Here is a 144,179-nt window from a genome sequence, read left to right on the forward strand (position 1 = left end):
AGAGGTGGCGTCTGATACCCAACCTGACATATAGACACAGACATACAGGCACACACAGATACAAACATCCATTCCCACCCTCATGCTCTCATAGGCAATTATTCCACACTCAACCAACGCGGAGACAGACATAAAGAGACGCTGTACACACAATCACTCTCCCCAAGCGTACTCTAAGCCCCGGGTCTAGGTACCCTTGCCCCTGGAGGGGGAAACTGCACCCAGACCCAGGTGGTGTTACCCTTTTCCCTGCGGTGGGGAGAAGCAGACCGCCCCGACTCCGCAGCAGCAGGGAGGCCCCACATTCCAGACCCCAGTCGGACGGCCAACTCCTCCTCCTAGCCCCCCCGCTCCAGCAGGCTGCAGAGAACGGGGTGTGTGAAGACCCAAACCTCCCTCCACCCGCTCATATGTAGTGTTGATGTATGTGTGTTCTAAGGTGCATTTAAAACCCAGGAGGGCATGGAGCTACCTGCCAGAGCAGCAGGTAGGCGCATAGCCCCTCCTGCTAGCCCTCAATGTCTACGTGTATTTAAAATTGAGAGGTGGGCAACGACGCCAGGGGTGAGGTGTACACCCTGATGGTAATTTGATTCTGTGTGTGGCGTGCCCACCCCAAGATCCTATATGTATGTGTAATGAGAGTGTGAGTAATGTGAATGTCTAAGTTGTGGGATAAAATTGAGGCAGAGGCAGCCAGAAGGGGACAGAGGGGGGATGCCTCCCCGCACCCTGGTGACACACCCCTACCCCAAGGCCCTGCATGTGGGTGACTGTGGTGGAGCGAGAAGAGGGAGGCAGCTGGAGATGGGAGGAAAGGAAGGGAGGGGCAGTGACCCCTCCTGGGGCCAGCTCCCCGCTGACCCCAGTAGGCACCCCATACTCTGCAACCCGCCAGGAAAGGGGGCCCAGGCCCATCCGGACCGGGGCCCAGTGCAGCAGCGCCGCCCAGCCCCACAGAGCCCGGGACAGTCCACCCGACCCCACCACAGAGAAAACTACACCCACCCCATCATCCACTCATCTTCCAGACTACACAAGACAATAGACGCCCAGGCTGAGAGCTTCCTCCACCTCTCCTGTATCTCCCCTCCTGCAGAGAGAGTTCCTGAAGAGAGGAAAGCTCATGCAAGATGTGACAACCTCCCCACCAGTTGAAGAGCCCCCAGGTGGCTCGATGCACCGGCGGCACCCTGCGCCAGGGCTGGGCCCCCATACACCCACCCGCCCACAACCCCGGCAACACACCAACCAGGACCCAAGCCCCTGAGGCCCGGCCAGGGCCCCAGCCCAGAGACGGAGTGCCCCCAGAACCTCACGCCCATCCCGTTCCCACCCAGGGGCAGCCAGGCTACCAGGTCAGTAACCCACGTCCGTCAGCACAGACCCTCCCTAGCCCCCGCTGCACGCAGCCACGAGGAAACCGTCACCCAAGAGCCAACAGAGCCCTTAATTGGCCATGACCGCTACCCCGGGTTGAGCCCCCCAAGGAAGATGCTCCTGGGGAACCCCCCGATGCCCTAAGCCTGTCCCTACCCCCACACCTATCACAACAGTGAAGGTGGGACCAAACTAAGACCCCCCCACCCCCACTAGGTGATGGAGCTGATCAAAGGAGCCCAGAGCAATTGATCTGATGTGGTGGCAGAGGCTGTATCAAGACTAATGTAATCTAATAGATAATTTCTATATTGGTTAGAATTAAGATTATTTTATTTTTCCAGTTCATGAGGACTGTTTTCTTGGCTATGCATAGTGCAGTGAAAACCATATGGGCTATATTCTTTTCCGTAGTGACATTATCTAAGCTGCCCAACAAACACACTAAAGGGAAGTTGGAATGTTACATTTCAGACACTTTGATAAGTCTTCACATATCTCGCGCCAAAACTTCTGAACTGGTGGACAGAACCAAAGAGCGTGGATATAATTGTCCGGTGAACTGGTTTGGCAGTGTGAGCAGTTGTTGGTAGACGTAAAGCCCATCTTGAACATCCGATGACCTGTATAGTGCACTCTATGTAGTATTTTGTATTGAATTAATTGAAGACTGGGATTTCTAATTAGATGAAAGGTTTTTGAGCAAATCTGAGACCAGAAGTTTTGGTCTAAGTTAACTGATAAATCCGCTTCCCATTTTGCAATAGGAAGTGATATTGATTCATCTATTTTAGAAAGCATTCTGTATATTTTGGACAGTAATTTGGGGGTTTTAAGAGTCAGAAATTGAACCACACTTGGTGGTGTTTGTAGTTCAACTTGACCCGGTTTAAATCTCTTTTTTACTATGGATTTAATTTGCTGATATTCTAAAAATCTTTTCTTGCTGATCCCGTATTGTGTAACTAGTCTGTCAAATGAAATAAATTCTGTTCCTTCTAGTATATGTTCTAAATATTTGATTCCTCTACCACTCCAATCTGAAAAGTTTATCATATTATTGTTTTGTAATATGTCAGGGTTGTTCCAGATAGGTGTACGTTTGCATGGGATTAATGAAGACTCTGTCAACTTCAGAAACTCCCACCATGCTGTCAGAGAGGAGCTGATGTTGATGCTTTTGAAGCATTCATGTCGTTGGATGTTTGAGCTAATAAATGGTAGATTTGAAATCTCTAGATTATTGCAAAGTGCTTGTTCTACATCTAGCCAAGGTTCATCTAAGAGGGTATGTTTTTGCCATCCTGAGATAAACTGAAGCCTGTTGGCTAAGAAGTAGTGCTGAAAGTTAGGTAGTTCTAATCCTCCTTTATCCTTGGTCTTTTGTAGTGTTTTTAAGCTGATACGTGGGGCTTATTTTTCCAAAGGAATTTGGACATATATGAATCTAGAGATCTGAACCAATCTTGCGGCGGTTTAGTTGGGATCATTGAGAATAAATAATTTATTTTTGGTAATACCATCATTTTTATAGCGGCAACCCTTCCCATGAGTGATATGGGTAGACATTTCCACCTAGCCAGATCACCTTCTACTTTTCTTTAAAAGTGGGATATGGTTTAATTTAGTTAGATCTGCAAGCTTGGGAGAAACATTAATACCTAAATATTTTATATTTCCCGATTGCAGTGGAGTAGAAGAGGAATTATGGAAGGAGCAATTAATCGGAAGGACTGTAGATTTTGACCAGTTAATTGAGTAATCTGATTTTAATAAATAAAAAAATTTAATTTAGTGAGTGTCTGTCTTGTAAATCAATTCTTACAAAACATTAATTTTTATAATTTATGACTTTGACCTTCAAAATTCAGCTCCAGCTCCATTTCTTTAACCTTGAATGGCATATTTCATTCAGGAACTTTTTCTTTTTCTCAGTTTTCCAGTTTAGAAACAACCATTTTGACTCTTCTGAAACAGCCAACCCTACTTCTTACAATATTGCTTGAGTAAACTTCCTGTAAGTATGGCTTTGTTCTGCCTTCCACAGCGATGACTTTTGGGACATCCTGACATTTTCAGTGATCCTCTGTGTACTGAGGAAGCAAGTCACACTGCAAGCTCCAGAATGAGCAACAATCTCATCGGCCCTCATTAGGCCCTGACGTTAAAGGTCACACACACACTGGGAAAGCTTGTAATGTGGCACCCAGCATGCAGTTCACATACACAGCATCAAAGGGATTTATTAGATATGTCTTCTGAGGGAGTTTTTCATCATTGCCATTAAACAACTCTGCAATTACTTTGGAACTAGAGTATGCTGTACCATCTGTGATATTTGAGACAATGATATGATTTACTTTAAACGGCTATTCTGGTTAATTATAAACCAGTAAGAGCATACCCAGTGGAAAACATGAGATTGTTTTGAAAAAAAAAGATAAATAAATAAATCTGTGGACAGCTCACAATCCACTGAGGGAAAAGCCTCACTGCTCATATGTTTAATGAGCTTTTATTGTGAAACCAGCTGCTACAAAGTTTAGAGGACTTCAAAACTTTTCAACTTGAAGCCTCACATCATCATCATCATCACATTCAAGGAAAGATTTGTCTTTAAAACATTAACAGCATTTTCATTTCTCTGCTTCCATCAAATAAATGCACATTTCCACATTCTGCACCTCAGCTGAACAAATTAGAAATGATCACTAATACTTACTAATAGAATTATTTTTAGAAACACTTTATATATCTCCAGGTTTTGGGCTGCTGTCCAAATAAAAGAAAAAGAAGAAGTTGCACCAGAAGTTGAAAATGCAGCAATGATAAAGTACTTGTTTGTTACTGTTATTTTCCAAGTTTTATCATTTCACAACTTTACCTGGTGATGATTTGCTTGGGACAGATTTTGTTTAAAACAAACATGTTTTTCATTGCAGTCTATAGAGAAAATGTGCCGAAGGTCACTGTCAGTAATGATGCTCTGTGATTGAAAGCAATTACTGATCCCTGTGGAGCTGCTCTTTAAACACAGCTGATGGACGCCCATGAGGACCTGGCTGTGTTCCTCTGTGTTTTACTCCCTTCGTGCAACTTAAAAAAAAACCAAAACAAAAAAACTTTTGCCAAGAGTTTCCACGGGCCTACCACAAACATGAAACCTTTATTTTTGGAGACAGGAGGGCATTAGGATGACATTTTCACTCTCAGAAAATATCAAATTTTCTGTATATGATTTACTTTTCAACAAAAGCCTTGTTATTCTAAAAGCTCCTTAATGGAAGTATGTGTAAACTGTGCTAAAATAATAAAAATGGGCATCCAACCTGAATAAAAACAATGTGAACACAAAACAGAAGAAAGACGTGAAAAAACGACTTTGTTTTGATCTTTTATGGTTTTTATCCTTCTCATAGAACAACACTATCTGATGCACTTGTGGTCAGTCCCCTCTGTTATTTTAAAAGTGGAGTCTCCACTAACCAGCGAACCACCCTTCCTGCTTTCCCTCCAGCTGAGTTGTTCTTCAGATCCTTGATATCAGAATCAGAATCGTGTTTATTGGCCAAGTATATGTGCAGACAAATACAAGGAATTTGGTTCCGGTAGATCGTGGCTCTCGAGCACAGCAATGTAAATCACACACAGACACACACAGACACACACACACACACACACGTATCTATATATACGTTACACATGCATACACATACATACACATAGCTGTGTAAACCAACTATAAATAACTAATCTAAACGTATATACATAAAACACAGAAATGAAATGAGGTGGAATGAATACTACAGAATGTACATATGGTGCAGTTGCAGTCTGGCAGTGGGAGCAGTGTGACAGGTCAACTGTTTAGAAGGGAGATGGTGAGGGGAAAGAAACTGTTCCTGTGTCGGGTGGTCCTGGTCTGCAGGCTTCTGTACCGTCATCATCCGGCTGTCTCACTAAAAAGTAGTTCTTCCTGCAGCCAGAGTGCAGCAGCTGCTAATGTTAGTCCACCATCTGCTGTGGTGTCACTTCATATAAAATTACACTAAATTGGAAAAGTTCCCCAATCTTTCCCCTTTCTAAGTGTCCTCAATGCCTAGACAAAAATGTACCGTAATACCTGTTAACACCTCCTGAGGTTTATATTTTCTTGAAGTTCGTAGGGGTCGGTCTAAATTTTACACTCAGTTTCAAACTCACTAACAAAGTTTCAATTAGCTGCAACAGTTTGTGATGTAGAGGAACACCAACAAGCATCAGTACTCTGGATGTTTGATTATCTGATAATTTACTGGAGAAAATTTCAAAAAGTGCATTATGGATAACCTTTTATGTGATGTATCACCATGTGGAATAACTGGTATAATTATGGGTTATAGGTGAGTCTGGCTATATCTAGCCGGTACCTCTCAACCCCACGCACTAACTCAGCCTCCTTCCCCACCAGAGAGGTGACACTCCATGTCTCAGTTGCTAGGTTCAGTAGCCAGAGATCGGTCCGCTAGGGTCTCTACCCCAAAATATTTTCCAAAATCCAGCTGGGTGTGTCAGACCTGCAGCCTGCACAGCCAGCCCAGTTGCTGGGCCAGATGATTGCTGAGCTTGCTGGAGGTGCAGGCGACCGGGACACCTGCAGTGGAAGTGCCTGATGTTGGAGGTCAGGCAGGTGTTCCCATTGGGGCTCCAGCGCCCTTCACAAGTCGAAGAGGGAGTTACAGCATGCTGGTAAGGTGCCAAGGGGGTGGTGGCCTGTCTTTGGTGGACTGTGGTGGTTGAACGCAGACCCATGTCCATCAGACACTGGTTCAGCCGGGAGCATTGTTGGAGCCAGATTGGGTGGAGGTTAGGTGTGTGCATGGTGACATTCACAAATATCCCATCATGCCACTCTCAATTAAATCTGAGGACAAAACACACAGAATAAAGACTGCAGCTGTGCCTGACCCATCCCTTAATTCTGAGGCCAGATGTGTGGGGATGCATTCACGACGATAAATTAACAATAGGGGAACTAGCGGGGCAATACTGAGACAACCCGTAATACACTAATGGTGTTACAGGTGGAGGCCTGGAGGACATTTTTCCTCCTCATGTTTTCTGACTGTTTCTTCACTAGTTTTGCATTTAGCCAGGGTCAGGGTCAGTGCTGGTAGCATGAGGCGATGTCTGGACCCCTCAGAGGTTGCTTAGTTGGTCCACCTCCTCCAGGATGACACATCAATATGTGCCATTACCAGAGGTTTGTTGTGATTCTCATTCAGTGCATGCTCTGATGTACAAACACGAGGGGGTTCATACAATCTACCAAGTCCCTATAATTCTTTTGAACAGCATATTAAAGGCCGGGATCACTGATGGTCTAAAGATTCGTGGATGTTGTTTCCAGTTTGCTGTTTCAGTGCTTGGGGCACGTATCTTTTACTCACTTTTACTCATGAATCTTAGAGGGGAACACGTCAGTGGTGAAACAAAAATCTGTGTGGAAGACTGCAATCCAAATGAACAGCTGTTTCTCACATATTTAATTCTTTTCACTTGCTGAAACTGCAGCACAGATTTCTTCTTTTCTCTTTGTTCTGTTAAAGAACCAACAACACAGTAAACCTATTTGTCTGATAACTGCCTCACAAATGCTCCAGTAAGCACCAACACCACCAACACAGTTTAGAGGTGTCGTTTAATTGCAGTGGTTTGATCCACCAGCTGGGCATTTCAACGTGACAGCATCTAAATCATCACAGGTTTGCTGCGCTCACTGTGCTCACTGCACAGATGTACATAAGAAATAAAATGAGAGCATAAAACTTTTGCAGGATGTTTACAGAGTTCATCGACACACCATCAAATAAATGAAAGTTCACTCCTTTATTGTCGTCTGTGCTGTAATACAGAGATTCTTTAGAAAAATACAAAAAATGTAAACCTGTTATAAAATATACAAAAAATACAAGGATTCAAATACAAAGGGGTATAAATTTGTGGCAGTATTTTATATACTATAGGACACAGACATTCAACACAATCTTCAGGTGGTTCATTTACAGAGTGATTTTATGACTGTTATTTAAATGGAATCACATATTCCTGCACTGCGCTCACATTTGCTCTAATCGACCACAGACCACAGCCTCGCTGAATAGTGATACTTCAAACATCTTAAATTCCCTTTTTTAAAAACTACAACCCAGTTTTCTCTTCACCACTTTTAACCACCGCAAAAGCATTTAGGCCTAAGATAAAAAGCTACCGTCTACATGCAAGCACGTAATGACTTTACTGAAAATGACCCAAAGGGTTTTAATATTCAGAGTGGTAATAGCACTTCATTACTTTTTTGTCATTCTGCAGCTGATTAAAATAAAACAAACTGTAATAAACACGTCATATTTAACAAAACGTACATAAGAGATCAAAGCATAAATAAAGCTATAAGAACAGGCGAATGATGATTGGCGATGAATGAACACTGTGTGTGAGAAACTAATCGATTTTCACTGAATCATGTTTTGTGCTTATATTTACTACATACAGTACACTGATTACAACTAGTTCACAACATGCCTGGAACCACCTGTGTGCAGATGTTGTGCAGCGTGTTCTCCATCGCTGGACTGAGCGACGGGTGGACGCTGTACGCTCACAGAGGAGTGACTAGGCAATCACAAAGTAGGCGGGCCCTAAATCGAGTCATGTTTTATCCTGTTTTTTGACCATAAACTCATCATGTAAAGGTTAACTGAGGTCATAGATCAAGTGAGGTGTAGATTTAAGGCAATTCTCTATTAGCTTCACTTTTCAGACGTCCATTTTTAATACAAACTATAGTAAACAAAAATATCCCCAAAAAGAAAATGGCAGAGGTAACAGACGTCCTGGGGAACCTGAATCATCAAATCCATGTGTTTTATGACTGTTTGTCTTATAAGAGCACATTTACTTGGTAAAATGGAGACACTTTTTGTTTTGTCTGTGCCGGGCTGTCTGAGTTGGAGGATTGCTGGGATGTGCCGAACTCTTCTCGAAGCTTGATTTATTGTCCTGCGTTCAATCTCCCCAGAGATCTTTTGTTGGACTTGAAGCTTATAAATATTGAACAACAGTCCACAGAAATGCAGGACGGGAGATTTCAGAACTGATTAGAGTCTGAACCTGAATTTGTCACAGCAAATCTAAAAACCAGCGTGCTTACTTTGGCTGAATACTAGCTATTGCATTTTAAGCAAGTTCAATATTATTACAACCTATTAAATTTTGTTCCAAGGATACTTTATTCTTCTGAATCAAAATACTGCCATTACACAGCATTTTACTATCAAACAGACCTAACACTGTTAGCCTGTTCTCAGGCTTTGTGCTAGGACGCGAGGCTACGCTGTAGCTATGGGGTAGATTTACCGCAGTTCTATAAATCAAGCTTTAGTTTGTTCTTCTTCCTCTTTGTCCCATTGTGCTCACTCAGAAGTCGACAGATCACTTCCTGGAGAAAAGCTGGTTCTCCAGCTGTTCCAGACGGGCGGTCATCCCGGCCAGTGGACACGTAATTAAGGAATCATATGTACTTAACATGCACACATACACACTCATTGTATGCTGTATATAGCAGAAGAAGAAAAAGCTGGCACGGAGAGCGCAGAGGGGGTTGGGGTCACCTGCATGCTGAGCACCCCAAAAACTTTCAGCTTCTAAGCCAGTGAGCGAAGTCGCAGGACAACAAACAACAGATATTATGTTGTAAAAAACCTGAGCAATAGCAAAAGACTTAATATCCAAAACCACTTTTTGAAGTCTTTACCTGAAGGTAAAGAATTACCTGATATTATGTGATTTTTAAAGGATATGTTTCTGTGTGAGCTGCTCCAGGCTGTTCATAGTGGCCTGCTGGAACTCCACCAGACTTTCACACGCACAGGGGTCCTTCACCTCAATCTCACCCTGACTCTCCTCTGCAGAGGGAAAAATATATGAATATATATAATATTCTTTATCGCCCTATGACAGCTGGGATAGGCTCCAGCGCCCCCCGCGACCCGGGAAAGGATAAGCGGAAGCGAATGGATGGATGGATGGATTCTTTATCGGTGTATACATTGTGACACTTTCAGTTATCTTGAAGATGCAGACATTGCTCATAAGATGCGATGAATTGCTGTAGTTTAATTTCTTTAATTATCTCTGTTTAGCTTTAATGTCCCCTTAAAGCTCCTAACAGGTAAACCAGTAAACTACTGTTATTATTTTTTAACCTGAGGATTTAATGTTCGGTGCATTATTATTACACTACGGAAAAATGTTTTGTAACTGCTTTTGTTTTATTGCCTTTTCTGCAACTGTCATGTTGTATTTCTGTCAGTAGAGGGCGACAAAGAAAAGACCTCTGCTGAAGCTTTGCTCTTGACCAAAATCTTTTGTTTCTAAAACGATGAATGTTATCAATTTCAGCTGTTTATGGTACAATTTTTAAGTGTATAAAAGGTTACAATGTGCTTTAGCTGTGGAATCAACCAATGACCTTCACCATTATATAAGCTGCATGAACAGAGGGATGCAGCAGAGAAGATTTTTAAAACATAGCAGTAAAAAAAGAGCACCGATTTTTATATTATTATCCTCTTGGGAGGATGTTCTCTTACTTTCAGGATGCTTTTTTTTTACTTTTTAAAAACAATTTAATTTAAATATTAAAAAAATATATAAAAAGAGCTAAAAGAGAATTAAAAACAGAGCGCTCTCCCAAGGCCAGGATTTAATGAGTGCTTTGTTTGCACATTCTTCATCTCTTTAATAAGTTTCATCAAGTTCACATTGGTAGTTTTTTAATATTACCACCTTAACTTTTTATAAAAAAAGGTGATAAAGCATTTTCACTTCCTGTGGCAGAAAGCAAGCCTTAGAATATAAACCAATAATATGCTGTCAGATTAACTGGTCTGTTTACTGGTCTAGTAGAGCATGTTACCTGGGCAGACATTGAGTTTGAGGTTCTCAGCAATGGTGCTGATGGCGGTGAAGTCAGTGGTGTAATAGAAATGTTTCTCCACAGGCTCAGACGCGATCTCACGGAGCTCATCTTCCACCGCTTTCCCAACACCCACCGCGTACATGGTGATGCCTGCGTACATGCACAGGTGCAGGGTCACATGATAACTGCTGCACTGCTTGATTCAGACACTGAGCTACAGATGCTGTTATTATCATCCTGGGTCTTACCGACTTCTTTGGCCTTCTTGGCGTACTCGGTGATGTCATCCTGGGAGCGTCCATCTGTGAAAACCAACCCGATTCGTGGAATGTTGCGGCTCAGAGGACGAGCGCCTTCTGCCTCAGAGAAGCTGTTTTCCAGCATGTGCTTCAGGGCCAGGCCGGTCATCGTGCCCTTCTCCATGTATTCAACCTGAACATGGACAGTAACAACATTTAGAGCCGTGTAGCTGAGCAGGGCCCAAAACTGTTTTATTTTTTATTCAGGATTTCATTACCTGCAGGTTCACTGCTGAGGATCTGTATGTATATATAAAATATGCCTGTACATGAATCTTTATGTTGACTTAAGCCTCACACAAGTATCACAATCTCACAATACTGTGTCACAGATAACTTCTCTCATTCACTTTACTGCTGGTCTTCTTCTGCAGGAAGCAAGAACTGCCCCCTGCTGGCCATTAGCAAGAATGCAGGTTTAAGTTACTGCCACTGCTTGATGCTTCAGACTGTCTGTCATTGATACAACAAACAAACAAACAAATAAGAAAACAAACAAACAGAAGCACTACCTTCATGACTGCAGCTTTGATCTCATCAGCTGTGTGGTACATGTTGAGGGGAAACTCTGTCCTGACCCGGCTCGAGTACTGAACCAGACCGACTCTGGTACCGTGAACAGACACGTCCAGAGAGTCGACGACCTGCAGGGACCCGGGTGAGGTGATGAATATTCAGCATTTTATTATTTTAAGATTATTTTATAGTTTTTAAGATATCAGACAAAGATGTCAAGAATTATCACTACCTAAAATTACATTTGTAAAATATCTTTTTGCTGAATGTCCAGGAAATGTTGTTTTAGTTGTTTATTATTTCTAGAGCCAAAACAAGATTGCTTCCTCCTGCAGTAATTCATATTTGATGGGTTTTTATATTCATGTGCAGGTATGGAAATATGAAAGAATACTACAACTTGGCAGTAAAATGCTCAGTGTGTTAGAAAATACTTCCAACCTGGTTAACAAACTTTTTGACAAGCTCGAAGTTTTGAGGGCGGACACTCTTGGAGCCATCGATCAGAAGCACCAGGTCGATGTTTGCAGACTTGCAGGCTGAAGAAGAGCGAGAAAGACGAAGGAAGGGAGGCTTAATTATTTGATTTATTATATAAAGAAATTAAGACAGTAAATACTAAATAAATACTGCAACACAAATACCACAGTAAAAAAAAAGTAACCTATAGGCCCACATGAGTCACTGCATGATTATTCAGAGTTTACAGGTAACTTTCCAAAAGTGGAGTTACTTGGTTTGATGTGTGGAGGTAAAGTTATGGAGTTGGACATATTTGTATATATGTTGTTTATGTCAGTAAGGAAGTTGGATGAATACAAACTGATGGAGGGATTAAATAAGAGTGAACTTCTTCCCACTCAGAATAGCTGAAGCGATACTGAAGTGTATCTTTGCTTTGTTTTGGGTATTATTTTATTTTTTCTTTTCTTTTCCTAAATGAACTTTTGTACTGTTTACATCATCACAATAAAATGAACAAAACAAACCAAAACAAACAAACCAAAACAAAACAGGGTAATAAAGCTCAGTTTCACTGAGAGCCACATACATGGCAGAGTTATTATTAATATTATTATTAATATTATTGTTGTTGTCGTCATAGTGACAAAGGATTGCTTTCAGATGTCCGCAGCAGTTGGAAAGCGGGGTTGGAGCGTAGCTCTTGAAGCGATGATAAATGAGACTCTCTCTCTGCCCCAGAATGTGATGTGAAGCTTACTGGCAGGCACGCTGGTATTCGCTCGCCCTCCCAGGAGGAATAAAACAATCCAAAGATCTTCGTCTTTGTCCAGCTCGTTTCATCCAGACATCACTGAGCTGCTTTTAACATCAGTTTGAGATCATTGTACATCTTTATTTCCTTTCCTGAGACGTAACCTCTGCTCTGGGTCTGAATGTTTTTTCCTTTCGGTGAGAGTCACCTGATCAACGTCCAGCTGCCACTGAAAAGCCCTGAATCTGAATCCTCCTCTGTAATAGATTTCTTATGCTTTGGCTTAAAATATAGTGAAGCTCAGCAGTGCAGGTTAATAGTTTATCTTTGAGCTTTGTTGTCTTAGACTGATTTAATAAAAATCCTACATTTTTTCAGCGGTGAACTGCTGGTTCACACAGGAGCCACAGCATCTTAATCCTGAAGCAGCTCTCTCTGCACAGAGTGCTGAGTTTCTTTAAACTAACTCGGGGCTGCTGAAACAGGTCAGACGATTTGCATTTGCACAGATGATGACTTACTGCCGCAGCTCTTGCCGTCGTCCTGTAGTAGCTGTCCCTCGGGGCAGATGCAGTGATAAGAGCCTGGCGTGCTCACACACTGGTACTCACAGCCGTGCTCCACTGTGTTACACATGTTCATGTCTGACAACACACAGACAGAAAGCACATATTACACCATAGCAGAGGGAGACACATGCCAGCCAGACCTCAATAAACCTGTTCACCTGCAAGTAATGCACAACAACTAAAGGTTTAGTGAACAGGTGTGGAAGAGTTGGACCTCCACAAAACCTCGGGGAGGTCAACACTTATTCTTGCTGCTGTTCTAGTCAAGATTATGGTGAAAACCACCTCCAAAAAAACCATTGTTTAATAACAGCATCATTATTTAGCAACATCATAGATTTACTGAATTTTTAAAAATGTGTCTTATTGAACCCCCAATAAGATGGCCGGGCAGAGAAAGACTCATTAATCCTTCCACAAGTTCAGCTACACAAACCTTTTGAAGAACTGATGCTGTTCATCGAAAGGCTCCAGCAGAGCTGTGTGAGTTTGGGTTTTAGAGGAGCTCTAATGGGCACCAACGTAAAAGGAACAAATGCACAACATTTATAAAATAAACAAAAGCTGAGCTATAAGAATAAAAAAAGTTTTTTCACAACCATTTTGTTTTCTGAAATAAAAAATGTGATTAATCTAGCAGCCTTCACACATGGTGTCAACCTGGGAATCGACACCATGGCCGTTAAGAAGCGGAGCTCCAACAGCCCGTTTCTGCCTATTTCACTTATCTAGAGGATGATATTACAAAAAAATCTCTCTACAAACTAAATGAACATGCCAGTCCTCATTAAAGTGTGCTCATAACTTTTCTTGGATAATAAGTAATTCCATAAGAAATGTATCTAGAATTTACATCCATCCTTCAATGAAGACCTGAACTCATCGCGGTTTCCACAGCACCTTTGGGAGGCCTGACGGAGTGAATCAACAGCTCAGTGACATCTTTTAGTGACCACTCCCTGCTTTTTTTCAAAATGATAGTGGTTGGAAGCAAACAGCAAAACAAATTTAACGCAGGGTTTTCATGTGAGATTCACTGACTTGTGCAGGTCTTCTTGTCCTTGTTGAGTTTGAATCCTTTGTTACAGTCACAGCTGAAGACGCCCGGAGCGCTGACACAGATCTGCTCACAGTCGTGCTTTCCCTCAGCACACAGGTCAATGGCTGAGTAACACACACACACACACACACACACACACACACACGCGTTATTCTCACTTTATAACGTTATAGTGAGTGAATGTGACTCTACGTGTCTATGATGAAATGTGTTAAATAAAAGTGATGTTTCCAAACTGTTCAGTCAGCTTAACAAACAAGAGACCCAGATGGAGTCAATTTTCAGTCCTTGCTCTAAAGGAGCCGGAAACAACAACTATTTCATATTAATAACTCATAGACCGAACAGGAGAAAGAGCAGTCTTTTCTCTGACTTGAGTGTGTTTCTGCAGGTGTGTGTACACCTGTGTGTATTTGCAGGAGGGCTTGACTAACGTGTGCAGGTCTTCTCGTCCTCATTGAGCGTGTATCCTTTGTTGCAGTCGCAGGTGTAGACGCCCGGCGCGCTGATGCAGATCTGTGCACAGTCGTGCTTCCCCTCAGCGCACAGGTCAATGGCTGAACAACACATCGAGTTAAAGTGTGTAATTGTGATTAAGATGTTTTTTTCTACACATTTCTCAGTGTCTGAGCCAAACAAATATACTTCTTACATCTGCTTTGGATTTTGCTCTCAGAGTTTTCCAGTAAGTGCTCAGATAGATGGACTAAATGCCAGATATTAATTTCTGGAAATGGCAGACATCATGCAATAACCCCAAACTCTGAGATGACAGGATTTATTCAAATATAAGCACGCTATCCTGTTTTATTCATCTGGACTCCTTTAAATGATAAGTTTGAATCTTTGAATCAAAATTATAATTCACTGTGAGTCACACTTATCTTATAAACTGTGTATTCAAAGGCGACTGCAAATTATTTAAAAATGTCTCCTTTCTGCTGTGAACTACAGTTACACTGTGTCTTACTCATGCTGTGAAGATGTGTACAGCTTCAGGAGAACAGGAAGTCTTTGCTCCCACAAAGGTTGTAAATGGTCTTAATTTTAAAGGTTCCTGATGAAGAGGTGCTCTGCTGCAGCTGCTCTGCTGCAGCTGTTGTTGGGTAATTGTTGCTACATGAGTCTGACACCTTACATGAGGTCCTCAGTAAACGCTTCCTGCCTTTTTTCTACCACAACACAATGTGCTCGTGCTCAACTGAGTTTTTTAAACATGCTATAAGTAACAAATAAACTCAGTTTCTGAGGTCCTGGTGTCTGATGTAGAGCTGCTTTTAAGCTAAGCATTGCTAACAAACATAAGACTGGTCCCAAAGCCAAAAGGCTGACAACAGAAAACTCAACACTTTGAGGCTGAAAGTCAGAACGACTAATGTCAGGAAATTCACAGAAGCAGGCCACAGATGTAGAAGTTGGCGTTATTTAAATGGGAAGAAAATGAGGACTCCATCAGCCAGTCATTGGTAATTTTGTAGCCCTCTCATAACCTCTGATGTCAGTCCTTCCAAAGTTGGGCCCAAGGTCCACTAGATTTATTTTATGTTAAAGAGCATGGAAATGCATCAAAAGTAGAAGCTGACAGCACCTCAGTGATGGATTCATTCTGCAGACCGATCGGGACTCTGTCTATTTTGTGTAACAACTTCCTGAGATCCTACAAGCAAACTCATTTTCTTCTTTAAAACTTTAAATGACATTTTCTCTTTGCTGTTTCATCCTTAAAGTCAGAATAACTTCAAAGCAGTTTATTCATTTTTATGTTGTTTGTAACTTTGTTCAGAAAAGGTGCCTCAGCTGTAAAGACACATGACATGCTTCCTGATGCACTGGGCGCAGCATGTATTGTAGTAAATGTTAAATAGTTCTAGTCTTTAAAATTAGTCATGTGTAAATAATATTCACCAGTAGTCGCTGTGAAGCAAGCACTCATTTCAGGCATCAGACGACTCTGAACACGTCAGGTTTCAGACAGCTTTTTTTCTACTTTTGGATCTATGATGTCACAGAGGGGATATACCTAATACAAAGCTCTGGATGTGAAACTCTTGGGAGCGAACACAGCTTGTTTCAGACAGAATTTGAACTGAAGGCCTGCATGGAGTTTCAGTATAAGATGGATTATTTTGAATCATGCAAAGCCTCAAAGATGGAGGTGGAAATAAGCAGAATAGGGCTTCTTTAATAATCACATGCTACCCCACTGGTCATGCTAGGAATCGAATGCTCTGCTTTCTGCCACATTGCTGTTGTAGCAGAAGTGTCCTAAGAACACCAAACATTGGTATTTTAGGCCTTTGCATGCTCTCTACTGTACCTGTGCTAATTTTTCCATGCTGAAACACTCCTTGAATTATTCCCGTATCTTGAGGAATTCTATAAAGTTTGAGTGGGGACTGAAAAAAAGCTACTGCATATTAGTCATGCTGCTTTACTCTGGCACCATCTCTCAGGTCTTGACTCGATTGTTTTAAAAAAAGCGATCATTAAAGTGTTTTTCATCATCTTGTGGTGACCTCAAAAAATGATAATTTAGTAGTGTGGATTTCTTCCAGCGCTCTGCATAATGTCATGATTAGCGAGTAACCAAATCCAGAGATACATTTGGGAAACGTTAATGTTCTGAATCATGCATTAGTGGTTGGGTCAGGCCGGTTTCAGTGTAAAGAAATCAGATCCTCACCTCTGTCAGAACAGCAGTGGACATCGTGGCTGTGTTATTAACCATTTATGATTTTTCTTCCATGTTCGCTCTGCTTACCCTGGCAGGTCTTGCCGTCCTCCAGCAGCCTGTATCCCTCGTTACAGTGACAGCGATAGCCATTGAGCACGCTCACACACTCGTGATCGCAACTGTGGTTCCCAAACAAACAGTAGTCGATCACTGAGGGGAGGAAAGCAGCGAGGCCATAAGCAGAGAGGACAGCAGCCACATGTGTGGGTTGCATTTATGTTCCCCTTGTCTCTCAGTAAGTCTCGGCTTTTACCTGCTAGCTCTGTCGCAAATATGAACCTCATTTGTGAATAAGTCTTACTGCAATAAGCTGATATACAAATACAATGAAATGATCATTTCTAACTATATATCTCTACATGGGTTTTCTACTGCGAGGGTTCACACTGTTGGTTAAAAGGTGAGCCGCGAGGCGGTGATGCTATTAGAGACTGACAGGTGCTCTCCATCTCTCAGTGCATGTCACAATCATGCAAACACTGAGCTGTAACTGATTATGTGAAAAGCTCGTGCTCGGTTTCTGTCCCAGGATTTCAAACCATAACTGACGTGCTGGCTCACTCAGAAACTTTCTCATACTTTGATGAACAGTCCAGTGAAATGTCTTCTGAAACATTTGAGGCGAGAACATCAGCAGACTGAGTCTGTGTATCTTAGATAAACAACAACGATTGTCAAAGGTTTTCAGAAGAAACACATCATACCAGATGTTCCAGTTTCCATAAACTAGCTTAAACCTCAGTCTCATGCTAATTAGAAGTGTGGGACTCGATGTCCTGGCTTATGAAACACAGCATGAATAGAATGCATTGAAATTAAGGCTCTAGTGTAAACATACTGTACTGTTTGAGAATTTATGCTTGTTAACTTGTGTTTTAGAGATTTTCATTTAAATGCTTCTCATAAATCAGCCTCGTGTGTCCTGACTGTGTGCAGTTAAGGTGTACGTGGAGTTGTACGTTACTTCCTGCAGTGTGAGGAAAGTTTCAAACCAGATCTACGACCAAAGTTTTTATTGTACAAACTGGAGACGGAGGAACAAAATGCAAACCCACACTCACCAAGCAGCAGAATCAATGACAGCAGAACACATTTCAATCAATAACATAAAGGTGATCGATATGAGATGTGTGAATTTGCATGCATGCATGTGTGTGTGTGTGTGTGTGTGTGTGTGTGTGTGTGTGTGTGTGTGTGTGTGACTAACTTGAGCAGGTCCTCTTGTCGTTGTTCAGTTTGTATCCTTTGTTGCAGTCACAGGTGAAGGAGCCCGGAGAGCTGACGCAGATTTGTTCACAGTTATGTTTTCTCTCAGCACACAGATCTATGGCTAAACACACACACACACACACACACACACACACGCACACGCACACGCACACACGAATGATATTACTTTTTAAAAGCACTCTCCAGTGTTTGTTTGATTTTCTGGTCTAAAACTGACTTTTTCTTTTCTTTTATTCTGTTTTTTGTGTCACACGTGTGCTTAAGGATAAAGTTTCATATTTTCAGGTCAGTGTACAAGTTTCCCCTGTAAGCCAAAAACTAAAGCTTTAAATTCTCTGTTTCAGGCAGTTTTTTTCTACTTTTGCGTCTGGGCGCTGACAGCATTGTTGCGAGCACAGACGACCCGCCTTTTGCTGCTTAACCAATCAGAAAATAGCCGACATGGTCCCAGATCTGGTTCTGGGTTTTTTAGTTGTTTTCATGTTATTTTTTGTTTCTTGCTATTTTTCTTGTGAGTGTTTGTTTTATTTTGGTGTTAGTCCAGTGCTTTTAGTTTTTGATTATTCTTACCTGTCATTAAGTGTGTTCACCTGTGTTCCTCTCCCTCCTGTTTCCCATCATTAATCACTCTGTGGGGCCTGACTGTTCTCTGTCCTTTGTTAAACTGTCTGTGCGCTTTTTGTTTTCCCTGAAACTTTTTTGAACTTTGTTCTGAGATTTTGACATTCACCCAATAAAAAGAGTTATTTTCTTTTATTCTTTCTTTCTTTGTTTAAAATTTATTGTACATATATACTTCTTTCTCTTAAAAGTGCCCTTTTTTCACTTGTACTGAATGGTTTTGCACACAATTTTCATTGTTCAAAAGCACAATGACAATAAAGATTCTGATTATACCACCTGCCTGCAGAATACTACTTCTCCTCTAGTAGAAGACAAAAATAAAAAAATAGAGTTCAAAAAGGGAAAGACTGTTCAATTATCAATTTGTCATTTTAATATCAGTTTCATGTCAGTTTTCCTTTTGATTTTGCTGGTCGCTGTATATAGTTCAGTATAGTGGGAGCAAACTGCAAATTACCTCTGCATGTCTTCCCGCCATCGTTCACAGTGTATCCGGGCAGACAGAGGCAGTGGTAGGATCCAGGAGTGCTCTCACAGATGTGCTCACAGCCGTGGTCTGACTCCAGACACAGATCCACGCCTGTGTCAGATCAGCATTCACAAAATCAGCTTCAATATATTTAACTTAAAGGTTATTATCACAAAATCAAAATCATATTTCCAACAACTTTGTTACTGTTCACAATGTTTTTCCCTGTAGAAAGGAATCATCGGTGCCCCTGAAGGAAAACTGTAAAACGAAAAGCTCTGAGAACCAAAATGAATCAAAGAAGTGGTTTTAGCCCTGCTGTCACCTCTTAGCTACAGGACTCATCATTTTCACTGAGAGCCTATTTTATTTCATTGGTTTACTTTTTGTATTTATTTTATTCGTCTGCATTTTGCATCTCCCACCACAGGATACCAGACTGGTTTTTTTAGCTGTAGTCCAGTGTTGAATAATAGCAGCATGAGGAAATATCGAGCACTTAAGGGATTTGCAGAGGTTGTTATGAAAAAGTATTAGGTTATGTGCGGTCAGACGGGCATTTTTATTTTTTATTTTAACTCGAGCTAGACGTTGTGTTTTTAATTACATAAAAAATCTATGTTGCCCCAGATGAAGCCAATCTCATGAAATTTCAATCCCAAAGATTTAACTGAAGTTTTTTACTGGTCTTACATTAAGATGACTTTAAATAAAAGTGATCCATTTGTAATACAAAATCTTTTAGATGGAGATTTTATAGAAACACAACTTCCAAATCCTTAAAGACTGGAGAGTTTTTACATTCCAGTAAGATTTTGCACTCACACGAATCTCAAAACTTACTAGTTACACAACTCATCTTAACTGAGTCCAGCTCAGGGCAAATGTTATTTTTTTGCTGATTAAAAGCTGAATTTTTTTTTGGAATAATCTCATAATCGTCATTCTTCTCAGGTACAATGAAATCTTATATTGAAATACAAACACAGTATGATATATAAGTGGTAACAGGTAAATGCAGAATCTAAATAAACTACACAATATAGCACAAGTATTAGAAATAATAATAAAAATAAAAAGCACCAAATGTAGAAGTTGTTTGTATACTTTAAGGTTTTGTATTTCCAGTCCTGCAGTCTTACCGCAGAGCTTATCCTGGAACTGGATGCCAAACTGGTGAATGAGATCAAAGGACTCAACCAGGAAGACGTGGTCCTCAAAGGGCGGTGATGCCATGGCCCTCAGTGATGTCATATCTGCCCTGGCCACGCCCACAGCATAGATCTCAATGCCTTTTTCTCTTGCCTCAGCTGCCACCTCAGCCACGCGGTCCTGAGGACGTCCGTCTGTCACGATCACGGCCACATTTGGAACCTGAAGGCATCGGCAGAACCAACCACAGACAGCTGTTATTGACGTCCCCTCCATCTTTGTTTTTTTAGCCCATAAATTCAGAAACATTTTATTGTTTTAATTATTTTTTTATATTTTTATTATCCTAAGAGCTAACTTCATCAGGTAGAGTTTGGCCTGCCAGGGCCTCAGCTATTGACTGCTGTCCAATCCACACTGCACTAGAACCTTACAGCAGTTCATCTACACTTTTTTTTATTCCTTAATGTCTTTTGTGTCCTTGGCATGTCCTCCCAGGAGGCCCAGGACACAATGGAGAGATTATATCTCTTGGCTGACTTGGGAATGCTTTGGTGTCCCCCCCAGAGGACCTGGAAGGGGTAACCCTGGGTTTAAACTGCTGCTCCCATGACCCAGATAGAAATGTCTGTATGGATAGATAGTTCTGCTAAAAGTTCGGCTATAACAAAGTTCTACAGAACAGTAGTTACTGGATGAGATACGCATATGCACAGCCCCTAACTAGCTTTACCACTGGTTGGCCACTCCTTGTTTCCTTGTGAAGGGGCGGGGCTCAGGATCAGAGCAAAGGTGAAGCTGAAAGCTTGTGTGATGGTATCAAATCACAGGCTCAGTTACAGAGTTTTCAACCATGTGAACATTTGACTTTTTGCGCATAAAAGAGGTTTTGTTGAATGATATTTATTTTGGTGATGATTTAAATACAGACAGTTAAAAAGGAAAGTAAAGATTTAAAATGCCTGAAACCACCAGCACAACTAAAGGAAATGGTTACAAAATGTTTCATTGGGTATAAGACATCCAATAAGTACCTTTGGCCTGTCTCCAGCCTCAGCAGTAAAAGCTTCATTCATCATGTATCTGATGGCGAGTCCGGTCATGGTACCCTGAGCGAGGGGGATGATCTGATTGATGGCTTTCACTATGTTGCTCAGCCTGCCGTGAGTCTTCAGAGTGAACTCAGTGCGGACCTGAAAGCAGTGAAGTGCAATCAAAGATTAAAACATCATCTTAAGACCAGGTAGTGATGAGAAGGGTTAGCTGTCAAGATGAAGGAGTAAAACATGACAGGAGGTCTGGGTCCTGTCTGGTTACTCTACCTGACTGGAATATTGAACAACTCCCACTCTGGTGGCATTTAGTCCAATATCCAGGGTGTTAATGATGTCAATCATAAACTTCCTCATGGTCTCAAACTCATGTGGCCTAACGCTGCGGGAGCTGTCGATGAGGAAGACTAGATCCACCGGACCGGTCTTACATTTCTGCGCAGGTTCTGGAAGAAAGAACAAAAGCAGAATCTGTTCAAACTGGATGTTTCAATAATGGAAAAAAGAGTTCAAAGAGAGGTCAGCAATCCTCAGACCTCAGAAGCTCCAAATTTAAATTTGGTGAGATCCCAGAAAACATGAAAAATGGGGATTTTTATTGTGTCGTAATATATTATTCAAATTATTCCCCAACAAATCCATCACTCCTATCTGAGTGATGTTTACCACAGTGTCCAGCTCAGGAAGCTGCTGAGCCTTTTTTTAAATATATTTGTAATCTGTGTTTAATGAATTTCAGTGGGCTGTTTCACTTTCAGGAGCTGTAGTAGTAAAATGTGATTTCAACACATCTTTTGCATGAACCACAGACGTGGCCTCTGCAAGATGTTAATGCATGGAGGCGACTCACAGGCCCCAAACAGTCGACTGCTAATGTTCACATGAGAAGGTGTCGTGTCTCGTGTGAAGGGATCAGAGCTGTTTTGGTGCTCTGAGGAAAACCTAAACCATTTTCGTGTTGTGACTGATCAGTGGGAGAAAAGGCTGCTTCTCTCTTTTTTTGACTTTTTTTTAAAATTGTGTGGATTTTACTCTCTTTCTGAAGCACAGCAGCCACAGAGGCCTTCCTCAAACATCGGTACAGCGTTCACATTATTTACCACCTGAGCGCTGCTTCTCCGTGGCGTTAGCTGCCACAGGACACCTGTTTTTGTCTTTATTTTTTTCGGACGCGCTCCCATGTTGTAACATCATCTAAGTTCAAAAACGCTGCCGTCATGAATGAGGTATGAGGTGGGCTTGTGTTTGTGGTGTGGCTTTACGAGTTGGAAAGAAACTGTCTGATTAATGCCCATCCAGAATTTCTTCACACAAAGTGAAAGTCAGAACAGACGAGACTCAGTGTCAGAATAAGTAGATGTGTGGGACGGCTGGAATCCATCTTTAGGTTCAAATAGACGTCAGCAGTGGCCAATTTTTAACGCCTTATAAACACGTCCACTGCATTGTCTGGTCACATAAATCAAGTCAGCCGCAGATGTAATGTATAGGTGTCAGTGATATGTCCTGAAACATTCATGCCTTTCACAGAAGTCATAATTCACACACTTGTATAAAGAGTCCTATTCAGTGACCTGCAGTGGCAACATTTACAGGTTATAACTGCTGCTGATTTTTCTTTTTCTAAAAAAGTCCTCAACCCTTCTTTTTTACATTTTCTATCTAAATTTGGGTCTCTACTGTTTCTTAGTCCTAATTTGGTCAATTAAATTAAACCGTGACTCTAAAAGTTAACGATAAAAACAGTTTTGAAAGAAAAAGAGCCACACGCACGTCACTGTGTTCATAGTTAGCTAACATGATTTCAGTCATCACCAACACAGAATATTAGACAGTTTAAGTTTAAGTTATTATGTTTTCCTGAGGACACATTTACATGTTAATATCAAACATGTCGAAAGCTTAAATAGCAAAGACTCTGTGTAAATGTGGGTGCATCCCTGTGAGCCAAAAGCTCAACAAGGACGCCACCAAGGATGAATTTGAGCTGTTAATCATGCAAAGCCACCCTAAAAGTAAAAAAAAATACAGTGCTGGTAAAGGTGTAATTGTGCTATCAAATGGTTGTTTAAACCACGGTTTATAGTTAGCGACTTGCTGCAATCCACTTGAAGCACCTGATTTAAAATCTCCCCATAAATCATAGCTTAGCATTATTTAGCCTGGTTATACTGACTCTGTGTTTCCACTGTGATCCAAACCCACATTAGCTCCCAGTTCTTTTCACCATCCAAATGCTCATCATTAAACATTTATCTCTCATTTTTCCAGACATCCTTTTCTTTAATTCATTTTCTTAAAATTAAACTATGCCCTCATTTACATACCCTGTTTAAGAAGAGAAACATTTTTATTTATTTTTAAAATAATTTTCAGTGATTCTCACAGTATCTGCACACTGACCTGTTTTTGGTCTGGCTGTTGTGAGGACAGCCAGGGTCAACAGGATGAATGCGCTCAGTTGTCTCATCTTCATCCAAATGATATCGATCGAGCAGACGGGTCGCTCGCAGCTGGGCTCAGATAAGTTGGAACAGGATCAAACTGTGAAGAAAAGACGAGCAAGATAGTGCCCACTTTGAGACTCAGTCACACACTGCAATGTTGTCATAACGCTCTAATGTCTGCAGATGGAAGAGGTTAGGATGGACAGATTAGTCTGCGAGACATCAAACTTGGACACAGGAGATCACTCTTTCCTTCTTTTCCATGCTGACGATCCTCAAACAGGCATGAGCCTCATCAACCACCACCGAGCACACAGCCCACAGCACATACCTCGATTCTTATCTAATCCTTCAAAGTTATTTGTGTGTAATATGTGTGCCTAAACACACACAAATTAGAAATGACCTCTGGAAGACATTCCTAGATCACATCAGACACACTTAATCATTCTTGAGAGCAACTGAAGTGCTTTGTCCTTTGAGCTTTGTCCTCATTAATACCAAACGCATAACTTGTGTTCTACGATTCAGGCCTGACGACTCTGTATGACGATGACTGTGACAGATTTTTAAATATAATGTGAATTTAATTGTGAATGGATGTCTAAATTAAAAACCAGCTCCACCTGTGTGGCTCATCATGTTACTTGTATTAGCAGCTGTTGGTCATGTAGATACGTTCTGGATTTCATTACACTATTACTGAATACATACACAACAGGAATGTGTTTTCAGGGGTTCTAATGATGAGGGAGATTATTTCTGAACCATTGCCATGATGGGTACTTGGATGGAGCTTTAAAATGGAAGATTTTCTGGGGGTCTGAGGACAAAAGCAACAACAAAAACTCATTGGCATCTTCAGTGTTTTCATTAAGAACACAGCAGCTGTCTTATGCCTTATATTTTGGAACATATTCTCCACTCACACAAATGAAAAATGTTTAATCTCTTGAAGCTCATCAGAGTGATCTGTAAAGTGTTAATAATGACAGTGAAACATTCCAGTCCTGCCCCTTCATAAAACACTCAGCGTAACACACCTGGATGAGGTGCACAGCAACATCTGCTAATAGAAGGCTGCAGGCAGACACACAGACCCTAATGTGGCTGCAGGCGAGCAGCTCCAGCAGCAGCAGGGGGATAATGATAAAGTCTGGGACGTGTTTATGTTTGAGGCACTGGGTCAATTCAAACAGGCAGCATGAAAGCCACCTCTCTTTCATTTAGGCCCACAGAGAGGGGTCCTTCGGGGGTTTATCGCTGTCTGACTGGCAGCCAGAGACTGCGGTCATCACTGGCTCAGATCAGAGTAATGAGTCAACAGACGTAGCCGAGCACAAAGGCTCTTTTTCAGTTTGTGTCTCTGTTTGTCTCGTTGCCTTTCCTCCGTCTCCTCGCCCACTTTCTCTCGTCTCTTTCACTCTCGTCCACATATTTTCACGAGCGTCTCTGCAGCGAAAGTTCAGCCAAACATTTGGAGCACATTTTTCTTGCTTTTATGTTTTCAAGGTTAGCTGGTGGTTATGTCTTTATCATTTTGTCACTGACCTGTGCAGAGCGCATCAATCACCTGAGCTTCAGTCCCTCCTATTACACAGATCTCAATTCCTCCTACCTTCAAACAAAGATGATCAAAAGCATTGTTATTTTTCTAATTACTGAAAAATACTATTCAGTCCATTGTTACAAGTGTGTGAATAAAATGAATGTGGTTGTTATTGAGTTTGAAGTTCAGGGTGTATCAGACTACAGTCAGATTGTTCCCACTTACACAATATTAGATCCAACTCCTGACATGGTGAAATCCTAATCAGTGCGCTGGTAGTAATTTTAGTGAGCGTGACAAATGTGCACTCCTCATGTCACATAGGGCAGTCTCTGCTCTGACTTTTTTTTAATGGTTTTTATGTAAGGGGACCTATTATGTTAATTTCCACCTCCATATTTCATACTTTATTAGCTTATACTCCCCCTTGGTGGCCTCAGTTTCTCTCCCTTTAAAGGCCCCAGTATACCCGCTGTACTGGTCGCTTCACCTCCCACCAGTAATGTCATCTCAGAGCCGCTTGTATTTGTGCTCAAAGGAACTGCAGGGGTTTTTTTTCAGTAAGTCTTTCGTTTTCAAACTGCTCTCCCCGTGTATACTCTGAGTCTCTGAGCTTCTTTACTGATGCGCCAATAAAACAGCAGCAGAAACTGTGCAGCACAAGGCGCCAGATAACAAAAAACTAGTTGCTCAACCTGCAGTAACAGGACATCAGGTGAGACGTCAACTTTGCTGTACAGTGCCGCTCACGTCGCATTGTAGGTCAGGTTTAAAGGGGCTCTAAGGCCAATAATCCAGTACTCTTCTAATTGGCTGTCCTTCACAAACAGAACATGTGAACGGCAGGTGGGTGGGGTTTCTACGACTGTGTGTCTGATGTGACTATATTAGAGATAACTGCTTCCTGTGACATCATACAGATCCAAGAGTAGAACAGAAACCCTGAGTTTCCAAGAGTCTGAAGCCTGAACTTTGGCTTATGTGTAATTGAAGCATGTAACACTGTAACAGCACAAACCTGCCCAAGTTCCACTGAAGCACCAAAGTTTGAAGATTTTTTTAAGGTATGAACTGATTTCAGGGTCTGTAAGTGTGTGTGTGTCTGTGACTGTGTATTCATATCTTTGTGGGGACCAAAAATTGGAAGATTACTATACTTGTGAGGACTAACAGCCCTTATGGGGACCAAAGTCCTGGTCCCCATAAATTTGAAGGCATTTTCTAGACTCAAAATGTGGTTTTAGTGACAGGGTTACAATTAAGTTATGGTTACGGTAGGATTAGGCATTAATTTTTCATGGTTAGGGTAAGGGGCTAGGGAAAGCATCATGTCAATGGGATGTCCCCACAAGATATGAATACCCGACATGTGTGTGTGTGTGTGTTGCACAAAGACTTCTCAGTACAGCTTTCTGTACCTACAGGGCAGCAACCAGCCCCCCACCTCCCCTTTTCCTGTCTCCCCCACTAAACAACAATCTACTGGATCCTGCCGCCGCTCAGCGTGCGCGCTGCAGACACACACACGTATCACAGCTCCGCCTCAGCCTGGGTCACAGAGCAGCATATGTTCTATAATTATCCACAAAGAGAATCTTTCAGCTCAGGGCCAATATTTTCTCGTTAAACATTTCATTGATGGGTTGGTGGTGAAGGCTGCCGCTCGCTGTGACTGCGAGGCTGCTAACAGTGTGTGAGTCTTACTTCGAGCTCCTGTTTCCTTCCATTAGCACAGTAAACAAACTTAAATGGTCTGCTCGCCAACCACTCTTGAAATTTATTCACTACAATATCTTAACTGTCCACCGTGATATCAGTTTTATGAACAGCACATTATATTGTGCAACTACAGCATGACAGTGTAATTTATTTGAATGGGCTTTAAATGCAAAATCACATTTAGAAAAGCAGCTAGATGCTTGTGAGGAGCAGTTTGATGCCACATACTGGAGAGTAAATCAACCGTGCAGTTTACTCAGCTACTTGTAACGAGGCAGTCAGAGAGCGGAGATACTGTTGATGTTGGCGTGAAGGTGAGATTACCACGAGAGATGAAACACAAACTGTTTCTTTAAAGTTCTTTTCAAGCTCAGGCAGTAAAAATAAACCTCTGGATTTATCCACGTGTCATTTTTAAGGCTTATATTTAAGAGGGTAAAAGGTCAAACTCATAAATGTCATAATATGACCGTCAGCTGTGTTTAAGGACAGCCCATCTCCAAATCATCTGCACTATTTAAGTTTGGGTTTCTCTGGTTTGGAGATTTCAGCGGAGAGGATGTTTGTGTTGTCCTGAATCTGAGGGAACCAGATAGCATTCACCTCATGACGGTTAAAAGTCCAATAACACATTTAAAAAACACTTTCAAAAAGTATGATCCCATTACAACCCTTGTTACATATTTTTCATGTGGGGACTATTTTCTTTCTACGGTCTACATCCATCAGTGAAAAGCCTCAAATAGCTAAAATTAAAGCTCAGCTCTATCGATCCTGTTACATACAAATTACATTATTGTTGCCATTGCTTTCAGTACATTTTGTAAATTGATTAGTAAATCCATAATGAGTCGTGTCATCATCAGATGAATGCTGTGGAATATAATGTCTAATTATCTGTGATTGTAGTGATGTAACCTCCACTACACCGGTAAACACTAAAGTACTTACATAATTTTCACTACTACTGTCTAAAGAATCAGTTTTATGTCTGAGGCTCCATTTCCACATTTTTGCAGATTTCTTAGCGTCCCATCAGCTCGTCTGACGCCATGGACGCGTTTGTGCTGTTACCGAACAAAGTCAAAGCACAGACGATCACAGACACACTTAGACAACAGCACATTATCAGGCCTGGGTTTCCTGTTAGTGCTGCTCCTCTGGGAGACGAACATGTTGATGCATTTTCCTGCTTTCCTGCACTCTCCCTGATGTCCGCTCACACTGAAGGCAGTGGACAGAAGGAACTCTCACCTGACACGAGCATTGCTTCAGCATCTGCAGAACACATTTACAGGAAGCTTAAGCTGCATTAGGCCTGGTGGTGATCAGAATTATCACGTTACTGAAGGAAAGCCTTGTAACAAATCGATTATTGGCTAAACTGATTATTTTCTGAATTAATTCATTTTTGATTAACTGACTAATCGTTTAACTGAGAAGCAGTTTCTTTTTGGCTGTTGTTTATCTGCCTTGATTAAAACTCATCTCCAGTTTTTAACCCAAATAAAGTGACTTTATCTTTAAATAAGAGCAAACTGAAATAAAAATCTCATCCATGAGCTGTACTCAGAGTTTCAGACTTGTGGGAAAAGGTTCCTTTTCTCTGCCTCTCAGAATATTTTTGCTTCATTTTTGAAGAATTTAATATTTGGTAAAACAAGTTTTATAAAACATAAGAATAATAGATTTGGACAGTGGACCTAGGCTGGCCATGTCCGTGTGCACGCAGAGCCAAGACAGAATGAGCAGGATCCCAGCACATTTCAGTCAAAACACTGAATATTTTTCATCTTGTTTTGGATCCATTCTTCTCCATCTGTCCCTCGCTGCTCAGCTGAGGCTGACAAATGTGACTTCAAACTGTTCATCTGGCATCTCACATCACCAACCAGCACAAAGCCCTTTCACAGGATTTTTACAAAGCTGGCAGTTTCAGCATTGGTCAGAGCTGGCAGTAAATCATAGGAGCTGTAGCATGTGTTTTTGGTCCGGTGACTGCTGACAGATGGAAAGCACAGGCATCTTGTTGACTCCTGTTGTTTGTTTTTGTCGGGCTTTAATGTTCTTTGCAGACGTTATCACTGATTGTGAAACACAGAGACGCTGCACGAAACATCAGACTCACAGATGAAGGTATTTACGGGTAAACATGAATTTCTACAACTCTGAGGGTACAAACCCAAAACACAGATTTGCTTATTCATCCTGTTATAATAAAGGAAGGTCAACAAATTGGAAATGAGTTGGGATTTTTATTAAAAGATCAACAGCACTCAAATCTGTGTGAGGATATGAAGTCAGTACATGGTAAGCTTTGCATGAAAGACTGCACACACTCTCAGTCACTAAAGGTTGGCAATTTAAATATTGTATCTTGTTGTAGAATGTCAGGAGAAGTATGTGAGGCTGGGGGAGGACTCGTATGAGGACATGAGGTGTATGATAGCAGTGGCAGATGGGTTTAAGGTGGGGGTGGGATTATGTCAGGGAGCTGCTCTGAGCTCGTTTTTATTTGCAGTGGTGATGGACAGGCTGACAGATGACGTCAGGCAGGACTCTCTGTGGATGATGATGTTTGCAGATGACACAGTGATTTGTAGTGAGAGTAGGGAGCAGGTGGAGGGGAGCCTGGAGAGGTGGAGGTGTGTGCTGGAGAGAGAAGAATCCTAAAGCTAAAGGCCATTTGATGAAAAATGAAAGGTTTTGTGGATTTCTTCTGTTCACAGTTTCCTTAAAAATGATCTGCTGCTACAAATGCTCACTCATTAACAGAGGGTGTTTTTCTCATGTTATGAAGGTGATACAGTATCTTGTACTGCCAGCACGGCTGATTTACAGATTGTAGATAACAACCCTTCTCAATGACTTTCATGTTCCTCAAATAAACTGGAGCAATGTTACCTTGAAAATCGCTCGTTGTTGTGTCTTTGTTTCTAAAAAGAACTTCCTGAGGGGGTTTTCCTTTTTTATATATGACTCTTTTTAATGTTTGGTGCTTTTTTCTGACTGAAAAACCTTCTTCCCCACATGTTAAAGTATAAATAAGAGTGAAGAAAAAAGCAGTTTGCATTTTTGACTAACTGAATGAATTAATGAAAACCTGATGTTAGATAAATGTAGAAAAAAAAATCAGCCTGCATGTACCTGCAGTGTTTGCTGAAGAGGAAGGTGTGTATGAGAAACCTGCAGTTTGGTAACAGGTGATTATCTCCTTATCACACACACACACACACACACACACACACACACACACACACACACACACACACACACACAGCATGGCCTGATAACAGGTCCGGGATCGAGTGCAAACATGAGCACGCGCAGATACACCAGAGCCCCTCTTACTGTAGCGTGACTGTAAGGTGTCGTGGAAGCTCTGCTCTGTGCTGACTGATCATTGGACTGATTGCTGGACATTTTAACTACACTGCAGTCGTGATGGGCAGAAACTGAATCTACAGAACAAATTTTTTTCAGACTTTAGGCCAGAATACAAACAACAACAGGAGCATCTAAACCAGAAAGCTGCGGGACAACAGTTTGATTTCAGGTCAGCTAACATTAAGACCATAACGTGATGTAATTACTTGCTGCTGTTTTTTTAGCTGATGCTGAAGTTCTCATGGTTTGTTTTTCACCCTGTAAGTCCTTCAAAGCCGCGTATGTTGTCGCCCGTCAGCATTTCGGATGATAGTGAACCCAGCAGCACAGAAACATCTGATTTCAGTGGACCATCAAACTGCAACACAAAGCCAACCTAATGTTTAGTCGAGAGCTGCCTGAATAGAATTACACAGCTCTTGGACTCAGTACTGGACAGTGAAGTCATTGTTCTATTCCCCCTTAAAAATATCTGCTAGGTGTGCATTTGTTGGTTTACATCACTTCCGTGCACAAAGAACTCTTTCTCTGTCAAACCTGAACTTTTCTAGAAAAGAAGGGTGACCATGGACCCGAGGAACACCCCATCCTAAATTCAGCAGAGGCCACGCCCATCATGGAGGAACTGGATGTTGGGGAAGATGGCAGGAAAGGTTAGTAGTATTATTTTGTAATCCTATAAATAAATAAAACAAACTTATTGGAAAGCACTTTTGTGGTGGTGTTACGGTGGCTGGAGCCCCCTCTGCTGGCCAAACCTGAATACAGCGTGAATACTTCTGTAGTTCTGTTGAGTATGAAATATTAGGAAAATGTAACAAATGAAATGCAGTTGTGTTCTACATATCGTGGCACTGGGTACTGCACACATGAAGAGAAACTGAACAGTGATAGAATAAAGAGGGTACATACCTCGACCTGAGCTCAACATGTCCTCCACACCGAGTATGACTCGAGCACAGACTGTATATGAAAGATGAAGCCACCGTGACTTCACAGTTTGAAGCCTTAACGTTAGCATGTTGGCTGTAGTCCTGTTTAATTTTTGGAGCCAGATGTTCTCACTGTTATTTGGACAAGAAAGTCAAGTACCAACTTACTAGCTAAAGCTAGCAAGGCTAATTAGCAAGCTGCATGAATCAAATGCACAGCAATCAGAATAACTGCTAACATGTGTTCAGCAGCAGACTACACTAGATTAGGGTTTTACTCACCCAAACTAAAGCACAGAGTTCTTGGATATTTCCAGTTACATGACATAAATCATTTTCAGCCTCAGAGGCTGTGACTCAGAATTATATCCCTGGATATAGAAATTATTCAGATTAGTTAGTTGAAATTATTTCATGAGGACATCAAGATGATGTCTCCCAATTTTACTTATTTCATTATGATGGGTATTTGGAAAGAATAACTCTTGCATTTTGTACTATCTTTATGGTAAAGAATCCTTACAGAGAATTGTAGTTCCCGATCTGAATGTCTACACTGGGCCAAACCTCTGAAGATTTTTATGTCAATTCATCTATAAAATTGATGTGATCCTGAAACCAAACAGACAGAACTAATCACATCACCTTTTAACACACATCTCCACTAAAATTAGTAAAGAAACCAAAAACCAAAAAACTGGCCAAATTAAGATTTCTATGCTCAGCAGTGCCCGTGACGAACAGTACATGTGTACATGTGACATGAAGCATCTCAGGACTCAGCAATTTTCACAAATTTTAACAAAAAGACAGAAACCTGAATTTCGACATAAAACTGTTCTGATCTTATTATGGTCATCAGACCATAATTTAAATTTTTTAAGTGCGAAAAAAAGAAAGTCAAAAAATATCATCATATGTTGTGAAAAGAGGAAAAAAAACATCTGGAAACTAGGATTCAATTTGATAAGTGAAGTTTCGAAAGACCAGTCAATGGTGACATGAACTGAGTGGAGCTGTTATAAACGAATGCCTGACATGTGAATACGTCTTATTTACCCTCGTCCACGTTCTATCGATTATCTGATTTACGGCCTCTGATAAAGATCCCGCCCAGCCCCCCTGGGGTCATGACCCGAGGTTAAACTGGTGACAGATGACAGATAATCTTACCTTTCAAACATCCGTTTAGAAAGTTTCTGAGTCTCAGTTTATCAGCAGTCAGACGAAACAAGCAAAGAAAGACTTAATCTACAGGTTTGAAGTGTTAGAGCTCAAAGTGAAAGTGAATCAGTTCTTGTTCATGTGATTATTAAGGGAGGCTGTGTGAATACTAGATGCTGTTTAATCTCCTTTCATTCTCTGTTTCTCTTTACTTGTTACTAAACCGTACTAACGCCATCAAACCTCTATGAACAAATAACAGTCCAACAGTAACCCTGCTTGTTGAAAAATGGCACAATGACATGTCAAGCTCAACTGCCAGAAAACACTTTCAAAGAAAGAAAACTGAACGTCTCATTTGGGAGAAAAAGTTGATGGTCTAAGACTGGAAAACCCTCCAAAGCCTTACACATAACTGCCCTGATAGATTCCTGTATCTGATAATTATTCCTCTGAAGAACAATTTGCACTGATTTGAATTTTACATTCAGTTTATGAGCAGACATTATTAAAATGTCATTTTTACCTTATCTGTCAATTAAGAATGATTAATCTTCTAGAGGCACAAATATTTCTTATTTAAACAGCTGGATTTGAGGTCATCTCCTACATCATGATGGTGCTATACTGGCTCATGTCTCCAAATCTGATTGGGTCATTTGTAAAGTGGCCAAAGGTTTGTTTCCAAGACTTGTCACAAATACACACCTCAGATTATAGAGCACTGTGCAGTAATCTTGAGTCACCTCCATTTCATTAACACTGGAAGTAGGTGCAGCGATTTATGAGCAGATGTTCTGATATAATCTGGCACACCTCGCTCAGAATGGCTTCAGCCGTCTTTCCACTGATAACATTTCTGCTGAAGCTTCAGTGAGCAGCAGATGGATCAAATAAAGATCCAGATGCTTTTCTCAGGTTCTCTGTTGGGTCTTTGCTGGATTCTGTTCCCGTTTCTTAAGGACATGACTTCAGACACTGTTCATCTGAAGCAGTTTTAGGCCTGGCACTTCTTTTTTTCTCCTACACTTGTCCTGTTTCCACAGTTTTTTAGGCATACACTGAACACCATGATGAGATATACCAAGTTACTGGCTAATAGCTCTTTGGGAATCACCTTGTTAGTGCAAAAACACATTTTTACGTTTTCTTTTATAAATAAAAAATAGATTAAAAATGTAGAGATAAAAAAAAAGGGAACAAAACAGGACACAGCACTTTTTTTGTTTTTTAAATAGGAGCCTTTCTATGCTTGAATGATTCATAAGTCAGATTTAATTAGCTTAACAAACAAAAACATTCCTCTGAAAATGGTCAGGTACAAGGACTGGACTGAAAACGAATGAAAAAACAGGGAATGTCCAAAGAAAAACTTTGTCAGACTTAAAGAAAGCTTTTGCTGCAGACAACCTAAAAAAATACAAGAAAATCTCCTTTGAAAGCAAAATATAAAGAAATGAGGGAAGCCTCAAGGCTATGGCACAGTCCTGTGCAGATATACAGAATTAGGCATGCATCATTCAGTACAATGAAACTTAAACGTCCACAGCTGTGTTAATAAACTGTGGTTATGTGGTTATCTTTGTGCTGTGGGCTAAACTGCATCCTTTCACAACAGTAATGCTACACATTAAAAACAGCCTCGTCTCACTATCATTGTCGTGTAAAGCAGCCAAAAACATCTGGTACATAACTGAGACACACCAGCAGCTTGGAAAAAACTGCAAGATTTTATAGACCAGGAACAAAAACAAACTTGATAAATTTGAGGAGGCACATCAGTTAAAAAATAAAGGGTTTAAAAAACATTCCTGCTACACAGACTTTCATTAAATATCTGCTTTTTAGACACATCAATGGATGGCAGTGTTCTCTACCGACTTTGTGTTCTTTTAGTGTGATTGAATATGACTGAACCTATGCAAGGTTACGAGGAAGGCACTGAGATTAAAACAGCAGGTGAAAGAGTGAGATGTGGAAAAACAGAAAGGACAGAACACGAGTTGTGACGCACAGTTTGACTGACAGGCTGGACTCACACTGAGAAGAAAACACGTCAGCTCTGAGCTTCAGAGATTAGAAAGCCGGACAGAGACGGAGGTCATATGTTTTTATAACATACAGACACCCAGAGTGAGCGTGAGGGGAAAGAAAGGATGTAGAAAAGGTGGCGATCAGAGAGAGCAGTTTGGATGTATACAGTGAGACGGGCGGAGAGGCTGCGGTTGTTCTGTAGGCGGTTTGAGGTTTGAGTGGCAGCTGGAGACCATACTGAGATGAACACACAGCACTTCTTGTTGTTAGATTTAGATTAGAACCAGATGTCAAGTCTGCTACTGCGAGCAGTTTCACTACCTGCCTGCCCGTCTTTCTGAGTTACACCCCGACTTCCTCCACCGCCTTTTATTATCATCTGCCCACATATGTAAAAGGATCTGAGCCCAGTTATATATAGACTGTGGCTCAGGTGGGTAAATTATCATCATCAGTATTATTAGGAGTACAGAGCCTGTTTAGACAGTCTATTCAGTGTATGTGTCCTCTAAATGCATCGCATGCAGGTAATAATACAGTTATAGAAAAGGACTGAAAGTCTGAATGTGGCTGTGCAGAACATGTAGCTCATCAGTCCCAGCTCTCCCTTTTATTTAAAACACAAACAAACTTAGGAGTAGGTCTAATTTGAGTCTGTGTCGTAAACCTTTGGACAAACAAAAACTAATCAACGTTTTGTTTTATGCATTTAATGCATAAACATTTCGTCAGCATGTGAGACAACAAGTAAAGTCATCGACAGCTGTTTCACTAACAACATTTTTCCACTCTTTCACAAAAATATCTGGATATATTTGTAGTTCATTGCATTTCTGTTTTGATTCACTCGAGTAGTTCTCAAAAATGTAAAAAGCAAAAGAAAAAATAAAGAAAAACTGCAGCTATTCATGCAATGATTGGCTGAATGAGCTCCAGAGTGAGCACTGCATTATTATTCATGAAGACTCACTTTTTTTTTCCCTAGAAAAAGGAGGTGTGGACCCCTTGCACCCAGTAATTTGCACCCATGGCTGCACTGATAGCCCACGAGCCCCTCTTTAGTCACGCCTGCACTGCTGACCCGTTTAAAGTTTCCCAGAGACACGGCATCGCTGATCATCCGCCTGTATCATGACTCTGTCACTTCCAGTCTGGCGGTCCACCTGCCTGTATGGCTGTGTGATTAAGCTTCTCTCTGACTGACTGTGTTGACTTAACCACGTGAGCCCTGACCCGTCTCTGTGCTCCAGTAGACTCTCTCTGAATGGTGGCTTTGACTGCCTGAAGCATCGCCTCCAGGCAACCAGTGTGAACCCAAAGCCTCTTTCACTCTCTCTTACACTCACATCTATTTTCAAATGTGATGTTTCTTAAAAATCAAAACATGAACATCTGTCAGCATATTATATCTTTCCACTTCATTTCACTTACTCATCATTTGTTTCACTTCAATGTAAAACAGTTACTGCAGCAAAAACTGTGCAAAAATCAAAATAAAATCAGTGAGAACATTTCTTTAGTAGTGCATTATTATCATGATCAATACTTTTCCAAAGGTCAATGGTGTCCTTAAGTTCATCCGAGCCAAACCGGACCTTATCCAGCATAAAACTTTCAGAGGCTTTTTTCAAGCTCCTTAAAGTCTGAAGGCCTCTTTGGAAACTCTTTTGAAGTCACAAACTGCTTGTGTTGGCATTTGACTAACAATTATTTTCATTAACAGTTTATCCACAGATCATTTCAGTGAATAATAACTTAACTGTTTTCTCTGAATGCCACAGAATAACCCAGTTTTGAATTTAATTTTCCTCCCAGAAGCTGAGCCCATTTTTTTAGTTTAAAATTTAAAAATTTTTACTTAAATCGAGAAAAACAGCGAATTGTTGCATTTTAAAGTCCAGTCTGTTTGACTGGATTACTTGAAAGGTGGTTGAAATTATTAATCAGATATTAAATTAAGTCAATTCAGTTATAATCAACCAAAAAAGCTTTCATGCACACATATCACACGTGACCATATCACACGATGAACTCCATGATTTCTGCTTTGTGCATACCTTTGCTCTTGAACCAGGCTGCAAAGCACCGCATTGTCCTGCACACATCTCCTCCTATTTCATTCGGTTAAATGAAGTTTAAATGATGCGTCAACTGTGATATGACCCCGTTCCCATCATGATAGTCTGTGCTTTGAACAGTATCACTGTGAAATCAGTCTAACACTTCGTTTCCTCTCAGAATCACTGCTGCACCGACCGGGCTTCCCTGAGGCGGACACCGCTCTGTTATACCCACCTCCTCTGTCCCCGGACCCAATCAGCCCGCTGACTCACCTGGGGACGCTGCCGTCCGGACACGATGCAGCGAGGACGGGTGGATGGGACAGGTAAGACGGAGAACCAGCCGGGTGCTCAGACCTCCGCGACAAAAGTCCCGAAACACACGCACGCAGGGTGTCCCGGTCGGGAAAGGTGAGGTCACGGTTTGCTGAAGTTTATCCCAAAGTCTCTGAGAGGAGGTGAGGAATGAGCGCGTGGACGTGAAAAAGTTTCAGGTCAGCTTCGTGTTTCTGCCGCGCTGACCTTCCCTCGGTTTTACTCACTGTTGGAATGAAGTGGTGCAGTGATGGTGAGGAGGTACAAAAGTGCCAAGAGAAGTATTTGGGGAGGTAGAGACTCCGCCCCCTGGCCTTTGAAATCCGAACAATGTTGAGCGCGCGCAGAAGTTTGGAGAGGTGAGACCTGCTACGACGCACGAGCGCACAAATGCTTCTGCTTCATAAAGTTCATCAAGTGTTTTACAAGGTTTTACAGCTAATTTGTGACTGATAAGTAACTCTCTCATGTTCAATTTTGTAACTGTAATGTCATTACTAAAGTAATGTGATTACATTAACAGTTTTTTATGCCAAAGAAAACGAGTCCCATGTGCCAGGAAATGTTCAGAGATGTCGATGTTCATGTCAGACAAACCAAAACAGTTTGAATTATGATATTTGTGTTAAACTCTTACACGTGATATGATATTTGCTTTTATGAATAAGTCATGTGACCTGAAAATATAATCAGGTTGGGTGTTATTGTCTTTCTGGCCTTTAGCTATAAAAAGTCAAATCTAGTTTGAAAAAGACTGGAACATAGACTGTATATAAAAGATGACTGTATCCAACTTGGCATCAAAGCTTAGTTACTGAGGTCCAGTTTCAAAGCCTCCAGCTGTGCATTTAAGCTGTTTCTGTCTTGGTTTTGTGAACCCAGATGTGATGAGTGAGGAGCAGATTACAGGTAGATATGGAGGCAAACAGCACAGTCCTCAGTGAGTCCTCAGTACTGAGGTAGGTCTTTCCTGAAGCATACTCTACTTCATTGTCATTTTTTATTTTGGAGTTGCAGGGAGCATTTGTAAATAAACCCCTATACAACTGGACTTTATTTTGCAAACAGCATGAACAAACAGAAACAGAATGGTCGCCCCCTGCTGGTCATCAGAAATAAAGCTGCTATGTAAGGTATTTCCACATCACTGTCACGCTTCAGGCTTAAAAGCTACAGCCATCTTTTATATACTGTCTATGACATGGAGCTACACTTCTGTTGTGGCTGAAGCAACATCTTATCCCATAATCGTATGCTAGACCAGTCAGCCCACTAAACACACACTGGTGTCCAAACTAGAGCAACCGATCATTACCAGTAGTTCAGAAAGGCCCCACTCACACAGGCGACCATCTGGCAGCCACTGGTCATAAGGGAAAAATGAGTATTATCCCAAACAGTTGCAGGTGGTTGCTGAAGGTTTCTGGCAGTTGTGAAACTGATTGCTAAAGCCCCATGCAGACCTAGAGACGGGTTGCTAGGAAAACATGTATTCTGCAACCAGTTGGCACGTGGTTGTAGGAGGTTGCTGGCAGTCGCTAGAATAAAATTGGTCACAAAGTGGTTTCACATGATGTACCAAAAACCTCCTACTGGTTTGCATGGAAGACCATAACTTGGCTGCAAACACTCGCAACCTACTAGTCAAGCGTTAGTGTAAGTAAAACATGCCATTCAATGCCTTCAAAGTAAAAGTTGCACTTTTTAAAACATGTTGGTAAGGTACAGCTTGTATTTTAAAGGTAAATGTTTTCTGTTTTCAGTTTGCGTCCCACTTTTTTAGGTTTTACTACAGTTCACAGAGTAAATGTTGAGTTTTTGCAGACAAGTCGACGCTTCCATGCAAACTATAACTGACCTGGGCAATCTGTTGGAAACACCAGCAATCAGAAAGAGGTTTTAGGTGCAGTCCTTTCTATGTGACCAGTCTCACCAAACAATAGCTGCAAGCTCGAAACTCCAGCAGCCACTCACAACCGGTCGAGAAATACACTTTTTTCTTAATCAACCTCCGGCTCATCACCAGCTTGGATGTAAATTTACTGAAGGTTTTAAAACTTCTAATTTATAAACTTTTCTTCCACTTGTGGATTTTAGGACCCAGACACATGTTAAGTTCATCATACTAACAAACCCAATAATTGTAGTCATTTTAACCTTCAAATACTTGTGTACTAGAATCTGGATGTAGATGCGAGTGTATTTCTGTCCACCCCTCCCCCGTCCTTCTTCAGTTCATTCTGTGTTCCTGGTGTGAAATACCAGGAGCCCCGCGCTCCTGACGTTTGGCCCTTTGACCTGTGAAAATGTGAAGGTCCAATTTAAACTACAAACTGGTGAAGACACACACAGCCATTCAAGTCTGAACCCTGACCCGTGGAGAGAGGTGTTAGTAGGATCTGATGTTCAGTACAGCTGGCCAAGCAGCCGCTCGCCCTTATGGGACCAGGCTGGTCTGAATACATGTGTCATCATCAGGGTAGAGATCATAGAAGGACTTGTATATTTAGTGACTTTTCCAGGTGCACAAATATTATAGTTGCTACATGGTTTTTCTGCTCAGTAACAGTTTAGGGGTTCAAAAATAATATAAACTATAAGAAAGAAGTGATACTTGATTTTTTTCCCTTTTTCATGGTGTTAGATTTATTGTAATAGAACTGAGATTATAGTTTGTTGTCTGCCATAATATGATTGGAAAAAGTTTCTTATGAGTTGTTCAAATGTGAATTTCTTTCTATGTAAAGCTTGAAAAGTGAAGTCATGTTTCTTGACTGAAAAGTCTGCATGTGAAGCTCAAAGCATCCACTGTACCATCTATGTTTGGGACTTTAGTCCTTCTCAGTTTCTCCACATCTTAATATCCTAATATTCAGATAATAGTTGTGAATGAAAGTATGTGCTCTTACCTTAAATTTGTGTGAGAACTTGGTTGCTGCCACAGGAAACGGTTGCAGGTTGATTTTTCACCACTTACATAATTCAGCTGTCTTTTGAGTACTTCCTTATTCCCTCGCCTTCCTCCTCTCCTCTCCTCCTCTCCTCCTCTCCTCCTCTCATGTCGACAGTCTTCATTAGGAGTAGCATTCCAGACTCCAGGCCCCGGGGTCGTAACTCTGTGTCTGGCTCCTCATTACATCGCTACAGCAGGGAGAAAACACAGCTAATGTGACAGGCGCTATTGTTAGCAGAGCTACACGGGGTCAGTCAGCTTGTTCTTTCAGCCTTTTGCCTGCTGTTCAGCTCAGCATTTAAGATCTAATCACACAGAAGGAGGCCGCGTTAACAGAAGTAATGAACACTTTAAAAAGTAAAAAAGTTGTAAATGACCTGCTCAAACTCAGGATTAAATGAATAGAAAAAGCAATAAAATCTAAGTGTGAAGCCTTTATTTGATTAGAGCACTGCTTTGTTGCCTTGTAATTACAAAAGATCCAGCAAGTGGAAACATAATATCAAATACTAAATGTCCATTCAGAAAACCCAAGTCTGTGTTTGTGCTTCAGGAATCTTTTGTCCCACTTAGTCTAGTTTTGTTCTGGCAGTGGCTCACCTGCTGTTCACTTACCTGCTGTTCACTTACCTGCTGTCAAAACATGAAATATCTAAAATTTAATGACTGGAAATAAGACTTTGAGGGTTTTTTTTTTAAATTAAATGTCAATCAGAGGAGAAAATGAACAATACATGAAATAAATAATGTGATTAAACAATAGCTTTTAAGTTCTGCCTACATTTGAATCATGTTTCTCTTTATTTGCAAGAAAAACAAACATGCATAAACATTCATATATCTCCTTTGGCATATGTTCATATTAAACATGGCCCACGTTTCGAATAGTGAGGTCAGTGTAGGTACAAGGAGTCCAACCTGCTCTAAAAGTTTATCTTTTTGACTATTTTGAACTGTGAACATGTAAATCTACTAAAATAATAATTATGAATCCAGACATGAGCAAAGATGCTCTGTGGAACAAAATGAAACAAGAGAAACCAGAGGCTTAGAAAAGAAATGCATTAAGCATAAAGACAGAAGTCATGTGATCAACAAAGATAGAGCTAAACAGTAAATTTAAACTACATATAAAGTAGCATGTATTGAATAATAAACTGCATGTATTTGCATCAGCATATGTGTATTAACATGTTATCTTTGTACAAGTAACCAGTGAGTTAACAAGCTCTGATCAGACAGGATTATTTTGCTTTCATTTGGTCCTGAGTCTGTATCTGAAACTAACTTATGCATTTAAATTTGTGAAAATTACTGTGTCTCCTGTCTTTTCTTCCTGTCCTGATGGAAACAGGCGAATGTTTTCCAGCTATAAAAAGAATTGTTCCATGTTTTAATGAGTCTCTAACAACACTGTTATCCCATCTTTGGCTTGTCTGTATTTATATCTGCTGCTGTTGAGTCTCTTCTAAAGATGGATGGAGTGTCTGCTGATGATAATTGTGTGCTTAGTCTGAGCTACTTTGTGGGAACATGAAAAAAACTGTAAGTCAAACTACAGTTGGATTTGTTTCTTGATAACATGGTGGTAAAACTCTAGTCTGCTTCATTCATGTGTCACTCAGCATTGTTTTTTAAGGAAACGAGCAGGTTTTCACCACTTTAACCACGTCCATGTGTTCGCTTATGATGCCAGTGAGCTTCTCGCACACATTTAGTTTCTGTGCAAAACACCAAACTGGGCTGAGATGCTGCAGACATCACACAGAGTTTAGAAACTGACCTGATTTTAAGTCAGGTCATGATGGTGATGGAAGATGTTTTGGAGCACTGGTCATTCCTGTATTATGAATATTTGTGACCCCTGATTTTTCCTGAAGTGCTCCATCAATGTTCACACTTGTAGATAAACCATCAGCTGCTGAGATATTCTATCGTCATAAAGTTTGCCCCAAATATTCGCACCTCCATCAAAACTTTAGGATCTTTTGTACATATTTTTCTGTTGAGCACCATCAGAATCTTGGCTTTCCCCCACAAACACACTATGTGTTGTTTTTTTGCTTTTCTTTGTGACAAACATCCTTGTCGTCCAATCAGGAGACTGAACTCGGGGTTTCAAGGCTGTCAGTTACTGGGAGCATCAGCAGATCTAGGACGAGAAGCCCACGCAGACCAGAGTGTCACCATCCTGCACGCCAAGGTCGCTCAGAAGTCCTACGGCAATGAGAAAAGGTTTGGTGATGATTTTATAGAAATAAAATAGGTTACACAAATAATCCAAAAAGGTTGATTCTGTTCATCTGGACGTAGCGTTTTCAGTGAGAGAAACATTTCATCACTCATCCAGGTGACTTCTTCAGTCTCAGCTGACTGCAGGTTTCCCCAACTTTATAAACAGTACATTTGCACAATGACTGAAACTAGCACCAGTGCATGAACAATGAGCTGTGAGGTCAGTTTATGATCATTAATATGCAAATTATAATGTCAACAACCACTGATCAATGATGATTGAGCATGCATCAAGACATTACACAAATAAACTTGCAGCATTAACACATTTTATTAAACCCAACACAAATCTTTTTCTAACGAACGGATTCGTCTGACTGTTTCAGCTTTACAAGATCTGAGGGACAGGTTCAGATTTCCAAGTTTTTTCTTGGTTACTTTAACATCTACACAGAAAGCAGTGATAAAATGATTTCCTCGAGTTACAACAGACGATTTCTTTTGGACCCAAACCCCAAAGAAATCCTGTTTAGTTACACATGAAGTCACAGAAAGCAGGACATTAATAAGAAATCTGCAACGTATTTGAAATTTGGTGGAAACTTAATAACAAACCAGTAATTTCACCTCTAGCAACAGCCAGCTACTGGCACACGAAACTAAAATTAAAGCTGAGATTTAGGAATTGAAGTAGACGAGGAAGGTGAATATATTTTTGAGTTTTTGAGAAACTGCAAAGTTTATTTGCAGTTTTTATGTGCAGCCAGTTTCATGAAAGCCAGGCTGTATGTTAAGGATAATTCATGTGATCAAAACTCCTTTATTATTTAATTTTCTAAGGTCATATTCTGTCCTGCAATATGCTTTTGAAGATTATTATTCATGATGTAATTTGTTCTCCTGTATGTCCTGTAACTGCCTTGAGCTGTCATATTCATGCAGCTGAAAAAGGCTGTTGTGAATTGTTGGCATGTTCACCTTCTTTATCCAGAGTTCATTATTATGCACGACAATTAGAGTTGTGACCAAACAAGCTTCTTCTAATTACTTATTGGGGCTTCATGTTGAGCACGACATGCGTTTGTAATACCTGTAATACACACGAGACTCACCTGATTTTAACAGATTAATGAACAGATGAAGAAAATCTTGAGTTAATGTAGAGATTAGTAAAATCAAGCATGTGAACTGGTTTAATGGGATAAAATCTGCTGTTTCAGTGACTGTTTCTGCATCACCTACAGGTTCTTCTGCCCTCCTCCTTGTGTTTACATCACTGGCCATGGATGGAAAGTCATGCAGGACCATTTAAAAGGTAAATAAAGATGATTATAGTCAACTTTACATTAAAATTTGGGCGACTATTATAATGTCTTACATTCTTCCACTCACTGCTGTTTTTCTTCTCCCTGTTTTTTCCATCCAGCGGCCGGTTATGGCGACTCTGTGTATCGAGTGTGTGGTTACATGTGCCTGGACAGCTCCAGTCAGTCACAGGCAGACGCATTCAAACTGGTGTTCGATGAACAGCCAAACTCCAGGGTGAGAACTCTCCGGTGGCCGTGAGCAAACCTTTGTGCTGTCTGTTTTTGTCGACAGTCGTTCGTGGTTAGAAAATTCCTTTTGTGACACCAATTTTCTGAGATTTACGCTCCTCCTTTGTCCCGTTAGTTATCCTCTAAATTCATCTCCAGGTGTTCACTGATGGGGGCTGAGGTGGCACCAGAGAGCCATCTGCATCCATCCATGTCTTTGTCCTGAACAGTTTTCTGAAGATTTGCAAAATTTATTAGTTTATTATTTTCAGACATAATTGATTAGAGACGCTATAATGATGCTGATGTTTAAACTGAAATATTAATACAAAGTCAGTAATACCCATATGCAAAAGTTTAATTAATTATGCAAAGTTACAGAGTAATTTGACCAAAATTATTGCTATTACATTTCCAGTCTTATATATCACAAATGATCATTACTTTGATATCTAACTAAAACTTTGATCGATGGGAAGTGAAGTTTGGTAACATGACGGCTCTGAAACATGATATTAGAGTGCAAAAAATCAGAATATACCTGACAGCTCCCTGCACATCGAGTCAATGTTAAATCCTGTGTTTGATACAAAGTACACTGAGTGTCTTTGTTGCCCCTCAGTGGAATAAGAGTGTTGGAGTGAAAGCATCACAGAGCAACACTGTGATCATCTGTAACGCTCAGAACGCCAAACGACATTCTGAGTTTCTTTAAGTATGAATTTACTTGTGTTGTTTTGTTTTTGTTTTTGCCTTTGTATAGTTGTGTTCTTCTGTCATTTCCTGTTTTACTTTGTTAGTTTGTGGTCTCTTGTTTGTTGAATGAAGTTTTACTTCCTTCTCTTGTGAACGTCTTGATAGCTGCTTTTCAGCTCATTCCCCACCTGTCTCCACTGTGTGTGTCTGTGTGTGTGTAATGCTGGTTTTCCTCTGTCCTTTGTGCCATTGTCTTTCCTTGTGTTTGCACTAAAAACTCACTTTTTAAATGAAATCTGCTTCCTGCATTCTGCACTTCTGGTTCTCATTTCTACAATCCACACACAGGAATATGTGACATTTAGCCCAAATTACCCAGAGTGCATCACCAAACAGATGAAGTGCATAAAAAAACTGCCAGACATGATTAGTGACCAGCACTCAGTCTACAAGCAGCAATCAGAAACACAACAGTTTAAGTTTTCATCTGCCACAAGATAAAGAGTGGAGGTCAGGATCAAACACAGGACGCAGGAAACTGGTGTTAATGTCTAATGTGTTTGAGAAATTCTTTCTTTTATTTAATCTTTTTGTGTTTTCAGTGGCTGTTTGGTTAGTTTTAGGCACCAAAACTACAAAAATAGGAACAAAAATAGTCATGAACTGGTTTAAAATGAGTCCTTTCACAACCATAACCACACATCTGAAGTTTCTTTGTCACCACGTTGGTTTGGCTGAAAAGAAGCAGTAGTGATGAAACCTTGGCTTTGTTAAGAGTTCTGAGGTTTTACACACAGTTATTAACGTCGCTGTCATAAACATCGTCTGTTACACTCGTTAAACAACCGACCAGTGTTTTCACAGCGAGCTGTACACGTCGTATACTTTTGTTTTTCTTTGTGGGTTTTTTTTGTAACTACCTCATATTAAAGGTAAAGTCTGCAATTTTCTTACGACATATGACGCATGACATTTATATTACACTGTGACAAGAGTAAAAAGAGTCCTTAGAATAAGTTTCATTCAGGCCGGTTGTCTGACAGTGAGCAGATAAGTGAATGATGATGTATGAACTGTTGTGTTTGAGCTCTGCGTGTGTTTACTCGGCCACGAGCATTCAACCTTTTATTTCAGGCCATTGTTGACTCAACAAACAGTCGCGTCTGACAGAAAAACTGCACGGCTGCAAACACGCTGCTCATGCGCCGGCCTTTCGCTTATTTACTGACTGATGGAGAAACAGACGTGCTTTGCCTTTATTACTGTACAATCCTTCAGCCAAGTTTTAAATGCTGAGAAAAGCAGAACAAAAATAACCGGAAAAAGTTTCTTTCAATTAAAGTTATTTATGAAAAACAACATTCCTGAAGAGTTTTCCTTTTCTGCGTCTGATTATGTGAAGTGTAAGAAGTCTCACACTCATGCTGTCTGTGTCTCGTCAGCAGATGTTCGCCTGCGCCAAGTCGCTGTTCATCTCTGATCAGGACAAGAGGAAGCATTTCTGCTTGCTGCTGCGCCTCTTCTTGGGCAACAGACAGGAAGTGGGTTCTTTCCAGAGCCGGATGATCAAAGTCATCTCCAAACCCTCCCAGAAGAGACAGTCCATGAAGAACGCTGATTGTGAGTTTATTCCACTTTTCAATCCAACAAATCAGGGATTTCCATTTATTTTTAAACTGAGGACAAATGGCAGAAATGAACATTTGAAAAGGTCTTACATCATCTTTGTTGGATATTTGTGTTTGTTTTTCTTTTGAGGTCTGTTATAATTTCTTTAGCAATTAGACATTAGTATGATTTTTACTATTTTGGTCTCCTTGGTAACAAATACAGTAAAAAAAGAAAAACACAAATGAGCAAAAACAAAAAAATAGCCAAAATAAACTGACATTGAGTAAAATCATGGAAAATGATTTCATTCAGAAACAAAAGAGGGAAAAATGTGTTGTTTAAACTGTCTCTGTCAGCTCATGTGAGGACAAACAGAATGACTACGTTTAACACGGATAGTCTCAGTGGTCTCTGGTTTCATGTGACTTAGTTCAGCCTGTGCAGATAGAGAGGAGTTAACCTGAAAACCAGAACATGCAGAGATGCAGGGAGAACATGCAAACTCCTCACTGAAGGACCAAATCAGGAATCCTCTTGCTGTGATGCCACAGTGCTGAGCTGCTGTGAAGTGTTAAGGTTCAAAAGTTGGAGAAAAGGAGTACGGAGGGCTCACAAGCAAATAACAACTCTGGTCCGGAAGATGTGATCAAAGCAAAGATTTTATTGATAACACGCGTGGAGTCCGAAGCTGGGCAAAGTCAGCAATCGAACTGAACTCACAATGATTAGACAAAGGTTTTATATGGGTACAATAACAAAGCCCCCCTCTTTTGCAAAAATAGACAAAGTACAGCTTACATCACTTAAACCACAAAATGTTCCTGCTAACTTTAACATATTTTAAAGAACATCACGTCTCATCTCCCTCCCGTGTGTCGCCCAGCGCACGCTTCCTTATCTTCCGTAGATCAGGTATACTTCCTGTAAGCATCTGACAATCTGCCGGCACAATTTGCAATTGCAGCAAAACACATCTTCACTTCTTACCTACCAAAATAGATCTGTTATGGTGTGTGTGTGTGAGTGTGTGTGTATGTGGGTGCCTGCTGTGTAGGCTATGTATGTGTCATGACCCCGTCTGCACCTCTGCTAACCTCACACCTCTCGTCTTAGCCAGACATAAGGCCTGTGCACCTACACAGCTGAACTCTGTGTAATTTCTAGGCTAAATGTCACACTCGAACCATGAAGGAAACTTACTCAAACTGAACATAACTGAAACTTAAACTTACTCAAAAGATATAAGGTATAAATGATAAAAACTTAAATCTTAACTCTAAAGAATATAAGTAATAAAAGATAAAAAATCACTCCAGGCGTATGTCATGTAAGCAGGTGTGTTGCCATTCCTTTCAGAGCTCCTGTCCTCACCGTGTATTGGCTGATCCTTAACGCCTGCCAAGAGTTTCTGACCTTCACTTGACCAGGAGCCACAGCTCTTTAATAAGCTCAAATGCAATCATGTGTAAAAGATTAAAATCATTTTCATAACAAAAGTTCTCTCTTCTCAGATCTACCAATATGTTTGCTCGTCTCTACTACAGTTCAATCATTGAAAATTACACTGATCAGCATACTTTGTGGAAATTACAGATTACATCATGGCAAAAGCATTTTTCAGACCCCTCAGAAGCCTGAGCACACGTGTGATGGAAACACACATGTGTGCATATTTGTGCCTCACAGGTTTCCAGGTGGCTCACTTTATGTGGAACCGCACTAAATTTTCATCACTTGTCCTTCATCCCACACACTGAAACAATTTCCTATCATTTTACGTGCTCTATTTTAATAAAAGGCTCACAGGAAACACGATGCTCAGAGAGAGATGTGTGGCTCTATGAACGCATCCCAACTGAAACCCAAACATGATTTAGAAGACACTGGAAAACAGAAAAGATGAGATACAAGATAATAGTTAAGACTTTAAATATGTGAAATAAGGAGCGCTCAAGACTGCTTCATAAGAACAAAGTTTATTTTATATTTATGGTATATTTATCAACCAAGCTAGTTTTTAAAACGTGTTTGATTAAAATCAGTTTCCATCACATGACTGTCACCAAGCCATGCTCAGAGCTTGTGTGTATTTATTTCTTATGTTCAATATCATTACATTTCAGACTGCCTCTCAGCAATAGTAACATGTCCCACACAAACATCTTTTAAATCCCACTAACAGTGTGTGTGTGTGTGTGTGTGTGTGTGTGTGTGTTTCCAGTGTGCATCTCATCCTGCTCCAGGGTGGCTTTGTTTAACCGTTTACGCTCTCAGACTGTCAGCACTCGTTACCTCTCGGTGGACAGAGGCGCTTTCATAGCGAGCGCCAGACACTGGACGGCCTTCACCATCACCATGGGTAAGTGTGTGTGTGCGTGTCAGCATGTGTTACGGCTTGTGTGCAAACAGTACAGTAGATTCAAAGCTTTATATTCACACGCAAACACATGCTTTGGATACAGGGAAGGTCATAATGTTGTCAGTTTATGATTTAACTGTTTGACTTTAACTTAAAAACAGAGTCAAGAATGTAGAACACAGACATCCCGTAGAACTGCCATTTACCCTCAAACTGTTAATGTAATATAAAGGATGTTAGCACAGTTATACTGCCCGAGCTTCTTGTTCTTAGTCACACTCAGTAAAATGATTGCATTGAATGAACAATTGTGTGGAGAACAATTATGGTTAAGCAACACAGAATACTTAAGAGCTCTTACTGCATTATTTTACCAATTTCTCCTCCATAAATCGATGCAGGTAAGGTAGAAGTTGTTGTATACAAATTAAATAGGCAGGAAGTGTTTCTGCTGGTTTCTGGGTCCCCAAACAGAACCTACCCCCATGGTCCTCATGGTGTCTTTTGGATGCTTTATTCATCCAGCGTCCTCACCTAAACCAAACAGAGAAGTAGGAACACAGCATGTGGAAGGATTCGTGTGGTGTCATGTGTGTGAGAAATCAAATGACATCTATGAAAACAGGCTCTGATTTGTCTGTGATGGTGTCAAACTTGTATCCTCCGGTCAGCAGACGTGTCTTCTTGCCCTGCAGCCATCCTGCATAAATACAGTCACTGTGCGAGTGGTTATTCACAGTAAAGTCCTCAGTAAAGTCTAGAAGAGTCAGTTTAAAGATCTGTGAGGTTATTTATTTAACACAGTGCCCTGTGTGCACGGACCTCCCACCACCAAAACCCAAACCTCAGTCATTCATCCATCAGCACTTGGTCCTCTCTTCGATCACGCACACCGACGGTCTGTTTGTCCTCTGTTAGCAGAAAAGTCATGTAAAGGAAAAAATGTAATAAAGCTGAAAATGACTTCAAGTGCAGAAATTCACAGTCAGTGTGTGTGTGCTGCAGTGGAAGGAGTATGAATATTCATGCATAGTTGTGTATGTGTGTGTGTGTGTAGTGGATGACCAGTGTGCTGACCAAGGGGGCTTTGTGCTGAGCGAAGGCTTCATCTGTTACGGCTGTGTGGTCCAATTAGTGTGCACCGAGTCTGGAGCAGCTCTGCCACCCATGGTAACACACACACACACACACACACACACACACACACACACACAGAGCGTATGTAAATAGTACATACCTTGTATTGTCCACCATATGTGCTTTCACTGGTATTCTGGTGAATTTTATCTGCACTGAGCCAAAGCTTTAAAAACCTCTGCTGTAGTCAGTGCTGTTAAACAGCTGCAGAGGACGACACAGTGAGATGATAGAAACAAAAGACCCTGTAAATAATGACACCAAAAACCTTGTAGAAAACATGATAGAAATACCAGATACCTTTCAGTGCCTTTTATCCAACCATGCCACATTTCTACAGACTGGAGAATCAAATGATTTTTTTTTAATTCTGTGAAAAGAAAATTGTGTCAGACTGGATCTCAGGTCTGCGTCTGTAAGGCATTAGGAAATTTCTAGGAATAGCCCCTCCCACAGCCACTGGTGTCATTAGTTCCAAATTTGGGGCAGTAAATTGTTTTTTCTGGGGGAAGCACATGGAGTGTTTTCCAGATTAGCCACAGTTTATGTTTCTAAATCTAGTTTCTAGTTTGGCTGATATACATGAAACAATCGACCATTGAGATTAAATAACCCTGTAAATTCAGAAGTCTTGGCTGAAATTCTCTGAGCTCATCTCAGGATATTAAAACAATAACCACGAGATTTGGGAAAATCCTGCTAGTTTACTAAGAATCTTTAAATCCCAAAGCACACACACTGCTGAAGTGTTTGTTAGCGAGACACCAGATACCTGGAAGTAAGTTGGATTAATCAATGTTGACTTTTCAACATCTTATCAACAAAAGAAGCTCTTTATAACCATCTATAGTTGGAAATTAGTGGGGAAAATGGGTGCGCTCTGCAGTTTAGCTAATTATTTGACCATAAAATCAATTAAGGTATAATCGCTACTCAATACTGAATGACTTCCAGATGTGTGTCTGTGCAGGTGTTACATAAGCTGCTAATCCCAAAGATATCCTTCCAGTTTGAGCTGTTCTTAGACAAACGTCTGCACTGGAGTCGGTCACATTTCGCTGAGCACACCCTTTCTCTGTACTTCCTAAACTGCTGTCATAACACCCTGAGCTGCTGGCCTGCTGGTAATTAGTGAGGGTATACCCACACACTACACCTCTATATGTTTTTGTAGTTGAGGCCTATTGCAGCCGGTTTGTTTAAAGACAGAGAAAGCGGGTGTTGGCGTGACAAAGCCTTGGGCTCTGGTGGTCGTGGTCAGCGTTCAGCACCCAAGAGGGTGAAGATGAATGTAAAGACAAAACGCTCAGCAGATTTAAACATGAGAACAAAGTGTTTCAGATTGTGTGCGTGGTGCAGTTTAGGGTACATTTAAGTGTCTTAATACTGAGGTTTGGACTCAGCGCCAGAAAACACCACAGTTAATACAGTGTGCAACCTCCACAGATACACCTGGCTGATGTTTGTACATCTTTAAAAACCCGAATCATTCAGTTTCTGCTTGTTGTGTTATCTCAGACAGCTGCTCAGTGTTTATTTTACACTGTCCTGCCCTCCGACTGTCATTGCAGGCACATTAGCACATTAGCCTCAAAGAGCTGCTAGAACAGATACAAAGTGACCAGTCATGGCGTTACAAGTAACGCTGTTACTAACGGCGTTACTTTTTTCAGTAACGAGTAATCTAACTAATTACTATTTCTATCGTTACAACGCCGTTACAGTTACTAACAAGAAAATGCGGTCGCGTTACTATTTTTCAACAAACAGACGGTTGAAGCTGTGTTCAGCTTACCGCATCTTATATCAGTTGCACGGAAGTAGTTGTAAGTAATCTGGACGCTACAGCTTTAAGCAGCTGCGCGCTCCTGCGGACGGTAATCACGATCACTTTTTGGCACAACACCTGGCGCTAAGGGGGCTGTCACTACCCGATCCATACCGGAAACCCACCTTTCGCGCATGCGGGGTACCGATTGGGTTTCCGGTACGGATCGGGTAGTGACTTTTTTGTTTTGTTTTTTGTTTTTGTTAAACTTTATTTAACAAACAATGAGTATACAACATACGAACAGATGAAGTATACAAAACAACAGAACATGAACACACAAAGCCAGGGGTAAAAAGTTACAAGAATACACACAAAAATTCACAGATATATATTGTTTTGAGAGCCTTTTTGTTGGTAGAGTCTGATATTGATTGTATATACATTTCCACATCCTTAAAAAAATGACAGAAATATGGTGTTTTGTTAGTAAACTTACATTTATGGATAAAAAATTTAGCTAAAAGTATTAACAAATTTATCATAAAAAAACATTTATCATTCCTCTTGGGGAACTTAAAGAAACAGAATAAAACATTTTCCCATCGTAAAGAAAATTCCCTTAAAATATGGACAATAACAAAACTGCTAAATTCCTTCCAGAATCTCTGTGTAGAAGAACAGTACCAAAAAAGATGTGTCACAGTTTCTGGATGATCCCCACAGAAAGTACAGTTAGTATTTATGTCTCTTTTAAATTTTACCATGTAGTGACTGGCTGGATAACATTTATGTAGAATTTTAAATGAGACTTCCTTCACCTTATTTACAATCAAATATTTATGGGGATCATCCAGACTGTCTTCCACTTGATATCTGGAACATATCGGTTCCAGTAAGATATTACATATGGGAGAGAGACGACATCTTCTTGGAATAAACTACGTATTCTCTTATTGCTGTTACCAAGTTCCTGTGAAAAGCAGATTTTTCCTATTGGTGACTCAGCTGGATCAGGGAGAGTGACTGAGGTAGATATTGAGCTGTCAGTGTTTTTATATAACATTAGAGTCCCTGAGGGTATGGCACCAAGCACCATTGAGAATTCCTGAACACTGATTGGAAAATTATATAGTGCAATGAAGTTGTTGTAAGTAAGTAGTTGTCCCTCTTTATTAACCAGCTGAGCCACCAATAGGATCCCATTTTGGACCCAAGTTTCCAGGAAAAGTGATTTATTTTTAAATAAAATGTCTCTGTTGTTCCAGATAAGGTATTTGTGAGGTGAGAAGTTGTGTTTATAAATGAGGGTCCATGCTAAGAGGACTTGCTTATGGAAGGATGAAAGTTTTACAGGAGTTTCTCAACATTGTAATTACAATTTAAAATAAAATTAAAGCCACCAAAACGGGAGAAAATATGATATGGTATAAAGTTCCAGATAGAGGTAGGGTTTTTAAGAAAATGTTTAGCCCAATTAATTTTGAAAGTGTTATTTAAAGTAGAAAAGTCTAAGACGTTAAGCCCACCTGACTCGTACTTATTCATCACAACAGTTTTTCTAATATAATGCGTGCACGGTTTTTCCATATAAAATTAAAGAGCATACGGTCAATATCTTTACTAATTTTCTTATCCAGATGTAAGGAGAGAGCAGCATATGTTAATCAGGATATCCCTTCAGCTTTAGTAATTAACACTCTACCTTTCAACGACAAGTCCCTTTGCAGCCACTGGTTGAACTTTTTAGGGTTTTCTGTATAATTGGAGTGAAGTTTGAGGAGCATCTTGATTTTTGGTCTTTGGATATCAACAGTCCCAAGTATGTGACTTCTTGTTTAACAGAAATATTACAGATAGTATTTGCAGGGCAGTCTTTAATTGCTAGTAACTCACACTTTCTTAGATTTAGGCATAAACCAGAGGCCTCAGAGAAATCACTAATCACACTAAGGGCTGGAGGGATTTGGTTTGCATTCTTCAAGAAGAGTGTGGTGTCATCGGCTAACTGGCTGATGACGAGCTCCTTATCAGCTATGGTGATTCCTTGTACAACACTGTTTGAGATATTAGTTGCAAGAATTTGTGTACAAAGTAAAAATAAATATGGTGAAATAGGACATCCTTTGCGAATACCACGTTTCAGGTCAAATCTTGGGGTGGAGCCGTTAATCATTTTAATAGAACTATTGCCATTCGTGTATAAGGTTTTGACAGCTTTACAGAAAAATTCACCAAAGCCAAATTTTTCCAAAGAGTAGAAAATAAATTGATGTTCAATTGTATCAAAAGCCTTAAAAAAATCCAGGAAGAGAATGAAGCTATTGTCAGGTACCAAATCAGAGTAATCAAGTAAATCCAGAACCAGTCTAATGTTATTAGAAATGTGTCTATTTCTCATAAAGCCTGATTGTGTCTCATCGATAATTGTGTCCAAGACCTCTTTAATTCTGTTAGCAAGTATTAAAGCCATAATCTTATAGTCATTATTGAGCAAGGAGATGGGTCTCCAATTATCAATAAAAAGTAAGTCTTTGTTTGGTTTTGGAATAAGTGTTATGAGACCTTGAGTAAGAGTAGGAGGGAGGGTGTTATTCTCTATACTTTCTGTGAAAACCTGCAGTAAAAACGGAGCCAGGAGATTAGAAAATGATTTATAAAACTCTGCAGTCAAACCATCTGTGCCGGGAGATTTATTGGCCTTGAGTGCAGAAATGGAAGTACAGACTTCCTCCACAGTCAGAGGGCTGTCACAATAACTTCTATCTTCCACAACAATAGTTTTTAGGTTTTTAATATTATTGAAAAATCGCGTTGAGACAACAACATTATATTTTGAGTTATATAGTTTAGAATAAAATTCGGCACAGAAATATGAAATTGCTCTAGGATTGTCAGAGACAATGCCATTAATATTTAGTTGATGAATAGAGTTTGTTTTTGATCTGTATTTTTCAAGCCTGAAAAAGTAAGCAGAATTTTGTTCACCCTCCTCCAGCCACCTCTTCCTGGATCTTACAAAAGCACCCTCAGCCTTGCGTCGATATAAACCGTCCAATTTATTTTGAAGTTCTAGTAAAGTTAATTTATCTTCCTCTGAGATTTCTTCTGGGGACTTCTGGTAATAAGAGGCAATTCTGCTTATCACTTCTTGTTCTTCAGCTTTCCTTAATTTAGTAATTTGACTCCCATATCTTCTCAAGAATTTGCATGCTTCAAATTTAAAAAGTTCCCAATTGGTACAAAAGGACTTCTCTCTGTTAGCTTTATTCCAATAATAAACAATTAATTTAATAATCTGCATGTTAACCATCTTATCTTTTAGTAAAGAATTATTTAACTTCCAATAAGAGAATTTATGAGGTATATTATCTAGTGTAAACATTTGGACGCTAATGTGAATTGCTCTATGATCAGTGAGGGGTGGCAAGTATATTAACAGTAATATTATCTTTATCAATACAGTCAGAAACAAGCCAAAAGTCAATACGTGATTGCCTGGATCCTGTCTTATTGCTCCAAGTAAAGAGTCTATCGTCTGGAAATTTTCTCTCCAAATATCCACAACATTAAATTTTCCCATAAAATTTTTTTAAGTTTGCACTGTATGAAGACTGCTGCCCTGGAGGCCACCTATCAACCGTATTATCTAAAGCAATGTTAAAGTCTCCACCAATTAAGAGGACTGAATTTGGGTATTTGAGAGCCAGAAAGTAATTCTTTCTTCTAAGGAGTCAAGTAATTTATCATTTTCAGTTTTATTATTGTAACCATATATATTTACTGCAATGAAAGTACTGTTATTGTGTCTGATTATTGAGCAGAGGTAGTGTCCTAAGGTGTCACAGTCAGAATGTAACACATCCCCAGAAAAAGAATTTTTAAGCGTGGCAACTCCAGCAGAACGCTCAGAGCCATGGGACAACCAGACTTCATTACCCCATTGAGATTTCCAAAATTTGTATCAGCAGGTGTGGAATGACTCTCTTGGAAAAAGCAAAAATCTGTTTTAAACTGTTTGGCAAACAAAAACAAAGCTTTATGTTTACATGTTTGTCTTAAACCCTGGTATTAAGAGAAACAAATGAAAAAGACAAAGTTATTAGAAAAAAGAAAGGGAAAAAGTAAGTTCTAAACTTCTACAGCTAAGAATAGATCTATAGAATAAGGGGACCGAGTGCTGCACAATTTAGGTAAAAGAACAGTAAAAACCCTGAGTGACTAAGCTTATAAAAATATAGTATTTAACTATCTGCTATGGTTTGAATATAGCTTTTTATAGAAAAACACACTCTTCAACACAAAATAAAACTTTAACCTGAGGGTGAAAATATCAAGTTCACCATGTAAACAAGCTTACAGAAATGTCATTTTGGAGACTGAAAAAGCGTCTCTATGAAGGAGGGAAAACTTCTGATCCACTGATGAATCCTCGGCCTCCCACGAAATAAGCCGACTTACCCTCCTTACGGGCTTTGTCTATCATCGGCCACAGTTTGTCACGACGTTCTCTGTCCTCCCTGGACAGATCTTCAGCGAACCTCAAATGATTGTCCTGCAGGTAGGAGGATGTTTTGGCTGCTTTCCATACAGCATCTCTGTAGATTCGGGAGGTGAACTGCACGATGATGCCTCTAGGTCTGGTGCTACCTTGTCGCTTGGCTCCGAGTCGGTGTACGGTATTGATGACGTCAGGCAGCCTATGATTTTGCTCTGGCAGAACAGACTGGCATATCTCGATCACCTTTCCCCTTACGTCTTCTTTCTCAGCCTCCTTGACTCCATGTAGTCTGAGATTCCACCTCCTGGAATATCTTTCCAACTCAGATATTCTCTGTTGGCAGTTGTCCACTCAACCTTCCTCTTTAGTTACTTTTTTTTCCAGGTCGCAAACTTTCCCCTTCATATCTTTCATTTCCGCGCACACAAAATCAATCGTCTTTTTGAGACCCTCAATCTGGAGCGTATTCTCTTTCACCTTGTTCGAGTTTTCTCTTACCATGCTCTCAGTGTCGAAGGAGTTTGCAAAGAAAAGCGTCTGGACTTCTTTAAGTTGCTTTAAGACGTTTCACCTCTCATCTGAACTGAAGAAGCTTCTCGGACGCTTTTCTTTGCAAACTCCTTCGACTACGATGACCTGGATGACTGAGGCTATGTCCACACGTACCCGGGTATTTTTGAAAACGCAGATTTTTCTATGCGTTTGCACCTTTCGTCCACACGTAAACGGCGTTTTCGGTCAGTGAAAACGGAGATTTCTAAAAACTCCGGCCAGGGTGGATATTTTCTAAAACTCCGTTTTTGCATTTACGTGTGGACGAGAAAACGGAAAAAACGCAGCGTCAAAGGTGTGCGCCTTTTGACGTCACAGTGTGCGCCACGTTGTTGTTTCGATGAAATGAATTTCTACAATACTGTTACTGTTAATTGTCCTCTCTGCAGTGTTTAAATGCTTACATATACACACACAGTTACTGTCCCTCCACACATACGACTCGGTTCTGCTTCTATGCCCCAGCTTTGTTTACTATTTCCCACCGAGGCTTCTAGACTTCTGATTGGCCAACATTTCTACACGGTTAGAATATAGCGCCACCTGCTGCTTTGGCATGTTCCTAGCAGCGTTTTCCTTCATTTCTGCCTTTACGTGTGGACGGGATTATTTTTTAAAACGAAAACGGAAAATCTCCGTTTTCAAAAATACCCGTGTACGTGTGGACATAGCCTGAGAACCTTCACAGACACATGCTCTCAATGTTATCAGACCTGGAGTTAATTAATGCTGACAAACAGGAAATTATCTGGTTTACATCAACTGGGTCAGAGCTGCTGCGTTCGTACATCACCTTCTTCGGAGCTGGCGATTTAAGGTGTGACAGGGAGAGGTGGGAACTCATCCATTTCTTCTTCGGCTAACGTGAGTGCCACCTAGGGGTGGGTTTTAATAATCGATTCTGGCTTGGATAACGTGAAATCGATTCATTAAAATCCTGAATCGATTTTTTAATATAAATTTATTTTGCCCGAAACGCCAGAATCTCAGGTGAAACCTCACAAAATTTCAACAACCACCAAACAGCTAAGACAGTAAATGAGAGCAGGTACACGGATTCTGCACAAGGACGTAAACACACAGCGCCGGACCCGCGGATCAGAATCAGTGAGATGTCGCCTTTCTCACCCGACGGGCGCTGCAGCTTTAAGCGGCTGCGCGTGTGCTCGCGGACGGCAATCACTTTCTGGCAGACAATCACTTTTGGCACAACAACTGCACGGACACGGTCGGGGCTGAAAGCCGACAGCTCGCTGATTCTGATCTGTCGGCAGGTCCGCGCTGTGTTTACGCCCTTTTTGCGCTGATTCTAAAGCTGTTAGTTTTATCTCTCTCCAAACAATATTGACCGAACCAGCAGCAAAATAAGATCCAAACTACGCTTCACATAAACATCGTCATGAAATCACTCTGACTTTTACTGTTTTGCTTCCACCACGATAAAATCACACTTCATGCACAGCTCTCTCTCTCTCTCTGTACTTCAAGAACAGTTTCCGTCTAAAAATCTGTTTTCTGCATTATTCGCTTGCTTGTTACGCACAAGTCTACCGTTGTTTACAGCGCTGTCGGCCGCCGCTTTTTTTTTTTGTTTTACATACTTCCGAAAAGAAAACCTAATTTCTGCCGTTCAATACTGAACAAATTTAAACTTTTAAAATTATGCAAAATGCAAAACGCTTAGCCGTGTCTCTAATAACACCGCTGTAACGTCAGAGGTAACGTTCATATGTTGATTAATGATTTTCTTTCGTTTTTGATGTACTGCAGAATATTTTTATAAAATCCCAGGCCAGGAAAACCACCTTCATGTTTTTCTGTGTTTTATCTTCAGCTACTTTGACACAAAGGCATCTGCTGTGACGCTCACACCTTTGATAAAGTCTTGCGTGTGTCAGCTTCCTTTTTATAGATACAAAAATATGTAAATGTACTGATCTGAATTATAATATTTGTGACTGTCAAAATTTCCCAGATTCAAATTGAATTTAATTGAATCGAATCGAATTGAATTGAATCGAATCGTGGATTGAATCGATTCGGGACCTTGTGAATCGGAAATGAATTGATTCTAGAAATCAGTGATGATACTGTTACGGGTTCGAAATTGAGGATGAGAGTAAAACAATGATAGTCCAGAAAAGGCCGTTCAAACAATTGATTTTAATGAATGCACGCAGCGTGGAGAGGTGCAAACTGCAAAACAGTTGTACATCTCTGCCCAAAATACACTCTAGATTGCTTTTATAACATCAGGGTATTGTAACGCCCCTTCTTGCGTTTACAAGCACATAATTTGCATGTACAGAACATTCATGTATTTTAAGAATTAACTGCAACATAGAGGTTCCTCCTTGTGGCATACTCTTCCGAACATGGTGATGACCTAAGGCCTTTGAGGTCACCATGGACTGGACATCCTTCCGTCACCTGTAACTAAGCAAACTCAAATACCACAAGAAGCTGAATACATTCAGGCCTTTGCTCAGCTACTATTTTACTCTACCAATATACTCAGCATATGAGTTATGATATATATATATATAACTCAATCATTTTAAAGTAGTTATAACTGCACCTGTAATAAACATGTTAATATTTGATTAGGATAACCCCTATAATATAAATTATAACATAATGCCAGCAGCTTCAATAAACACTTTGATGAAATGATAATTAATGCAATGACAAAGATGATGGTTATATAAAATAATCCCTGTAATTCCACAATTCCCCCTTTTGACGTCTTCCAAAGACGTCACTACACCATTCCCAGGTCCACTACCTTCGCTCTGACCCTCTCTAGCCGCCCCCTGACTCAGCTAATCCGACAACAACCTCATGTCCTCTAGGTGGTCCAGCAATAAAACACCAGCTCCCACTTGAAAACACTTCATGCTTAGGTAATCTCCGCTCCTTTTCTGGGTCCCTCTCTAGTAGAAATCTTCTCCTGTAAGGGATAGAAAACAAACAACCTTTTCTCTGCTACACCTTACTAACTTACTGTGTTCATCTCAGGTTCCTGTCATTATTCAAAGTTGGTTCACAATATCATATCAGGCAAAATCACAAACCCTACTGCCACGTCCACTTTGTTAAGCTCTTCAGTTAGACTCTGTACCGGTTTGCCAATCTGTGTGTACATGCCTCTACACTTTTAATGTCTAAATGCACATCTGGATGTATGTGCACTTGTATGTCTGTCTGCATCTATGAGTCAGTGGTTTTTCAGAAAAAAAAAAAAAGGCGTTAAAGTGAAGAATGTTTCCTGACTATTAACTCCTGATACTGGAGGGACTTTCCTGTTTGCCGAACTTCCTAGGTTTGGCCTTTTACACTTTTACTAAAGAAATTTTAACAGAGCCCAAAAGATTTTTATTTTGCTCCTGTGCTTGACAGGTTAAGCGAAGTTGTTTTTGTTTTGTTTTGAAATTTTCCCTTCTGTGTGTGTGTGTGTGTGTACATAAGTAAGAATATGATAATCAACATAAGATCCCTGGTTTGCAAATGATTTTCTGCCCCCGCTGCAGGGCAACATCATGTGGTGGTGAGTCTATGTTGGCTAGTTTAATGCAAATATGTAACAGTTGCTTCATTACATTGCCCACTCAGAGTTGCGCAGTTTCAAAGTATGTGGAGAGTTCAATACACATTTCTTGGCTAATTATTTTCCCAATAAAAGTGAAATCACACATTGCATTTGATTTCACTTATGTATTATCATGTTCTGGGCTCTATCCATTATATTAACTTTATTCAATCTCAATACTCTTTATGTGTGTGAGCAACGCTTTTAGTCTTATTAAACACAACCCAAGTAAAATACACACCATCCCCCTGTCAGCCTAAATCTCCGCTAAAAAGCACACTTCAAAATTTTCTATCTGGATTTACGCCTCTTTTGGCCTCAAGCATATACATAACATGCCAAGGTTACTGTTAATGCCCGTTAGACAAGTTTCCATTATCTACAACATTTTGTTTCACCCGGCTCACCCTCACACATTTCCTGTTCACTTATTGCATATTTACCTTTAACACCATTTACCTCAGTAGTTGCTAAGCAGAAACAAAGCAACCTGTGGTCCACCTTTACCCTGTAAAATAAACCCCTGTTATGATTGTGTCTGTAAGCATGTTTTGCATTCATTCATTACACTCCACGCCATTCCTACAAGTTAGGAGCTGTAAAGTTGAAAGCTGCATCAAGTCCAGGCCTTTGGCCTGGCCTATATTTAAATCATGTGTGTTTGTAAGCGCATGCAATTCACCTGCTATGTTCTCATCTTCCCTCAACATGTATCGCCTGGACACTCTCACCAGTGAAGCTTAAAACCCTCTTGGATAGAACATCAACTCTAAACAAGCACAGTTATGCATTGTGTATAAAATTAACTCAACCTCATGCTAACCTACATAAGTACCTGTCTTAAGAGAGACCTCTGCACAGCTCAGACGCCAGTTGCAAGAGCTCTCTAACATTAGAATCATCAACTGTGACTTATATAGTGTTATTTCGGTACTTTATACTTCACACATTTTTGAACGTTGTTTATATGGGGAGTTCCTCTTTTGTGTCTATATTTATTAATATGCCTTGTGCACTAAAGCTTCCTGTTTTCAGTCTGGCCGAGCACTCGTTTGTGAGTATAAACTGGCCTCTACAAGCCTTCATTAGCAGATACACATTACAAATACTTCATATATACAGAGAAAAACCCAATAATCCACATTTCACTATTTTGTTCTTTGGTTCAGATTTGGATTCTGTATTGTTCTTCATTTGTTATTATTTTGTTTAGATTGTTTATTGCTAATCTTGGTTTGTTGTTGTCTGTTTGGGAGCTGACATAGTCTCTATACATAAGCTTCTTTTGGTGGAGTAGCATCAGGAGAGAAGCTCCAGAGAGGCATCTTCCATGTTAAACACTAAAATATAACAAAAGAGATCTTCTCAACGTGTTGTATATTTGTAATATTTCCTTATTATTTTGTCATAAAATAAATCAACCAAATAACTTAAGCTGTGTGACAGCACCTTGCGTTTACGCCAGGCTGTGAACTGCCCTAAATCTACACCCCCTTTCACCCCATTTACTTTCTCAATCTTAGTTTAAACTATTCCTGACCTTCTCCTTCTCTCGTCTGATCATCTCAAGTACGTCCTGTACCAAATTTGCTTCCTCTTTTCAAGCCCCACATTTAATTACAAGCTCAAACATATTTGCCCTATATTGCTGTCTCGACGTGTTTCCTGTCAACTTAACAGAGTTATTCTCAAACTCAGAGCTGAGGTTCCCCTTTTCTAAGTCTGTCTGTTCTACAAGAGAGCAAGTCGGTAAACAAGTTTATCATCACAAAGGTTATTAGGCAAAGGTCACGTAGACATTTGCCTAGTAACCCTAAAAGAACACATTTCATGTAGCTAACGCATATATTAACACCCCTTTTTGTGACACATCTCATGTGTTACAAACTCAAAATCCTTCACTCAGGTTAGGGAATTAAAAGAAAAGTTTAGTCCTATCATATTATGTATAAATGCTCCGGAGCTTCAAACCTGTATTTAAGGAATGAAATCAAATTAATCATCATGTCAAATCTTTTCTTGGCTCCATCCACAGCCTGCATCCTTGAAACGTCCTAGAAACAAAAACCTGTGTGTTAACCAGAACATCACCTTTTATACTCAGTTTATCCACTTATGATCCAACCTGTGTTATAACAGAAAAGTTAAAACAGAACAATTATCAGTCATGTGTCCAACCTTAGTCCAGTCTTTTGTCAGTGTCCAGTCGGTCCAACCTATGGTCTGCCTCGTCCATCCAGTCACCATCCATTTACACACATTCACTCACATGCATTAACATCAGGTATTGCTGACAGTGGAGACTATCTCGCAAATATTCAGTCTTCACTCTCAGCAACATCAACTCATTTATTTGTTTTACTTTGTTTTTAAGAAAATAGTTCTTTCTGCTTTTAGACTGGATTGGCTCGCGTCAATCCTTTTACTTTGTCAGCGCTGTTATCCACTCTTTGCAGGCCTGCTTACAACAAAAAATGAGAAAAAGAGAGCTGAGTATTAGCTCATCAAAGTACAAAACAAAATCACCTGACAGGTTTTTCTTTATAAGTGCACTGTTATAAAAACTATGGGCCCTTTTAGACATGTCCATGTTTATTAACACTCCCTATTTAAAAATAAAACAACAACCTCAAAAATCTTCAACAATCTTAAATTTCACCCATAGACCACACCCAAAACGTAAAAAAAGCTACACCGTTTTGTACACGAGATCCCCTTTAAGCACTTTACCAAACTCACATTCAACCTTAACATATAAGCACGTTCTCACAATATGTCAACACTAATTTATAAACCTCCTAATCAAATTTGCACCTCTGAACAATCTACCCCTCCTTTAAGGCCTCAATCACACACACACAGCAAGCTCCTCTGTCCACATTCACACGAGCTCTCAAACTTTGCATACTCAGCCATATCTCAACAATTTAACTTGGCAAAAGAAATACATGTTTAAACTTTATCACATTATTGAATTATTTTCATTTTCTTTCTATACTAATCACTTGTTTTGATCACTCAGTGCAAGAGCACTCCTGAGTCACTCTTATAGACACTTTTCTTTTGTTTTTCCATCTATTTTATGAACCATTCACACCATTCTCTCACTCATACAAGCAGCAAGCAGATCTTCATTGCATATGCTTATGTTCTTAGCCAGGTTTTTAATCAATATCTGTTCATTAAGCTTCAGGAGCTTGTCTTTATAAGGTTAATGCATTTTCTGTTTGTGTGTGTATGGGTATATGTTATTTTGCATCTATGACTTCACAGTCTCCCAGACTTCTTCCCAACTCTCCAGTTAAGCAGTCAGTTTTCTTTTCCCCGAGTTACTAACCCACATTTTGATTTCCCACCTTAAATTACCGCCCTCCTGGTCTTCAGCCAGGAGCTGGGGCTTGCTTTTCAGGTTCCTGGACACATCCTGCTGTGAACAATTCAACCAGAAACTTGCCTTAACTTATCCATAGATGTTAACCTCTAACTTTCTTCCGACTGCTGCTGTGGAGAGCCGGTCCAAGTCTGCTTTTACTCCTGAAAATAACAAAACTAAGACATTTTCATTATTATCACCAGTGGTTAAATAACCCATTTCTCTGTCTCTGGTCAGAAACACCAATTATGCCATGCATGTAAGCGTGTTCTTCCCTGCATTTTATGTTAATTGAATGTAAGCTGCTTCTTCATTGCATCCTTATGTATTCATTGCATTTTCATGTATTCATATTTAATTTATGCATCTTTTCACTGAGCTCTAGATTCAAACTATCTCACTTCTGATTCATTTCAAAAATAATCTCACATGTAACAATTTGTATGTGTGTTTTCTATTCATTAAGGTAATAACAATTATTTCTTTCATTATTCTTACCTTTTCTAATGTTTACCTCTTTGTTATGCTATGGTGGACATCCCTAAACAATTCATGAGTTCAGGTTTCAATTTTCAATCCAATCATCTCCTATCTTCTCTCGCAGTCAAACTCGTCCAGCTTCATCTCTCACTGGTCCTCTCTGCACAATGTCCTATTCGGGCTTCAAAGCTCCAGCAAACACAGTCTCAACTCGGCTGCTGTCTTCTTCTCTGTTCCTTTACAGTCTTTCTTTCAGATTAAGTCCCAGCATGGCAAAATATCACTCAATGTCCAGTGCTCTTCCACAATTCTTTATCCCACTGTTCAACTGCCCAGCCTGTATTTTCACAGTACATGTTACATTACACTTACATGCTGCTGCTGGTCGTCAGTCGTCATCAGTGTTACTGGATCAGTGGCACTGTCGTTTGCCTGCTGTATTCAAGTCCACGATATTCTATCGATCTTCATCAGGCGATTGACTGTCCTTTGAACTTCTTCTCCGCTTCAGGGACAAAGTGAGAGATCCAGCCGCACAATTTCGAGCCAAAAACTGGCTTATTCTCCCAATTCTTTTAATCTACTTTTCTGCTGCTGAACTCAAGGTTGCAAAGTTGAAAGACGCCCACCTGTATTGACACACTAAACCATATAATTAGTATTATATTCATTTTTTCTTAAAGGCTTCATTTGCTTCATGTGCCTAGAGTTAAATCTCTCTCTCTGTGTTCTTTCTGTACACACTCAGACAAATCACCCAGTCACTCAAATCAAATACTGACAGCATTCACACAGTTAAAATCACACAAAATACGCTTTCATACGAGTATTTTGGACATGCCTTCCATGATCAGAAAGAGCAAGTCAAAAGAAAAAAGAAAAAGAAAACTGAAACCTCTCATAACATCACTGAAGGTCAAATATCTTCATAGACCCAAAAGTAAGCATATTATTTCCCTAGTCAAAAGTCAAACCGTTACTCACAGTAATTTTAATCTCACAGCCTTTGTGTTTTGAGTCATGGTCAGTGGCCCCTATTTCACAGCAAACACGCACCTCTGTTTCAACCAGCCCTGTCTGACCATCCGTTATTGGAGTCAACACAAGACTAAACGTAAAGCCAGTCATATCTCTGCTATCTTCTTCCAAAACTCCATGGTCTGTTTCCTCCATGGAGTGTACAGGTTACATTACAAAACTACATTTGAAAGCCACTCGCACACACATGCAAAATGAGACAGACATGTATTATAAAGTAGTCATCGTATTTAACAACCGTAATGCCAACAAAGTAGAAATAAAAGCAATTCTTCCTTAAAACACCAATATAAGTCGTCCTTAACCCAGTCTCTACAGTCAGTCATTAGTTACTCATTAGTAAACAGGAAATGTCAGTCTAAATAAGTCGCAGGCATCTAATTTACATAAACACAGACACACTCTCAAAATAACCAGCCGGCTGCAGTGCCTGTGACAGGCAAAGCCTATACACAAACAAAGAAATTATAACATAGAGACGTCTGATAAATTAAATAGTATTTACAAGGCCTTAAATTGCACAACCTACATAATTTAGACAAAATTTGAATTAACCCTCCAAGGGACAAACTCCAAGTTTTTGATAATCAATGACCCAGTATCAGGTCCAACCTGTGTCTGGTCTAATTGCTAAAGTTCCTAAGTCAATTTAAAAGCGTCCAACGCCCAAGGTCCAACCTTTATTACCCAAACAAAGTGCAAACACCGTTCCAAACGGTCAACTGATCCAATCAGTAGCTATTTTGGACCGTCCCCAGTTGTCCACGATTGCCAATCGGACTATCCCGTCAACGGAAAATCCTGAGCGTCCTCAGGAAATTTGGAGCGTCACCTCCGAACACTGCACTTTCTTAGAACTTCCCACAGTTCCGTTCTAGAATAATTTATATGTATTTTAAAGACATCCCTACGAGACCACAAAACCGACTGTATCGATGTCCAAGCCCAGCTTTATATTCAATTATAACTGTATAACCATATACAGATATCAAATGACCTATTCTCTAAATTCAGTAGTCCAACTACTTTAACTTCTCTTTCCTTAGCAGTCCAACTGCATTTCCTTTAATCAGTACTGTCACTTAACCTTATATTATCATTACTTCAACTTCAATTCTCATGAGATTTTCACCAAAATCAAAACAGACTTTACCAGTAATTTTCAGTGAGTAGACTTTCAATTTTGTCAGACCCAATTCAGCACTGTTTGGAAATAATTCAACAGGTAGTGCCTTACCTTTGAATAAGCCGGCTTATGTCCACTCACTTCGACCACTGACTCGTGTCTGCCTGTTTGAGCACCTTGGACCCTCTCAGTCTCAACCTCCAACTTTTCTCCTCAACCGCCAATGCACCAAATGTTACGGGTTGAAATTGAGGATGAGAGTAAAACAATGATAGTCCAGAAAAGGCCGTTCAAACAACTGATTTTAATGAATGCACGCAGCGTGGAGAGGTGCAAACTGCAAAACAGTTGTACATCTCTGCCCAAAATACACTCTAGATTGCTTTTATAACATCAGGGTATTGTAACGCCCCTTCTTGCGTTTACAAGCACATAATTTGCATGTACAGAACATTCATGTATTTTAAGAATTAACTGCAACATAGAGGTTCCTCCTTGTGGCATACTCTTCCGAACATGGTGATGACCTAAGGCCTTTGAGGTCACCATGGACTGGACATCCTTCCGTCACCTGTAACTAAGCAAACTCAAATACCACAAGAAGCTGAATACATTCAGGCCTTTGCTCAGCTACTATTTTACTCTACCAATATACTCAGCATATGAGTTATGATATATATATATATAACTCAATCATTTTAAAGTAGTTATAACTGCACCTGTAATAAACATGTTAATATTTGATTAGGATAACCCTATAATATAAATTATAACATAATGCCAGCAGCTTCAATAAACACTTTGATGAAATGATAATTAATGCAATGACAAAGATGATGGTTATATAAAATAATCCCTGTAATTCCACAATACCCAGCCCTAGTGCCACCGTAGTAGCTGCGTAGTTATGGAAGCTATCCATTAGCATGTTGCTGGGCGTAGCACTCTCCTCGTTAGCATTCTCAGGCACTATCTTAGACTTGGAACTTTCCAGTCCCCTTTTCGCTCCTTTCTGATTCGGCATTCTGCTGCTTCTTGCCCTATGATTGCTGTATCTTCACTTGTTTAGTCAACTGTTAGTGTTAACAGCATAAAGTTGAGGTTTTACCGTTGTTCACGAACTTTCTGTGCAGACCTCGGAGCGTCTACTCACTCCGCCATCTTGGCACGCCCCCCGATCGGGTAGTGACAGTACGGTCCGACTTTGCACATGCGCAGTAAGGATCGGGGAGTCCTGATCCATAACTATCTTTTTATTTTTCGTTTTTGTCTACATTATATTGAAATGTTTCATTGTTGGAAACATTTTAAGAGACACTTATTATTCTTAACATCTTAACAGATACTCTGACCCGTAACTATCGTAAAACGCTTCGACCGGAAGTAGACACCTTTCGCGCATGCGGGGTACCGATCGGATTTCCGGTACGGATCGAGTAGTGACAGGGGCAAAACAATCGCATGAGTGCTGCTGTTTGACTGAGGAAGAATAAAGTAGTCGTGGTAAGCCAATCACATGACCACTTAAAGACAAAGCAACAAGGTGATATATACCAGTTTTTAAATTGTGTTGACAGGCCACGTAAAACCAGAGTCATGATAAACAATATATAGGCGTGTTTTTCCTCAGTAGTTTCGTCACGTTTACTGTCTAAGGACAGTGTTAGCAAGCGCTCTCTGCTTATGAGCAAAAAATTAAAAAACAAAACAAAAAGCAGCCATTTCCTGTTGGTGGAAGAATGCAGCATGTCGACCAATCAAAATATGATATGGAAGTTTTAGGACTGATAGCGAGAGAGAGAGGGAGAGCGAGTTTTGAGATGTGAGAGATTTGTGACGTTTAGCGTGTTTGGAGTGTGAAGTTAATGTGTGGTCTTGTGTAGTTAGTGTGTTGTGTTGTGGATAGTTTTGTGTTGTGTGTCAGAACAATGAGCCGACTGTTGTCTCCAGGTAGAAACAGGAGTGATACACCTGCTGCTGTCAGACCTGCAGGTATCAGGCTGTGATGTTCTCCTTTATAGTGGACAGAAATTATTTTTTTGGAGTGGCACAAATAATTTGTGTGACATCTTATTGAGTGCAGAACAACTGATTGTTCTGTAAATAGTTTGAAATGGTTATAAATAAAAGGGGTAAAAGGTAAATGGATGCGAATAACTTTGTTGTTTGCAAAACTTGTGCATATGATTTTAAAATTGACCATTTATATTTAGAATAGAATAGAAAAGAATAAAGTAATCGTTTAATTGTCCCACAAGGGGAAATTTGGGTGTAACAGCAGCAAGAATATTTGCATTTAAAGTTATGAAATATGATTCAATAAACATGTTTGTGGTTGTTACAGTAAAAAATATAAGTTTGTCTACTCGGATTTTATGTTTTTTGTCTGATTTTAGATCAATTGTGTTAATACAGTCTGTCAAAATGAAAACATAACTGTAAATTCAGACACGTGAGGTTGTGCTGAAAACAATGATACCAACCAAGGCAAATAAACAGTTTTTAAAGGTAAAATGTGGAGGGAAAATCAAAAGTAGTTAAAATGGCCAATTATACCCTGGACCCCACAGGGTTAAACATTTTCTTAAAAGTACCGCAATAGTTATTCTTCAAGTAACTAATTACTTTTAGAATCTTGTAACTCAGTTACTAACTCAGTTACCTTTTTGAAGAAGTAACTAGTAACTAATTAATTACTTTTTCAAAGTGACTTGCCCAACGCTGACAGTGACCCTCCATCTCATGCCTGATAGCTCCTTTTTTTCTAACAGTTAAGTTGTTATTATTGAGGAAAATACTTTAATTATTCAGAACTGTCTGAGCTAAAGTTCTTCATCTTCACCTTCAGGTGATCCGAAAGGTCAACAAGCAGCACGCCATCTTAGATGTGGACGAGCCCGTTTCTCAGCTCCACAAGTGCGCCTTTCAGTTCAGAGACAACCCTCACGCCTATCTGTGTCTAACCAACGACGCCATCATACAGTACCAGGTACTCTTCTTCTTCTCTTTCCCAGTCTTTGTTTTCGATTCGTCCTCCACCTGCCTTTGTTTATTTCTTCCAGTTGACACCTTCATTCTTGTCCTGTTAAAGTGTTTCTTCCTTTTAACGATCTCCTCCATCTTTTTCTTCCCTTCAGGCCCCGTTCAGCGTCAGAGATCCCAGCAAAGTGGTGCTGAATGACGGGTCCTGTTGGACCATCATCGGGTGGAAGTCGAGAGTTCACCTTCAATCAGGGACTGGCTTGTATCACGACACCAGTTAGCCCGTTTCCTGTTGTCACTGGGTTAGAGGTGAAGTGCCAAGACAAACTTTTACATTGTGTGGTTCTCATGTGTTTTCTACTTTTTATTTAAAAAAGAAAAAATGTGCTGTTAGCTAGAAATGGAGCAAACCACTCAGTCAAAACAAGGAGATCCAGAGTTCCTTTTTTCTTCCTGCAGGTGAACGGTGGAGGGCACGTCGCCATGCTGGAAATTCACGGAGAAAACTTCACTCCTCATCTCAAAGTCTGGTTTGGCAACGGCGAAGCAGAGACCATGTACAAGTGAGCTGAACAATCACAAGTCGGCTTTGACTTTGAATCATGGAAAGCTGCTTCAGCAGGATAGAAATATAAAGCTGGAAAATAGTGTCACAGGGCGGCTTTTACCTAAAAACTTAACCTGTTAAATTTATATAGCCTGAAACCCTGCAGGGGCGGAGCTTCTGTGCTCACAGCTGGAGGGACTTTTCACAGTTTGATAAGGAATTTTCTAAAAAAAATTTTATTCATTATTTTTTGTTGAAAATAGAAAAATGCTCCATATTTTTTTGAAGAATAAAATTCAGGACTCCGGGAAAATATGATGGGGATCTTCGATATAAAAAACTCTCCACTTTACCCGTATTCATCCACCCTGATAGTCTGAGCCAAGCCTGGACCAGAGCGATGTATAAAGAGGTTTATGTTATAACCGAACATCAGTAGGAGGAACTCAGCTTGGCTCACAGGGAAAAATCCTCCCTCTAACTCGTATGTGGGCGTCTGTAATTTACAGACGGGCACCACAGAAACTTGACATCCAGCCGTGCGCTCACAGAATCTCAAGTGATGCAAACCGAAGTAAAACGGGCCTCTGACGTCAGGATCCACCTCAGATCCCACACCTGAAGTGCTGAGGCATCGTAAGTCAGGGTCTCAGTGAGAGCGGCTCACCGCGAGACTCTGCAAACACCCCCGCAGCTCTGCAGCGGCGTGTTTGAATAACAGCCGTTCACAATGTGCTGTTTGTGCAAGAAACTGCAGCCAATTAGAAACATGATCCCTCCCTGCCAGGCCAGCCAGAGGCGCAATATAGGTTCAAATAAAATATTTTATAAAAGGGCATTCACAGTGTCTGCTGTCTGCTCAGACCTCGTATCAGCCACATGTTTATGTTTAATTTATGCTCATTAACTTAAACAGCTTCTTTCAAATTCTCATAAAGGAGAAACTGAAGAAGTATTGGGTATAGAAAAATTTCACATTTGCATTTTTTTCTTTTTCTTTGTATGTGTCACATTTTTATACCTTTTACTGTATTTTTTTTCTTTTTGCATCCTGCCTCTTTCTATAACACAGTTTATACGGACGGGTTACATTTTAAGTTTAATGTCTTTAAAAAGGTCTTCACTTCAACTTTTTTATATTCATCATTCATTTGTTTTGGTTCATTTTGGTGCTTCCAGTGACGTCCTGCTCCTCACATGTTTACAGCAGTTGGCAGCTTTCCAAGTTTGTCTTCTCATTTATTTTCCAGACCACAGCTCCGACTTTCATGTCCTTGTTTTTCCTCTCAGGTCTCCCAAATTTCTGCTCTGCGTCGTTCCTGATGTTTCGGTTTTCAGCGACGGCTGGCGCTGTCTGCGGCGCATCATCACCGTCCCTCTGTCTCTCGTCCGACTGGATGGACTGATTTATCGCACCTCCTACAGTTTCACCTACACGCCTGAGCTCCAGCCGCCCCGTCGGCCCGAATGACAGCCGGAGGAGGGAAGAGAGAAGGAGGATGGGTGGAGGACAAGACGATGACATCCTGTTGGAGACCATCCATCAGGAGTTCACCAGAGCCAATTTTCACCTCTTCATGCAGAGTTAACTCGTTTGTTTACAGGAATCACAGAAAACATAAAGTGTACAAATAGCTGAACTGGAGACAGGTGTGACATCATAATTATTGTCCTTCCATCTGCTCTGCACATTAAAATTAAAGTGTTTTCTTCAAGCTCAGTAAGAGTTTTACATGGATACGAGTGCACATGAATGAAAACAGGTTCCTCGGTCACGTGAGTGAAACTAATATGACACTTTTCATATCTGTGATTTCTAATCGAGGCTTCAGCACAAAGCTCTTTGACAGAAATTGTATATTTTAAAAGCCTTTAATAACTTTAGACAAGTGTTAACAGGAAACAGGAGATGAAATGGAAAAAAAAAAGAATGGCTGACGCCCCCTGATGTCACTGATGTCTCTCTTTTGAAGCTTCTACGTAAGCAGTTCGACCTCAGTCTCACTATTTTTTTGGAGCCAGATGTGATCACATCTGTTAATCTGCTTACCTGCTAATTAGTGAGAGACTAATAAAAAAGAGACTTTTCAACACCAAAACCGAAGCACAGACTTGTTGGATGTACAGCTGTGTTGATCTCAGTCGATCAGCAGTACGATGAAAACACACTGACAGGAAGAAGTCTTGGCATTAATAAAAATAAATCACTACATCCTTGCATATGTGAGTTTAAGGAAAATTAATATTTTTATATACAATTCTTAGGTAATAAAGGCAGCTTTCCAAAATAAGAACAGATAAAACCTGAGCTTTCATCACATCTGAATATTTTCATGTGATCATTTAAAGAAGATTAGCAGCAGCTGCCCAAACATCTGGCACGTTCAGACAGAGACTGTAGGATGACTTTGTGGTTTGTTGGATTAAAGCTCCTGTGGAACAAAACAGCTGCGTTCTAAAACCAGGTGCTAATAAAGCTTGCCTCTAACCTTTGACCTCACTGATGGCAGGCCGATAAAGAGACTTTCACCACAGAGTCTACGAAGGACACTGAACATTAAACATCGCTTTATCCTTGTCCATTAAAAAAATTAATCTCTAAATTCAGTGTTCCTGGCTTTGCATGGATGTGTGTTGAGAGCAAAGTAAAACGATGTACTTCCCATTTTGCCCACTGAGGGAAAGTTTTTGAACCCAATATTCTGTGACAAACAGTCTGGGTGTCAGTCTCTCACTGGTTGTGTGTGAATGTTAATGTAAATATATTAAACCCATGGGAAGAATTACAGTTCAAGTTATCAAAGAGTCAGCAGAGGCGCTGCTGGATGGTGATGGACTCAAGAAATATCTGAATGTAGAAAAGTCAAAACAATAAAACATGTTGTCAAATTATCAAATAGAACAAGACCTGGCCAGTTTGTTTTATAAATATTAAAATTTTGTGAAAATATTATTCTGTGTTACATGTTACACACTAGTGATATTTCTAGCATTTTATTCCCAATAGAGCAGCACAAACGGGACTAAGACCACGGTGGAGGAGAGTGGAGACACACAGGAAATCAGAATATTAGACACGAAATCATTTGGTACATTTTTTTACTTCAGTATTATTTCAAGTTGTTTAGCATTAAAATGTATTTTAAATAACTAAACTAAAAGTTACACAGAATAATGTGCATTTCAATAATGAATTGTATCACTTAATGTAAAAATCTTATATCGTAATGCATAGGTGCAAAATCATTGAGAAATCAAACATGTGGATTATTAAAAATGACATTTCCATATTGGATCAGAAACATCCAGAGTTAACGGTGATGTGAAACAGCTGGAGATGATCAGATGTTCACTAGGAGTGAGCAGGATTAGAAATAAGTCCTTCACCTCAGGTCGAGCAGTTTGGAGCCAAAGTTAGAGGCGAGGCTGAGATCGTTGGGACGTGCAGAGGAGGGAGGGTGGATACACTGGACTAAACACGCTGGAGATGGAGCTGCCAGGCAGGAGGAAAAGAGGAAGAACAGAGAGAAGATTCATGAAGGTAGAAAAGGAGGAGCATGCTAAGGGTCGGGTCAGATGGAGGCAGATGATCTGCTGTGGTGATCCCCACAGCAAAAGAAGAAGAAGAAACGTTAATAATAGACACTAAGTGGACATTCATCACACATTCATCATTTAGTTTGACTGATTCTGATCCAGTCTGGGGCTTTTCTCTGTAAACTCTCCAGGTACTTCACCTCCAATCACACAGATGGGGTAAGGTTAACCGGTGACTCCAGACTGACTGTAAGTGTGAATGGTTGTCTGTCTGTGTTGGCCCAGCGACAGCCTGTCTGCAGTGTCTCAGCCGGGTATAGGTTCCAGCCCCCCCACCACCCTGACGCAGATAAGCAGAAGAAAACAGACTGGAATTAGACTGTTTTTCAGGGGTAAATGGGTTCATGTGTTCCCTTTTGTAGTTTGAACTGTGTGTGATCTTCTGTTGCGCCACACATTAGAGAGGATGTAAGCAGCACGGTGATGACAGCCTCCCTCACACTTTAATCTTCATTCTTACTTTGTTAATCGAGTTAATCAAAGTGTCTGGTTACGACTGAAGTCACCAAACCAGCAAATCTGATTTCACTTGACTTGTTTCTACACTTTGTTCCTGCTGCATGTTTGATTCTTGGAAGTAAAATTACAAGTAATTAAATTTGGGCTGAAAAGAACAACCAAAAGCTCTTTTGTTCCCACCAAGTGAAGCAGGGGATCATCACAGAGGCATGGCAGGACCTCCCGCATCGCCGTATCGCTCTATTGTAAACCCTCAAAAGTTCATTCTTTTCAGCCTTCGCATACTTCTCATTCTTAACACGGCGACTTCTCCTGAGTTCGGGTGTTATCTGTGGAAGCTCATTCTTCACTGAGATCAAGCAACAATCCAAAAAACACAAGTCACCTGATTTAATATGCGTGGAAGGGAGATAAGCTGGAGCTTATTCATATTTGTTAAAGCTGCATCGCTGCAGTGATTTCTCCCCGCCTGCATTTTCTTTTTATCTGAGTGAAAATGTGACTTCACTGCACCTGTTCTGAAGAACAGCAGGCAGATATGAATCTGATGACCTGAGAGGAACTCAGCAACAATGTGTGTGAGAGAGAGAGCTCCACAAAAACAAGATGTGAAGAGAGGGAGGGTCTGATCGAGAAAGGGACCACCAGACCTTCATACAGTACCAACCGGCCAATCACAAGGCAGACTGCTCCTACATCATATTCCGCTTAAAAATCTGTTTTTATACTAATAATCACCTTATATGTTCCCCTTATAGTTCACTGTAAATGTCTCCCTGCACTACAGGCAGGAATTAAAAACAAATAAACAAATTAATTTACTGTTTTTGAATGATTTTCATGCCAAACCTCACAAAACTTTATCGCATAATATTCTCATTTATTTCAATTGGAATTGGAATCAAAGACGTCACATAGGAAAAAATCTCAGTTACACTTTAACTAATCATAAAAACTTATTGCAGGGATGTTAAAGTCATTAACATGGTGGGACACACACAGCCCACTTTGATGTGGAGTGGGCTGGACCAGTGAAAATACAAGCTAAACGTGTAGAGTTACACAAAAGATTCTGGTAGTCCATTGCTCAGACTATAAATAAATATATTTATAATAAAATATAATTTAAAATATACAATTTATCGTAAAATATTAAAAATTTTAATTAATTCACAGAGAATTTGGTGTAGTATGGATGTCAGTTGGTGGCTGTGGGTCTTTATCTGTGGAAAAACTGTCAAACTTGTGAAAAATCAGTTAAAAAGACCAAAATTGATGCACTCCTTCACATTTAAAGCTGTCCAGTGAGCCGGATCAGAATATTTTCCAGGCTGATTCTGGTCCCCGGGCCTTATGTTTGACACTATTGTATAAAATGCTGGGACTTATTTTAAGGTAACACCATTATTTGAAGCTTTTCACAGCTAATGTCATCTAATAACTGGATATTTTTGCCTTAAAATCATTTTTATGTTCAGTAATACCTCAGAATCCAAGCTCGAGACATATTCATTTGTCATGTGAACCTATTTTATTCAAACTACTTTTTTCATTGTTCAGTCATTGTTGATCTGGCTGTAGTTGTAGTTCTGCTGCTAGTCACGCCGACAGGCTGTGTTGTCTTCACAGGGCATCATGTGCATCGCACACTGTGAGGCTCTGTGGGGAATTGAGGTGTTATTTTTCTGCCATTTTTATTATTTCATTTTACTATTTCTAGTTTCATTATTTTGTTATTGCTATTGCATCATAATCATATAACAAGCATTTGCATTGACGCATTTATTAATAGTGATATTGCATTTAGATGTTTAAACATATTGGCACCCAATTAAGCTTTATTACAGGTGCAGCTATAACCACTTTAAACTGTTGAGTTGAATTATAATCTTAAATGTTTATATGCAGACTGCATTGTGAAAGAGTAACTCTGTGCCAAAATAAGACAGGAAGTTACATGTTTTTGAAGTTACATGCTTTGCAGGAAATGAAACCAAAACCAGAGTCTGAGTGAAAGTTAGTCTGAGGAGCGGCCGGCAGTGACAGGAAGCACCTGGCTTCGAGGCGAAGAGAATGATCTTTTTAAACTGTGTTAAAAGTCATTGTGGTTTTGAGTTGACGTATCCATGTAATTTACGCAAGAGGGGCGTTCTAATACCCGATGTATAAAACTGTGTTCTGAAGTGTTGAAGATCGAGATTTTGATGCTGTCTGCGTACAGGGTCAGCTCAATCTCCCACGCGTGTTTCATTAAAATCTTAAGTTGACTCCAACTGACTGGGTCAGTGTGTTATTCCGATCTCCCACATCTCTCTCGTCCTCAAAATGAACCTTAACATTTGGAGGCCTCGTCCGGTGTTGGAGGGGGAGAGAATGTGTTTGGAGGTGTAGACGGAGTCGGACGGGCAGGCATTGGTCAGTGGTCGAAAGTGAGTGACAAGCCGGCATATCTAGAGGTAAGGCACTACCTGTTGAATTATTTCCGAATTGTGCCAGATTGGATATTACAAAATTAAAAGTCTACTCACTGAAATTACTGGTAGATGTCTGTTTTGATTTTGGTGAAAATCTCATGAGAATTGAAGTTGAAGTAATGATAATGAAATGTTGAAAGTGACAGTACTGAGTAAAGAGAAAGCAGTTGGACTGCTAAGTGAATTTAGTGTGATAGGTAATTGGTGAAGTGTTTGTGACAGTAAAGTCTCAATTGAATATAAAGCTGGGCTTGGACATTAATAAGATTACTTGTGATTTTATGTAGTGTTATCAGAACTTTGACTAAATTTTTTAGTACGAGGAGTCTGGGACCCTTAAGAAGCGCATAGCCCGGACGTTGCGATCCCTCCTCGATGTGGACGCGCATTGTTGACCTATCGGCGAATAGGGTTAGCTCGGTTTGGCTTGACCGTGGGGTACAGGGCATCCTGAGATAAGCTAGTGGTTGGACCACTTGACCGTTTGGAACGGTATCTGCGCTTTTTTGGTCAGTAGAAACCGGGTTTCGGGCGTGTAACCTTAAGACTTAAAACTTCGGGAAAGCCTTGGCTGAGGAAGGCCAAAATGGGGCTTTTCGGCAGGGGTTGAGTTGGTTGACGCTTTTAAATTGTGTTAGGGCACTAGAGATAAGGCCGCGGTCCGGGACCGATAAACGGTAAATTGATCGCAAAAAACTCAGGGAGTTTTCCGCTGGGCGGTTATTATTAAATTTGTCGAAATTCGGTAGGTGTTTTAGAAGGCCTAAAATCTGTGCAGTTGTAATTAAAAGACGTCTTTGTAATATAAAATAAGAAATCTTTGTGTGAAGGGAGTCTCTGTGTCAGCAGTGCATTCCCTGTTGATTTTTATTTTTAGATGGTGTGTGTTTATGCAAATGAGGCAGCTGCTGCGGAGCCCATGAGATGATTGTTGCTTTCGGTTTCGTGTTATCTAGCTTGATAACTATTGTTTGTAGATGTTCTTAAATGTCTGTGACTGAGATGCTGGTTTTGTTCACTAGAATTGTATAAATACTGTTTGAATATATTAGTGTGGATGTATAGTAATTGACTGAATTTTGATAGATGTATATAGTTTGAGCCATAAATGCTGGTGTGTTTTATTTTTTGTTATGTGTGTGTGGTGTGAGCAGCTGTGAGAATGATTGGAGGTTTCAGTTTTTTCTTTACTTGCTCTTTCTGATTATGGAAGGCATGTTTAAAATACTTGTATGAAAGCATAATTTGTGTGATTTTAACCGTGTGAATGCTGTCAGTATTTGATTTGAGTGACTCTGCGTGATTTGTCTGAGTGAGTGAAAAAGTGGAAGGTTGAGAGAAAAGGCAGTGTGTGTGAGACGATTCATGTCTGAAAGAGGTTAGAACATTTAAAAGTGTGTATGAAATAAGGGTGTATTGTTTTTAGATCAAGATTTAGTAGAATTAAAGAGGGTTTGTAGACTATAAATACAAAATATAAAGAAAGACAGAGTCTGCAGAAACAGGAAATGTGTGCCTGTGGTGTGTCGGTGACAGGAAACCGTGTATGTGTGTCTGTGACAGGAAATGCATGCCCATAAAAGGGACTGAGTGTGTAAAGAAAGAACACAGAGAGAGACGAGTTAAAACTCTAGGCATGTGTAGCAAATGGAGGCTTTAAAAAAAAAAAAAAAAGAAGAAGTGAAAAGGATATTAATTGTATGCTTTAGTGTGTCAATACAGGTGGACTTCTCTCAACATGGAACTTTGAGTAAACCGGTAAGAAAGATAGATTAACATTGGGAAAATAAGCCAGTTTTTGGCTAAAATTTGATGGCTTCACCTGTCACTCTGTTCGGACTCTGAGAAGAAGCTTAAAGGACACTTAATTTCATGCTGAAGACCGACAGAACATCGGGACTTGAAGAACCAACAGGAGGCAAAAGCCAGTGGAACCGAACCATTAACACTGACGAGGAATGACGACCCAAGCAGCAGCATGTAAGAAAACCACCTGATGACAACGTGTGCTGAGAATAACAGGCTGGGTAGTTGAACACTGGGATAAAGAAGTGTGGAAAGCACTGGACACTGAGTTTCATATTTGCCATGCTTGGAGCAATCTTGGAAGAGAAGACTGAAAAGATGAAGGATGACGAAAACAGACCAAATGAAAATAAGACTGAAGGCACTGAACGGGATATTTTGCCAGGCTGGAACTTAACTTAAAAGAAGAATACTGAAAGATCAAAACAGAGAAGAAACAGACTGTGTTTGTTGGAGCTTTGAAGGCCACACAGGACACTGTGAAGGTAAAGGACCGGTGAGAGGTGAAGCCGCACGAGTTCGACTGCGAGAATACAGGGTATAATTGGGTTGAAATTGAAGCCGGAACTCATGATAGTTTAGGGATGTCCACCACATTATAACAAAGAGGTAAACATTAGAAAAGGTAAGAATAATGAAAGAAAATAACTGACAACTATATTAATGAATAGAAAACACACATGCACAAATTGTTACATGTGAAATTATTTTTGAAATGAATCAGAAGTGAGATAGTTTGAATCCAGAAATCAGTGAAAAGATGCATAAATTAAATATGAATACATAAAAATGCAATGAAGATGCAGCTTACACTTCATTAACATGATCACATGACATGCAACGAAGAAAACAGCTTACACTCAATTAACATGAAATGCAAGGGAGAAAACGCTTATATTCATATTCATGACATACACATGACATCATTGGTATTTGTGACAGGAAAGAGAGAGAAGTGGGTCATTTAAGCACTCGTGATAATAATGAAAATGTCTTAGTTTTGTTATTTTCAGGGGCAAGCAGACCTGGATCAATTTTCCACTCCAGCAGTCGGAAGAAATTATAGGTTAACATCAATGGATATGTTAAGGCAAGTTTCTGGTTGAATTGTTCACAGCATGATGTGTCGATGAACCTGAAAAGCAAGCCCTAACACCTGGCTGAAGACCAGGAGGGCTGTTATTTAAGGTGGGAAATCAAAACCTTTGGGTTAGTAATTCGGGGAGGAGAAAACTGGCTGTTTAACTGGAAAATTGGGAAGGTGTCTGAGAGACTGCGAAGCCACATATGCAAAATAGCGCACACAAACAGAGAATGCATTAACCTTACAAAGACAAGCTCATGAAGATTAATGCATAGACACTGATTAAACCTGGCTAACAAAACAATAAAGATTAGCTTGCTACTTGTATGAGTGATAGAATGGTGTGAATGTTTAATAAAATGCACTTAAAACCTGATGTTGAGATGTGACTTAGTATGCAAATTAGCTCGAGTGAGTGATGACAGAGGAGCTTCCTGTGTGTGTGTGGTTGAGGCCTTGAGGAAGGGAAGCAACGTAGACTGTTCAGAGGTGCAGGTTTGGACAAGAAATTTATAATTTAGTGATGACACATTGTTATAACGTGTTTATATATTGTGCTGAATCTAGGTATGTTAAAGTGCTTTAAGGGGACCATTATTGTGTGCAAATTGTGTGGTTTTAACAAGACTTTCGGTGCAATGAGGAGGTGAATTATATCAGTTGATCTGGGAGTGTCCGGACTCTGGTGGCAAAACTTTTCTGTGTTTAAGATTTTTGAGGTTGTTGTTGTAGTGATGGGTTGATTCTGTCAGTTAGGTTTGGGTTGTTTTCTTATTTTAATAGAGGGAGTTTTATTGAACATGGACATGTGTAAGGGGGCCCATTAGTTTTGTAACAGTGCACTCAGAAAAAACCTGTCAGGTGATTTTGTTTTGTACTTTGATGAGCTAATAATCAGCTCTCTTTTTTCTCATTTTTGTTCTAAGCAGGCCTGGAAGAGAGTGAACTAACAGCGCTAACAAAATTTCCGAGAACACATATAAGGTGACCTTTTTCAGATTACAACTGGCTGAGGAGAAAGGCGACCTGTGGAGACCTGATTGGTTGTGAGTCTCTGTCTAAAAGGATTGTAGCGATTCAATCCAGACAAAAGCATAAAGAACTATTTTCTAAAAAAGAGAAAACAAAATAAAACAAATGAATGAGCTCATGTTGCTGATGTGGAGTATCTGATTATTTGGAGGCTCCACTATTGAAAAGTGAGTGAATGTGTGTGACTGGACCAAAGAGAGGATGAATAAATGTGGACAAACATTTTGTCATGCCAGGAGGAGAAAGGGGGATGCTTTGTTTTGCTTTGTTTTGCTTTTGCCATGAGCAGGACGAGTGGGAGACTTAATTTTGGGGAGGCTGATTTTGGGTTGCTAATGTTTGCTTTGAGAACGTTTCTGTTTTATTGACTGGGGTTAGATTATGGTATTACATTATATTGTTGGGAGAATGCCTAATGCTAAAGGGGAAACATTTTTGATATAACTCATGTTACCGTCAACAGAGGAAATACATGGATGATAACTGTTCTGTTTTAAGTTTATTTCTTATAACACAGATTGGATCATAAGGGCGAAAACTGAGTATGAAATGTAGAGTACAGGTTTTGTTTCCAGGAAATTTCAAGGATCCAGACTTTGAATGGAGCAAGGAGTTTGAGAAGATTTGACATAATGATTAAATTGATTTTATTCCTTAAACACAGGTTTTCAGGGCCGGAGCAAAATACCTGAGAGGAGGATTGCTGAGGTGCTTGGACAAGATGATATGACAAACCTTTTTCCCTTTAATTTCTTAAGCCTGGGTGACGCATTTTGAGTTTTATTTGGACACACGTGATGTGTTCAAATAAAACAGGGGGGATTGAAATAAGTTCTAGGATCATTTAATGACGTTTATTTTGGTTTTTTGATAATTTAGATATGGTAGCACTGAGGCAGAAAATGTTATTTTTTTAAAGAAAGGATTCAAATGAACTGAATTCTGTTTAGAAGAAAAAATGCTGTGTTCATAAGAAGTTGTACACCAAACTTAAAGGGAAACGGTGGGAATAAAGGATATGCTTTGAGGAAAAATAGTGAAGATTTTAGGAGTAGAAAATGTTTGGTTTCTTTTATTTTAGGATAAGTGGTTATAATGTAGGCCTACACATACAGACATTACATAAACTTATTGTTAGGGAAGAGGAGAGAGTTTCTTAAGAGGCATAAACACACATGATAGTATTGATTTCAGGCCAAAGGCCTCAAAATGCTGTGAGATTATTCTGTTATCATATGTTACCTTATATATGTAATCAAAGTAGTTGAATTATGATACTGCTGTAGATCATATTATACCCCTTAATATAGAGTGTGTGATCAGTATGTAGTTTTAGTTTGCATTATACTTCTGACTTAAAAGAGTGTGAAAATCATTAGATCTATTGGATTGACCTGTATTACTCAACACTGTTGAATGTGTAACACTGTTTCTTGACATTTCATATTGCTGAATCATGAAGAGAATGTTGGGTGCAGAGGGCCTTGTACTGATAAATGGGAGAAACAGACTACCTTCCATACCCCCACCTTTACAGAGAGCAGAAAGACAGGGAGCCGAGGTCATAACTCAGGCGCCGTGTGAGAGAAAGAATGTGAATGTTTAGGCTTTTTACGACTAGGTGGGGCTACTAGAGGCTATAAAGGCTGAGTAACCCGTCACCATTTTGAGACTTGCTGTGACCCTCTGCAGGCAGGTCTCCCCATCATGATGGTTCTTATGCTCTTAAGTGTTGAATTATATGGAAATAAATATTGTTGATTGAGCATTTATACACCGAGTATTGTCCTTCCTTCAGCCCAAAGATTAAAAGAATTGGGAGATTTTAACAATGCATTTAGCATTTAACTGAATAGGAGTTTTGCTTGTAACTAAATTGTGTGACGTGTAAAATATTGAGATAACACATGCAGCTCCACAGAAGTCTTATGATATAAACTGCAGTTACAGAATAACGAACGCTTGTTGAAGTGACCAAGGTTTCTTTTTGCTTTAAACCAGAACCAAAGGGGGGAAAGCTCATATATTTTGGTTAAGTCTGATAAAGTATAAATTAGAATGTACCATTACATTAAGAGCAGTAAAATGAAAATGCTATACCAAAACAGGTTATAACACAGGAAATGTGAGTTTTGAGGTGAGGTTGGTGTCAACACATGGAAGTTGTTTCTAGGCAGCTTTTAGCTATGATGAAATTTATTCAGGAGTGATTGATTGTATGCTTACATTTAGTTGATTAAAATGGTTGTTTTTTCGTTGATCTTTTAGGAGAATAGGCGCTTATAATGATTTTCTTGTGATTTTTTGTGAAAGGTGACTTTTAGGTCAGAGTTCAGGCACTTGCAGCAGCGACAGTTTTGTGTACAGGATGTTGATGATCAGATAAGGGGAGCAACAGGAAGCGCATGCAGAGACGTGAAAGCAGCTCTTTAAGAGTTTTAAAATGATGATTAACGTTGAATAATATATATAAATGAAAGTCAAAAACCAAATACATAATTAGGTTCATGTTTTGAGTAATATTAGGTTGAACCAAGTTTGAATAAAAGAGAACAATTGATGGACATAAGTGAGGGGAAGAGCATAGTAGGGAGAAGGTGTTTTTATCCCTTACAGTTAAGGTGAATCTAGTCTTAGACTAGGATCTACTCGTAGAATTCTTAGTTTTGGTCATGCTTTTATTTGTTTTGGTGACCTCTGGATAACATCCAGAGGTCATCAGAGGGAATGTGGGGAATTGAGGTGTTATTTTTCTGCCATTTTTATTATTTCATTTTACTATTTCTAGTTTCATTATTTTGTTATTGCTATTGCATCATAATCATATAACAAGCATTTGCATTGACGCATTTATTAATAGTGATATTGCATTTAGATGTTTAAACATATTGGCACCCAATTAAGCTTTATTACAGGTGCAGCTATAACCACTTTAAACTGTTGAGTTGAATTATAATCTTAAATGTTTATATGCAGACTGCATTGTGAAAGAGTAACTCTGTGCCAAAATAAGACAGGAAGTTACATGTTTTTGAAGTTACATGCTTTGCAGGAAATGAAACCAAAACCAGAGTCTGAGTGAAAGTTAGTCTGAGGAGCGGCCGGCAGTGACAGGAAGCACCTGGCTTCGAGGCGAAGAGAATGATCTTTTTAAACTGTGTTAAAAGTCATTGTGGTTTTGAGTTGACGTATCCATGTAATTTACGCAAGAGGGGGCGTTCTAATACCCCGATGTATAAAACTGTGTTCTGAAGTGTTGAAGATCGAGATTTTGATGCTGTCTGCGTACAGGGTCAGCTCAATCTCCCACGCGTGTTTCATTAAAATCTTAAGTTGACTCCAACTGACTGGGTCAGTGTGTTATTCCGATCTCCCACATCTCTCTCGTCCTCAAAATGAACCTTAACAGCTCCCTTCAAAGATCATTCATGTGCATCATTGTACAGAAACCATTTTTTAATTCAATCAGCCAGGCGAGCGTCAGGCAGCCGAGGGAAGCCTTCACCTTCACGCCTCACGTGTCTGATATTCTGCAGGGAACAGAACGAGTCTTTCATCCTGCACTCTTTTCCCTTTCCTCTCCTCCTCTTCCTCATCATTAACAACACAAATATGTGTGAGAGAACAAAGGAAGGAGACGGGCAGAAACACAAGACCACACGGTCACTGGCTCCTAATCTCAGTCATGTGGGAGAAACTTCAAACCGAGAGATTCACGTGCCCAAAACAGTGACGCCCACCACACTTTCCCTCCATCCAGATGAACTGGAGACTATATGAAAGAGTCCATTCTATGAGTTCCCATCTATAAGAACACCTTTATTCTTCATTCAATGCGTCAACCTCCTCCGCTCTGTTACATAAAGTTCAGTGACCTTAAACTTTAACACTGAATGAAGCAAAAAGACAGCCTGTCACATTATAAAACAAAATTGTTGCTCTTTTTTAAACTATAATTAAGCAGTAGGACAAAAGAAAAGAAAGCCTTTGTTTTTCCGTCAAACTCCTTCAATTAGTGACATAATGATCAGCCTGTCGGTCACTTTAGCAGCTGGACTTGAGTTATACTGTTTGCACACATGCAGAATGCATTGCTGAAATAAGACACAGAAGTCATCTGGATGGTAGCGTACATGTTGCTCCCTGTTGGCTGATTCACTATCAGAGGCACATAATGCACACAACATCATTTCTTCCTCAGCTCATTCTGTGATCTCACAGAAACACATCTGTTTGTAATGCAGTGGCCACAGATCGCAGCCACGCAGGGCTGGGCTTCAGCTTTGTTACAGCTGAAGCCCAGCCTCTAATGACCTCTAATGATATATTACACTTTCTGTGCAACTTTGGAGATTTATGTTTGAAAAAATTGGTTCAATATTTGACAGTTTGCCAATTTTTTAAAATATATAAAGTTTAGCATGCTAACATGCTAGTATGTGTACATAATAACATTTTTACATAAAAGCTAAAAATAATGTGAATTTCTTTTGTTACTTTCTTTCTATTATTGCTAACAGCCCACAAACAGCTCAGGTAACTCCTCTGGTTACAGAAAGACACGAAGATGTACAACAAAACGTTCCTGAGCTGCTTTCATCTATGACCCCAGCAAATACGATTAGGAGCTCAATCACTAGTTTCAAATCTTGCTGAATTCACCATGTAATGTATTTTATTCTGCTTATTTAATTCAGGTTCAAGGGTGGCTGGAGACCATCCCTGCCATCACAGGGTAGCAGTAGGCTACGCTTTAAATATGCCAACCAATCACAGGGCTCACACACGCAGTTTGTTTTGTAAATCATTGCAGTCATAGAGGACAAACAGCGTTTGATTGACAGCCTATGAGCATGAAGTAGAATCAAAACACCAAGATGAAAACACTCAGATTGATGCTTCACAGCAGCCAATGTGACGAATCTCCCAGCTCAGCTGGTTCGGTCTGGACCAACATGCTGGGCGAGGACGACCAGGAGGAACAAGTGGAGAACTTGAACTGTTTTTATCAGTGCATTTCCAGACTGATTTCCTTATGTTTGAGAAATGTTTGAGAACTGAGGTTCTAAAGAACATTCAAATTTATCAGCTTATACCTTCACATCAGAAACCTCAAAAAGAAATGATTTAAAGTGGCTTTAAGACATTATGTCAGTAAGTAAAGGGGTTAGGATTAGATTAAGTGTCATGGCTGAGTTCAGAGTGTTTAATGTACACATTCATTTAAAGGTGAAAGGTCAGAGAAACAGGATTAGTGGAAAGGTTTGAATCCCCAACAGGAAAACACGTGGCTACAGCAGCAGTATTATAGAGGCTCCTGGACCTTCTCCCAGTTTCAGCATTCATATCCTTCACGCTGTAGCCAAGAGACCCGTATCCCCCTGTTTGTGTATTACAGTGGGATAAAGGAGCCACTGTCGACTTTTACGCTGCTTTAGCACACTCCTCTTCCTGTGTGTCATCACCTCCACATCACTGTGATTGACAGGCAGCACGGTGAAAAAACGCGAGAAAATACAGAGAGAGGATATGGAGAAGAAAAGACAGGCTCATATCAAAATACAAGAGCACATAAAAGACAAGCAAAGATACCAGATGATGCTCATTGTCCAGCGAATAAGAGAGACCCTATCAGCGTGTCCTCACAGAAGAAAGAGCTCATCAGTGGACGTCTCCTGCTGCTCACATTTGTTGAGCTGCCTGTGGTGAAAGCAGCTGTCAGTGAGAAATCCTCCTGGAACAGCAACTGGAGAAATATGAGCAGAATGCTAATTGTTTGAAGCTAACAGAGCTTGGGAAATATTGGAGGAATGCTAATGATGGTTAACAGAGATTATACCCGCGAGGGGCGTGTCCATCGTTTGCTGGATTTAGCACAGATGATAGGATAGCTGTGTGTTTTCAGAGCACCTGTTTTTTTCTGTGATTGACTGGAGAGTAAAGGCAGGTGAAGACCTGATGCCTTGTTTGGTATTTAATACTGTTTCAGTTCAATCTCACACTAAACAATCTTTTAATGCACTTCACCTCAGCTTCAGTTCATATCTGACTGTAGTCTAGTTTACAGTAAAGTGTGGGTAGCGCTCAGGTGCACAAAACACTTAAAAAATTTATTATTAAATGTAATTTATTTATATGTAATTCCTTCAGTGTTTGAGGACTAATTATTATATATACTGTATATCAGCCCTCGGTACTTCTTGGCTTCTTGTGTTTCTTCTTCCTAATTGTGCTATGACTCAGTGTCGTCTTCAAACTTCAGGAGATTGACAGACTGAGGTGCAGCTTTTGGTATAGAGAAAGAAAAGCAGCCTTGAGGAGAACAAGTGTTGATGGAGAGTCTGAGATATGCCTGCCCAGACTTGCACGTTGCCTCCTGTCAGACAGAAAGTCAGTCATCCAGCTGCAGATGGGAGCAGCCTCATTCAGCTGCAGAGCTCGTTCTGCAGCAGAGCCAGGATGAAGATGTTCAAAGAACAACTAAAATCCACAAAAAGTAACCTGGCATAAGTTCCTGCAGAGTCATGATATTGAAGTGCAATGCAATATTAACACAACATCTACCGACATGTTTGCACTTTGTAGGCAAACTCCAGAGTCCAGGAGGGCTCAGTGACAGGTCTGAGATGGGACAGTACAGGGTGTTTGTTTTGCAGTCACTGCATTTACTCCTCTGTATACCAAAAAATTCAACAGGAGGATGATCCCAAAGGTCAGCTCTTCAGAGGAGCTGTGCATAAACAAATGTTCACAGAAGTCAATAAACTGAGGCAACATTTCCTCTACAACAATGTGAGAAACTGATAAAGTCAGAAAACAGTTACTGGAGCTTTTCTGTGAACTACTAAATGTGTGTGTGGTGTGTGTTTGGTTTTTCACAGACTACTTCTGCATTTTGGCTTTATGCTAAATAAATAACAACATGTCCACATATGTAAAACCTATGTAAAAGTTACAGTAAAGCTCAGAAATATATCAGATTTCAGATAAATTAGGAAACAAGTTCTTTTAGCAACTATGCTTTCTCTGAGGATGCTTTCAAATGATTTTCAAAAGGAAAACTTTCTGTTTAGTGGTTTGAACCTTTTTGCTTTTTTCCTTCTATCAGCTGCTGCAACTGCTCACTTGTACAAACCTGAGTCAGCCATCAACCTTCAGCCTTCATTGGCCTGTCTATATAGGTATAACTTTTTATCAGCAAATAACAGACAAACTCCAGGAACATTAACAAGTAAGAGAATGACATTCAGCTGTAATAAAATTCCTTTTGGGACAAACCAGAGGTGACCGGGGATTATTTGTCTTGTCCTTTTCTTTCCACATAGTTTCTGTCCATGTGGGTCAGCCTGAACATCTGACATACAAACAAGCTTCAGTGCAGATCTGACAAGAACAAATACAGATGTACATTCCTCCTGTTCACTGCCACGAGGGGAAATGTCTCTGTGTTGTCTCAGTTATATAATGAAAAGCTTTATTTGGTGTTTCAGAGACAGTCGAACCATTTAGCTGTGGTATGTGTGTGTGTTTGTCTAACAGCATCAGAGGGTGATATCGCTCCCATGTGTCTACATGTACAGCTGATGTTGTCGGAACATTAATTTGTCATTCTGTGGAGATTCAACATCCTTTTGAGGACAAACACATCCATCATGTAGTTGGAGGATGAGGTTAGGTTTAACAATTCAGTTTATTCAGTTTGGGATGTAGTTTAATATCCTTGGAAAAGGTGAACAGATGTGTGTCGGTTTGTGTCAGAGAAGAAAGGTCCTTCCAAAAACACGTCTCTCCACTTTGCAGCCATATTGGTAATGCCTCCAGTCACTTATTTATTCAGTTATTCTGAAGCATGTCAAGATAATCTAAATTATGTGTAATTTAAATGATCACCAGGACACACAAACTGCATGTGTAGAATAAGCAGTCACATTAGATTTAAAAATGGTTAAAAGGTTGTCTGACTTTGCCCCAAAATGAGATTTCACACAGCTTTAGTCCGTCTTTTAAAATCTAAGCAAAGAAGAATGCTAAATATCACCCAAGGCAAGAAGGTCTGGTTGGTGACCTGCTTTATGATGTCGTCATGTCATCTAGCAACCACCTAGCCACAGGCTAAAATGACCAGTATGTATGTATATATGTACGCTCCTTCAACACCTTATAAAAGCATCCTACGATTTTAATTTCACCACATTAATAATTTTTTATATTGTAGCAAATAAACAACCTCTACCACCCTGATTTTTCAGCAGATCAGTTTCCCAACAGCATGAACAGGTAAAACAATAGTGCAGTCTGTACATGTACAAATAAAGTTTCACTCACTAAAACTGGATGGCCTATATATCATAGAAAGCCATATTATTTGTCAGCTAACTCCATAAAAATGCCCCCAAAGGGTACGGATAGAGCATTCACCTCCTAACTTTGCCTTTTAAAATGGGAGTCTGGGGACTGACCTGCTTTTGAAGCCATCCCCATTAGGCTCCTGTCATTTTGTCCACTTCCAGTTTGGCTTAATCTTCCAGCTCTGGAAGTTGCTCCTTGTCATGTGTACATAGACTATAACTGCATGTGTTTATGTGTTTAAGTAACTGTGTGCATATCAGAGGAAGTTACCTCAGGTACCCAGACTGTCTGGGGTCGTGTGCAGAGCGAGACTCTGAGCTGAAAGTATTTACGAGCCTCTGGAGACATTAAACACCTCGTGCCGTGTTGTGAAAAATGCTTTACGAGCTCACGGCGAATATAATCCATCATCATCATCAAACAGTCAAACAAGTCTCAAACTGCTGCGATTCTGAAAATCCCCAGGATGTGGAAACACCCACTGAGAGTGTTATCCAAGCATACAACAGCTCGCTGATGGTGAGAGTGACTTCTGCCATTGTTACATAACAGCTGGTTTTGGGGGAGGGTCCGATGTAAAGTTTTGGATGAACAGTTACTGTTGATCACTGAGGTGTTGTGTTTCTGAGATCATGTGCATCTTTTTTATTGATACCTTTAACTCTCAGAGTTGCTCTTTTACAAACAGCCAACAGGACTGAAAGAAAAAACATTAACATCTATCAAGAGGAGACTCTTGTCAGTGCCAGGTCAGTTTGCCTCTCGGGTGCAGAAGGTGCACGCTGTCATCTGGCAAACAGATGTCACGGGAACATTTATATCTAAGTTGGCAAACTGAGAAGTTTGGATGAATAAACAGAATGATCAAGTCAAAGCTCAGCAGTACTGTGTAAGGACGAACATTTTCATCATATTTTGTTTGTCTTGTTTTGCTTAATGACCCCAAATTTTACTGAGGTCAACCAAAACCAAACCAGAGAAAATCTAAACTAATACTGGAAAAAATACTTTAAAAGAAGCAAAAACACAAACAAACAAAAAGCTGAAAGAATAAAAATAATAACTGGGGAAAAACTCACAGAGCAAACTCAAAGTGAAATGAAGTCAGTCTTTCCACTCAGCCATCTCCACCTATATGTGGAGTTATTTTGTAACCTGGTTAAAACTGTATGAAGACGTCATCAGTCAAATGTGAAAACAACAACAGGATGCAAAAACAAAACAAAACAACAAAACTAACAACTAACATAGAAAAGACTCACTGGAGGACGGAGCTGGAAACATTCAGCAGGTTTTGATGTTACAGCGAGTTTTTAGAAACTTTGGCCTGAACTATTCGACTGCACTGACCAGCGACGAGCAGAGCCGGGGACACAAAGTGCAGGTAACGAGGAACAGGTGGGCACGCCCCCTCCTAGGTACAGGTACTGTATAGCAGAGTAAGTCCTAGACACACACACACACACACACACACACACACACACACACACACACACACACACACACACACACACACAGTAGGACAAAAGCTCTGCTCCTGGGGGAAGAATGATCACGACATTTCTCTCTTTTTTCATTTTCTCCTCTGTGTAATCAGAAAAACCTTAAATTTAAACTCAGGAAGCACAAAACTCAACATCAGCCCTTCTGTGAAATACTAACTACTGCCAGACAATATATGTGTGTGTGTGCTGGGATGACCTTTGACCGAAACCTCCTGACCTTCACATCCTCCCGCAGACTTCTGAAACGAATGGCACAAAAACCCCTCAGAGAACACACACACACACACACACACACACACACACACACACACACACACACACACAGGGCCAAAGTCATTTCACACACATGCTGCTGCTGTTCGTGTGTCTTAAGCTCTTTTGTTCAGACTGTGTTAACTTTATGTGGTTGAGACAAAAAGCACATCAGCTCACACGAGCACACAGCCAACAGTGTCTTTAACTAACAGAGTATTTTTTGATTTTAGCTGAAAAACACGTCGCTGCTGTGATCTGCAGCCTGAGAAAGGCTAAAAGAAACTGTTGCCTCATGAAACTAAATGTTTATGTAGCAGCTTGTTACAGCACATTGATGCATTGATACCGTCAGGTGACCTCTGGTGGTCACAGGAAACTGAATCTGTCATTTAAAGATATATGTGAGTCTTAGTGATGGCGCCTTTGTTAGCTACAAAAATCAGAGATTAGAGAAGAAGAAACTTAAACTTTCTTTCTTTCCTTTTTAAATCAGTGTCAAAGTCATTTCTTTAAAGTATTACCACATTTTCATATTCACTATTTGCTTTTTATTGTAATTCTAATGACTAAGGTCCTTTAACCTAATAAATAATCTGTTTTAACACAAACTGTGGTCTCAGCCTAAACAAACTAACAGTTTATTTTTTTCCATTCAATGTGCTTCTTGGTTTTTATCTTGTCAGAGAGATTCATAGTTGCTGTGTCTCCTTTACTCTCCTCCTCAGCTCTGACAGACCATCACTGACACTGACAGCAGTCACTACTGTGTGAATATTGTGTGTTTTCCTGCTTCTCTCCAGAACATTTTACTCACCTTTAGTTCACCTTGTTACTGTAGAATAACAAAGTGAAACATTTTAAAAATATGCAGCAGGTATTTACATCAGTCATCCTGCTGCATGCTGAAGTTAGCTGATTTGGTAACCATGCACATATATGGATCAAATCAGAAGACATGAAGGACTGAAGGAACTTCACTGGTGATAAGATAAGGAGCAGCACAGGAGGCTGACGGGTGTTGGACCGGAGAGGAGTTGAGGAGTAGGCGGTGCAGAGCAAAGCGGGAGCACAGAGGCCAGCAGAGGGCTCGGACTGAGAAAGGGCTGCCAGGAGGCGCCTGTGTGGAGGGTACGAGCTCATACCAGGCTGTAACTGCAGAGCCAGCTGACCTGAGACTGTTGATTCTCTCACTGGGTTTCAATTCAAAACTGCTGCTGTTTTTATTGTGCTGTGTGGTGTTGCTGTATTTTGTGAATGAAATTAAAGTGAACTTGTTTGGCCCCACGTCAGGCTGATGCTGCTGCAGCTTTGTGAACAGTTTTTAACCTGCAGTGTCTGATTTTGTCCAATTATTTTCAGCAGGGAGAAAAGTGCTCAACATAACAGATAATAATATACTGTAAGAAATCAGCTGCTTATTTAATTCAGTTCCATTCAATTTTATTTATATAGCGCCAAATCACAACAACAGTCGCCTCAAGGTGCTTTATATTGTAAGGTAGACTCACAATAATAGATACAGAGAAAACTCAACAATCATATGACCCTCTATGAGCAAGCACTTTGGCGACAGTGGGAAGGAAAAACTCCCTTTGAACAGGAAGAAACCTCCAGCAGAACAAGGCTCAGGGAGGGGCGGGGCCATCGGTTAGGGTGAGAGAAGGAATTTACACACCATCATTTATGGATCAACATTAGCATTCGTTGGTTCAAGTTGTGGTGTCAAACATAATTTCCTTAGGGATTAATAAAGTATTTTGATTCTCATTCTTTTCTGCTGTCTGTCAGACAGAAAGAGAATTTCCATACAGATAATGAACAAAGCTAACTGCATTATTAATTTTTTGTTTATGTCTAGACACTATTTTTTGGACACTGCAGCCAGATGTAACGAGCAAAGGGTGGAGCTGAAGGAGAAACCGAGGCTCATATGGCCAATTAGCTAAGCCACAGTGAAGCATGTCCTGTATTTCACTCTGATGGGGCCATAATTTACAAAATGAACAACATGTTGTTTTTAATAAGAACTCAAACTTGAGAATGAGACCGTAAACATCAGGAAACTGTTTAATGAGGTCACAGTCCAAGTAAGGTCATTTTCTCAACTTCTATACTGTACAGTCAGACTTCTAGAGGAGTCGCCCCCTGCTGGTCTGCTAGAGAATTCATGTTTACGGCGCTTCTGTGTTGGCTTCACTTTTCAGAAGTCTACATCCACCTTTTATACGTTGCCTTTGGCTGACATGAAAAAACAACCTGTTTACAAACAATCACAAAGGTTTAAATAATTCCCATCTAATAAAATAAATGCAGAAGGATGCCAACATGTCTGAGTGAGTCTGTGTCGATGAGTGCAGCTCGTCTGCAACGTGTCTCTTTGCAACAGGGACTCGACTCCACTGGTTGTTATACAGAAATAGAACTGATGGTTTTATTTTTTTATAAGAATAAAGTTGCCGAGCAACTTTGTCCTGCAAAAACGACATCACTAAATGTGGAGGAATGTCTGATTTCCTGTTTCAGATCTGTGAGGTTCTGACTTGACTAGTGTAAGTAGTTTATGTGTGAATGTGTATTTAATGTTAAATTCATGTTTATGTAGATTTGTGATTTCTGCAAAGCAGTGCAAACATGTAACTGTCATCTTGACCCATTCAGCTACAAATTGGTAGCAGATTCATAGCTGATGCACTTTTTTCTATTGTTATTATTATTATTATTATTATTATTATTATTATCATTAGTTGTTGTTGTAGTAGTTGCAGTAGTAATATTATTAGTATTATTATTATTAGTAGTAGTAGTAGTATTGCTATGTGGCCGACCAAAGTCACACCTGCTCCTGTGTTTGAAGCAAACATGTCAAAGGCAACAAAACTGCAAGTTTATTGCACAATAATTCTGGTTGTGATTTCATCTCCAACCACTGTTCTTCCTTTAGCATGAGCAGTTTTGATGTTCCTTTCTTTTATTCATTACCGGTGGATGTTTAATATTTATAAGAGCTCTTTAAAAATAAAGCATCTACAGTAAATCTGTTCATATACACTTCAGATTTTCACCTTAAACCTCTTGTAACAGGTTCAGTCTCCATATCTGTTCGCTGAGTGTTACTATAAAGACAAAGCTGCTTTTCAGTGATTCAGAAATGAAAAATGTTTGATTTCACTTTTCAGAAATGTCCAAGAAATCAGACCTCAGCTAGTTTAAATATTTGAATCCATGTACAAATATAGCCTGGCATCTAGCACCGCACAGCCCACCTCAGACTCTGTCAGCACCAGGACTAAATGTAAAAAAACTCCTCATATATTTGAACTTAATAGTACTTGTTGTTGAAAGCATTATTTTATCCATGCAGAGTCTTTAAACTACAGCTCCTCATGTGATTCAGTAGACACTAGATCTCAGGCTGTACCACTTTCTTCCTGTTTCCACGCTGCAGTGAAATCAAAAGTGCAGCAGGGCAGCTGTGAGCGAGCTGCTCACACGAGTTCAGGAAGAACCAGGAATGATTTCAGGTTCTGAGATTAGAAGCGATGCTGTGTGGTGAACCCTGACACCCAACCCACTGCTGACTTTGACCTTTCCCACGACACACACACACATTTTGCTGTGATAAACACACTCTCTTCATGGCTCTCTGTGGGAGAGTTAGTTCACATGACCACCGGGGTGCTGCTCCACCTGACCGAACTAAAGGGTCAAATAAATGTCTGTGACCGAGCTAAAGGGCCAACAGATCGGCCGTGTCATCGGTTAATCATGTGTGTGCACGTGAGTGAGCGTGTGATGAGATGATGTGTTTCTATGCTCTTCTTCTCAAATTATTAATGGAAGCGAGATGCTGCAGAGTAACCGCCTTTAAATTAACTCTGACTTCTGACATAGTGAAATAACAGTGCGTGTTATTGGACATCAACAGAAAAATGTAAGATGTAACTGTGGATTTTACAAAAACTGCTCCTTTAGTGCCTGGACAGGTCACATGAGATTAAACAAAGATATAAAACAAGACACATATGTGATTTCATATATGCTATTTTTAACTTTGTAACTGTGTAAAGTGTTCCTTTATTGTCATTTTCACCTCAAATTTATTTTAAAAAGATCTAGTTGGTTGTTGGCTTCATGGACAAAAGCAGCCTGTATAACATGGGCGCATGAACACTACGTATCAAACAAATTTTCACACTTGTATTAAAAACTGTCAGCACGCCTAGATCACTGAGGGCCATGTGCATGTGAGTGAACTGGACCTTTAGCTTTCAGCAACTGGAGTTCTGGAGCCCTGCTACGTCCTTTGATGTTATTTCTATATCACATTATATCATTAAACAATAATATAAGGTTCAATTTTGTTTGTTCCTATAATGTTCTAACCATCTTCACCACTACCTCCCAGTGTGATCAACACTACACACTCCTGTGCATACAGCAGCGAGCACACCAACAACTCATGCAATTAAAGAACAACTTCACAGACAGTATGATCGGTTTAGTTCAGGACATGTGAGCAAAGGTGACACAAATGTGCGTTTTCTTTTACATAAAACAAATAACTGATTTTAATAGAGGCCACATTTTCACAGGTAAATACAACAGAATACAATCCCAACATATTCACTACTTATCGAGAAATACAGTTTTATAACTTATAACTTTTACAGTTTTAGAAATTGTCAAATATCCATTCATGTGCAAACTATGTAGAAACTCACAAAAACAAGTACATGAAAATGCTTTTTCGTTCGTTTGTTAACGTTTAAAACTGTCTGTCAGGGAGCGAAATAGAAGAAAAACACGAGGACATTTGCAGTCAGCACAGGTATCAGATAAAGGCAAACACAGCTGAGGTCTGTTCAAATCTTCTACAGAACCAACAACAACAAAAGAGAACTCAGGAGGAGCAACCCTGCACCAGGCAGCACAATGCGGTAAATCCCACTAGAGGGCAGCAGAGAACAACCAATAATGTAGCATCATACTCATAATCAACACAACTCTTAACAGCCATACAGTTAAGCCCATAATTATTCATACCCCTGCCAAATATTGACTTAAAGTTACTTTTGTTCAATATGCAAGTTCTTTTTTGAGCAGAAATGACACAAGTGTCTCCCCAAAGATAATAAGATGATGTACAAGAGGCATCATTGTGGAAAAAAATATTTCTCAGGTTTTATTTATATTTTAGCAAAAAGTATCATGTCCAGAATTATTCATACCCTTCCCAATAATCAATAGAAAAAAGCCTTTATTGACTATTACAGCAATCAAACGCTTCCTATAATTGCAGACCAGCTTTTTGCATGTCTCCACAGGCATTTTTGCCCATTCATCTTTAGCAATGAGCTCCAAATCTTTCAGGTTGGAGGGTCTTCTTGCCATCACCCTGATCTTTAGCTCCCTCCACAGATTCTCAATTGGATTCAAGTCAGGACTCTGGCTAGGCCACTGCAAAACGTTAATGTTGTTGTCTGCTAACCATTACTTCACCACGTTTGCTGTATGTTTTGGGTCATTGTCGTGCTAAAATGTCCACTGGTTCCCAAGGTCAAGTTTTTCTGCAGACTGCCTGATGTTGTTGTTGAGAATCTTCATGTATTGCTCTTTTTCATGGTGCTGTTTACTGTGATTAGTTTCCATGGTCCATTGGCTAAAAAAAACCCCCAAAGCATTAGGTTCCCACCACCATGTTTGACAGTGGGGATGGTGTTCTTTGGGTTGAAGGCTTCTCCATTTTTATGCCAAATGAAGGCAACATCATTGTGACCAAATAATTCAATTTTTGTTTCATCTGACCATAACACTGAAGACCAGAGATCTTCTTCTTTGTCCAGATGAGCATTTGCAAAGGCCAAATGAGCTTTGGCATGCCTTAGAAGTGCCTGGAGAAGTGGCGTTTTCCTTGGTCTGCATCCGTGGAACCCAACAGTGTCCGTTGGACTGTCTGGCTTGAGACATTGCCACCAGCAGAGCCCAGATTCACCAGAATGGCCTTGGTGGTGATCCTTGGATTCTTTTTCACCTCTCTCACTATTCTCCTGGCCAGCACAGGTTTCACTTTTGGCTTCCGACAACGTCCTCTGAGATTTTCCACAGTGCGGAACATCTTGTATTTTTTAATAATACTTTGCACTGTAGCCACTGGAACTTGAAAACATTTGGATATGGCCTTGTAGCCCATTCCTCACTTGTGAGCAGCCACAATGCACAGCTGCAGGTCCTCACTGAGTTCCTTTGTCTTAGCCATGAATGTCCACAGACCACCTGCAGAGAGCTGCTGTTTTTCACCTGTTGAGTTGATCAAAACAGCTATTTCCAATTAATCAGGGTAATTAGGATGCTTTAGAACAGCTTTGACTATTTGGAATGGTATGGAACTTTGGATTTTCCCAGAGACTGTGACAGTTTGTAAAGGGTATGAATAATTCTGGACATGATACTTTTTGCTCAAATGTAAATAAAAGCTGAGAAATATTTTTTTTCCACAATGATGCGTCTTGTACATCATTTTATTATCTTTTGTGAGACGCCTGTGTCATTTCCAGTCAAAAAATAACTTGCTAGTTGAATAAAAGTAACTTTAAGTCAAAATTTGCCAGGGGTATGAATAATTATGGGCTTAACTGTACATGTAGTTTCTACACAGCAGAGTAACAAACTAACTGAACTAAATTGACACTCAGCACAAAGATTAACAACTAGAACAATTCTAACAGTGTTTTAAGGTTTTATGTGAAGCAGCTTTGCAGATAAACTCGAGTCCTCTCCGCCTCCACCTCCGACCGAGAGCCGCCAGTCTCCGGTGGCGTACAGGTGCTCTAGGAAAAGTGTGTGCACCTGCTGTAAAAGTGTGTAAAATATGTCATAAAATCGTTTTTGTTCGTATGTTACACTTCAAATATCTGAAGAGTCATTTTTGTATGCTTTTTAATAAAGCTTTGTCCATTGTACATGTCATGTGTTTTATTCTTTGGCCTTGAAACTGTAATAATTCATTTTGATACATAAAATATTTAAACTTTTTGAGTATTTGAATAAAAAGATTTATCAAAAATCTTAAGCACTGATGAGCACAGACGGCTGAGAAGTGTTTGACTTAAAAACGTTTTTTCTTTTATGACGCTGGATTTTCAGGTTCTCAGGAACCAAATGTGTAAAACAAAATGAATAAATAATGAATTATATTAGTAAATGAAGGAGGCTAAATAGCAAGCAGTGCTAATGCGGAACTGTGTTAGTTTGCTGTTTCAATGAAAGCAGAAGGATAAATTTTAAAATACACCTTTGCCATCCTGTGATCTCATTTGGGAGAAAGAAGAAACTTTATGTTAGACTCTGTGTTAAATCAGGTCTCAGCTCTACTCTGTTTTGGTCATACAAACTGAGTTTTTAGTGTTGCAATGTTACATTTAAAATTCTAACCTTGATAAAGTAAAGAGTTCAGAAATATTTGCAAAAGCACTGATGGTATTTTTCTTAAAATGCAGTATTTAGAATTAACAGGTGTAATAAAATTAGTGACAGTAATAATTCTTTAATGATTCTGAATGAGAAAACTGCAATAATGTTATTAATAGGAAGTCGGTGGGGTCAACATGGACAGGACGATAGTTAAAAACAGGATGTTGTGATCTCGATCTCAGCAGGAGCCGAGAGGGAGGAAGTAGAGTTTGTATCAGGCCTTTCTTTTTGTTTGTGTGCATGATATTTATGAATCTTTACAGAAACAGATTTGCAATAAATACACTGCAATCAAAACATGACCGCTCCTTTTTATTTCACCTTTATCACTTTTAGAGGTCCTTAAGTTTACTGCAGATCCCCTCACGCTGTCAGTCTGAAACACACAGTCGCTGTTTTATGGTAAACCCAGTATATCTGTTCAGTGACGCGAACAGACACACACTGTGTTCGCTGTGACTGCAGCTGCCGAACAAAGCTGCATCATAATGTTAATGTCACAGAATCATGTGTATTTTTATTAGTTTCTGATCTCTCTCTCTCTCAGACACACTCACACACACACAAACGATTTTGGGAAATTGGGAACTGCTCATAAAGATAACGAACCTTTTTTTCTTCTTTTTTAAAAAACAAAAACAAAACTGTTTATTTCTGCTGCAGTTAGACATTTTAGTGTGCCAGTGTAACTGTCACTGTTGTTACATATTTAGGCTAAAATGCTGGTGCTCTGACAGTTTACTAGAAACACACTAGAAACCGAAAGTGTTCAAAACTGCGTCAGTATGCTGAGAGGAGTGGCTGTGAGTTCCGTTATTTTCGAGAGATACTGTATTTCATCCTCGGAAGATTTCTGCAGACATGGAGCTTCTATCACTCCTGTTTATGAGCTCCTGTTTCCTGACTTTGTCCAGACTGACGTTTGGTGACCAATCCGGTAAGAAAATCGTTCATTTATTATTTATTTACTGATCATAGGTGCACACGCAGTTATGGAACAATGGAGTGTCTGTGAACACGCAGTAGCGTGGGGCCTTAAGGCTGTTCAGGCTTAAGGAGTGGATCCTCTGTTTTTACCTCAGCCTGTACACAAAGAGTTTTACCATAACCAGTCATTTCTAGTCATTAATCTTTCTCCTGTCACCTCTTCTGTGTAACTGTCACTGAAAGGTGTTGACGGATCACACCGGAAGTGTAGGCTTACTGCTTTTAGAGAACAGAAACTCAGAACTTGATCAGTGCTTTAAGAGGAGTGGCTGTGAGCTCTGTTATATTAGAAAGATGCTATTTTTGATCCCCAGCAGATTTCTGCAGACATGGAGCTTCTACCACTTCTGTTTATGTGCTTCTGTTTCATGACTCTGTCCGGACTGACCTTTGGTGATCAGTCCTATAAGAAAATTGTTCAGTAGACTGATCATAGGTGCAGTTATGGAACAATGGAGTGTTTATGAACACGCAGCAGGGTGGGGCCTTAAGGCTGTTCAGGCTGATGGTTTCGCGGGTGGATCCCTGCACCATCCGTACCAGTCACTTTAGCTTTTAACACAGCTGTCCACATTCTGTTTTGCGTTACATGAATATACTGAGTATTACGGTAAATGAAACAAACACCCGAAATCAACATGATTTTCACCATAATAATGTTTGAGCTATTTGTTCTTTATTTTTATTATTTTGAAATTTGTTAAAGTTTGTTGTTAGTTTACTTATATTTTGGGGTTTATTTACAAGTTTTATTTGTAGGTTAATATTTGTTTCAATGTTTTGTTTGTTTGGTGTTTACCTTGTTAAGTCCTATACCAGTCTCTTTATTTTTTCTATAAATAAAGAGACTGGTATAGGACCAGCATACACTGGGGTGGGCCTATGGTTTTTTACCAGAGCAGGAGAAGCAGCAGGAAGTAACAAAAAATGGATCTTTTTATTGCCAAACTGGATGAATAAACTATAAAAACGCAACTTTCAAGTTTGGATAGTGGACTTCTTTTGCCGGTGTTCAAAATATTATCTCAGTGCAGCAGTCGCCTGTGGATTTTTAATTGTGGGATGTTTGGTTGGTCAAACAAAAGGATTTGCCACTACAATTAATATGTGACCTGCCATTAATGACGTAATGATATAAAAATACAGAAAAATACAGACAAGATGTTTAAAAAAATCTAATTATTCACATATGGAATCAATATATAACAAACTTACAAATAACCACATTTGTAAGTTACTAATTTGACTTTAGATCAGCAATATTCACCCTCACAGTGCCAATATCAAGTCATTATGATACTGTATTTCAAAGTAAAAGCCTCTGGAAATGTAATATATAGACATATATATTCAGTGAGATATTTAAAATTACACCTGTGGTTCACTGGGAGACACAAACACATTTTTTGGCTTTTTTCTTTGGCTGCAATAAGGTTTGTTCTTTTAGGAGTTTTTGTATTTCATGATTTGTTGTAGCATTCATGACAGACCATGTGTTCTTTTTCTTTCTTTCAAAAGTCTTTTTATTAAACAAAGGTTTCAATATAATGTATACAAAAAAAATGCTTCAGAATTTTCCAAAATTTCAATCTTATTCCCACCCTAACCCTTAAAACAACAAATAGTTGGCTGCTCATGCCCAACAAAACAAAAAAAAAAAAAAACAGACAAAAACGAAAAACAACAAATAGACTCATATAAGAGAGAGAAAAAAAAAAAAAAAAAAAAGAGGGGGGTGTTCCTTGGACTACTCAGTAACAGTAGTTGTGGGCCTTTCAAAAAAGTCCAGAAAGGGAGACCACAGTTTATAAAATTTATTTTTAGACCCTCGAACTGTATATCTAATTTTTTTTTAAATCCATACAGGACAATACATCTTTTAGCCATTGTGTGTGTGAAGGGGGAGAAGAGTCTTTTCATTTCAGCAATATAGCTCGCCTAGCCAGCAGTAATGAAAAGTTTAATATTCTGAGTCTGGAGTTGGACAGATTCAAATTCTGGACCGCACCAAACATAGCACAGAGTGGCTCTGGTTCAATTTGGTGCTGCACGACTTCAGACATCGTATGGAAAACAGATTTCCAAAAGGTAGACAACGAAGGACAGGACCAGTACATATGAAACAATGTACCAGGAGCACCCCCACACCTTATACAGGCTGGGTCCACCCCTGGGTATATGTGTGCCAGCCTATCCCTGGACCAATGCCCCCGATGAACTATCTTAAATTGGATAAGTGTATGTCGAGCACACATTGATATATTGTGAACCTGACCGAGGATAGAGTCCCACAGTTCATCCGTAATATGAAAGGTAAGGTCCTCTTCCCATTTAGATTTGATAGCAGCTATTGAAGAGCATTGTAAATTGGAAATTAAGCTGTAGAGGGCTGATATTATACCCCTTGAAGTTGGTTTGAGCATTAAAAAATCATCTACTGGATTGTATGGAGGCATTTGGGGGAATTCTGCTGTCACACTCTGCACGTAATGTCTGACCTGTAAAAAGTGAAAAAACTGAGCTGCAGCTATGCCAAATTTGGTGGATATTTGAGAGAAACTTACAAATTGTCTGTCTTCATATAAGTCTGCAAAGGATTTTAGGCCCTTTCTATGCCAGATATGAAAAGCATTATCTGCCATTGAGGGAACAAATAAGTGGTTTGCTGCAACTGGCTTTGAAGTGAGAAAGCCGGAGACCCAGACTCTGCCTAAACTGAGACCAAATCCTAAGAGACTGCTGGACAACTCTATTGTTACTGGGTAGAGGCGATGCCAAAGGGAGTGATGAACCCAAAGTCGCAGGTAGAGAAATTTTCCCACTTAAATATGACTCCATGGCAACCCAAACTGGTGGTGACGGTTCGAGATGATAGTGTCTCCAATATAACAAACACCTAATATTGGCGGCCCAATAATAGTACTGGAAATTGGGTGAGCCTAAACCTCCAACCGACTTGGGCCTTTGAAGAATAGATTTCTTCAATTTGGGAGCTTTACCATTCCAAATATATGAAGTGATTAGTGAGTCTAAAGATTTAAAAAGGATTTTGGAATCAGGATAGGGAGGCATTGAAAGACATATAAGAATTTTGGAAGTAGCATCATTTTCACTGAGTTAATCCTACCTATTAAAGATAAGGATAATGGGGACCATCTAGACAACATATACTTGCACTGTTCCAGCAGGGGAGGAGATTCTTCTTAAACAAACAATTAAATTGCTCTGTGACACTTATTCCAAGGTAATCAAAGTGATCTGTGACTATTTTAAAGGAACATTTACCAAATCCAGATTCCGAGCCTCTCATTAACCAAAAACAGTTCACTCTTATTCATATTAATTTTGTATCCAGAGAGCTGACTGAAACCGTTCAGTATATTAAGTACAGCAGGTAAAGAGGTAAGCGGGTTGGAAAGAAATAAGAGAAGGTCATCAGCATACAGTGAAACTCTATGTTCAATCCCCCTCCATATGCCTTTTATGTCCCCACTACCACGGACTGCAATTGCTAATGGCTCAATTGCGAGGGCAAAAAGCAATGGGCTTAAAGGGCAGCCCTGTCTCGTTCCGCGGTGGAGCTTAAAATAATCAGAGTAGCGACAGTTAGTTACCACTGAAGCCGTGGGGCTTGCGTAAAGAAGTTTAATCCATGAGCAAAATAAGGGGCCCATTCCAAACCTTTCTAAAGTAAAAACAAATATTCCACTCCACCCTATCAAATGCTTTTCCGCGTCCATAGCGATAAGGCATTCAGGCACGACATGGCCAGGGGCATAGATAATATTAAAAAGTCGCCGTATGTTAAAAAAGGCATGCCGATTTTTAATAAAGCCAGTTTGGTCGGGAGAGATTATAGCAGGTAGAATTTTTTCCAGTCTGTGCGCCAGTAACTTAGACAGAATTTTAACATCCGTGTTTAACAGAGATATAGGCCTATAAGAAGCACAGTCAGTCGGGTCCTTGCCCTTCTTAAGTAACACTGTGATACAGGCCTGGTAGCATGATGAAGGAAGTGCCCCAGAGTCTAGCGACTCTGTAAAAACTTCGCAAAGGAAAGGAGCCAAATCGTCCGAGAATTTTTATAAAAGTCTGCAGAAAATCCATCAGGACCAGGAGATTTCCCAGATTGCATAGATGTTATTGCCGCCTGAATTTCCGCCTTTGAGATAGGGGCTTCCAGAGTCTGTCTGAGCTCTGGGAAGAGCAAGGGCATATCAATGGAGTCAAAAAAACCATGTAAATCTTTTGTATTAACAGTAGACTCTGATGTATATAACTTAGAGTAAAATGAAGAAAAAATGTCATTAATCGCCTCCTGATCCCTAGTCACCACTCCATTGTCCGCCTTTACGCCAGTTATAATTTGTTTAGCCCTAATACCACGCAGTTGAGTGGCCAAAAGCTTACCGGTCTTTCCACCATGTTCGTAAAAATCGCTCTTATTCCTAATCAGACATCCTTCCACTTGTCGAGTGGAAAGTAGATTGAGTTTGGTTTGTAAACTTAAGCGTTCTTTATATAGTGCCGGTGATGGTGACTGAGCGTACTGCCTGTCAGTGTTTAAAATCTGGTCTGAAATAAGCCTCTGTTCCCGCTGTGCACACTGTCTTTTAAATGCTGCCACTGAAATGATTTCTCCTCTCAGAAATGCCTTCAGAGCCTCCCACACCGTCCTGTTTGGCATACCAGGTGTTCTATTCTCGTTAAGAAAAATTTTAACTTTAGAAGAGATGTTAGAAACAAATTGTTCATCCGTGAGCAGCAATGGATCCAATCTCCAGAGCTTTCTCACAGAGTCGCAGCCTTGAAAAGCTATTTTGAGCACAAGGGGGGCATGATCCGAGACAGTAATACTTTCATAGCTGCAGGATCTTATACTATTAATTAGCAAATTGTCAATGAAAAATAATCTATTCTAGTGTAGGTGTGATGTACATGTGAGAAGAAAGAATAGTCTCTACCAGTAGGAAACAGAAACCGCCAGGATCCGTAAGACTATAATCTTCAAGAAAAGACTTGACATAAGTTGCAGATTTATTAAGAGTAGCGGTTTGGGGATGAACGATCTAAAACCGCATGCAAATAAAGATTAAAATCGCCCCCAAAATCAAAGAGTGACTATTTAAGTCCGGGAGGTGTGAGAACAGGCATTGAAAAAAATTGCACATCATCAAAATTGGGTGCATAAAGATTGGCCAAAGTCACAAACCTGTCGCAAAGTTTACCAGACACTATTATAAACCGTCCATTTTGTCTGACACAACAGTAGATGAAACAAATGGGATGTTCTGATCAATAAGAATAGCTGTACCCTAGCCTTTGCATTAAAATTAGAGTGAAACATCTGTCCTGACCAACATTTCGCCAGGCGTGAGTGATCTGAATCCTGCAAAGAGTCTCTTGCAAAAAACTACCCCGGGCTTAAATTGCTTCAAGCGTGATAAGACTCTCTTTTCGCTTTATTGGGTGGTTCAACCCCTCACATTCCAGCTAACAAAGGTAAGATTACCACTCATCAAGGAAGTCCCACATTATTATATGCAAAATTGCCCAAGGAGGGAAGAGAGGGACGAAAACAACAGCAGCAACAACAACAACAGAAAACATATCAACCAACCCCGCCCCAGAAAGAAAATGCAATACAATAACATATCCTGTGTAAAAAAAAAAAAAAAAAACAAACTAAAACAATACCACCCACCAATATCACCCCAGCAGGTTGCATTAAAAGCAACCGCAGAAGCCCCTGCTTTCTTCCCATATTAGTCAGGAGCTCCCGCACCACTAGCATCATACCTGCACCCTTGAATATTGGCCCCTAAACTCGAACCAGGGTCTCAGTTTTCAGGCCACGAAGAAAAGAAATTAGAGAAAACAAAAACAAATCAGCCAAACAACGAACCAGTTTTAACTTAAAACAAAACAACAAAGAATATACTGCTATACCAACATCGCGGCTGTATAATCTCAGTCACAACGAGGACTCCACATAGGGTAGTCCGACCTGTTATAGTTATAAATTAGGGTGAGTGCTCTGACCGTCTACAGTGTCCAACTCAGGATGGAGAGCTTTGGTTTTCTTCCATAGTTTGAATGAAACGAGAAGCCTCCTCAACTGACTCCAAACGCCGAATTTTCCCATCTGGAAGAGTGTCACGGAGCCTGGCGGGGAAAAGGAGGGAAGGACGGAGGCCTCTCCGGTACAACTCGGCCATAACATCCTTATACTGGGCTCGCTGCTTCTGGACGTCGGCGTTATAATCCTCATAAAACTGGAGTTTATGTCCACAATACTCCAACGTCCCTCGGCGTCTCCGTGCTTCCCTCATCAGCAGCTCATGTGTTCATCTCGTTCACCTTCACCTAAAGATCATTTGAATTTTGAAACAGGAGCTTGGTTTCTCCTACCGTAATACCTTGCATACACACAAAACAGAAACGATAGTGGGGTTCGCTTGACTGCATTTCTGAAAATGAGGACTGTAAAACACAGAGAGTCAGCACAGATTAATGTGCATGATCTTTGTAGCATTTCAGCCGGACTTTATTCAGACGATGCACTCAATGATCATAATGGATGGACCATGGTGGGTGTCAGTGGTAAGACATTATAAAACACATTGAAGGAATACAAAACAGTCAGAGTTTTGTTCAGAGAACTACGTGCGCACGGGTGAGTGATCGGTGATACTCACCCCGAGGCTTTGCAGTCAGCTTTATTTATACTCAAGCATGTTTGCGTCACAGACACATGTAGGAAGAGATAACATACCACTCCTTACAAAGCATAAAACATATACGTTCAACTGTCAGTAAGGAACTGTTCAAGCCTATCTTAAGGGAAACAGAAGCCAGTTGGTTCCTGTTCTCAACGGCAGACTCAGCAAACTCAGCAAAGGTGAGGTTTCCTGTGGCACCCTCCTTATGCCAGTCATTTTCTTAGAAGTCAGCAAGGCTCACGTGCATGTGTAGTGACAAGATACATGTAGTATAAAATATATGAACATCATTGTACATTCGCAAACCTATTTAGGAAAGCATGTTATTTAATAAAACATTAAACAAAATCTCTTAACATTCCCTGCTGTTGTTCAAATATTTTTACATACTTCAACTTCTAGTCACTTGTGTATACATTTTCAACCAGAGTATCATTTAGTAAAATTGATATGATCAACATTTAGGTTTGTTTTCACTTTGTTGACAATAATTAAAATTGTCTTCTTCTTCAAAGTCTGTGTTTCGGTCCTGATGTGTAAGCAACATCATCGTCTCTTGGTGAAACGTAACATGTGGTGTGATGGCAGTTGCTATGAGTCTGTTGATTAATGCTCTAATGCAGGGAATACAACAACATCCACATAGAGTGAGTATTGCTGCAAATACAGCCATGGACACTAGAATTGATGACACCAGAGTACGGTACTTCCGAACATATCCATCCAGCTGTCCCACATCGAAGTGTTGACTCGAATGTTCTTTCATTTTTTCATTTAGGGTCTTTAAACCCTCCAGGGCTCTGGTGAGGCTTCCATCCGCCGCTGTATTATTGGGTATGAATGTGCAGCATTGTTCTCCAAACATTGAACATACCCCATTCTTTTCACTCAGGAGCATGTCCAGTGCGACCCTATTCTGGAACGACATTAGGGATGTGGCTCTCAGTTGCTCAGCTACTGCGTGGAGTCCGGACATGGTCAGATTGCCTAATCGCTGCACGTTATAGTGCACATAGTTTATTCTGTCCACGGTTTTGTTGATAGTGCACCACCAGCATACTGATGACTCGAAACCAGCAGCCACCTGGTCCACTAGTTTGTATTCATCTGGTACTCCTCTGGGGACTCCTATGGCGTCTATGTACGTTGGGTCGGGCTCAGGTTGCGCTGGGGCTGGAGCCGATCTTTTCTTCCGGCTTGCAAACCATTGCCGTTCAGCATTCATGGTGATGTCAATCACTGAAAGTTTTATAACCTGAACTGGTAGTAGGAGAGATATCAGGCCACACATTTCGGTCTTATTCCTGGGCAGTCGATCGTAGATTTGTGGATCTCCACACCACCACCAGACGTCAGCTCTGCTGTTTAGACAAATTTCTAGCAGATCCTTGTGTTGGCGTTGGTGTCCAGTCGTTTCCAGTATAGGTGAAGACTGTGTCCCAGCCTGGGTTGGTGGCATCTGAGCTTGACAGGTACCAGTCATATCCAGGCCACTGGCTCCCTAAGTATCCTCCGATATGGAATGAGTTCAGGGAATCCATACTGTTGACGAAGCTCGTTTGGTTGTAACACAGGTACAGGTCTGCTGTGGTTTTGACCTGTGTTGCGGCCGTTTCGTTACAGGGGTTGAATCCATTCACCTGGCTCTTGATGGCCACCAACCACAAGAGTGTACATAGTACTGTGATGACAAGTGTCATTGCAGCACTTTTGGTGTCTTTAGATCTTCTTTGTTTTGTGAGTGAGTTTCTTCTCGACCCTTGTCACTCCCAGGGCCCTGGTGAGTAGACCTCAGCCAGAGGAGTGGGATCCCAAGTGTTGCCACTGATCACCCTACTCCCCACTGAGCGAACACCAGAGGTTAGGGAGGACTGGAATCTAGGCTGTTGCTCACTTTAGGCTGACGTCGATGAATCCTGGAGTAGTTCGACCTTCTTCGTGTGGCTTTGGTGGATCCAGGAGGGCGTTCAGCAATTTTGCAGGCTGTTGGTGTGGCCAGGAGGACTTGGTAGGGTCCTTCCCACCTCGGGAGGACCAGTTTTTCCTCTGGAGCACTTTTATCAGGATCCAATCCCCTGGTTTCAACCTGGAAGAGACTGAAAAAGAATCACTCGGCAGTTGATTGTTCAAAACTATTTCCTTGTTTTCCAACAGTTTTGTCATCCATTCTGCCAGCGTTGTTTCTCTTATGGATTTATCTATCGGTTCACTTGTAATGGGTAGAGGAAAGGGTCGCCCATGTACTATTTTGAAGGGTGTCAGTTTCTGTGAGCCTTGTGTTAGTCTCATCCACATTTTGACCAGACCTACACATTCAGGCCAGGGGCGACCAGTTTCCTCCATGCATTTCCTTAACCTTTGTTTTATAGTGCCATTGGTTCTTTCTACCAGCCCTGCACTCTGTGGGTGGTATGAGCAGTGATGTTTTATGCTGAAACCTAGCGCTTCGGAGACTTTTGATATTACTTCATTTACAAAGTGTGTGCCATTGTCAGATCTTATTAGATTTGGTATTCCATATGTTGGGATAAAATGATTACACAAACATTTTGCCACCGAGATTGCATCATTTTTCTTCACTGGGTAGATTTCTGGCCACTTTGAGAATACGTCTATGATTACTAGTGCATATTCTACTTGTTGGTGTTTATGTAATTGGATAAAATCCATGTGTATCGTATGAAAAGGATGTGGCGGTGTTGGGAAATGGCCTCTCTTTGGCCTTAAATTTCCCTGTGCATTATGTTTTTGGCATATCATGCATGTTCTTATATATGCTTTAGCTGAGTTTTCAAAATTTTTTGAGTAGAATTGTTTAGAAAGAATATCTACCATCCCTGCTGTTGACAAATGGCAATGCCCATGTGTCACTAATGCTGCTGTTTTATGTAGGGATTTAGGTAGAATAGGTTTCCCATTACACGTCATAATATCATCTTTCAGAATTGCGCCATCTTTTAACCACGAGGATTTTTCATTTTGTGGTGCCGCCTTTTGTTCGTTTTTAAGGACTTCTATTGGTATCAGGGAGCACGAGGTTAATGTAAGAACATTTGTTTTTTGCTGTGCAGCTTCTTTTGCTGCTTTATCTGCAAAGTTATTTCCTTTCGTGATGTAAGAGTTATCTTTTTGATGTGCAGCACATTTGCACAGTGCTAATTTTCTGGGTAATGTGATTACTTCTAGTAATTTTTTCAGATGACTGCCATGTTGTACTGGTGCCCTGTGGAGGTGATCATACCCCTATTTTGCCATATTTTTTGCGAAATGGTGTACTGCTGAAAAAACATACTAACTGTCCGTGTGTCTCTCTGTCTGTCTGCGTCCTTGACACAGTCAGCTCCTTTTATGGGCATGTAGTTCCTGTTTCTCCAGACTAACCAAACTCTTTGTTGAACTTTCCATATAGCGACAATAAGTGTCCAACATTTGAGAGTTGTCTCACATGCGTCAGGTAAGACAAATTGGCTTAGATTTAAAATTGAAGTCACTGCATGGGGGCACTTTGATGATTAAAGTGTGTCCTCAAACAATGTCAGCTGACTTTTACTGCCTCTGCTGCGGCTACACCGGTTCGCACACATGTGGGCAGGCCTGACGCAACAGAGTCTAATTTACAGAAGTAACATGCAAGCAGACGTTGTTTTTCTCCAAATGCCTGTGTTAAAACAGCTTTCATGTAACCTGCACTTCCATCTGCATGTAAATAGAAAGGCTATTTCCAAGTTACTGAATGCTTCTTCTTTTTTCCCTTTGTAGATACAGCACTACATATTACTTAAGGCATTTTAGACAATTTCTATTTTGTTTTAAAAGAATTCATGTATCTCACACATGTTACATATGTCAACTTCTAAGTTGGGAAAAACTTTGCATTGCTTACAGCTCGTAGCTCACAGCTCTAAAACTAGGCATCAGTAAATCATGTGCCTAATCATTTCGTGTCACTGTGATCCTCAAGTATGATCACAGAGTTGTTTTTCAAACCAACAAAACAAACAAACAAAAACAAGTTGCTGATGGCATGAAGGCCTTACACACGAGTTGGGACACATAAAGAAAAAGAACTGCTGTCAGAAACAAAGCAGAAGTGTGAGAGAAAAAACTGAGATCACAGACTGCTGCATGTGTGAGCTTTTAATATCATGCAGCTTCTGCTCTGAAAAAACAAAAAATTAATACAAAATAAAAGGGTGTATCTTGCTCATTAGCTTGGTAGTATAGGTTTGCTCTTCATCTTAACAAAATCTCATCTAGGATGACAGGTTTACGAGCGGGTCAAGTGTCTCTATGCACTTAATTAGTTTACATATTTTCTTTATTTTCTTCATCTCATATGTCATTATACTGAATTTGAGCAAACCTTAAGCTTGATACAGATTACTTTTAACAATTATCCACCTCACATCACAACTGACTGAGGTGCCGCTTCATATTTAATATTATTTCATTATTAATGTTATTATCTTTTATATAACAGCAATAGTATATTACAATATTTTATTTGTGTCCACCAAGGGCTGAGGGTGAGCTGCAGTCTCACCCTTTCCCAAGCTGGAGACATTTTCCTTTTCACACACTTTCTTTGGCTGAACAATGACACAACCTTAATATACCTTATGCATCTCTATTTCATTTAATATGTGTTTGTGTGAGTTATCTGGTTTCATGCATTCTATCCATTCTAGGCACGGTCGTCCTGCCAACTATATTTCATTATTAATACCAGTTTACCGGTTGTTATCCTTCTATTATCAATTTGAATACATTAAATAAGCTCTAATTTAATTTAACCTTTTGTTTATTCCACTTCATTCCTCTTTCCATGCTTTAAAACATTACACCTTGTTTTGCTTTTATTTATTAATACTGCCAGCACACACTGTGAGACGTTCTGGTACTAGAGTCAGAGGAGGTTATTAAGTCAGCCTTCTACCCTGAACTAAATTCAGGGCGGACTTAATTTTATGCGTTGATGCGCAACCTTTCTCTTCCTCACCATTCAGTACTCACAGGAAAACACTAGGAGTAGTGCAGGAGCCTAGAGTTCCTATTCAATGTAGCACTTACTCCTCAACAAACATACAGCGCATTTAGAAAAAATCCTATTTTTATTTAACACTCTCATTACCTTTCACTCCCGGAATGAAATGAAACCACGAGCTACCAACCTCTCTTTTGTTGCGGAATGGGCCCACACGGGGCGAATTAGTCCGTCTTACACAGGCGAGCGTTTACGTGCGGGTCCACACCGGACCCGGTCCACACAGGACGTTTTACAATAGGACATGTCTGTCCTTTTGGCCCACACAGGACCCTTCTACTTTGAGCAGTGTCAGCCTAAAAATCGATTATTCAACGCAAAGTGTTTCTGGCTGCTTTATATTCACCTTCAATGTTGCGCTGTGTTCTTTTTTCCGGCGTCACCAGGTCCTGGCGTCGTGGACCTGTATATGACACTGGCCAGTAGGCGAATCTACGACTCTGGGCTTTTCCTCGCTTCGCTGGAAGCGGTGGTTTACAGTGCAGGTAGTCACGACGTCAGGATCTGGCAGCTCCGTCTGTAAATAGTTAGATGATATAATAATATCAATCAACTAATCCGGCTCGAAGGACCAATTAAATGTCAGTGGTAAGACATTATAAAACACATTGAAGGAATACAAAACAGTCAGAGTTTTGTTCAGAGAACTACGTGCGCACGGGTGAGTGATCGGTGATACTCACCCCGAGGCTTTGCAGTCAGCTTTATTTATACTCAAGCATGTTTGCGTCACAGACACATGTAGGAAGAGATAACATACCACTCCTTACAAAGCATAAAACATATACGTTCAACTGTCAGTAAGGAACTGTTCAAGCCTATCTTAAGGGAAACAGAAGCCAGTTGGTTCCTGTTCTCAACGGCAGACTCAGCAAACTCAGCAAAGGTGAGGTTTCCTGTGGCAACCTCCTTATGCCAGTCATTTTCTTAGAAGTCAGCAAGGCTCACGTGCATGTGTAGTGACAAGATACATGTAGTATAAAATATATGAACATCATTGTACATTCGCAAACCTATTTAGGGAAAGCATGTTATTTAATAAAACATTAAACAAAATCTCTTAACAGTGGGGTATTCCAACCCATTTATTCACATGTTACCATAGACACATCGTAAGAGCTGTAATCATAACATAAAACAAAATAAACATTCACTTGATATAACTACGTTTCCCTTAAGCTAAATAATTCACAAAAAATGCACAGGAGGTGCCAGCATCAGCCTGCTAAATCACTCAGAAACTTGTTAACAATCAAGTAATAAATTTACAGATTGTCTGAAATGTAAACAAAAAGTACAATACACAAACATACCTGTTCGCCTTCCAGCTAGATGGTAATTTAAAGATGGATGGAAAACAATAACTTTCTCATTAAGTTTTACTAGCAGTTCGATCTTCCTTCCCGGAAGTTGCCCGTTCCGAATTTCAACATAAGAGTCTAATAAACATTATAAGGTATAATTCTTTCAGGGATTTAAGTATCTGAAAAATATCAAATAGAACAAATAATCTGGGTCATCTTAAACAATAAAAACATGATCATGATTATTTATGATCCTAGTTTCATTTGGAGATGTCTATAACTTTAGGTGTGGCCTCATCGACAGCGGTCTGTGCGCTGCTTCCTGAAACGCAGATCCTTTTTCTTTCCTGTTGAGACACCAAGTGTCTAACGTTTGCTTCTGAATATGAAATTTAAGTGTGTGTCCGCTACATGAAGCTTTAAAGACACTATAGTTTTGTTATACTGACCTCTCTGAAGAGTGTCCAGCAGGGCCGTGCAGAGACGTTTACAGGGGCGGGTGCTCAAAGCTAAAAAGGGGCACATTGAACCAGGCTGAATAACAACAACACACATTCATCAAGAATCTAATAAGGGATCGCATCATACTATATCACTGTTGTGAGGCAAAGCAAACGTAGCCTGTGTTTTACCTGATGGGTACAATGTTGCTGTTGAGGGGTTGCTGCTGCTCCTGCTGCTGATAGTGTTGGAGGGCAGGGCTGTGTTGATCTGAGACTGTAGACATTAAAAAGTCCATAGGAGAGATGGTAGCTGATTAAACAAGTGTCATGAGATAATAACAAAATGCAAAGATTGGTGACAGCGCTTGGAACCATAAGGCAACAAAAAACTGAGAAATAAACTAGACCCTGCCTGTGAATCACTCTTTGCCTCTCTTCCTCCTTCCATCCCCTCATCTCATCTATCACTCTCCACTTGCTGTCCATCTGAGAACAAGGCACAACTTGCTATTGCAATAAACTATTATTTAATTATCCACACTAACAACTCCTGCACTTAATCTATAATAAAATGATGACAGTGTTATAGAAGCAAAGCATTTCAGTTGTGCTTATTATTATTTTTATACTGGAATACCTCTCCAACAACTGGTACATGTGTTAATGTTACCTGTGCTCTTTGTAATCCAGCTGCTGAGGGATCCACTGCCTTTAGTAGCCTCACACAGCTCCTACTGTTTCCTCCTCATGTCCTTACCAGCCATGTCTGGACAATGTTATGAGTAATAATTCAAAAATCCATATACATAAAACACACACATGCATGCACACACAGTGACATTTTAGACCTTCAGAATACTGTATATACTGTGGGCACAAGTTTGCATCATGGTGCTGATCCAGAATCCTTCCCTTTATTATTTATTACTAGAGCTACAATAATAAAGCAATGAGGGGGGGAAAGTAATAAATTTATAATAATGTATTTATGATGATTCCATTTGTTTCACTATCCACTCTGTGCAGGCAGAAAGCTTATTACATTTTTAAACTGCAGAGATACAATAATTTTGCTGCTGTAAAATCAGCATTTTGTCTTATTTAAAATATAAATCTAATATAATCTGTTTCTTAACGTATGTTCTTTAAAATACAGCGTGTTTTTAAAATATTATAATTATAATAATCCATTATTATGTGGACATGCATATTAGATCGTTTTAAGTGAAATATAAGCCCCCAGAAAGGCAGGAAAAGCCCTGTAACTTACTTTAAAACTAAATATGTTCCCTAAAACGGTGGACAGAGCTACAGACCCATGACAGCCTTACCCAGTGAGCCAGCAGCTATGACCAGCACTACTTGTGCAGTTAATAAAAGGACAGGTAAAGTTTGTCGCTATTGTTGCACACACAGCACGCTCATTTGTTTCAGTTCGTCAGTTGCCACAAGACAGCTTACCAACGTGTACATGATAAGCTAATACTGCTGTGTGCTGTAGACTACAGTGTGCGCTGTACACCTACTTACTGGTTTTGTCGCATCAGTCTGTTAATTTGTGTTTCTCCTACAGCTCCGGACCGCAAAAAATGCGCGTGCACTTTGTGAGCTCGTTCCCGGCTCGTAACCAGCCGTTCTGCCGTCAAGGGCGATCATTGGTTAATGGTGATCATGTGACTGATGTAAGCCAGATCCTTTTATTTAGCAAAACTGTGATTAATAGTTAAATATTATTGTTGAGGGGCACAGACAGGACTCCACACGCACACACACATTTAAAAAAAGAATTATTAAAAAAAAAAAAATTGCCTCAACAAAAGGGCACTTTGGGCACCCATCAGGAAAGGGGGTGCTCAAGCCCCTTCCGCCCCCCCCCCTCTGCACGTGCCTGGTGTCCAGGAGGAGGTTTTCTGTCAGTTGCCTAATAATTATGCACACACACATATTCAATACTCTTGGCTCTTGACGGAGGCGGTCGCACTTTCTCCTTCTCCCTTATCTTTCCTGCTTGGCTTCTAATGTCTTTGTATAGTGTGGGGAATAGAAATATTTTCCTGCTATTATTTGCTGCTATTTTGATAATCATCATTACCATTTCATGTTAATAGTGATGTTGCTTTCACAGATGCATTCAGATGTTCAAATATATTGGTATTATATCAGTCTTTATTACAAGTCCAGTTATAACCACTTCGAACTGTTGAGTTGAATATATAATTTTGAATGCTTTTCTAATGCTTCGATAATCTTAAAGGGTTTCTGTGTAGACTGCAGGGACAGGAAGTTACATGTGTTTGAAGTTGCAGGTTTTGCAGAAGTGAAACCGAAAGCAGAGCGAGCGCAAGCCAAAGAGTAGGGTGTTTATTTAGTAGATTAAATATATAGTTCCAGTTAGGTTAATATATGTAAGGATGAGCCTCTGTTCTGGTGAAAGGTCAGAAGTGTAACGGGTGAGATGTGAGAGCATTTAAGGGCGAGACATATACATACAGACACAAATAGTGAGAGGTCATGACACGTCGCAGTACACAGCATGCACGCGCCCTCGCACGCACGCACACACACACACACACCATAGTAGATCTATTTTGGTAAGTGAGAAGTGAAGATGTGTTTTTGCTGCAAAGGCAGAATTGTGCCGACGCACTTAGTGGAAGTGCAACAGATAAAGCGACAAGTTTAAGACGAGCTGAGGGGAAGCACCGACCAAGACAATGTTCTTTAAACTATGTTAAAGTTCATGGAACATTTTGTGGTTTGGATTGACGTAAGCTGTACTATTGTCTGTTTTGCAAAAGAGGGGCTTTGTTGTCCTACTCCTATAAAACCTTGTCTAATGATTGTAAGTTCAGTTCGACGCTGAAATCTGCACAGCGGTCGGACTCACACATGTGTTTATTAAAATACTGTCTAATTGCACACTGGACCGGATCTGTGGTTATTTATGGATTCTTCTCTCAACATTGAACCCTAACAATAGTCTCGCTTATTCTCTAACCCTAAGAGAGTCTCCCAGACTTGTTCTCTAAAAACCTAAAGAAGAATTATGGATTTGATCAACTGGTCCCTTAACGAAACTGACAAACTCCTGGGCTTGGGAGAGCCTGATTGTCCTGCGGAGACGTTTGTTGCCGGATACTTGATGGTCGGTTGCGTTGTGTGTCTGGCGACACTCTCAATGGAGGACATTGAGCGACATTTACCAATTCTGAACCATGATAACAGAGTTCTGGCTGACTGGAGCTGGCTCGGACCTGGCTTATCGAAGAACAAGAAGCGGCATCTGACGCAGGGAATTGTTCTGTGATCATTTTGCTTGATCTTAGTGCTGCCTTTGACACAATTGATCACAAAATCCTACTTAACAGGCTCAAGGTTTTGGCTGGTATATCTGGCTCTGCCCTAGACTGGTTTTCTTCCTACTTATCAGACAGGACCTTTTCTGTTAGGACTGACAGGTTCACCTCTGACATTGCTGCCCTGACCTGTGGTGTCCCACAGGGTTCAGTTTTAGGTCCATTACTATTTTCTTTTTATATGCTTCCTTTAGCTGGTATCATTCAATCTTTTAGTGATCTGTCTTATCATTTTTATGCTGATGACATTCAGCTCCATATGTCTTTTAAGCCTCATCAGCTGGATAGGCTGTCCACCCTAGTCCAGTGCTTAACCCAGGTTTCTGATTGGCTTTCAAGCAACTACCTCGTTCTAAACACTAACAAGACCGAGACCATGATCGTAGCTCCTCCTGAGCTACATTCTAGAATCAGTCAGGTTCTTGCCTCCTTCTGTCCATCTGTCAAGTCGAATATTCGAAATCTCGGAGTAATATTTGACTCTTCTCTGGGTCTCGACTCTCATGTAAAATCTTTGTCTCGTTCCTGTTTCTATCATTTAAGAAACATATCTAAACTGCGACATATGGTCTCTTCAGCTGAACTGCAAAAACTAATTCATGCATTTGTGTCATCACGCTTAGATTACTGTAATTCCCTGTTTACTAGCTTGGATAAATCATCTCTCTCTCGCCTCCAGGCAATACAAAACGCAGCAGCCAGACTATTAACTCGTTCTACCAAGCGTGTTCACATCACTCCCATCTTATATTCTTTACATTGGCTCCCAATTGAGTTTAGAATTCGCTTTAAAATTCTTGTTTTAACATACAGAGCACTAAATGGCCAGGCCCCAGATTATCTATCCAAGCTTCTTATAAAATACACTTCTGCTCGTCATCTCCGCTCACAGACTCAGAGTCTCTTAGTTGTTCCCCGTACACGACTGAAGACAAAAGGGGACAGAGCCTTCCAGTCTGTTGCACCAAGGCTGTGGAACAATTTACCTCTACAGTTACGTTTGCTTGACTCTGTGGATTGTTTTAAAAAACAGTTAAAAACCTTTCTGTTTAAACAAGCCTTTTGTTGATCTCTTCATATTTTATATTTTATATTTTATATTTTTACATTATTTACATGTGATCTTTTATATTGTGTACATTGTCTATTGATTTTATTGTTTATTTTAATATTTATGTACAGCGCTTTGTGATGGTCTATCTGTGAAAAGCGCTTAATAAATAAAGTTTACTTACTTACTTACTTACTTACTTACTTACAGCTGTTCAAAATCCCACAAGGCTGGCCGACATGATAGACGATGGGCAGGGCTGTGTGTACTCAGACTGTGTTTCTTTTGTTAACACAATATGCACAGCATAGGGTATGCTGGAGTTTAATACTAATAACAGTTAACCAACCATAATAATAGCAATAGTACCAGTCTTTGTAAAAAAAATAATTGTATCAATAACAGTAGCAAAAATAATAAACATTGTTAAACTAATCTTTATGATAATAATGTATAACAATTCAAATGAATGTGTCAACAAATCATAGTAAATTTGTTTTTATATATAGTATCTACAATTTGAACACTTTTAACAACAATTTCTATATTTGTATGTATTTCATGATTTATTATATCATTAATGACTGGATACATGCTGTTTAATGATGAAATCACATTCACCTTAAAAACTGCTTTTAGTTTGAAATCCGATCTCAGTTTCCCTTACCATAATACCCAGTATACACGCGTAACACAGGGCACAATGAGGAGCTGGTTTGATCACTGTAGCAGATCAATAAAATGAAAGTATCCTCTTGATTATTTCTGATACTCGTTGGTTCATTTGGAGATGTCTTTAGATGTGACGTTGGTGTCAGCGGTTTGTGTGCTGCTTCCTGAAAACCCACAAAAAGCCCTTCGTTTCGTCAGTTTTTAAGATTTCTTCATCATTAAAGTAATCCAGTAATAGTCACCAGTACAAGTGTTGACAGTTAATTCAGCAAGCGTTCATTTTCCAAACTGTAAACACAGAGTTTGTGTCCCCGATGTTTTCCCCCCCATCTCCTGGCTTACAGCGCTGATGTATGGACTCAAATTGTGGTCATAAATATTTTGTACTTGTAAATCAGGATTTGTATGTGTAAAAAGAATTTGTGTGTGCGTAAAAAAGATTTGTATGTGGACTTAGCCAAAAAAAAACAAAAAAAAAACAAAAAAACACCGTGTGAAACTCTGCAAGTCACAAGTACGAATTTTGACTATTTTTCTTCCTTTCATCTGATTGGTCAATGTCATGTCAATCACAAATGCAACAATCCAATCAGAGAACAGATGGGTTTGGCTGTCGGAGGGGCACTTTTTTGAACTGCAGGTCCTTGAAGGGTAATACAGTTTGAAGCTGGAGGATCTCTATATAAATATCCGATAGCAGCTAGGTCCGCTAACTTTCAGCAGCTGTTGAAAGGATAAAGTTGTGGTATGTCAGTGGTTAGAAATACCATTATTACTGTAGGATTAGTTTAACACAAAGTCAGGGCTGACCCAGGACCATTGCTGTGAGTCACAGTGCGCAGCATAAAAGTCCTTTCACATCGGACACAGGATGTGCTGCTAATGCTAATGTGACCAAGTGGTCAGTGGGGTTTATAAAATAAATAATAAAATGACAACACCACCTAGGTGGAAATTCTAGCCCCCAGGAAATATGAACTGTAGAAATAAAATGTAATTAAAACAACGTTCGCACAGGTTCAGGGATGTACACTGAGGCAGACTCAAATATTAACACAATTTTATTTATTAATAAAAAAATAAAAACAAAACAGCGCACTGAATGAATTGTCATCTAAAACGGTGTCCCAACTACAATAAAAAATAAACATACAACTGGGACTTACCAGCAGCGGTGGACCAAAAGAAAACCACACAAAAAAAACCCCACTATAATCTATTCACCTGGTGCTGTACAACAAAAAGTAGTGTGGAAAACGACCCACCACCTAAGGTCAGGGCCGCTGGTAGATCCTCAGTTGGCTGAAATAAAAGCACAAGACATACACATTAAAAAGATAAAAACATGGGACATAAACAGGCTCTCGATATACTAAAAAAAAAAAGAAAAAAAGAATAAATTAAAAGAAAAACAGATCCGCAATAAAACACACCCACACTACAGAGCACAGATTGAAAATACTCGTACTCTGCGAGCCAGCCCACAGCTGGTGCTGGTTCCAATTGTCCGTAGCCCCACGCAGTCTCGCACCGCTCCCCACAACTGGGAGAAAAGGGAGAGGCAGTACCAGTTTTGTAACACCGGCCCAATATGCAGCTGAGGATCGCCCCGACCAGCCGCGAAAGCTGGAGTGAAACGATTAGTCCAAAAAGGGGCTTAGCGGGACACCCAAAGCCCCCAGGGCCGAGGCGAGGCGAGGCAAGCAGCAGGAACAAAACTGGACAACCAACAGATTGGAACACAATATAAAACAAGGCAAGACAAGACAGCAGCTAGGCAGGCTTCTCGACTCTTTGCTTAAAATCAGTCAGTTGGTCCCTGAGGGTGTGGCAGCAATCAAACCCTACAAACACACAAAAAAAGGCAAAGCTAACCTTAATCTTCTTTAATTGACAAATACTAGCAGCTATAATATAAGCGGCTTACCCCAAGACTGGAGGCGCTGTACTGCACGGTGGATGCAACTCACGCGTCTCTCCACCACGGCTGGAGTAAAGAAAAGAGAAACAGCCGCGCTGTAGCGGGCCGCAGAAAGGAGGCCTACCTGTAGCAGTCACACGATCCGATCGCATTGGTAAATTAACCAATAGGCCAGCATTTACTGCTGTGTCGCACCAGAAGCGATGATCCAACAAGAAAAACCGGCTTCCCTTTATACAGGTAAACACCACCCTGTAATCAATATACAGGTGGGTTCCTAATTAACGTAATTGCGGAGCAAGAGCGAGCGCAGGAGAGAGAGAAAGAGCAGCGGAAAGAGCGAGGGTGGTAGAGCAAGCGAGAAAGAGAGAAAAAGGGCAAGTAGCCCATCCGGCTACACTAACTAAAAGCAAAGGATCCAGAATTTGTTTTTTTTAATAGACTCCAGTCAGGAATATACTGACTCCACAGGCATTGACGTTCACGAGTTTCTGGTCAACACACTGAAAAACAATCCCAGGTACGGCTCTGACGGTAAACATGTTGGTAATAAGACGAGCACAATAATAAATTACTTATTAAGTAAGATAGTGCTATTGATTTATAGCAATCAATTAAAAATTGATTCAACAGCAGCGCTGTTGAAAAGGCTGTGGAAGTCCCTGTATTAAGCACGTAGACCTGTGACACAAAAATCACCAAACTCGGACGACCACAGACTGTTTTCCTTCGTGGTGATGAAGGAAAACGCTGGGTTGGCATGTAAAGGGCATTTATTCCTTCAAGGACCTGCAGTTCAAAAAGCTCCTCCAACAGCCAAACCCATCTGTTCTCTGATTGGATTGTTACATTTGTGATTGACATGACATTGACCAATCAGATGAAAGGAAGAAAAATAGGGTCAAAATTCGTACTTGTAACTTGCAGAGTGTCAAGAAGAGAAATATTTTACTGCTATTATTTGCTGCTATTTTTATAATAATCATCATTACCATTTCATTATTAATAGTGATGTTGCATTCAGATGCATTCAGATGTTCAAATATATTGGTATCATATCAGTCTTTATTACAGGTGCAGTTATAACCACTTTAAGCTGTTGAGTTGAATTTATAATCTTAAATGTTTGTATGCAGACTGCATGGTGAAAGAAAAGGCCCCACGTAGAGTAACTCCAAAATGAGACAGGAAGTTATAGGCTTTTGAAGTTGCAGGCTTTGCAAAAGTGAAACTGAAAGCAGAGTCCGAGTCCAAGTTAAGAGCAGGGTGTTTTATTATGCATTTATCTTTGATTAAGCTTTGATTAAGCTTTAAGTAGTTGTATTAGATTGAAACATTTGTTTTATACATTTTACATATAAGTCAAGATCATTACACACAGGATGGCCTTAGCCTGGTTGCCTAAGTTGAGGTCAACTAAGGTTCAGAGAGACACATACACAGAGTTTCAGTTGTGTTGGCCTTCTGTCTAGTGGAAAGGTTACAAGGTGTAGCTGATGAAGTGAAGGGTGAACCAGAGGGCAGCAGAAGCTGACACATGCACACATATTAGGTAGACGCATCTATATAGGTAAGAGTTTAATTATGTTTTGCTTGCGACTGCAAAGTTGGGGTGCGTATGTGTTAGTCTGTTCCAGGAAGTACACCAGATGTCCCAGAGATAAGCGACAGCGAAGACGAGCTGAGGGGAAGCACCGAGCCGAAGACAATGTTCTTTTTAAAAACTGTGTTCAAAGTTAACTGAACGGTTGTGGTTTAGGCTGACGTATGCTGTATTGAGTCTGCCTGACAACAGAAACCCTATAAAGCCTTTGTCTGACTATTGTGAGGCAGTTCAACACTGAATCTGTGTTGGACTCACACATGTGTATTCATTAAAATGCCGTCTAATTGCACACGCCCGGATCAGTGGTGGTTATTTTGAATTCCTCCTCAACATTTTGAACCTTAACAAGAGTTTCACACACAAATCTTTTTTACGCACACACAAATTCTTTTTACACATACAAATCCTGATTTACAAGTACAAAATATTTATGACCACATTTATGACCACAATTTGAGTCCATACATCAGCGCTGTAAGCCAGGAGATGGGGGAAAACATCAGGGACACAAACTCTGTGTTCACAGTTTGGAAAATGAACGCTTGCTGAATTAACTGTCAACACTTGTACTGGTGACTATTACTGGATTACTTTAATGATGAAGAAATCTTAAAAACTGACGAATCTAAGGGCTTTTTGTGGGTTTTCAGGAAGCAGCACACAAACCGCTGACACCAACGTCACATCTAAAGACATCTCCAAATGAACCAACGAGTATCAGAAATAATCAAGAGGATACTTTCATTTTATTGATCTGCTACAGTGATCAAACCCGCTTCTCACTCTATGTCCTGCGTTACGCGTAGGACATAGTGCGTCCTGCGTTACGCGTGTATACTGGGTATTACGGTAAGAGAAACTGAGATCGGATTTCAAACTAAAAGCAGTTTTTAAGGTGAATGTGATTTCATCATTAAACAGTATGTATCCAGTCATTAATGATATAATAAATCATGAAATACATACAATTATAGAAATTGTTGTTAAAAGTGTTCAAATTGTAGATACTATATATAAAAACAAATTTACTATGATTTGTTGACACATTCATTTGAATTGTTATACATTACACATACAAATCTTTTTTACACACACACAAATTCTTTTTATACATACAAATCCTGATTTACAAGTACAAAATATTTATGACCACAATTTGAGCCCATACTGATGTTACTGCCATCATGTACCCTGGTTTAACGCAATGACTGTTTTCTACAGTCATTGGTTTAACGCAGTAACTGGGCTTGTCAATCACAGAGGCTGTGGCGTGGCTGCTTTGAAAGTGACCAATCATATGAGTGCCTTATTCCGTTGTGTTCCGCCTCCAAACTGTCAGCTTCTGGAGCAGGGCTGCTGCAGGGTTTGCTAAGCAGAGACGTTCGACTGTGTTCTGGCTTCTTGGTGCACTTAGCTGCTGGTTGTTGTTGCGTTTACTGTCTGCAAGTGACTTTATTTTATTGACGTTGTGTAATTCCACACATATGTTCTCGTTTTAACATATGGCATAGAAACTGAACATCTAACAGTGTTTCCTGAAAACCCTCTCTTGTCTGATCATTTCATAATAACATTTAAATTTAAAATAATAGATTACACAGCAGTGGGGAGTAGACTTCATCACAGCAGATGTCTTTCTGAAAGTGCTGTAACTGAGTTTAAGAATATAATTCTCCCACTGTTGTCATCTTCAGAGCAGCTACTCCAACAGAGGTTGATTATCTATTTAATAATATTACCTCCTTACTGCGTATGACTCTGGATACTGTTGCTCCTGTAGAAAAAGAGCCTCAAAACAAAAGTACTTGGCTTTCTGGTATAACTCTCAAATGTGCTGATTAAAGCAGATAACTGTGATAAGATTGCTTTCAGAGCCGTTGCGCAAGCAAAGGGGGAGGGTGCATCTGACCCCCTCGGCTGTAATTGGTCCAGCCCAGAGTTGATCATGACCAATTCAGAGACTGACTGACTTCTGAAAACATAAATGTAATAAATACAGTAAAGGTGAGCTATTATACTAATTTCTAGCTCCATATTTTATTCTTGGGCACTACTGGAACAGTTTAGCATGATTCACAGTTCACAATGATCCTTGTTTATCTCAGAACGGGCCTTGGTGCAGCCTCTGAGTTCATCTTCTCTAAAACAAACTTGATAAGATAAGGTAAGAGAAAATAAGATAAACTGATATTAGTCCCACACGTGGGAAATTTTTTGGTCACGGCAGAAAGTACAAGTTAAGAGCAGTAAAAATTAAGAAACAGAAAAAAAAAATTAGTAGAATAAGATAAGATAGAATAACATGCTATACAAATTAGAATAAAATACTTTATATAATAGAATAAAATAATATATATAATAGAATAAGTTCTATATGGTGAACAAACCTGAGATCTCCCCATGTGCATGTTGGACCTGCACCTGTCTCCTTATCAAAGAGCTGAGATGCCCAGAGAGTCTACACTAAACAAAATAAATCTCTGTGATGCAGCTATAAACACTGAATAAATAAATACATGTTTACGTCTCTCCATATATCAGACACACAGCTGTTTAAAGGGTTTTCAGACTGTGTGACTATAATATTACTATTCCAGGAAGAGCTAGGACCCCAAATCCAGACTCATTGGCAGGTCTCAAACTTAAAACAAACAAACTACCCACAGTGTGTTTGATGTGAAAAAGGCTGAGGATAGACAGGACCTATAAACCCACAGCAGGTGATTAGAGACAGTAGACACACCTGGCAACACAACTGAAACTCATTATGGAAAATAAAACTGAGGAAAGTAAAACTGAACACTAAACACGCTGGACAAGGATCACTGAAATAAAACAGGAAATCACTAACACAGAGACAAGAACTCAAACATATGAAATGTTCACAGAAAGACAAACATGGAAAAAAGACACAAACACAAAACAGGACTGAGTGCAGAGAAAAGAAATACAAAGAGGAAGTAATAAACTGAAAGTCATCAATAACTAATTAGGATTAAAGGCACAAATAGTAAAATCAGAAACCAATACCAGAGGCCAAAATAACTATAAAACACAAAATACTATTTATCAAACTTATATTAGAAATATAATCAAACTCTTCAGCTTCTTCACCCTCCATTTAAACCTGTCATTCAAACTGTGCTGTGGGGCGTGGACCACAGAAAAATGTGAAGAGGAACTAAACTGAAGAGTGAACTCACTGTTTAATTCATGTTTTGTCTTTCAGGGACATCTGTGTTTGTGAAAGAAGGTGATGATGCCATTTTACCCTGTTCCCTCGGCACTAATGAGAACATTGAGTATGTGCGGTTTGAGTGGATGAAGGAAGGAACTAAAGAGGAGGTGTTTACCTGTGATTCTGGGGTGTGTTATAGTCCTGCCCTCCCAGATCGAGTCTCACATTTTCGAGATGATCTGCAGCACGGCAACGCCTCCATAAAAATAAAAAATGCTCAACTGGAGGATGAAGGAATCTACACCTGTTCATTTCCAACCAGTGGAAAAACATTCAGGATTGAGCTTGTTGTTGGTGAGTGCTGTTATAAATCAGCTGATTATTTACAGATGAAACAGTCAGCATGCACATCAGGGTCTCACCCCTACAGCACATCTGTAGTGATATTTGCAATATTTGGTGGACAAAACTGAGACCGTCCCATCTGCATGCTGGTCCTGCTCCTGTCTACTTATCAGAAATCTGACGCGCTCACAGAGTCGTCACTAAACAGAATAAAATCTCTGTGACGTCTCAACTCTGTGAGGAACTTTACATCACACAGACCTCAGTGGACCTGTGGATGTAGAAGCTATGATCCAGTCTGATGCTCACATGAGTTTCTAGTACAGCAACCTGAGATAATCAGCTCAGATTTTGTTGAACATGCTTCCTGGAACAGAGTCCGGCTAAACCCCAAACATACACTGTATAGAAAAGCTGGACATAGTCACCATGACATCACTAACTGGTTAATGATGTCCTGTTATGGTATCTCAAGCTGACTGTTTCACTGTCCCCATTTTGGTGTTTTGAATTAACTTTTGCTTTATCCTAATTTTCCTAATTATCCTAAAACTACTGATAACTTATTTAAACAGGTTTTTCACATTTGTGAAAGTAAAAGATTTCCTAAAACTAAATATAATATAATATAAATATAAGTGACTAATTCTGTTGCCTAAATCTAATCAAACTGTTACTGAAAAATATTGATCAAATAAAACAATACAAAACAACATTGGTTCTCAGCACCTATGTTCAACTTAAACATGTTTCTCAAATCTTCCTGGACTTCCTGAAACGTGTACCTGCAGTTCTCCTGATGCAGTTGCAGTTCACTTATAATTTATTTACAAAGATTCAGCAGAGAGAAATCAGCATCTCAATTCAGTTCATTTCTGCTCTGTTTGTGGAAAATCCCTGTATTATTGAAGTGGGGGTCACCTTCACCCAGCATGACTGAATGAAGAGTTTTAGGACAGAGTTTTGGTACTGCACCATCTGATCTCATAACGTCTCCCCCAAAAAGAAAACACAACAGGCAGAAGACATGATTTTGTGCAATTTGCAAAGTAAATTGTGTGCTGCAGACTTTATCATTCACATTTGTGTGATTTGTTTAAATATTTTCTTCCTAAAAAGTAAAATCTTACAAATACATATGCTGTAAGGCCACAAAACCACATCTGTTCACAACAATTACAAAACTGACATCGTGCCTCTTCAGTAAATCCAGCAGCTCTTTAACTTCAAAATAAGATTTTGTGCTGCTGCAGATGTTTGTAAATCTGACCCTAAATGTTCCTTCTTTAAAATTCTAATCCTTGTAATGAAGGGATATTTTTTTCTTGCTTATATGACCAAACATCAGAGTTAGGACAAATTGTGCTTCATCATTAAGGACAGATTAATGCAAGGTTGTTCCCACTGTCAGCACACGCCTCTTCTCTTTTCCTAACTCCGTGTCAATTCCCCACCTTTCCTTGAAAAACAGGTTAGGAATAGCAGCTATGAGGTGCTTTTGGAACTTAACCTCCTATGTGCATGCTGGTCCTGCATATGTCAAGTTATCAAAAAATTTGAGGAGTCTCCAAAAAAAAGAAAAAGAAAAAAAAAGAAAAGAAAATCTCTGCAAATGCAACTTTAAACACTGAATAAACATTAATTTCTCCTTATATTTCAGACACACAGCTGTTCAAAGTGTGACTCACTGTGTGATTATCAGCCATCCACCAGCATAAACCAGCCTCCAGTTTAAATGTTTAAGGATTTCTTTTTTTAAATCTGTGACTGTGCCTTCTTTTGGGATAATAAAAACATGTCTAATATAGCAGGGTAACACTTCTGAGTTTATTTTCATCAGTTTTATCTGACTGCCAAATTGATGAGACCACAGTCACCTCTAACATGTGTGTTTCTTTCTCCTTTCAGAGCCCGTATTAACTTGTTAGAGCCTCTCACAGTCATGTGCACTTCTGCATGTCTGTAACTACCAGACTCAACTTTGTAATAATTTCCAAACCATAAATATCTGATACCTGCCTGTTTGATCACTGTGAAATAAAATCTGTGATATTTCATGTAGTCTGTTAGTTTTACCTTTAGCTCTAACACAGATCATCTGTTTGAAGACTATGCAGGACATGACTAAAGCCTTGATGTTTTTAAGCTTTTCCTTCATATGTTAAAGGCAGTTAATCAGTCATTATAAGGGCTACAAGGCTGAAATTTACTGGATATCATCTTCATTTTGTCTACAATAAATGTGCCAAGTTTCATTTTGATATATAGAATTAGCTCTAAGATATTAGAGTTTAGTTCAAAGTGCAAAGCAGAGCTTCTCTAACCAATTGCTCAAAACTCCATAAAAATCTCTCCAAAGTTAACAAATAATGAGGATTCATTCCATTTCTTTTTGCATTTCAAATGTTCCTAAATGCTAAATTCAAGTACAAAATGGTGCGTTGAATAATTAAAATAAAGATTTACACATTTTTTATAATTTAATCGGTTCTTTTTCGACAGATAAAAGTTTTATTTGATTTCTTTTCTTTCCATTGTGATACCGAGGCTAACTACATTAAATTCCATATATGGTCAGACAGGTGATTTTCCTGGCTTCAAACTGACAGTGGTTTCACTGCGGTTAATTTCTATTATATGACAGTAGCTGTCATAGCTGGACTGGCCATCGGGCATACCGGGCATTTGCCCGGTGGGCCGCTCGTGATTTTTCGTTTTTATGGGCCGATGGGGTTTTATTTCTTTTATTTTTTCAACGGTATAAATGAATAGTGGTGTATTGGCCAGTTGGTCATGATCGACTCTGGGCAGGACCAGTTACAGCCGAGGAGGTCGAACTTTAAAGTTGAGGTGAAAAGCAACGCGATTTGTCCTGATCAGCTGATCAATGATCAGCTGATCGGCTTTTCTCTCTGCGTCAGAAAGAGCAAACTAGCGGAGGTCGCGCTAAACAACAGAAGCACCTTTAAACTTGATGAGCTGTTGTTAGAATTTATTTAATATTAATTTCTAGTATCAGCTGATGTTTGCTGGAGGGATGAAGGGTTGAAGGGAAGTTATGAACTGTTTCTGAGAGACAAATAACACCAGGATCCTTTTCTAAGTAGCTGACAGCTGGTAACTATGCAGGGGCGGGTCTAGCAAAGTTATGCCAGGGGGGCAGGTAGGGCATTAACAGGGAAAGGGGGGAACAAAAAATACGTTTCTTTCTTATTCTCATTTAAAATTTCTAGCTTTTAACAAATAATTATCTGAATCATACAACCAAAGTTTTCATCTGATGTCAAATGTATAGAAATCCATTATTGTACATAGTAATTTTTTTCAGGGTCCCAACATAATTTCTTCAGAAGTCAGTACTGTATATGATGCCAGTATTTTCCCACATTTTCTAGATACTGTACCAGTACTGTGTGTAAAATACCATCAAAATTAAGTTTTGATGGTAAGTTTTGAGTGAGGAAGTTTTATTCTTTCTCACCTCTTTCTGTCTCCTTTCACTTTTTAAAGGTTGCCATGTTAGAAAAAAATATTTTGCCCTGCCATGCTGTTTATTGATGTGGTAAATAAATAGTTTATGAAAATATCACTAAATCTGTCATTTATTATTTTTAATATTCAGTAATGATCATGTCTCACCTCTAGTCTTCTCTGTCTTAATTTCAGGTTTCCACCATGTGTTGTAGAAAGTTCAGGAGGTAAACTAAGCAGTCTTTGGGTTTCGGCTAAGTACTGTTTAGAATACCAGAATAGGGAGGATGGTGTAGGTTTAAGTTAAGTTCTAGATTGATACATATATACCAACAAGACAGTGTACATCACTGTCACAACGACGTTGTTTTCATTCAAAGGCTTTATGGTTTTACCATAATACCTGGTGGGCCGGTCTCTAGTCAAAATGCCCGGGCCGATTTTTTGTCCCAGTCCAGCCCTGGTAGCTGTCAATCAAAGGCGCTTATAGCTAGTGTGAAACTTCACGTTTCTGATTGGCTGATCGGATTAATCGTCTTCAGAACGTCGGAGAAAGATACCGATTGGTTAACTCCGCTCGTGGGCGTTTAGAGATTTCAGAGATACCGGACTTGATTGATAAAATATTTATCAGTACTTAAAAATTGGTTTTAATGTCGCAGCTTTAGAAGTTTGTGTAGCACCGATAAAACTTTGCGAGCGAATAAAGTCACGTTTTTTCAGGTTATTTTTCTACTCCCGGCTAAACTCAAACGAGCTGAAGTTAATTTGCGGAGTTTTGTTCTTTAAATCGAGATCATGTTTGTCTTTTAAATATGTTTATCTTTCCAATAAACGGCTTTTATCGGTGATGCGACAGGCTAGCAGTAAGGTTAATAACGATTTACTGCCGTAAATGAAGACGTTACTGTTTTTATGTCGTAAATCCTTCACTAATATTCACAAATCTGCTGAAAAACGAACGTCCCAGCTTTCAAATGACGTATAAATGTCTGCATCGGTGTTTCCGGTCATTATTAAAATATGCAGTATGATAATTTATTAGTTTTTACATGTAAACTTGGGTCGCATACAACCTCTGCGTTTCAAAAGGTTAAAGGTCCGAAACGACCCAGGTGAGTTCCGTTTGTGGTGAGGCACAGTTAAAGATTGATCGATCAACAACTTTACTGTCTTTTGCTTAGAACCCTGCAAAGCATTTACTCATTATTTTTTATAAACAGTTCAGGGAAATAAAACTGTTTTAATTGTATTTGTAAATGTATATGTAAATATTTGGTGTGGGGTTTTGTTTTGTTTTGTTTTTTGCTACATTATCTAATTAATTATTAGTTCAGTAACCAAAAATCTGTTATTGATCCGGGCACCGTGTTCGTTAGACGTAGCTGTTCAGTCCAGTAGAAACTACCTGATGAGATTATGCTCAAACTGTATCGCATCCCTCTCAGTGTAATTAATCATTTAAATTATGTGGAGAAATTTGGATTCAAATGTATTTTTATTTTGGAGAGCTTTTGTTGATGATATTTTTTGTAACCTCCACAGTTATTACATTATTAAATGCCAGAATTTTTTTTTTTTTATCTTTTATATAACTCTTAGACAAACTCTGGGACGTCCAAACGTTTTCTGTGTAAAAATTTCTTTATGTGAGTCAAAAATATTGTTTAGAGTAAAAACTAAATTTGTCATCAAACATCAGAGCTGTGATGTTAGAAAAGTTAACGCAGTACTCCGCTTTTTCTTCTCAAACACATTATAACCCACATCTGCACTTAGAGTAGCTGAACAGGAAAAAATAACCAATTAACTGCCATTGTTCTTACATAATCTGTCTGTTATGTGTTCACAGGAGCAGCAGAGCCTTATGTCACAAGTCATGATCAAATAAATGGCGGGGTGCTGCTTCAGTGTGATGTTAAGAATGCTAATCCCAAGCCTACAGTGGAGTGGCGGGACAGTAACAATCAAATCATTCATTCTGAGGAGCCACAGGTCTCTAAACAAGGAGGTCGCTTCTACATCACCCTCAAAGCTACTGTGGAAAAAAATGGCCGCTATCGCTGTGTCGCCACACAGGAGAAAATCCACCATCAGGCACAAAAGGAAATCCATGTACATATTTATGGTGAGTGGCATTTTAATCATTAAACGATTCTTATTGATTTTGAAAAACGTAAATAATATTCTCAGATTGAATGTAAAGAGTGATGTCTTCAAGGAAACAAAAGATTAAATAATGAACTCATAAAGACATCAAATATGTGGAAAATGTCAGAGTCACTGAAACTGAAGCAAAAAGCAACTTTAGTCTGAATTCAACTCATAAATGATTTTGTTTGTATATAAGACTTCTTACAGGTGTCATTATGTCCTGTTGTGGTCCCTGAATCCAGAGATGGGAGTAGCCCAACATACGAAGTGCCTAATTGTTGCTGCAACCCACAGAAGACTTAATGATACAAACATAGCAGCAAATTTAAAATAACATATAAGAGAGAGAAGTCTGAGCAGTCTTTCTATATTGATGTTAATAAATAAAATCTCTGTGAATGCAGCTATAAACACTGAATAAATAAATACATGTGGTATTTCAGGAAGAGCTATGACACCAAATCCAGACTCATTGGCAGGTCTCAAACTTAAAACAAACAAACTACCCACAGCGTGTTTGATGTGGAAAAAGGCTGAGGATAGACAGGACCTGTAAACCCACAGCAGGTAATTAGAGACAGTAGACACACCTGGCAACACAACTGAAACTCATTATGGAAAATAAAACTGAGGAAAGTAAAACTGAACACTAAACACGCTGGACAAGGATCACTGAAATAAAACAGGAAATCACTAACACAGAGACAAGAACTCAAACATATGAAATGTCCACAGAAAGACAAACATGGAAAAAAGACACAAACACAAAACAGGACTGAGTGCAGAGAAAAGAAATACAAAGAGGAAGTAATAAACTGAAAGGCACAAATAGTAAAATCAGAAACCAATACCAGAGGCCAAAATAACTATAAAACACAAAATACTATTTATCAAATTTATATTAGAAATATAATCAAACTCTTCAGCTTCTTCACCCTCCATTTAAACCTGTCATTCAAACTGTGCAGTGGGGCGTGGACCACAGAAAAATGTGAAGAGGAACTAAACTGAAGAGTGAACTCACTGTTTAATTCATGTTTTGTCTTTCAGGGGGACCTGTGATTGTGAAAGACGGTGCTGATGCCATTTTACCCTGTTCCCTCGGCACCAATGAGAACATTGAGTATGTGCGGTTTGAGTGGACGAAGGAAAGAACTGAAAAGCAGGTGTATATCCATGATACTGGGGCGGATTATAGTCCTGCCCTCCCAGGTCGAGTCTCACATTTTAAAGATGATCTGAAGAACGGCAACGCCTCCATAAAAATAAATAATGTTCAACTGGAGGACGGAGGAAACTACACCTGTTCATTTCCAACCAGTGGAAAAACATTCAGGATTGAGCTTGTTGTTGGTGAGTGCTGTTATAAATCAGCTGATTATTTACAGATGAAACAGTCAGCATGCACATCAGGGTCTCACCCCTACAGCACATCTGTAGTGATATTTGCAATATTTGGTGGACAAAACTGAGACCGTCCCATCTGCATGCTGGTCCTGCTCCTGTCTACTTATCAGAAATCTGACGCTCACAGAGTCGTCACTAAACAGAATAAAATCTCTGTGACGTCTCAACTCTGTGAGGAACTTTACATCACACAGACCTCAGTGGACCTGTGGATGTAGAAGCTATGATCCAGTCTGATGCTCACATGAGTTTCTAGTACAGCAACCTGAGATAATCAGCTCAGATTTTGTTGAACATGCTTCCTGGAACAGAGTCCGGCTAAACCCCAAACATACACTGTATAGAAAAAGCTGGACATAGTCACCATGACATCACTAACTGGTTAATGATGTCCTGTTATGGTATCTCAAGCTGACTGTTTCACTGTCCCCATTTTGGTGTTTTGAATTAACTTTTGCTTTATCCTAATTTTCCTAATTATCCTAAAACTACTGATAACTTATTTAAACAGGTTTTTCACATTTGTGAAAGTAAAAGATTTCCTAAAACTAAATATAATATAATATATAATATAAATATAAGTGACTAATTCTGTTTCCTAAATCTAATCAAACTGTTACTGAAAAATATTGATCAAATAAAACAATACAAAACAACATTGGTTCTCAGCACCTATGTTCAACTTAAACATGTTTCTCAAATCTTCCTGGACTTCCTGAAACGTGTACCTGCAGTTCTCCTGATGCAGTTGCAGTTCACTTATAATTTATTTACAAAGATTCAGCAGAGAGAAATCAGCATCTCAATTCAGTTCATTTCTGCTCTGTTTGTGGAAAATCCCTGTATTATTGAAGTGGGGTCGCCTTCACCCAGCATGACTGAATGAAGAGTTTTAGGACAGAGTTTTGGTACTGCACCATCTGATCTCATAACGTCTCCCAAAAAGAAAACACAACAGGCAGAAGACGTGATTTTGTGCAATTTGCAAAGTAAATTGTGTGCTGCAGACTTTATCATTCACATTTTGTGATTTGTTTAAATATTTTCTTCCTAAAAGTAAAATCTTACAAATACATATGCTGTAAGGCCACAAAACCACATCTGTTCACAACAATTACAAAACTGACATCGTGCCTCTTCAGTAAATCCAGCAGCTCTTTAACTTCAAAATAAGATTTTGTGCTGCTGCAGATGTTTGTAAATCTGACCCTAAATGTTCCTTCTTTAAAATTCTAATCCTTGTAATGAAGGGATATTTTTTTCTTGCTTATATGACCAAACATCAGAGTTAGGACAAATTGTGCTTCATCATTAAGGACAGATTAATGCAAGGTCGTTCCCATTGCCAGCACACGCCTCTTCTCTTTTCCTAACTCCGTGTCAATTCCCCACCTTTCCTTGAAAAACAGGTTAGGAATAGCAGCTATGAGATGCTTTTGGAACTTAACCTCCTATGTGCATGCTGGTCCTGCATATGTCAAGTTATCAAAAAATTTGAGGAGTCTCCAAAAAAAAAAAAAGAAAGAAAAGAAAATCTCTGCGAATGCAACTTTAAACACTGAATAAATATTAATTTCTCCTTATATTTCAGACACACAGCTGTTCAAAGTGTGACTCACTGTGTGATTATCAGCCATCCACCAGCATAAACCAGCCTCCAGTTTAAATGTTTAAGGATTTCTTTTTTTAAATCTGTGACTGTGCCTTCTTTTGGGATTATAAAAACATGTCTAATATAGCAGGGTAACACTTCTGAGTTTATTTTCATCAGTTTTATCTGACTGCCAAATTGATGAGACCACAGTCACCTCTAACATGTGTGTTTCTTTTTTCCTTTCAGGGCCCGTATTAAAGGTCCGAAACAACCCAGGTGAGTTCCGTTTGTGGTGAGGCACAGTTAAAGACTGATCCATCAACAACTTTACTGTCTTTTGCTTAGAACCCTGCAAAGCATTTACTGATTATTTTTTATAAACAGTTCATAGAAATAAAACTGTTTTAATTGTATTTGTAAAAAAATGTATATGTAAATATTTGGTGTGAGTTTTTGCTACATTATCTAATTAATTATTAGTTCAGTAACCAAATATCTGTCATTGATCCGGGCACCGTGTTCGTTAGACGTAGCTGTTCAGTCCAGTAGAAACTACCTGATGAGATTATGCTCAAACTGTATCGCATCCCTCTCAGTGTAATTAATCATTTAAATTATGTGGAGAAATTTGGATTCAAATGTATTTTTATTTTGGAGAGCTTTTGTTGATGATATTTTTTGTAACCTCCACAGTTATTACATTATTAAATGCCTGAATTTTTTTTTTTTTATCTTTTATATAACTCTTAGACAAACTCTGGGACGTCCAAACGTTTTCTGTGTAAAAATTTCTTTATGTGAGTCAAAAATATTGTTTAGAGTAAAAACTAAATTTGTCCTCAAACATCAGAGCTGTGATGTTAGAAAAGTTAACGCAGTACTCCGCTTTTTCTTCTCAAACACATTATAACCCACATCTGCACTTAGAGTAGCTGAACAGGAAAAAATAACCAATTAACTGCCATTGTTCTTACATAATCTGTCTGTTATGTGTTCACAGGAGCAGCAGAGCCTTATGTCACAAGTCATGATCAAATAAATGGCGTGGTGCTGCTTCAGTGTGATGTTAAGAATGCTAATCCCAAGCCTACAGTGGAGTGGCGGGACAGTAACAATCAAATCATTCATTCTGAGGAGCCACAGGTCTCTAAACAAGGAGATCACGTCCACATCACCCTCAAAGCTACTGTGAAAAAAAATGGCCACTATCGCTGTGTCGCCACACAGGAGGAAATCAAACATCAGACACAAAAGGAAATCCATGTACATATTTATGGTGAGTGGCATTTTAATCATTAAACGATTCTTATTGCTTTTGAAAAACGTAAATAATATTCTCAGATTGAATGTAAAGAGTGATGTCTTCAAGGAAACAAAAGATTAAATAATGAACTCATAAAGACATCAAATATGTGGAAAATGTCAGAGTCACTGAAACTGAAGCAAAAAGCAACTTTAGTCTGAATTCAACTCATAAATGATTTTGTTTGTATATAAGACTTCTTGCAGGTGTCATTATGTCCTGTTGTGGTCCCTAAATCCAGAGATGGGAGTAGCCCAACATACGAAGTGCCTAATTGTTGCTGCAACCCACAGAAGACTTAATGATATAAAAATAGCAGCAAATTTAAAATAACATATAAGAGAGAGAAGTCTGAGAAGTCTTTCTATATTGATGTTAATAAATTAAACAATAAAACCAACAAAGAAACAGGCCTCCCAGCCATATACTGTGTATTAAAGATGAACAAGTGTTTACTGAGGTCAGAGAGTAAGTGAGCTGAAGGGCTGTTTCCTGTAGATTTGGTGAGTGAAGGATAATCCGTTAAAACGACTCGACTGAACTGACTTTTTAGTCACAAAGTAGGCTTGCACTGCTTTATCATCCTTTTTTATTCTATTAGGACCATAATTTATATAATAAACAACATCTTGTTGTGTCTTGTTGCATGCTCAATCGTCCAGGTAAGTAAATCCCCAAGGCCAGGGGGCCCAGGCCCCTCCGCACCGGGCGTGAGAGGGAGAGCGGTACCTATTCTCTGTGTGATGCTGGGATCTTCCAGTTCTTTGAAGCAGCTTTTGATGTTTGCAGTCACAGCAGTAAACTCAAACCTACTCCGGGTCAGATTTATTCAGTGCAAACATGATAAAATAAGACTTTGACTCAACACCAACCAGGACTGCAGCATTGCTGTTTGAGGAACTGACATTAAACAGTGCATCGATGTTAAGACCATTTCATGTGAACCAAATATTTTGAGATCTGTTAGTGCACCTTGACTTATTACTTTTATACAGGTATAACACTTCAGTCAGGAGGGAGTAATTTGCACATGTTATTGATTCTCAAAGTGTTGACTTCACCAATTCATAATTTAAAAAAATGGAACTCATGGAGGTTAATTTATGCGTAAGTTTGACCAGCTTTTTTCTTTTCTTATGTCTGATCTTTGGTGACACATAATATTCAAAATCAATTAAAGAATCTGATCAAGGAACTGACCTCCCAGCCCATTGTACTGTTGTATAATGTACTGTTTATATGACTGGGTAAATCTGCAGTCAGCTGAGACTCAAGAAGTCACTTGGATCAGCGATGAAACGTTTCTCCCGCTGAAAACGTCCAGATGAACAGAATCAACTTTGGGGGATTTACTTACTTGTATGATTGAGCATGCATCAAGACATTAAAGAATCTGCTTTCAACAAGCAAATCATCAACATATAGACAGAGAGACTGTAACTTAGTCTAATGTGACTTGTAAGGGCTGCAGAAAGGTTCCAAATTTTAAATTTGGCTCCATTGTTCTTGAGTTTGAAAGTAGCTGAAATGTCATGTATTAGCCCCTACCTTAAGAGAGAAATGTGGAATTTCCTCTAAACACCTGACTAATATTTTTTCTGGTTCTGTCCTTTCCCAGTTTCTTTGAAAAAACAGAGAACAATACCGATGTTATTCTGTGGCCTATTTGTTCCTTGGTGTTCTGTTGCTGTCTTTGGATATTAATAATCTTATTGTTGAAGCAAACAAACAAAAGTTGCTACTAGATATGCACTGATTGACCAGCCATCTGTTATCCAGTGCTCTCAGCCCTGTCTGGTGTACAGATTAACTTGTAAAGGTTAAACAGTGTTGTTGGAGTTGCTGATCGCAGTCTTCAGTATTGCTATGTTTCCTCTACACTGGGATCAGAAAAGCATAAATTCATATCAGGTGATTAAATCTAACTTGGTTAATTTAAATCTTGTGAGGTTTTAAAGAACAGAAAACCTGATGAATATAACCAGGATGAGTTAATCCTGGATCTGAAAGTTGATCTCGGGAGGCGTTTTAAGAGATGAATGAATGACCTATTGATCAAAACATAAATAAATGAAACAAATATGTGGAGTGCAAATGTTATGGCATACAGTGGCATGTACACTGCACAGCGAAAAAAGAAGTCACACACTCAAACATCTTGGACCACAGCTAGCTTTGATGATGGCACTTTTTCGCCATATTTATTTTCATGCAAGAGTTTTGATGATAGGAGAATCGTACTGCTGTGTAAAGTCTTCACCATCGGAAAGATTCAGAGTATTAAACTCTGTTCCAAGAATTCTACTCTTTTACAGAGCATCTTTTTGAGTGTCTTGATTTTAATTGGATCTAAAAAGGTTGGATCTCCACATCGTTGGTGAGAGAAGGTTATCAGGATGGCTTCAAAATTTGCGACCACACTACATCCATCTTTAACATTCAGCTTTTGGTTTGAGTCCATGTCTGTCCAGCAGCTTCCTTACAAAACTACATTTAAATAAATGGTAGATTCATTAGATAACTCTTTAGAAATTATTTTTATTATGCAAAGTTATCTTGCAATCAAAAGATTTGAAGTCTGTATGGGATCTAAATGTTTTCCACTTTACAGTAATGAATAATGACACAGAATTATATGTTATGAAAAGAATAATGTTAAATTTACATAAATGGTATTTTGTACCTAGCACCTCCATCATGGGTTGTAAAAGGTGATTTTATAATTGTAGAAATTGTCATCAGGAGCTGCTGATCACAGATCTTTGTGGATTTTGGGCTGTTAGTTGAGTTTAGTTAACTAAAAGTAAAATAATTGATCGTGCTCACATACATATTTTCACAAAAAAAAACCTAAATAAAGTTAAATCTTTTTAGTTAAACTAATAATTTCCTTGTTTATTTATTGATAAATGTATATTTGGTCAATATTTTGACAGAGATGACTGTATGTTTAAAAAGTCCAAAACATGTCATAAGGACATAGGAATGGTGGTAGGAGAACTTGACATGAACTTGCAAAACGCAGAGCGACACACTGAGAATCCAATCAACCTAATACTCGTCTCCTTAACAATGTGTAGAACTACAATGTGTAGAAGGTGGACCCAAAAACATGTGTTACTACCCAGTTATTTTATGCAGGTCTTGTAAATGAGAACTAGAACTGGTCAATAAAATTATAAAAATATTTATCATGCAAAAACTTTCATTCACAGCAATATAAAACATGGTCAGTATAAAGTTAATAGATCTCATTCCAGCCATGTTTTTAGACACAACATGAAAGGCCAATGACAGCGATAGTAATGTGGTGCTGATCCAATCATATGGTTGGAATAGAGTTAGAGTGACGTCAGTTTAGGTTGATGCCAAAAGCACATGAGGATCAGACATTAGGGCCCTAATGTTTGGAGTATTACACACTAGTGTGAGTGAGATAAAAGACAAAATGACAGAAAATGTTAACAAAAAATTAAGAGACGTGTCATCAAACATGGCTGTTGTCTAAACAAAGTCTGATAACAAAGCAGAGCAGCATGTGCTGTAAACTGTTGAAATACCAGTAACACCACAACAAGATACCAAGACATGACCAACTCCATGGCCAGAAACATTTCTCTGATTTCTTTATAGTAGCGACTTTATTTGGAAGTGACAGAATAATTTAGTTTGTTTATGTTCTTCTGTGAGACTGGAAGCTTTTGCCAAGTCAGAATTAGGATTTTAGTTTATTATATGTATCTGTTATTTATTTAAAAAACACTTGTAAAGTGTTGCAGAAGATTTATCATGTTCAGCTTCTGAAAAAAACAAACAATACGTAAACCTAAGTTAACCTTATATTTTCAGATCTCAGGAGTAAAATGGAACTTTAAAGTTTGTCAAGGTTTATTCTAGGAGCGTTTATTTTGAAGGAGAGAGGGAGATTTTATAAGAATGAGTGTGTAACCGACTCAGTGCTGTTAGAGCAGTGTTGAAACTTTGCTTTAGGACCTTTCATGAAACTGAGCAGAGCAGAACTGATTTATCTTTTTCTCAGCAGGACTTCTTTCTGTTGACTCTGTAACAAACCAAAATTTAAATATCTGTCTAATTCAGTTGTTAATAGGACTGAATGTGTGGCACCCTGAGGATTTTACGCATTAAAAACAAGTTTCAGAGTTCTTGTGTAAGTTGTTTTAAGGCGGGTCGGCCCCCACACCACATCACCTTTTTTGTTTTTGTTGTGACAGTAGTTTGACATCACAGTACAAAGCAAAAAAGCTCATTTACTCTCACCTGATGTGGCGCTAAGGCGATATTGAGTTTTGTCAGTAGGTGGCAGTGTTGGCTTAGACAAACGACTGCTTCCAAAGTAATCTCATACAAAAGTAACACAGGCCAGTCATGGTAATGGAAGCCGACAGTAACACAGAACTGCTGTTTCTGTATTCTCTATTTACTGGAGCAATCACACATTTACCAATGTGACACAGTAACTAAGTCGTGTTTGGTGTTCATCCACACATCATACAGGTCAGGTGTGAAGATTTCAGGTGGAATAATTTGTAATATTGCAGCTCTTCACTGGATAAATCCTGAGCTCCATCTGAGCCTCAATCCTCAGGACCTCACACACAGTGACCAGAGATCTCTATCATTACAGTTAGCCCTGATATTGATTCTCCTTCAGCCTCCTCTCATTGATTTGAACTACCTAGCTGTTTTCAGAGTATCCAGAGCTTACACTTTATTATTTTGGTTAGCAGACCTACATCACTCTCTCTCAGCTCCCTCATCAGATCTGTTTGTTTTTGAATTGTTAATTTGTGCTGCTCATGACAGAATGTCAATTTACTGAAGTAAACTGACTGTATATAAATGAGTAATAGCACACGGTTAGAAGCTTATTCTGCAACTGCATCATCACAATAATTTGTTTCGTTGAGTAAATCTGTCCCAGAGTCTTGTTGGATCATTTTTAATAATCCAGATAAGGAAATCCCAGGAAATTGATTCTGTTCATCTGGACGCACCGTTGTCATTGGGAGAAACGTTTCATTCAAATGACTTCTTCAGTCTCAGTTCACTGCAGGTTTCCCCAACCTTATAAACAGTATATTTGCATAATGACTGAAACTAGCACCACTGATTAAGAGATTACAGGATGACCCCACTCTCAGCACTGTCCAAGTGTGTTTGCTCTTGGAACTGTCTTCATTCCACTTATTTCACATACAAGGGTCAGTACTACAGGCAGAAACATGGATGTCCCGTGTTCCCCAGTTTAACCCATTGTGGCCAACTTGTACATGGAAGAAGTGAAAAACAGGGCTCTGTTTTCCTACCCTAAAACACCACAGATCACATTAACTTGGTGGATCGACACATCAAATTCACCAGAGAGGATATGAAAAGTGGCATTTTAGCCTTCTTAGACTGTGAGATTTCCATCAGTAATGAGGGACATCTAAAAGCTGATGTGTGCCGTAAACCTACACATACGGATCAGTATCTAAGGTTTGACTCTCATCATCCACTGGAGCACAAACTGGGCGTCATCAGGACGCTACAACACAGAGCGAACACCATCCCCACAGACACAGCAGCCAGGGAAGCAGAAGAACAGCACATCAAGATGGCCCTGAGTAAATGTGGTTATCCCAGCTGGACTTTTGTCAAGGATGGGAAGGCACCTAAAGAAAGCTCCAGCCGATCCAGGAGAGAAGGACGACTGCTGACTAAGAGAAAACCTATAGTGATCCCGTATGTGTCAGGAGTATCGGAGCAGTTGAGACGCATTTTTTCTAAACATGTGTCTCTGTGACTTTTTAAACCCCAAAACACGCTGCGCCAAAAATTGGTCCACCCCAAGGATCGAGTCCCCCGACACAAATAGAGTAATATAGTGTACGCTGAAATGCAGTCACAGTCTGAGTTACACAAATGTTTTCTCTTCTGTTCCAGAACCAAACACTAGATGGAAGATTGTAGCTGTTGTTGCTATTGTTCTTGCTGTTGCTGTTGTAGTTGGGATTCTTGTCAGGCGTTACTTCAAGAATAAAAAAAGTAAGTTTAATGTATTTATGAACATTCTCATATTTTTGTGTGACTGTCATTTTTACAATCTTGCTTATTTCACTTTATTTTTTAATATATTAATGAAACAAACTGAAATGAACTAAAGCTTATTTTGAGGAAAGAGAGGAGGAACACACTGTAGGGGCTGATGAAGATGGTTAAACAGCAAACTTCACGATTTATTCATAAAGACAGTTTAGCGTTTTGTCTGTAATCATGATAAAATTGGGTGAATTTGCCCGCTGTAGTTATGCTGCCATTTTAGCAAGTATAATTCAAACACACTCATGTGTCATCGTGCACTCCACTACTTAAATTCACAGCACTACATTTCTGCTCATTTATGACTTTTTAACACAGGTTTGTTTTCCAATCTGCAGAAACAAACAAGAAGGAGTGCTCAGCCCAGGAACTGAAACTCAATGCTGATCAAAGTGAACCTGTGTGAAGTACGGTGTGTGTGTTGCTTATGTGTTTGTTTAATGAGAACCAAATTGAGTTTTGGAGCACAGCAGCTTGGACATGTTGGATTATTTTTGATATTTTCAGCAGTTTAAAAGTTCAGAACAGCTTTTAATTCTGTCGTTTAGCACATGGTTAAAAGTCAGGATGGAGGGATGTAGTTTCTGCTGCATTTCTGCAAAATAAATGTTTCCTGTTCAGTCACCACAGCCATTTTTCTAATACTTTGATCATAATCACTTCCCATATATCTGTGTAAACAAATAAAAGTATAAATGTTTATCTCAAAGTCCACAGTACTTGATAAAAAATACTTTCAAATACCCTCTAACACCATCTTTTCAACACTGGGCATTTGGGATTTTTTTTTCTATTTGAATGAAAACAGATGCAGCGCATCAATGTTTTTCTTTATTCCACATAATCGTGGGTTTTTGTTTGTTTGTTTTCTGTATGAACTGTCATCCTGTCACCTGAAATAGGTTTAAAATATTAAATTACTGTTGTATTTATTCCATGAGAGATCTGAGGTCATTGTCCTGTGCTTTCCTCTTCTGCAGCAGTTTAATAGGACGGAGTAGAGAAATAGCTCCACCTGCTCTTGGTGCATAACATGTTACTATTAAAGAAAGCTACTTTTAGCTGCTTCGTTTACACAGCGGGTAGCGCCGCATGTTTGATTTGGCCACACAATTAATAAGCTGGATGGATTTGTGTTTCCAGCTGCACTTATATTTCTGTAAATATTTAAATAACATTTGAAAGGAAATTTGTCTGATAACAGCAGGTTTGTCAAACAACTGTCTCAAGTTAATTCTTTCCTTTAGAATGTGCCAAACAAGGAAAAAAGGTTTTCTTTGTTTTCTAAGCCTAAACATACATTAACTTAATGTAATTAACTATAACCCTGAGCTGTTCTGCTGTAAATAAATATGAGTATTTTGCAGTCTGAAAAAAAAGTGCCTTTTTAAATACGCTTTTGTGTTTTATCTTTTTATTGTTGCTAAAGAAAACTGTCAGGATACACACACTGCAGATGAAATGTTGTTGATGTTTGATATTGAAAATTATGTTCATGCTTTTAATTAATTATGTCCTCATACATTATCATTTTTCACACAGCTCAAGATTCTCGGAATAAAATATCAAAAATTAAACTATTGTGACGGTTTTTTTTGTTTTGTTCTCTGTGTGTTTTCAAACTTTCACGTAACCAACTTGGGAAGACTCGAGGAGAGGGGCAGGTTATACTTTTCTGAAAACATCTAAGATTTTACCAGAATGATGGGAAGAGAAAAGTATGAAGGAGAGAAATGACTTATGATCTGAAGCACACCACATCATCTGTCAAAGTGGAGGCAGTGTTATTGCAGGGCTTTGTGAAAAACTGGGTCAGTACTGTTTACTGCTGATGTGACTGTGATCGATCCAGCAAGATGAATTCTAAGTTTTCTGATTTGATTAATTCTTCAGTCGCCAAGCCAGTCACCGTGGTTTTCAGTTGTAGTAAATATACAGCTTAAAAACTTAAAGGAACACTTTAAAAGCAGATCAGATCTCAATGGGACGAAATCACGCTAGATATCTACACTGATATGCAAATAATTCAAACAACTCCACCATCTAGCCTTTCTGTGTAGAGACTTGCAGTTAGTGAGGTTAGGTTAATTGGTGAGTCTAAATTGTCCATAGGTGTGGATGTGAGTGCAAATGGTTGTCTGTCTCTCTGTGTTAGAGAGACACAGACTGGTGCCCTGCCTCTCGCCCTATGGCAGCTGTGATAGGCTCCAGTGACCCTGATTTGGATAAGTGAAAAAGAATGGATGGATGGATTTATCTTTTTAGAAGGAATATAAAATTCCAAAGTATTTGCAGTCACCAAAGGCATCTGCTAAAGACATTATGACCAGATGGTACAAACGAGGCAGATTCAAACAACAGGACACCTAACATGGAAACAGGGAGGACACAGCAAAATTAACTGAATTCAACATTACCACAAATAACAAAAATAAGCATACAAAAGAAATAAAACAAAAGCTCTAAAATATTTCATAAAAACCAAACTAAATGTCTGGAAATATTTAATAAAAATTTGAACTGAAAAACACTGGGTCAAAAACCTGTGAAGATGTGGTTGATGTTTGGTGGTGGATGGGATGTAGCTCCTTCTGGTGTTTTTTGTTCAAAGCAGCGAAGAAGCAGTCTGATCATCTGCCAGCACAGCAGAACCACTTTGGGTCTGGGTTTGTTAGTTAGTGAACATCACTAACTAAATATCACACACACCTGCCTGGAGTTGTTGGTGTGGAGGTGGTCCTCAGTTTTATTTTGAAGCTGGACTTTGTGATGTTCTTTTTCAGGCTGAAATTTAAAGGGTCTGCATATAACTGACAAATACTCTGGGTGTGGTGATCAGTGACTGTCTACAGTCTTAGTTTTATTAGTACATTTTTGGCTAATATGAATGTTAAGACGTTCACCTCATTTCTGTGATCACTGGTTTCTTTCTTGTAGGATGTGACCTGTTACCCTGTTAACACAGCACAGCAAATCCAGCATGGCCAAATTAACACTGTCAGATTTGATTTTAACACTGTTAAAGTGTCTATACGAGTCCACACCAGAGAGTGTTAATTTAACTCTTTTTGGAGAGTTAGTACGTTAACTCCGATTTAGTGTTAAATACCAAATCTGTCTGGAATGTCTACTGTTCGGAACTTTTAGAAATTCCTTGGGAAATAAACATTTATTAAAAAGAGCCAATGTTTTTCTGAAAAAAAACAAAAAAACCCATTTATTTTGAACTATACACCACAATTGCTCATATGTTTATTTCTGTAACTGAAATAAACAAATGATTACAGTAACTTTCTGTAAATACAACAGCCTCCAAATCCTGTACTCCCCATGACATCACATTTAGGAAAATTAGTAATATTAACCCTGCTGATCTTTCATCTGCCATTTATGACCTTTCATTTATTCACAGCTCCTCATTTCCTGATAAATATGAATATTTGCTCCCTTTAAACACCGAACTGTCTCATTTTCCCGCTCAGCACCATGGTTTACTCTAAACCTGCGCCATCTTAAAGCTAAAGAATGCCAACTGGACTTACCACACACAAACAAATGTATAATGATCATATCTTATTTTATAAGGACTGCTTTGCTTCAGCCAAATCTGCATTCTGTTTTAATCAGGTCTAGTGAAAGTAACTCCAGTTCTCTCTTTTCATCTTTTAGTAAAATTACAAAACCTCCGGACTCTTTCCCCTCTCATAGGGACTCTGCTGACTTTGGCAACTCTCTCATATCTTTTTTCACTCATAAAATCGCTGATATCCACCAACAACTTAACTCTGTAGGAGCTTCTAACTGTGAGTAGACTTTCTGTTTTCTAAGGAGTTTGGAAAGAAAAGCGTCTGGACTTCTTTGAGTTGCTTGAAGACGTTTCACCTCTCATCCGAGAAGCTTCTTCAGTTCTAAGGGTCAAATGGTGGAGGGTCCCAGAGTCTGGCTTACTCGCTTTAATGCAGATTTTACTTGCCACTTGCTTAATTTATTAGAATCTATTTTAATCTACTTTTTATTTATATCTTTTTCTCTTTGTAAGGGGACCTTGGGTTTTAGAAAGGCGCCCTCAAATAAAATCTATTATTATTATTATTATTATTATTATTATTAATTCTATTATTTCACGGCATTTTCTA

General features: G+C 39.6%; 2 protein-coding genes and 1 pseudogene across 3 annotated transcripts; 2 read left to right on the forward strand and 1 right to left on the reverse strand.

Annotated features, from left to right (window-relative positions):
* Positions 1-7,233: 7,233 nt before the first annotated feature.
* Positions 7,234-36,967, reverse strand: matn4 (matrilin 4). Its single transcript, XM_039612569.1, has 17 exons — positions 36,829-36,967; positions 23,667-23,807; positions 21,534-21,709; positions 21,246-21,404; positions 20,202-20,433; positions 19,048-19,170; positions 17,944-18,066; positions 16,764-16,886; positions 14,437-14,559; positions 13,984-14,106; positions 12,895-13,017; positions 11,599-11,696; positions 11,154-11,285; positions 10,591-10,774; positions 10,340-10,492; positions 9,222-9,326; positions 7,234-8,912 (listed from the first exon to the last, which is right to left on the reverse strand). The coding sequence occupies exons 2-17, from the start codon at positions 23,737-23,739 to the stop codon at positions 8,854-8,856; spliced, it is 2,109 nt and encodes a 702-aa protein (XP_039468503.1). The 5' UTR covers positions 23,740-23,807; positions 36,829-36,967; the 3' UTR covers positions 7,234-8,853.
* Positions 30,272-72,244, forward strand: LOC120440285 (annotated as a pseudogene).
* Positions 72,245-98,159: 25,915 nt separating this feature from the next.
* On the forward strand, positions 98,160-141,620 carry LOC116314355 (CD276 antigen-like). 2 transcript variants are annotated; one of them, XM_039612574.1, is made up of 8 exons: positions 98,160-98,320; positions 123,719-124,021; positions 129,336-129,611; positions 130,688-130,990; positions 132,885-132,914; positions 133,639-133,914; positions 139,888-139,989; positions 140,382-141,620. In XM_039612574.1, exons 1-8 carry the CDS (start codon positions 98,245-98,247, stop codon positions 140,447-140,449), a joined length of 1,434 nt encoding a protein of 477 aa, XP_039468508.1. In that variant the 5' UTR covers positions 98,160-98,244; the 3' UTR covers positions 140,450-141,620. The 2 variants fall into 2 exon arrangements, with proteins under 2 accessions (XP_039468508.1, XP_039468509.1); XM_039612575.1 differs by lacking the exon at positions 123,719-124,021.
* Positions 141,621-144,179: the final 2,559 nt, after the last annotated feature.

The sequence above is a fragment of the Oreochromis aureus genome, linkage group 5 (assembly GCF_013358895.1).
Source record: "Oreochromis aureus strain Israel breed Guangdong linkage group 5, ZZ_aureus, whole genome shotgun sequence".
Lineage (NCBI taxonomy): Eukaryota > Metazoa > Chordata > Actinopteri > Cichliformes > Cichlidae > Oreochromis > Oreochromis aureus.

Excerpts from the sequence above, each read along its gene's own strand:
- LOC116314355 (XM_039612574.1), top strand. The coding sequence starts at position 98,245 with ATGGAGCTTCTATCACTCCTGTTTATGAGCTCCTGTTTCCTGACTTTG. Across the intron at positions 124,022-129,335 it reads CAGGATTGAGCTTGTTGTTG|GAGCAGCAGAGCCTTATGTC; the intron begins GTGAGTGCTGTT and ends ATGTGTTCACAG. Across the intron at positions 132,915-133,638 it reads AAAGGTCCGAAACAACCCAG|GAGCAGCAGAGCCTTATGTC; the intron begins GTGAGTTCCGTT and ends ATGTGTTCACAG.
- matn4 (XM_039612569.1), bottom strand. The coding sequence starts at position 23,739 with ATGAAGATGAGACAACTGAGCGCATTCATCCTGTTGACCCTGGCTGTC. Across the intron at positions 21,710-23,666 it reads AACAGCCAGACCAAAAACAG|AACCTGCGCAGAAATGTAAG; the intron begins GTCAGTGTGCAG and ends TCTTTCTTCCAG. Across the intron at positions 20,434-21,245 it reads AGGCTGGAGACAGGCCAAAG|GTTCCAAATGTGGCCGTGAT; the intron begins GTACTTATTGGA and ends CGATGCCTTCAG.